The sequence below is a fragment of the Salvia splendens genome, chromosome 8 (genome assembly GCF_004379255.2).
Source record: "Salvia splendens isolate huo1 chromosome 8, SspV2, whole genome shotgun sequence".
In the NCBI taxonomy this organism is placed as follows: domain Eukaryota; kingdom Viridiplantae; phylum Streptophyta; class Magnoliopsida; order Lamiales; family Lamiaceae; genus Salvia; species Salvia splendens.
Genome location: NC_056039.1, coordinates 6,466,429 through 6,591,055, shown reverse-complemented (window position 1 = coordinate 6,591,055; position 124,627 = coordinate 6,466,429). Strand labels below are relative to the sequence as shown.

Sequence of the window (124,627 nt, the reverse complement as noted above, 5' to 3'; positions counted from 1 at the left end):
TTTTCCAGTGCATTCTTTCCTGAGGTACAATTCACACTAATTCTTTAAATATAGAAAATAAAATCAATTTTTATGAATTTCACACGTATTGATGAGAAGTTTGTTTAAATTGTTCAATAAAGGCCATCCGCAACGCTGTCTCTTATTCGTCTCATCTTTTCACTATTCATGGGCCCCACTGTACTTTTCATCTCATCTCTTAACTAAGCGACAGCACCTACAACCATCCATCTCTTAACCATCTCATCCCTTAACTATTTATTCAATTTCATTATTTATTTTTATTTCCAACAAATTCAATTAATAAAAACACTTCATTAAATAAAATAAAATTACAACTTAAAATTTAAAAAAATAAAGAACCACATTAATAAAATCTAAAAAAATAAAAATTTCGATGGATGTAAGTCCGGGATCGACGTTGAGGCGCTGCGGCTTCCTCCTCCTCCCTACGTCGATCTTCTTCTAGCGATTCTTCAATTATTCGACGCATTTGCTCAAACGGATCCATGAATGGATTAAATATGGGAGAAGAATAATGTTTTGAGATGAAGAATATAGAGTGTTTGAGAGTGTTTGAGTGAGAATAGAGAGTTTTTTTTCGAGGATTAAAATTCAATTTTACTATTTTCCAGTGCATTCTTTCCTGAGGTACAATTTACACTAATTCTTTAAATATAGAAAATAAAATCAATTTTTATGAATTTCACACGTATTGATGAGAAGTTTGTTTAAATTGTTCAATAAAGGCCATCCGCAACGCTGTCTTTTATCCGTCTCATCTCTTCACTATTTATGGGCCCCACTGTACTTTTCATCTCATCTCTTAACTAAGCGACAGCACCTGCAACCCTCCATCTCTTAACCATCTCATCCCTTAACTATTCATTCAATTTCATTATTTATTTTTATTTCCAACAAATTCAATTAATAAAAACACTTCATTAAATAAAATAAAATTACAACTTAAAATTAAAAAAAATAAAGAACCACATTAATAAAATCTAAAAAAAATAAAAATTTCGATGGATGTAAGTCCGGGATCGACGTTGAGGCGCTGCGGCTTCCTCCTCCTCCCTACGCCGATCTTCTTCTAGCGATTCTTCAATTATTCGACGCATTTGCTCAAACGGATCCATGAATGGATTAAATATGAGAGAAGAATAATGTTTTGAGATGAAGAATGTAGAGTGTTTGAGTGAGAATAGAGAGTTTTTTTTCGTGGATTAAAATTCAATTTTACTATTTTCCAGTGCATTCTTTCCTGAGGTACAATTCACACTAATTCTTTAAATATAGAAAATAAAATCAATTTTTATGAATTTCACACGTATTGATGAGAAGTTTGTTTAAATTGTTCAATAAAGGCCATCCGCAACGCTGTCTCTTATCCGTCTCATCTCTTCACTATTTATGGGCCCCAGTGTACTTTTCATCTCATCTCTTAACTAAGCGACAGCACATGCAACCCTCCATCTCTTAACCATCTCATCCCTTAACTATTCATTCAATTTCATTATTTATTTTTATTTCCAACAAATTCAATTAATAAAAACACTTCATTAAATAAAATAAAATTACAACTTAAAATTTTAAAAAATAAAGAACCACATTAATAAAAACTAAAAAAAATAAAAATTTCGATGGATGTAAGTCCGGGATCGACGTTGAGGCGCCGCGGCTTCCTGCTCAAACGGATCCATGAATGGATTAAATATGGGAGAAGAATAATGTTTTGAGATGAAGAATGTAGAGTGTTTGAGAGTGTTTGAGTGAGAATAGAGAGTTTTTTTCGTGGATTAATTTGTGGGAATGATTAGATATTTATAGAAGTGATTGGGTACTTAAAAAAATTCAAAAAAAATAAAAAATTTGTAAAAAACGGCTATAAACGGCTAGGATAATTTTGTGATTTTTTTAAATTTGTTGATTTTTTCTGAATTAAAAAAAATAATAAAAAATACATTTTCAATGGAAATAAAAGACGTCCACTAGCGGGCCGGCGAGTGGGCGCCACAGACGTGTCGCAGCTCGCCACGTCGCCAACGCGCGTGGCGAGACATCTTGCCAAGTGTCTCTCCGCGACGAGTTACGGGACGGGATGGGGACGGGCTGGGGATGAGACGGAGTCCGCAACGCTGTCTCTCTGCCGTCTCGTCTATCCGAGACGAGATATGGACCGCAACGAGACGCGTTGCGGATGCCCCAACAAATAAAATAAAAACTTTGTTGGATGAAATCGATTACCCAAACCATGCCTATTTCCACCCACATCTTATATTTTAGGTTTGAATTTAATTAGCTAGAAAATACGAGATAAAAGTCGTAAATGTACATTATCTAGTAAAAATATTAAGCCAAACACGTGGCACGAAGATTCTGGTAGGAATCAAGACAGTACAAATAGAGGAAGATTCTAGCCGCATAAAAGTAGCCCAAATATAGCAGTTATTGTGAATTAATACTTGGATCATAAATCATAATCAAACTAATTCAATTGATTTTCCCCTAATCTTGGGTAATCCAACTACCGCTACGTATGTGGATTGGACATGTACATTGAATCTATCGAAATGTGCCATAAATATACTTTTGGGTAATGCAAACTTAAAATAACAAGTTTATCATCAAAACATATTTTGCCAAGTTTATAATTTGCGGCGGAAATACTATAATAATGTCAAGGGAAAACAATGTATCATTATGTTTTACTCCCTCGTCCCACAATAGGAATTACATTTCGTGTGCACACGAATTTTAAAAAATATAAACAATATTGAGTTGGAAAAGTTAGTGAAATATGAGATCCATTTTTTATACAGAGTATTGGTTTTATAATAGAATGTGAGTGGAGTGAGTTAGTGGAATGTGAGACCTACTTACTATATTTGGTAAAAATGAAATGTGACTTTTATTGTAGGACGAACCAAAATGACAAAATGTAACTCTTATTATGGGACGAATGGAGTAATACGTGTTTTACTTAGTGAGACATTTTTAAGTGTCTTAATAGTGTATCATGAAAAATTTATTTTGACACTTTTAATCGTCTATTGTTGTTACACTTATTGTTACTCTTCCTTAAACAATATATCATTATGTTATTTTGTGTGGAGATAAATCGATTAACAGTTAATCTCTTAAATTGTGTAAATCAATTTATCTATATAAATGTATATAGTTGGTATGGTGCTTTTTCTGTCTTTTTAAAAAAGAATATCAATATTCCAATCTCTCCCAAAAGAATTGCATAATTGATAAAGTAAGAAAAGTATACAAAGAAAAAGTAATTAAAGTATTGTTAGTAAAGAATGAGCCAACTTCATTATTGAGGAAAATAGTTTCAAAAACTAGAAAGTGTATATTCTTGTGGGACAGACTAAAAAGGAAAGAGTGCATATTCTTGTGGGACGAATGAAGTAATAATCTATGTCTATCTAAGTCTTATCGATTAAGTTGTGCTTTATTGTCTGCTTCAGCCTTTCATGTCAATGATCGCCGATAGGTAATCCAATCTCGTTACGATATATGTTGGTCCATGTCTATGGGCGTCTGTGATATACCCTCACATTTTCAATTTTACAGAAACTGATTATATTGATCACAAAAGAAACGAACCCTTTACATTTTCTGGAATTCTGGAATTGTAGGAGACGGATATATCACGTAAATAATCCAATTTTAATCCTCTTTTTCTTGTTTGCCTTTAAAAACAAGGTATAAACAGTTAAACAGTCCCACCTCCTTCACAGCCCATTGAAGAAAAATGTTTTATCAATCTCCAGAGTTTAATGATAATAAACAATGTTGAATAAGAGAAAACTAATTAAATATATAATTCATGATCATAGTATATTTGTTTGAATTAAAAGTAAATAATTATATCTAATTAATAATTAAACTCTATTTGGGGACATTAAGCCCCAAAATCTTGACACTTAATTTAAATAATTAATTGGGATTTAATCAAAATTTAGTGAGTCTGAACGAAATTTTTGATAGAATTTACTAGTCTTAATTTAAATTATTTAGTTTCCATTAGAAATTAATTTAGTCGATACACAAGTGACCGCTTATTTCTAAAAAAATAGTATTGTATTCTTAAATGAAAACTGAACTTCTTATAAAGGTATGCTACATTATTGGATATTTTGTTAGATTTTGCAAGTATACACGTGTACAGATATGTAAGCTAAATATAAAGCAAATCTTCTAAATATTTGTCAAGTATAGTGTTTAGCAGCAAGAAAATAATTTATCATGGTGACGTTTCCCTCTGTTCAAAGTTGCAATCATCTTCTCACACGTATACGATGAATAATGTGCACGTTATTTTTAATTCGATATAACACGTACTAGACCTATAATTATTCCCAATTTTCTCAAGAATTCAGTTGTGCTCATGTTTTACTATAGGAGAAATTATTATTTAAATTATAATCTTTTGAATTGTTATCAATCTTATAATTAATAAAAGTAGTAAATCAAATAATTATTGTTGTACATTTTTTAAATTTTTATACAATTAAGATTTTGATAAAATTTATTGTGACTTTTGTATTTTTTGTTATTATATCTTCACGACCTACATAATAATCATCTAGTAAATCTATTATTATAAATTAAGATTCATGTAGCCAAAATTAATAGCAACTGATCGAATTAGGAATCTTGAACGGGACATTAATTGTTCCAAAAAAACCAAAAAATCCTTACCACACAACATACAAAAAAAAAAATGAAAAAACTTTAAATTTATCATAATTTCTTTGCCTGTTGCACCATCAGGCAGTCACACTTCCTTATCAAATGCATCATAATCAATCTAAAATCCCAAATACATAGTACTATCCAAACTTAATCACATCACTAGTAAACATGATCAAACATTAGTACACGAAAGTTAGATTAGAAATTCCTCCACATTCTTCATACCATGGAATGCTAACTTGCAGCTTCCCATCTTCAGACCATTGGAACAATACCTCATCTCCATTGACATACGATTTCTTCGGGGCAATGCTCGAATATGCCAAGAATGTACCTTCGCCTTTAACCTCGATCTTGGCCAAAGCCTCGTTGTACACCAGCCCTTGAATCGTCCCTCCACTGTTAAACATGTTGGTCAGTCCAATTGGCGCGAACTTAGCATCGTTCCCGATCTTCTTGATCGGGACGAAGCTAAAGATTTCGAACGTCGAGGGCTGCAGAGTAACCAAGATAGGATCCGATTCGAGTGTTGTCAAGACAATCTTTTCGGCCTCAGTTAGGTAAACAGCATACTCCTCGGCTTCCCCGAGGCTAACGGCTTCGGCCTTTTGATCCCACTCAAGATCAGACACGAGGACCGAGGCGGTAAGGGGCTTGTAGCACTCCGAATAGCCCCTGATCCTCTGCTCCTTGGGGTCCCACCCGGCACCCTGGCAGTTGAATGCCCCGATGACACCTCCGTACTGCAAAATCATCATTAATACATCCAATTAAAAGAGTCGTAGTAATAATTAACTGTTTAAAACTACTCCTACAAGAATCCTCTTTGTACCTTGTTGAAGTTCCAAATCTTGAGGATGGACTTGCTATCAAAGAGGGGGTTCTTAAAGAGGCAATCTCTTGTTGGGAGAGCAAAATGTATACATTTAGGGATTGTACCATCTTGGAACACAAGCTTTTTCAGAAGATCAAAATCATGGCCTCCCAAAGAGTCACTCACATAAACTGGGCTTCCACAAATAGCTCTTGATCCAGCGTGGAACTTGGCACAACAATGGTCGGATTGGAACATGTCCCAATCTGGTTGGATGAATTGTCCCATCCACATACTATTGTAGGCACAGTGGATCATGTGGACCCCTTGTAGCCAATAAACTCCCATTGGATCTCCATTTGGGTCTTGGAACCAAAAGTCATCCCCTATTTGAATTTGAAGCAACATCAAAATTCGACTTGATTATTGGTGATTAGAAAATAAATGGAGTATGAATTTTTTAATTTCTTACCGACTCTTCCCATTGAGATCTGCTCGGTTCCAAGGAAGAAGAAATCATTACACTGCTGCATGCTGGAAATAAGACCAGTTCCATTGAAATTCTTCTTTAGAGATTTGGACAAACCCTTGTAATAAGCCTTTGCAAGAGCAACTCTGCCCCCATAGTCCTCACTCACATATTCAAGTGTCTGCACGTGTCATAAAAGAGGAAAGATTTGTTGACAATCGAAACTAAAAATAAAAATATAACTATCCTGAGTCATTACATGATAAACAATTTTTTTAATGGATACTTACATGAATAACATCCACCTTGACTCCCGTGATCCCTACATTAGCTAGATAAGAGTGCATAGAGTCATAGAAGTCATCGGCTTGATCCGGGTCGACGAGGCCGATGGAGCCCTCGACAATCTTGACGACGGCAAGATCCGACATGGTGCCATCGAGGCCCGGGGAGAGCTTGCAAGGCACGATCTTCGTCTTGAGGTGAGTTGCCCCGGGCCTAACCCCACCCCACGCCCCGGCCAATGCGTGCCAAACGTAGATATCATCTAATCCTTTGAAATTACTCCTCAATTCCTTTGTGAATGCCTTCATACCGGTGTCCTCCGTCTTGCCGTAGCAACCATTTTCCGACGAGCCCTTCTCGCCACCGCACATGTCTTCTAGCTCCCTTTTCAGTTTTTCAATTTCGAATTCTAACTCGGAGAGATCGGCTACACCGGCTAGCATTGCTTTGTCTTTAGCCTTTTCTGCCATCTCCAACTCGATCGCTTTGCTGATCAGCATTTTGGGTTTTTTGGGGTCGAACGAGGGGGCTTCGGCCCCCTCCATCGACCCCGCTTGATACTTCCGGAACTTCTCGCACTCCTCGAACCGATGGAGGCGGGCGGTCATCTGAGTGCCACCAAGAACGAGGTTCTTGGTGTCCTCGTGCAGGTCCTGGCTGTCGACGTTGATGCTCTGCCATCCGTCGTCGATGATCAGGAACCGCGGGTGGAGCCCGCCGTCGGTGAACTCTTTAACGCCGTGCCAGATCCCGGCGGGCTCCACCGTGAGGTAGAAGGCGTCCCACGTGCACCACCCGAACTTGTCCAGGAGGGGCGGGGGCGCCTTCTCCTCGAGGAGGCGGAAGGTGCCGAGGTGGCATCGCACGGCCGTGTAGGCGTCCCGCATCAGCGTGTAGGGATTGTCCGACACGTGGACGTACGCGATGACGCCCAGCGCGGCCGCCTTGACGGCCGAGGAGCCGCTCTCGGCGCAAAGGAGCAGGTGGCCGTCCAGCCCTGGCTGTAAAGCAGAGCGGAAGCTGCCATCGATGATCGGGATAACGACGGCGTAGGATCTGATCTCGGGGAGGTCGAGCATGATCCACTGGGTTTCCAACTGGATGTCGGAGCCGGAGGTGCCCACCCACTGAGTCGACCACCATGTTTTGAATCGGAAGATGCTGAGGAAGTCGCGGCCGGTGAATTTTCCGATGGAGGTGGTGAGGCGGTCGGAGGGAGTGCGCTGGCTGAAGCCGAGGAAGCCGCCGTTGTGGGAGAGGGATGTAGCACGATGGAAGAGCTCCGGCGGGGCGGTGGAGGACTTCACGACGGAGGAGAAGCTGCGGAAGGTGACGGTGGCCGGAACCTCGGAGAGAAGCGTCACGTTATGAACGGAGAGCTTGCCGCCGGAGAGGTCGAAAACAGTGTCGTTTTTCATGAGTTTGGGAGAGGTGTTGATTGCGTTGGCGGGGTCGTTTGGTGGCGCCATTGAAAACAGGGGAAAACAGGGGAATACAGAGACTGTAATTTGATTAGAGAGCGAAAGAGGCTATGTTGCAGACTTGCAGTGAAGATGGATGAGAAATGGGGAAGGGAAGATAGATATATATAGAGAGAGATTTGGTGAAGCGAAGGAAGTGTTGAAGAAAATGGTGAAAATTGAATATGAAATGGAAAAAAAGGGGGAAAATAATCAATAGAAATAGATGGGGCTAGAATTTATAATTTGGGCGGTTTATGCTGTGTGTTATTATTTGGTTTCTGAAAGCTCAATATCAAAACGAAAATGACACAGTTTTAATTTTAGGCGACGAAAAATTGGGGGCAACTCGAAACTTCTATATAAATTATGTTCAAACTAGATTTGCTTTCATTGTTTATATAATTAAATTAATGCAGCTGTATTGAAGGTCAAAAAGTGATAAAAATATATTATCCTAATTCTGTGACCAAGGAAAGAAAATAATTCTGACTCGAGATAGAACTTGGTCGTTTTTTACGTTTTGTGACAAGAGACAGATTCGAAATACTAACTGCTGATAATCAAGCTCTTTTCATTTCTCCTTTTCATTTTTCATCGTCATATAAATATGTGTGGGGTCTATCTCAATTCAAAGTTTTTTTTTTAGTTTCAAGGACTTTGTATAAAATGAAAAATATATGAATACAATTTAGAATTTAATGAAATAATATTCGTGGCGTTTCAAACAATGATAGTAATTATTGTTTTAGTTGGGCCGATATGCAGGCCTAGCAAATCTAACCAACCAATTTAAGACCTTTGGCCCAGTTGCGTTGGACCATATTATGTTTGATCATACCCACCGTGTTTATAAAATGTGACTACTCATAAACTACATTTTTCACGTTCTTCAGCCATTCTACCAAATATCCCTCTACAAAAATTGTTACTACAATATAAACAATTTATGCTCATGTTTCCATTCATATATAGTACGTATAGATCGTGTTGATTAACTTGTATTACTATTTTTTTAGTAGTATAAATGTGCTATCTTTATGGTATATCATCATACAATGTGAAATACATTAGTCCTCAACAATCATGACATTTACAGAGAAGGAAACAGGGACGCTGATTTCCTGGTAGGTAGGGGGTCCAGACCTCTGCCCGTACATATTTTGATCATATCTCTGCGCCTCGGTACCTGAAGGCGCTAGTTAGGATGGATCAGCTGTGATATCCTAACTTCCGCTTCCGACGTAGAGATGTGGGTTGATCTAGCTCTTCTGGTGGTTGGTTTTGATCTTTTTTTTTATTTCTCCTTTTAGTGTATTTTGTCATCCTTTTTCCGCTTGATAGAATGGAGGATCCCGAGTTGTTGGACCCCTATTTTACACCTTCATGTTCTTGTGTAGATCTTAGTCAATTTTGGGCTATGATCATGTTTGTGGAACATCATATTTTGATTTTATTTACGGGTTGGGGTCTGCCTAACCCCCGCCCACAAAGGGCGTTTCTGATAATAATAAAAACAATCATGACATGTGAACAACACTAATAATATCATAATTTTAACATTTTTCTTAAGTCTCATTTATTTGTATTCGGAGAAATGTACGTTTGATACGAAAGCCAAAAATCATGATTTTTTTACAAATTTGTGTATCACTCACGAAAGCTATTATTATAATATGAAACATAGGATATAATATTAAGCTAAAGTATTTTTGGGAAACAAATCATACATAATTTCCCCCAAATCTAATCTAAATCAATGGAATAATTAAAAAATACTATATATTATGATAATATTAGTTATTTTTAAAATTATGAGATAAATCAGAATTTGACCAGATTATATGATTTTGTTAATAATTTATGTTATGCTAAAATATCTCAATCACAATATGTGACCAGTTCCTCCAAAAAAATCGCTTCAAGTAGAGAGATGTGCCATATACATATAAAAGTTTAAGAAATAATGATATTAACTTATTAAACTGAAAATAATGGCGTTCAATTATTGTGTAGGAATATAAATGTTTAATTAATTTAATTATCTATTATTGTGTGGGGATATAAATGTTTGATTAATTCATCTATTATTGTGTACGTAAGAATATAAATGTTTAATTAATTTCTACTCACAAGAGGGACACGATTCCATATTTCGGATCCGACTTGGAAAGAGATTATGCTTTTTATAAGAAAATACATCCTTTTACGAGCAAAAAACTAACTACTACTAGGGTTTAACTTATAATTAGGTGGTATATAAATATAGCATATGGTCATTGTAAAAGCAGAACACCCGCATAATGTGATATAACAAAAACAGGTTATTATAAAATACTATTAAAATTCAGATTACCTAAAGTCATTTTCACTTCATTTTTTTTAAAACAAAATAAAAAATGACCTGTTTTCTTATAATAACATAGTACTATATGATATTTGCATCTAAGTTTGGTGTTTAAAATTAGTTATATATTGATCATGTACATATATATACCTATATATCATGAGCAAGGTCTGTAAACATAATATATAATCGTTCCATTAATTCCATAAAAAAAACATTACTCCACAATTTAAAATCAATAGTAAACATGATATCATATGCAAAATCGATCAATTATAGTAGATGCATGGACTTAATTACTACTATAATTATTCACCAATGTACAAAATCTCCTCAAGTGCCACCATTACCACCACCTCCGCCCTTACCAATTACCCTTCTCCATGGCCATTTCCGTACCCACCATTGCTGCCGCCACCGCCACCGCCACTCCCTCCACCATTAAAAATTTAAACTGATCTTTCTCAAGCTTACGGCCATCGGCAATTTGAATCATGAACAACGCTAAAAACAATATCATAGCAAACACCAAACCGTTTCCGAAATTCTTCCCCATTTTTATTCGAATTATGATGAAATGTGGAAGAGCTGCTAGCAAATGTTGTTGTGGCTCGTCAATGGAAACCTTCGATTTTATTCATAGACAGGTAAAATATCATAAATGCAATCAGTTAAGATATAAACACACTCACACGACACCACCCTTATGTTTTGGGGTGAAATGTCATACATTATAAATTAATTTTACATTAATTCCTTAATGAATTATCATCATCGCAATATAATCACTTTGACTTTTCCTAATTATGTTGATTAACGGTTACGTTTCCTTAATTACATTTCTTTACTAAATCTCCTGTTTTATCTTTAAGGTGGTTATAGTTTCACTTTGTAGGGAATTTTGTCTTCTTTCCTTAGCTTCAGGGGTGTATTCATCTAACCTAATTAAATTCAAATTATGATTGGTTAATGTGAATTAAAAATTAATAAATGTTCTAATTAAAAATCAATAAATAAACTGAGAATTGATAAAATTTAATTAGAATTAAAAAATAATGGTAGATATCAGTTCATGTTTAATCAGTGATGAGAAGACCAAAAAGTGAAAGAATATATAGGAGAGAGATAGAGCTGAGGTGGAAATTAACACATAACTTTAGTTTTTCTAATTATTTATCAAATCTTGAAATTTTTTGTATATGCATGGTGTACGTGTGTGTTTTTTCTTTGATGTGTAGAAACAGTGCAAACCCCTCCCCTAAATATAGATATTAGGAGTATATAAATGTATTCTTGATATTATGAAATATTGCTGACATAAGATTTAATCCTTTGCCAAATACACCGAGGCATGAACGCTACGAACCATAGATTCAATTAATTTGGTTGTTGTTTGACATGACCAACTTTCACAATTTTTGATAGTATATGATACTCCAATTAATTTCATTAATAATTTAAGGGCACAGTTATACAGCTTCCATCAACAGAAAAAAGCCTACCATGCATGCAATACTCGGCTATACTTTGGACATTTTGTTGCCCTATAACAATCATATTAATTTAGATGTGATCGAACTAATGTCCGCCACCAAAACCTCCACCTCCTCCGGCTCCTCCGCCAAATCCACCACCAGCACCCCCACCAAACCCTCCTCCTGATCCACCTCCTAGACCGCCTCCACCTCCCGATCCACCTCCAAACCCTCCTCCAGCTCCTCCTCCAACTCCTCCACCAGAACCTCCACCAAACCCTCCTCCCTTTCCACCTCCAAATCCTCCACCGGCACCTCCTCCAGCTCCTCCACCCGAACCTCCACCAAACCCTCCGCCCTTTCCACCTCCAGCACCACCTCCAAATCCTCCACCGGCTCCACCCCCAGCTCCTCCTCCAATTCCTCCACCGGAACCTCCACCAAACCCTCCACCCTTTCCACCTCCAGCACCACCTCCAAATCCTCCACCGGCTCCACCCCCAGCTCCTCCTCCAATTCCTCCACCGGAACCTCCACCAAACCCTCCACCCTTTCCACCTCCTGCACCACCTCCAAACCCTCCACCTGCTCCACCTCCAGCTCCTCCACCAGCACCACCTCCGACACCTCCACCAAACCCTCCCCCCTTGCCACCACCACCTCCAACGCCTCCACCAAACCCTCCTCCCTTGCCACCACCACCTCCTAGCCCTCCACCAGAACCTCCCCCGAGCCCACCACCAGCTCCGCCTCCACCACCTAGTCCACCACCGCCGCCAAGGCCACCACCACCACCAAACCCTCCGCCTCCACCAAGGCCACCGCCACCCAACGTGTCCTTCTCAAGCCTCCTACCATCAGCAATCTGCAAAGCAAACAACCCCAACAACAACATCACAGCAAACACCCCTCCATTTCTTAAATTCCTCCCCATTGTCACCATAATTTAAAAAAAAACGATTACCTATTGATGTGTTTGTTATCCTCCAGTAAAAGCTTGGATTCTATTTATAGATATAGAGAGGGAGATGGCTCATAAATGCATGCAGTTGAGACAGAGACACAACCTTTATATTTTAGGGCAAAGTGATAAAGATTGTCAAACTTTGCTTGACCTTTGCTTACAGATTAGATATCATGTGCATGTGGTGCTCTGAAAAAAGGTTTTCATCAACTTATTGCAATCCCCAACTCTCAACCACCTTAATATTTCTCATTCCTTAGTAGTATTATAGATTTATTATCACAACATCCCACCTTCTTCTCTGTCTCTCTAAGACTTTGTGTGACATTAATTAATATGTTAGGTGTCCGTAATCATAAAATATCTCACTCTCATTCATTACGTACATACATATGATAATGGAATTGGTCAGTTTTACATTTTTAAATTTTCATTCACTGAATGCGTATTGGATACAATCAGTCACAGTGGCTGGTCATACTTTCAAACTACACTACATATATGTCAATATATGCATTTGTGACTTACGCTGATAAACTATAATCCTCTCGATCTCTTTTTTTAATGGACAAATTGCCAGAAAAATCATTAAATTTGATCAATTTTTTATTAATCCCATAACTTTCTAGAATGACTAGTTATATCATGAATGTGACATTTTTGTTAATTGGATTTTGAGGAAAAAGCTTCCAACTATTCAATTGAAGTAATTTAATTCAACTAGCTAGCCGTGTCCATTTTACACATATATGCGTCACATTAATAATTTCAAACATGTAGCACGTCAAAAAATTTCACCTTGGCGTACAATTGAAAAAAAAATCAAAACTATGATATAGTTGATCATTTTTCAAAGTTGCCGGATTGACCAAAAATTGATCATGGTGACTTTTTCTGACAATTTACTCTTTTATTATTTTTCCTATTTTCAAGATGTATGTGTGTGTGGCTTTTTCCAATTATCCATTACATAGTTCACGTCAATCTTATGTTTTCTTTATTCACAATCTTTTTAAATTACGTTTATTAGTTGCCAATTATCTAGAATTCAACCTATATTCAGTAAACCACAATACTATAAGATGATTTCAATTTAATATTCTATCTTCAAATCGTCTTTTATTAACTTTTTACATATTTTATACTACTATTTTAATATTTTCTTAATTACTCCTAATTGGACATCCAAACGATAAAAATTTCGGTAAATAGCAAAGTTTAGTGTTCAAACTCCATAAATTCCCCTCCATAAGAAAAAAGATAAAAATAATTGACAAAACTAGTACTACCTCCGTCACACATTAAGTGTCACATTTTGCCATTTCGGTCCATCCCACAGCAAGAGTCATATTTCACTTTTATCATAAATGGTAAGTAGATCACACATTCCACCAACCAACTCTATTCATATTTTATTATAAAACTAATATATATATATATATAAGTGGGAGTCATAGTCCACTAACTTATTCAACCCACTTTTTTTATAATTTTTTATAATATGTGCCCATTTAACGTGGGACGAAAGTAGTATCTTTTTTAAATAAGTGGGACGAAAGTAGTATCTTTTTAAATAAGAATTTATCTATCAAAAGTGAAATCATTCTGTCCTAAACAAAGGGAGGGGTCCCCACCACCAAAATTCGGAACCGTCGTCGATTTATTGCTGGGAAGCAATAAGCACCGACACCAAGAGTTAAGTGGTTGGGATCATTCATAATTGTGTGTTCAATTCACACGTTTTCAAGAGAGTTTAAACTTTTACATCCTGCGGTTTCACTGTTTCAGCAGTGGAACATTTATTTTTGTTTGATTTCTCCAATTTCACTGTTTCAGCAGTGTCGCATTTATTTAATTTTGTTTGATCGAGAATTCAAACAATAAACTTTTTAATCCTATCATATAACATGCAATCTTTCGTTTTAGTTCGTCCCATAAATTTATGTATTTTCAAATTTTAAAAAGTTTTTTTCTTTCCAATGAAGGGAGACTCTTTCTTTTCTAACAATACTCCAATTATTTTTTATTACAATCTCTCTTACTTTATCAATTATACATTAAAATTTATAGTCAAAAAGATTTGTTGAACTTTACCTTTTTCTCTTTAGCACTCAATGACACAACAACGCATCATGAACTATATACCCATTTAAAAATTGAAAATAACTTCATGATTAGTCATGGAAAATTAATATTTCCCCTGTCTCACTACTATTCACATTTCTTTTCAGAATAGCTATATAAGTCGTATCTATTTTTTTAAGAAAAAACACCTTTACCCTCTTACCTCTCTTGACTTTCTATTTTATAATTTTTCCACATTATTTTCTCAAATTAATTCTCCAAACTTTGTTTTTTATTTTTTTATACCGTGGGCAAACGAAATACTCCCTCCGTCCCATTAAATATGCAATATTTGCTTTTCGCCACAGGATTTTATGTAGTGTTGTTTTGTGAGTTAATGAAGAGAGAGTAAAGTAAAAGAGAAGAAAAAGTAGAGAGTGTTATTTCCTTTTTTAAAAATATTTCATTTTTAATGGGATAAACCAAAAAGGAAAACGTTTCATTTATAATGGGACAAAGGGAGTACATTATTCCCGACGAGACCGATGAAGTACTTATTTGCTCTTTTTAAGTATCTAAACTTGAAAATTCATATTTCAAGAATCTGAGTTGAAAAAAAATAGTTTCATTGATGCCTAAGCTGACAATGAGAGGGGAGAAGGACAGGAGCAAAATTGTCACTTCATACAATTTTGGCATGACTTTTTGCTTAGGGACTTTTTGCTATTCAGATCGTTCAAAACCTAAGGGCATCAAGTCCCCATTTCCGGCCCCAAGTCCCCTCTACGTCATCATTCCTCTACAGTTCGGCCCAGGCCCCAATTGCTGTAACCCTGCAGGCCGTAACTCGGGCCGCAACTAATAAATGACACTATTCACAACTCCAACCTATTTAACTCGAAAACGCAATTCGTTGAACAATTAAAACCGGGAAAATGCATTGTTCATTCGAAATTAACATTACATTACTAGACGAAGCAAATTTAAAATACAAGAAACCCGGGCCACGACTACTACTTCTTCATTTGGGCGCGAAGGTAGGCGATCATCTCACGGTGCAACTCGAGCTCCTCGTCCGACATCTTCGATGTATCCCTCGCTGTCAACTCCGTCGGCTGGCTCATCCGCCATGTAATATTCATCTCCGACAAAGTGTCGGACATCTTATCCAGAGACGGATTGGTCGGTGGTGGCACCATAGCGGAGTTGCTCGCAGTTGCCTTCCCCTTTGCTTTCCTCTTGGCCGCCTTTGTTCCCATCGGGCGGCTCTGAATGCTAGGAGAGGAGCCGAAGACGTCGTCGTCCGTCACGTTGAGGTCGATCGCCGGACCTCCTTCGCTCGAAGAGTAGTTTCCGGAGGCGAAAACTTTGGTTCTCTTCGCCGCCCCAGTTGCCGCCGGCTCGGCACCGCTGGTGTACTTCGAGCTCTTCTCGACGAGCTTCCAAACGTCGATGTACTTGAAGGCCTTCTTCCCGTCAGCGAAGAACGCATCCTTCGCCATCTGGACGAGGTCCGCCTCGCTGTGCCAGCTCGGCCACATCTGGACTACGTTGGCCCACTTTCCGTTCCACTTGCTCATATCCGCCTGGACCCGGCCCCAATGCTTGCGCAGCTTCACGTAGCTACGCTCGATCGACCCTTTAGGACGGCCAGCGTTATACTTCTCAGCAATCCGCTCCCAAAAAACCTTGCTGGTTTGCTGGTTGCCGATGATAGGATCCTCGGCGATGTCGATGTAGTTCCTCGCAAGCCACATTGTCTCTTGCGGACTGTACTTCTTCTGCCCATCCTCCTCGACCACCTTCCCTTTGCCCCGCTCTTGAGCGGGCTCCATCTCACTGACCTCGAACTCTTCGGTGGTGACCGGCGATGTTCCGTCGACGTTGCTACCGACTCCCGGACTAGGCGTTGGCTGCGATGGTGGCGACGCCTGTATGTACCAATTGTTCGAGTTAACGAACTCCTCCATCTCACGTTGATCGCTGTTGAACCAATCCATTTACACCGACACAAAGGGTATAATTGTTCGAGTTAATAGAGGATTGAAATGTAACGTAGGATTGAAATTGAATGCACGTAAGATTTATGCACAACAAAGGCTCGTATTTATAGACATCGAATTAAAAAAAATGGATTTGCGGCCCGGCCCGTCACCGTGCAACGCTGGGCCGGGACTCGCGCCTTGCGGCCCGTCACCGTGCAACGCCGTCCCGGGCCGGGACGCTAGCCAGGCCGGGAACGCGGCCCCGGGAGCAGCCTGGGCCGTGACTCTCCTCCGTGCAACGCTCGGGACGGGCCGGGACTCGCGAGATGCGGCCCGGCCCCTTGCGTTACGCATGCTCTAATGTTCTCAAATTAAAGTACCTCAATAATTACAAACCTCATTTTCCAGTGAATAATTAATGAATTATAGACCGAGTAAAACAACAACCTTAGCAGCTTTGGCAGCTCGTGCCTTCGAACACAGTTGAGCGTATGTTGAGCAACCAGGCATGGACCATTGCTCGCGCAGCGCCTGAGGACATGAGATGCAGATCAATGCAGGACTGCGTCCAGGTGTTTTCCCAAACTTCTCGACGTTTACCTTCAAGCACAACGAGCTGAGCACCTCGTTTCTGAAAAAAATGTAATTTCAGAACAAAGTTTATTTCTGCAATATTCATTAGAACTAAATCACTATGTCATTGATACTGGGAGTGACAGCAGCAAGAAAGAGATAGATATAGAGATATTATGCGCTACAAGTTTGATTCAGCACATTCTATCGGAAAGCTAATATTTATCCTCCCATTAATTTCAAATAAAGTTTTCAAATCGAAAAAAGGCACTGAAATTAAAGTGATATGAAAGGGAGGCTTAGGGAGCACGAGTTTTATTGCCAGTAGCTAATAGTTCTTACATACCTAAGCATGTCCAATATTCAAGCACAACATAATGTGCTCTAAATATCTAAAATCTAGAAAAATGATCTTTGATATTTTCTTACATGAAATTAATGGAAAAATGATAATCAGAAGAATATGCAGTTGTTCTGAAACATCAATAATATTTCATTCAACAGGTAGATTACCTGGCCAAAGTGCCACAGCATGTCAGTCAAAGCATTGTAAAAAGCCGAAGCCGTTGAGGAATCCATCCGCTTCACCTCATCAAAGAGCGATAAAGCTTGCGACCAAGTGTGCTCGTTGTGACCCATTAGGAGTCCATATGCCACTCCATAAACTTGATTATCAAAAAGCCGCAGTTCCTCCAGCAGCAACGAAGCTTCCTCGAATGAGTTGCACCGGCTGCAACCACAAAAAAATGTTACGACCATGAAATCAACAGAATTTTTCAAGGATGCAATCGACCAAATCAAGCCTCAAACCAGATTATTAATCAGAAAAACATTTAAGGCCTATAGATAACTTCGAACTTCTCACAACAATGACTAAAGTGCAAAAAATGAATGAAGTCTCCCGAAGAACTCAATATGTATTACCAGAAGCAAAGAATGCACAATATGGCAGATAAGAGATAACAAAAAGATATCTGCATTTTTATGCATACCTGCAAGCATTTAGGATTGCTGAGAAAGTAACAACATTCGGCTTTATTTTCATCTCATGCATCTTGCGGAAAATACCTAACACACACCGGAAGTCCTTTCTTGTCCTCTGGTCTTGCTTCACATTTCCCGATTTACCACAAGCTTACCATCAGTATAAGTTAGTGAATTGGAGGATTCAATCTGAGCTTCTGCATAATCAACAGTTTCTGTTTGACCAAAGGCATTGATGATCGAATTGTAGGTGACAACATTAGGCTGGATCCCATCCCTCATCATCTCATCTAGCAACAATGCACATGATTCCACCAGCCCCTTCTTGCAAAATGCATCAATCAGATTGCTGTAGAAAACAACATCCGCCTTAAGGCCTTGTTGTTTGAATTCTGTGTAAGCCTCCGTTGCCTCTTTGTACAAACCTCCTTTACAAAAACCACTTATCAAAGCCGAGTAAGTTAGCAAGTTAGGACACAGATTCCCTCGTTTCATCTCCACAAACAGCTCCTTGACCTTGTCATACATCCCCTGCTTCCTGAATCCATCCAACAGGGAATTGTACGTGACAACATCCTTCTTAATCCCGATGCTCTCCATCTCCTTCCCAACAGCAAAAGCCTCGTCAAATCTCCCAAGGCTCGCATAAATAGAGAGAAAGGTGTTGTAGGACACCCGGTTCAGCTTGATACCAGCAAGCTTCATCTCATTGAACAGATTCAGCGCTCGGTCCATCTTCCCTGCCTTGGCACATCCACGGATCATAGTGCTATACGTCACCTCATTAGGGAACACACTCTTGGCAGCCATCGTCGCCATTATCTAAAAAGCCACATCAATGTGCCCCCCACTGCACGCTGCATCCAATAACGTATTATACGTGTATATGTCTTGATCAATCCGTCTATGCACCATCTCATCAAACAAGCTCCTCGCGACCTCCCACAGCCCCGCGCCACTACAAACTGCAAGAAGCGAATTGTAGGTGATCCTATCGGGCGCATAACCCCATTTTCCAGCATATCATTGAATATCTCCGAAGCCTTCTTGTAATTAGCCCCCCCTTTGCCACAAGCATCTATCAAGGCATTATAAGTCACTAAATTCGGCTTCAAGCCCGAGTCTTTCATACTCCTAAACACCCTGATCGCCTCATCACAGCACCCGCTCTTGGCGTAGGCGCTAATGAGAGCGGAATAGGCGTAAACAGTGTTTCCATAGCCCTCACTGACAGCAACATCAAACACATTTTTAGCTAAATCACCTTTCCCCAATCTACCAAGAGTACTAATCATAGAGCTAGCAAGTTTCCCCTTTCCATTCCTTCTCTTTTCAAGAGTAATTGCAAATTCAAAGCATCCCAATCCCCTCGATTCCCCAATTCCCTCAACAAGAATGTGTAATCATCAGAGGCGCCGCAGCTGAGGGCGAGCTGGAGGGCATCCTCCGCGGCGGCGGAGTGGCGGGAGGTGGTTGAACCTGAACTAGGGCGGCCGAAATGCATTTTTGAGACGCATCGGGTGGAGCGGCGGCCGGAGAAGTCGGAGAGGCGTGGGAGGGCGGGCCTGGCGACGGGGGCGGCGTGGTTGTTTAGAGAGACCTGAGGGGGGCGCCAGCTCTGGTGGTGGTGGGAGGAGGTTGGGTGGTGGTTGTGAGGGTGGTGAAGGTGGTGGTTCTGGTAGGGTTTGGCGGCGGTGAGTGTACAGTGACCTGGCGGAGTTGAGGAGGCTATTCAAGATAAAATGGATTGGGTTTTTTGGCCTTTCTCTGCCTCTTTTTTTTACTCTGAGTAGAAAGAGAGAGAGTCACCCAAAAAGATTGATTACACCTTTTTTTCCATTTTTTAATGCAAATTGTGAAGTGGAACAGTGAAAAGCCGAAGGCGGAGATTCATATGCTTGTTTTAGAGCATCAGCTGTGGCACAAAATTCCCGGCGGAATTCCATGCAAAATTTCCAAAAACACATTCTGACACGTTATATAGACTTTCCATTGCACTGTCACGTCATAAAGACTTCCTACTGCACAGTGACGGATATCCCCAATGACTTCCCACAATTAAAAAAATTTAATGCAATAAACGGGAATTCCGCGCGGACGTCAGTGGGAGTCAACGCAATGGTGGACGTCCGCACGCCCGTCGCGATGGAATTCCGCGTAATGCCACGGACCTGCGGTGTCCTCGGCGGAATTCTGTATCCGTGCGTACCATTCACAATGGCGGACGTCCGCCGCGGAATTTCGGCACGCCGAGCGGAATTCCGCCGGGATGGGGCACCATTGCTAATGCTCTTAGCATTTATATTTCCGTCATTATTATTTTCTGCCGAAAAGATTTTGTGGTTCGGAATATGGCACGAAACACTCGCTTAATATGTTCGTGACCTTCACGAGCGTCTAGTCTCTTTTGCTTATTTGTCTTCCCTCGTCTCTTGGGATATGATCCTCGTGCTTAATTTGACGTTTTATGACATATTGACTTTGATAACGACGGAAATCTTATAATCGTGGATATTCGATGCCATATGAAGAAACAGTTGATAAGTCGGGATATGCAAAGATTGGCGCCACAAACAATTTATGAAAAGTTGTTCAACAAGTCAGGTAAAATAACTCAATGAATTGAAAATTTGAGAGAGTACTTAAGAGAGATAAAACTCATAAAGGCACTAGTTTTAAAACTAAAAGGGAAAAAACTTAGTAAGAAAAACATATGGTAGAAGGAAAGATAATTAATATATTTCAATCTACTTATTCTAATGACTAAAAAATAAATAAATACCAAAACAAATTTGCTAGTTTGAATTCTTGCAAATTTTGAGAATAATGAGACTCGGTAATTATCTTGGGCTCATTTCTTTCCAATCAGTCCACTAAGCTTTAATCTTTGGTACATTTGCATGTAATTAAATTAATGTATCTTAGACTGCTTAATCATTTATCTTTATTGTGCCTCTTGGATAATTCTTGAGTGTAGATTTTTTTGAACTAGTTTATTCAATTTATCCTTGAACTTCTTGGCTCGGCTTTTAGTGACTGAACCAATGGATACTTGTCACGCCCGCATTTTCTAAGGATAGAAAACACGGTTGATCGCGACTAGGGGAGGATTAAAGAAGCGGGGAAGAAAGCGGAAAACAACACAACTCAACCATAGCCCGAAACAAATGGGAATAGCTCGAATAAAATCATAGTATCTCAACAATCAACAACTCAAAAGAAACAATATTTAGCGGAAGCATTTCGAGAGTAGAATAATGCTATGTATGAAGACACAACATATTCTAGACATTTGATAGACATTCTTCACTTTTATACTCAACACCCACCGCGCTCGTCACCGCTCAACCTGCACATTTTTAAAAAGAAATGCAGGGCTGAGTACTTGATGCACTCAGTGGACTCATGCCGAAAACATTTTATAAAAGTATTTATCATGCCACCATTGAGTGACTTTGGGGTTTTAACTTTAGAAATCGCCCAAGACACTAAAATCTTTTCCATTGTAAAATTCGGTTGATCAACCATTTTCCCATAGCTATCTCCCATATCTGATCCATTGATGACAAGGAATGTGGCCACATCCCAAGTCACTAGACCAGCCGACCCGAAAGACGGCTCACGATCTCCATAGGTGTACACTAGCCTGAATAGGGACTCACTCCCTAGACAGACCTGAATTCGATTATCCATTGATGGCAAAAGCCACATCAGATAGGTTCCATAGAATAAAACAAAACGGCATGACAAATATTCATATCATTTTCACATAAAAATATACTTAGGGCATTGCTCATATTTAAAAAGAAAGTCCACCTCGTTCTCTTACAATTCTTAACTTGAAAACTCTCTCACTTCACCTTAACTCGCTTGCGAAAGAAAATCCTTTTGAAATAAAATAATAAACTCATCAAACTCAAGAAAACATCTAATTAGAATGCATGCATGCTACGTGTGTGCTCGTTTAAATCCCTAACTCATTCTAAAGGAAATTTCTAAATCCTCTTATACAAAAACTCGGATCAGCATCAGCGCGGGAAAATATTCAATTAACTGACCTAAATTAATTAACTCTATAAACAAGGATCTCCAACCCATCATCACGTAACTATCTTCTTCTCTCTCTCTGCCTCAACTTTCAAAACTCTCATTCTCTCTAAACCTTACTCCACACTACTTTATTTTTAACAATTATTTATATACTCCCTATCCATCACAGAATGGATAAAGTCAAAAACTAAAAAGAATTCAACGTAACACATGTATATACTCCACTATACTACTACTATCTCTCCCCTCCTTCTCCCTCTATCTCTCACTCTTCCGTCTCAAATTCTCACGCCCTCCGTCTGCTCAAATCAAAATGACAGCAAAACACCCAGCAACAAACTCTCTTTCTCTCCCGGCGGTAAGTCCTCCCCCCTTCATTCTAATTCTAATTCTAATTCTAATTACGGTCTTATTTGATTTTCGTAAAGAGTAATTGAAACAACATTTGGGTTCAAGAGGCTAAAGATTGAAGCTTGTGTGAACTACCTAATGAATGATATGTCATAGAACTCAAAGCGTGGAGATTTCAGATTGGAGAGGAAAAATACCTTGCAATTGCAGGATAGAATTGGGTGGAAGAAATCATAGTCTCTCTCTACTCCCTCTCGGTTTCCTCTATCAAAATTTGGATGTGTAACGTGAAATATGTGGAGTGGTTTGGGTATATATATAGGCAAAACTAATAGATATTGATGAATTTGTTGGTTGGAGAGATCTTAAGGAGTGGAGATATGGGAGAAACCGTATCATATTTTGATAATTTGGATTTGTTTGATATGGGGGAAAATCTTTGTAGAATCTTTAATTAAATTTGAATTATGAAATAATTGGTGACCAAGTCAACTAGAAAAATATTTAATTTGATTAATTTGATTTTTTTTCCTCTCTCTTTTTTTTTACGGGGTGTTACAATACTGTAATTTGCTATCCCTTAGATGCATCATCTTGTACCTTACGAATTCGAATACATCTCATAACCAGTCGAATACTTATAATTTTAATAGAAAAATAATTTCAAATTTCTTCGAAATAGAAATATTTTAGGTAGACATAAAGAAGCGTATTTGAAATTTATGTAGATATAAATATGATTTTCTTAATAAGTGCATTTGAACAATTAGAAGAGCTAGTAATTATGAAATAAATACGTTACATTAACAATTAGGTGAAAATTTGCATAAAATTAGTTCATTAAATTCAGCCATGCGAAGAACAATTATTTACTAATTGCTTAATTTATGCGATCTTCACTCTCATTCCATTGGTTTCTCGGTCTTGTCGCCCGCACCTAAAATCTGGATGCTGCAATAGGAAGAAAAAAAGAGCTTGAATAAAAAAGTGAGAAAAAAAAAATTCAAAAACAGAAGATTTACTAAAAATAATACTACTACTAGTTTACACTTCACACTCCTCATCTTCTTTATAGATTTTGTTTAAAAAAATCTTGTGTGTCATGCACACCTTGGTTTTTCTTCATGGAGGCCAAGTAAAACCCCAAAAATAACAAAAGAAGATTGAAGAAAGAAGTAGCATGAGAAATTCTCCGGGCTTTACATAGAGAAAGCTTCATCGAATTCTTACATGCCAATTTTCTTTCTTTCATTATTCATTTTTCTATCCCTTTTACCCATGAAATGACATTCAACCTTCTCATAACATTATTGTTTTCATTCCTATATTCATTCCATACATCCGCCAGCCCGCTGCTCTTGACATGCGGGCCCAACAGCGGGGGCACGGATGCCACGGGCGGAAATGGGAGCCCAGCGGTAAATACCTGGTGGCGGGCGCGGGAAAATCCGCGGCCACAAAAGCCGAGGCACAAGACCCTTCTCTCCCGCCCGTCGTGCCCTACATGTCAGCCCGGATTTTTCATTCAGGGGCCACGTACCAATTTTCCCTCCAAAATTCGAGATCCCGCACGCTCCTCCGCCTCCATTTCTACCCTTCGTCGTATCCAAACGTCGACTTTTCAAAGTCCTACTTCGGCGTGGTGGCTGGATCGGTGTTGCTGCTCAACAATTTCAGCGGGCATATAACGGCGCAAGCTCTGTCTCAATCATATTTGGTGAAGGAATACTACCTGACGCCGTCTAAATCTCCGTTTCTCAACGTCACTTTCCAGCCGGCAGAAAACTCTTTTGCTTTTATCAACGGCGTCGAGGTGATTCCGGCGCCGGAGATCTTCAACGAGGAGCCGCTGCTGGTGGGCTCCTACGTCGATACCCGAACGTTCACGCATGGAGACGATGTACAAGCTGAACGTCGGCGGCCAGTTCATCCCGCCGTTGAGTGATTCCGGCTGCCTGATGCGGATGTGGTACGACGATAGCGTCTACATCTACGGCGCTGGGCAGGGCGTGGCCGTGATGGCCAACGCCAGCGTCGGTTACAAGAAGTTGCCGCCGTACACGGCGCCGTTAGATGTGTACCGGAGTTATAGATCTATGGGAGCCTACGTGGACGTTAACAAGGTGTCAAATCTGACGTGGAATTTCGAGATCGATCCTGGTTTTTTGTACCTTGTTAGGGCATCCACTACGCTGTCTCTATACTGTCTCTTAAACCTTCCCTTAACTACTATTTGAGCACTATTTGAGGGCCCACTATCCTTTTTTCATCCATCCCTTAATTAAGGGACGGAACCTGTAACGCTCCGTCCCTTAACCGTCTCTATACCGTCCCTTAATTACTATTCATTCAATTTCATTTATAAATTTTTTTTCAATCCAATTCAATTTAAACAAACACACTTTATTAAAATTAAAACAACATTACAACTTAAAATTAAAAAAAAACGAAGACATAATTAAAATTCTAAAAAAATAAAAATGACATAATTTAATCTGCTCCGCCAAAGTTTTCCCAAATGTGCTCAATTAGATCCTCTTGGAGTTGGGTGTGGGCGCTAGAGTCGCGTGTCCTTGCCCGAATAGCCAACCGTTCTTGTATAGACGGATGCGCTCCACTTCGCGGCGGACTACTTGCGGTTGAGCTTTCGGGGGATTCGGGGTCGAACCAATTTCCCGCATCGGGTCCTTCGTCTCGGACAATCATGTTGTGCAAGATTGTGCACGTATACATGATGTCGACCATGCTCTCCATGAACCACGAACGAGCCGGGGCTTTGATGATGTTGAAGCGCGCTTGGAGAACCCCGAACGCCCTCTCCACATCCTTGCGCGCAGCCTCCTGCTTCTGCGTAAAAAGAGCCTGCTTTGGGTTCGCAGGCCTGCCGCACGTCTTCATGAAGGTCGGCCACTTCGGGTAGATGCCGTCGGCGAGATAGTACCCCATTTTATACCGCCGGTTGTTGGCGACGAAGTTGATGGCCGGCGCTTACCATCCAAAACTTCGGTAAAGAGGTCGGACTGTTGGAGCACGTTTACGTCGTTGTTCGAGCCAGGAACCCCGAAGTACGCGTGCCAGATCCAAAGCCGGTAGTCGGCAACAGCCTCGAGTACAACGGTTGGGTGGGTGCCTTTGTGGCCGCTGGTGTAGGACCCCCTCCAAGCCACCAGGCAATTCTTCCATTGCCAGTGCATGCAATCGACACTGCCAAGCATCGCGGGGAATCCGTGCACTTGTTCGTGCAGGTTGAGGAGGAACTGACAATCCTCCGTGGTTGTCCTCCGGAGAAATTCGTCACTGAAGGCTGCCCGGACGCCTCTGCAGACGTTGAGCAAGCACATGCGCCCAGTGGTGTCTCCGATGTGCAGGTATTCGTCGAATATGTCGGCCGTTTGTCCAGTCGCAAGCTGCCGGATGGCTGCAGTACATTTCTGCAGCGTCGTGTGGCTGGGACAGCCGACCGCGTCGAACCCTTCTCGGAAGAACTCTTCCCTGGCTGCCAAAGTATTCACTATGTGGAGAAATAGCGGTTTCCGCATGCGAAAACGGCGACGGAAGTAGGTATCTCCCCAAATCGGGTTATCGCAGAAGTAGTCGCGTACTAACCGTGCGGCGGCTTCCTCCCGGTTCCGATTGATGTACTTTCGTGAGCGTCGTGGGGGTAGCGCGACTTCATCTGCCTCTCGTCGTCGATCTTCTTCGAGTGATTGTTCCATTAATTGACGCATTTGCTCAAAAGGATCCATATGTTTGAGTTGATTGAAGATGGAAATTGGAGTGATAGAGAGGATTTGAGAGAAATAGATGTGTGTTTGTGTTTGAAATGGGTATGAAATATGATTATTTATAGAGTAAAATATATAAAAAAAAATTATAAAACGAAAATAAAAATTTAACGGTAATATTACCGTTTGAATTTTTTTTATTTATTAAAAGTCGAATTTAAAAAAAAAATGAATTATTGCGTCATCAGTGACGACGCCCACTCGCGGGCCAGCGAGTGGGCGTCACGCACGCATGGGAACGAGACACGTGTCGCTGGCGCGTGGCGGGACAGCGCGTCCCGTCTCTCGACGAGACGGGCTACGGGACGAGACGGGCGCGGGCTAGGGACGGGATGGTCGCTGCAACGCGTCCCGCGGAGGACCCGTCCCTCCGGGACGAGACGAGAGCCCGGCGCGTGATGCGTAGTGGATGGTCTTAGGCTGCATTGGTGCGATTCGGGGATGGTGAAAGTTAATCAAAGAGTTTTCGATTTGTTCATAAACAATATGACCGCGGCTCGTGAGGTTGACCTATTTGGTTTCACTGATGCCGTCGCTACTCCGATTACGAAGGATTATGTCGTCGTTACGGAAAACGTGACTGACGCCGGTTACCGGTTGTGGATTTCATCGGCTCCGACTAATGGGACAATGCCTCAATTTATGTATGTTCTTTTAAATGGATTGGAGATTTTCAAGCTTAGTGACAACTTTGAAACCAATCTTGCCGCTCCTAATCCGTCGATATCCGATTTGATGAGGAAAGGGCATAAGATGGAGCATAAGGCTTTTGAAGAGAATGATTCCACAATCATCATAGCTTGTGGCGCGGGTGGGGCTGCCGCGGTTGGTGTCGCGGTGGCCTTGATGAAGGCAGGGAGCAACGGGGATTCGAGGACTAGTTGGTTGCCGATTTCTCGGAATTCGAATAATACTAACAACACCAAATCCTCTAGTGTGGTGGCGATATCAACAGATGCCGCGAGCAACTGTCGCTGCTTTAGCCTAGTTGAGATCATAAATGCTACCAATAACTTTGATGAGTCCAACATTATTGGAGTTGGTGGTTTCGGGAAGGTATAGATTGATGGCAAAACAAATGTCGCAATCAAGAGATCAAACACGTCTTCAGGGCAAGGAGTGAAACAAGTTCCAAACAGAAATCGAGATGCTGTCGAGGTTGAGACACAGACATCTAGTCTCATTGATCGGATTCTGCGAGGACAACGGTGAAATGATCCTAGTTTATGATTACATCATCTCTACAACGGCAACAAAACCATCCTCTCAAAATATGCATCGGGTCGGCCCGCGGGCTTCACTACCTCCACACGGGATCAAAGTACACCATCATCCACCGCGACGTCAAGAGCACCAACATCCTCCTCGACGAGAAATGGGAGGCCAAGGTGTCGGATTTCGGATTGTCAAAAACCACGTCAGCAAGGCCGTGAAAGGCAGCTTCGGGTATTTGGACCCCGAGTACTTTAGCAGGAGCGACAAGTCCGACGTGTACTCGTTTGGAGTGGTACTGTTCGAGGTGCACCTGCCGCAAGAGCAGATAGAGCTGGCCGATTGGGCCCCGCGGAATGTGAGGCTTGGGAAGTTGGAAGAGATAATAGAGCCGGAGCTGAAAGGGAGGATCTCTCTAAATTCTGTAGCGACATTCACTGACGTGGCGACGAGATGTTTGGCCGATCACGGAGGCGATCGGCCAATTGCAACAGAAATACATGGCCGGCGGAGATGATGAGTCTACTACTAGTCAACAAATATTACCACGTGATGTTGAGGAGATTAAACCTGATTATCATGACAATAGTGATCCCACTTTTTCACTCTATGTTAATGAGCAAGGTCGTTGAACTTTATGTCTACAATTCATTCAATCCCATTGCTTGCGCATTTTGTCTTTATATTACTTCATTCGAATATAATCAAAATGGATTCATTCAATCCAACCAACATAACTTTGAAATCATGAAAAATAAAACTAATCAATCATTGCAGTCATATGGTTGAAATAAAATAGGAGTCTGTATTTTATAATACTCCAGATTGATCGGCATAATTAACTAACCATGTGTTTTTCAAATTTGGTTTGAGTATAGTAATAAACAAAAAGGGGGAAGGGGGATTTTGCGGTATCAATTGATTTGCTAATAATTGAAGCGAAAATTCAAATTGCAAAAAAGTTAGAATAGTAGTGTCAATAGTCAATACATAAGTACATAATTAGAGACCAAATTTTAACTATTACATCAAAAAATAAAAGGATGAGATTTGATGTATTTTGAAAACACTGAGTTCACTAGAACACTTTATAGTGGTTATGAACTAAAACACTTTTATAGTGAACTAAACCACTTTTATAGTAAAGTTTGTTTTTCAAATTCAAAAATCCCAAACCCTTTATTATAATGGCTTTTGATTTAATCTATATTATGAATTAAAACGTCTTTATAGTTAACTAAAATGCCCTTATAGTGAATTACAAGTGGACTTCATGTTTTCAAATTACAAAAATTTTTAAAATTCGATATTAACCTTATTTTTCATTTAGTGGTTCAAATTTTTATCTCTAATTATACTACTTAAATTGAGTTGCCTGTACCACTAGTCAAATAAAATTTGGTCCAAATTTCATATAAACAATTCGAAATATGAAAACAAGAATAAAAGTGGAAAATAAAACAAATGGCGAAAATCGTCTTGGAATGTTCAACAAAACACTGCCTAAGCTAATAAACTAACGAAACCGCTGAATCAATCTCGGACACAGTGATAGTAAACGCAATTCCGCTTCCCTTTTTGAACTTTCTTCGTCCACCGCGGCGATGTTTCTTCGAGCCCAGCCTCTCGGGCTTCTTCTCATCGCGGCTGTAATGTTATTCCCGGCCCGGATCACCTCGCACCACGAATCCGGGCCGTGGCACTGCGACTCGGACGCTGGGATCCGAATCCGGTCCCAATTCCGGCCGGGCGTCATCACCGTCGACGGGAAAGTAGACGATTGGAGCGGCGTTTCCGGGTCGGATTTCGCACTATTGCCCGCTCTCGACCCCGATGCTGGCAAGGAATACAATGCTGGCAGATTAACTCTCAAGGTCTCTCAACTTACAATTGATTTTTTCCCCTTTTTGTGTGTTGGATATACTGATTTGTGAGGTTTTGTTCCTTATTAGGCAGTGCATGACGGGAACGAAGCGTATTTTATGTTGCAAATTGATGGGAATTATGCCTACACTCAAGGGTACGATTTTGAATTTTAGTTGAATTTTCTTTGTTTGTTCAGTTGTATTTGAGATTTTGGTCCATTTTGGGTTTTTTAAGTTGTGTTATACAATAGTACACTTTTGCTTGGATTTTGTTTTTCTGTTGCCTGATTTGATTTAGTACTCTTTTAGATGAAGTTACTTGTGTTTGTGACATGAGTTTGCAAATGCAGTTCAAATGTTTTATTAATTTCTCTTTATTATTATTTCTCTCAGCCCTAATATTTCTGCTGTAATGCATGTATATTTCAGTAGTGATGCCGTTTAAGTTGTGAAATGCCAATGAATTGTGTTTATACCGAGCCTCTTGTAGATTAAAGTGAGAGTCTTAATTGTGATAGCCTTACTCTGTAACCTCCATCACAGATTATGATCTCCATTTTCATGAATGGGTGAATAATCTTTGTAGGAATTGCTCTGTGTGTTTTAAGGTAGTAGTATATAATTTTGCTTAGGAATCTAATCTATTTTCCTAGACCTTATGCTCGATTATTTTTTGGTAGGGGCTGATTTCAAATCCATCTTGTCTCCTGCAGTGACGATACTAGATGCGCATCTGTTGCTCTAATGTTTCAAATTGGTGAAAATGCAACCCACCATAGAGTAAGTCTACTGTGATTTTTCGACATGTTTGGTTCTTGTTTGGCCCAATAACGTCTTCTGTACTGAGAACTCTGTCTACTGTAAGATGGGTGGCTGTGAGGAAGAACCAACTACTTGTACGAACAAGACTTGCCGAGGGCATGAAGTTGATATTGTGCACTTCTCACTTGGAACTGCTATTCCTGGAAGACTATACGGTGGAAATCCAGTCGACAACAAACAAGGATATGGAGGTGACAGGTAATGTATTTTTATGCTATTCTAATGTATATCGGTAATCACATATGATCTGTTGGATTACTAATATTTGCGTTTATGTTTTGGTCTCAACTAACAGGTTTGGTCATTTGATCGATCTTTATGGCTGGAACCCGCATTGTAGATATCTTGATGGCCTTGGCCCTTCAGGTATTTGTACTTTCCTTTTCAAATCTATGGATTTTGCAACTTTGCATTTATTAATTGCACCCTGAATCCAGATTGCAACTCATTAATATTCGAACTGTGTGCACTGATGCAAATCACCTTCAAATGTGGTTTGTTTCAGACGCTCTCCTGCTCGTACAAATTAGGCATGCAATTTTCTTGTTGCATTATCAAGGGAGTAATGTATGTAAGATGAATGTAGTTAATAACACCATCTCTAGGATAAAAAAAACTTGGATAAGAGATCCCTTGAGTTAACGAAGAATGTATGTTCTTCATAAAATATTTCGTCTGAACTCCGATTTCCCATTAGCTATTGTTGTTTTTCCATGTAGGTCGGGTGTAGAATATAGTTCTTAGGTAGTAGCAATATACCTTTCACTATGGAATGGTTGTTTTCAGTATTTTTTTCCAGTTAATAAGAAACAAATCCGCAAATTCAATTGCTTTCTCAGAACAGGGTGGCTTGAGGCATCATCATTAAATGTTGAAACTATTATGGCAACCCCCTGATAAAGTAATCTAATATACATGCATTTTATTATCATTTCTGATTACGTGTGGGTTCTATTCTGTTCATCTTAGAAAATGACACCTCAGCACAGAATGACTGGCAAGGATCATGGTGGCACAGTAGCTTGACCGACCATTCTGGTAATCTAACTGGATAAGTTTCTATTCTAACTTGGGTTTCTGTTTGCAGTATGTTATTATATTTTCTGCTATTGCATTATTTGCTTGCTATTTCAGCAAGTAGACAAATTATAACTATGCACACATGCATAAATAGATATTTTCATGTTTGATTTAGCACTGATGGAAGCCAAGTTTAATTAATTTATTGATGGTCATTACACTCTATCTGAATGTCAGTGATGTATGATGTCTACTCCATCCCATCTCTTTTTGACTTATCATTTTCATAATTTCATATATCGGGAGCTATTCTTTGTCACCTGGTGAATTGTTCAAATCAAAGGTCACCATAGGGCGATGCTCTTCTTAATGTGTCTATGCTAGAGAAGCCTGTTAATGGTGATCACAGGCAGTTTTTCACTCTTAGAAGTGGGGATGTTTTCTTACAAATCTTCTATTCAAGCAGGCTTTGTAATCGAGGACAGCCCATATGCATCAGGAGGCCAAAAAGGAACGTACTATTTTGAATTTTCAAGACCTCTGAGAACTAAGGATCATTTTCAGCAGGTACACTTAAACTAAGAGGATATTTAATGATTTGTTCCCTACTATTTGTCTAGCCCTTCACCATAACGACCATATATTATCCTTGATATATCATTTTTGGATATGTTCTACTGTATCAGAAAAGTACAGCCTAAACTAAGAGGATATTAGATGACTTGTTCCCCACAATTTGTCGAGCCCTTCAGCATAACAAGCATATGTTATCTTTGATATGTCAATTTGGATAAATTATATATCATAAACTTACAGCCTATGCCATGATCCCAATCAAAAATAGAAAAGAGGAATTTGCCAACATTTTAATCAAGCATAAAATTTTGCTTACTTGAACTACTTCATGCTCGTAACCAAGTTTTTGCTGTCTTGTAACATTGAAATGGGTTAAACAGGATGCTCAGTTCACCATCGGTAGATCAAACAAGGTATCGGCTGCATTCTGGTACCCAGAGGAAGGCAAACCATGGCACGGATCTGCTCATTACTCGGTTAGCTGTGATTGGATTCTTCTTGATTTCATATCAGCAGACAGTTCTGAGCTCACCAGCGCTCCTCAAGGCAGCTCGTGGGACTTTGCCACGACCTTCTCTCTCTTCTTCTCTGTCGTGGCCCTCTGCCTCTCCATCATTGTAGGGCATCGACTTTCTACAACCACCAGAACAGCAAACTTCACCCCAATGGAAAATCTTTAGGTTAAGCGACAAATCATGGATACATTTTAAATTTCTTTATGCACACACGCATTAGATCAGTACTACATTTTACTAGTGGTAGTCATTCTTTTTCTTTAAGGCTGCTGTTTGTTTGTTTGTTTGTTTTTTCTCTCTTTTTCCCCCTTAAACGAAATTCATGGATGGCAAATTTTGTACTCCACTTTGTAGTAGTAATACATATGTAGTCCTTCCAACTTATTTGAGAGAGATTTCAACGATTTCTTATATAAAAATCAATGTAGCAGAAGATTGTGAAGAATGTGTTTTTTCTAATTTCGAAATGTATTACTATATGTGATCTAATATTTAAAGTGGAATACGATTTTCTCATTATTTTAGTAATATTGCTAATTTTTGTTACTACTCCTACTTGTTTACCTAGAACTAGAAGTACAACTGTACAATGGAGTCTAACATTTTTTCTTTAAATTCTACTCCACTTTTCAACATATCAAAAGGTTGAACAGGATTAGGTGAAAAACGTGGAATATTTACTCATATGAATAATACGGCGTCGTATAACACCATTAGGAAAAATAAAAAATAAATTTAAATTAGGTGTCCCGTCGATATAAAATACTGAATTAATTCACTCCAGAATTTCGAATTTTCTAATTTTATATGTGAAGTACAAATTTCTCTACAGTGAAAAGGCGAAAACAAACGAACAAAATTTTGAAGTAGAATTTAAGGCAGTCGCCAAAATTCCTTGTTCGACTACGGAATTCGCCGATAATTTTGTTCGGAGATATTAGAAGGAATCTGTTCATCGTTTCTTCGCCCTAGCGTAGATCAGGATCAGGTATTTTTTCTCCTAAGAATTTTGTAAATCTTTATCTCGTTACCGGTTGATGATATTTCGCGTTCATTTTCTTAAATTTGAACTGATTGAAGCTTATAAGCATTATATGGTCGTTAAAGTTGTGAGGTTTGATGTTAATACTTTCCGAACTCTGTGTTCATATGAGGAGTGTTGATTTGTATTGCCAATAATTTCGCATGAGTTTATGCTGATTTTCGGTATCTTCGATGTGGCGTTGAAGTATGCCAGTGTTGAAATCTTAGGTTTTGTTTGTCTGCTGCCGATGCTTAGAAATTTAGTTGTTGATGCTTGATTTTGTTTTATAGAGCTTGAGATTTGTAGTTTGTGCCCGATCATAATGGCGAGGATCAAACCTCAAGCTCTCTTACAACAGAGTAAGAAGAAGAAGGGGCCGAGTGGAGTCAGTGTTGTTACAATTGCAATTTACGGCATGGTGGTGGTTGTCATGGTGTTTTTTCTTTTTGCTTCATACAGACACTGGACTCAAAGGTCTTATTTCTGTCTTCTCCTTTTACTTTTTGTTGTTTTTACATAGCTACTCATGTTGTGATGTACTACATCCTTATGTCATTGTTGCTTATTTTTTAATGCTGAGTTACCGTTTAATGACCTATTTATGATTGGTGTTTCTGAATTGAATGTAGTGGATGAGATAAATTTTTGTGAGGTTAAGTTGACCTAAGAATTAAGATGGTCTTTGTTGCTGTGAGAGTGGTTTATTTTCGTGAACTAGGTTGAATTCCTTTGGTGTTTGTAGTGTTACAGAAACAGACTCTTTGTTAAGGACATTTTGTCTTCAGTCTACTACCACATTTGTGTGGCCTTCACATGGCAAAAATTGCCCAATCGATTTCCATGAAGTAAGAACTATGAGAATGCTGAAGCAAGTGTCGGAGAAGTAGTTATAAGATTTTGTGATCCATATATTTTATTCATTCTGCTAAAAGATAAGGTCTATAAATTACATACACATCATCTTTACCTCTTTTGCTTGTCTTCATCAGGTCAGCATATCCGACAGAGGATACATTCTCAAGTACAGAGGTATAACTGAAGCAAAACGATTTCTGCACTAATAGTTTACTCTGACGATTGAAGTTCTTGCGGTGCTGCTGATTATATGGTCATAAGTTTATTTTTCTTGATGGGATACAAACTTCCCTCCTAAATCATATGCATCACTTATGCTCTTTTCTTAATTTGTTTCCATTTCTTCTGAATTTGTATTTGTGTATATTTGCAGCATGATAGTTCATTTGGAGATTCAAAGAAAACTGATATCCCCAAATATGCTGTAAGTTTCTTGATACATTTTCTGATTAATGGATTAACTGCTCAGTGGTGTAGCATCTGAAAACGATAGATTCGTTACATTAAATATTTTCATGACGCAGTAAGATTTTTGTGAAGTCTATTTGGATACATCTCACAGTTTCATAGCTGGAAATTTTATTTTTTAAGTTTCTCTTCTGATGCCAGTTATTATATAAGCACACAGTTGCTATTAACGGCATACTTTTAATGAAGTAGGCATTAAAATATCTAGTTGAGTCGCTTTCCATTACTGGCTTTGGCTGTTCTCTGCTCCCTAATTTTCAATCTGATATTTTTTAACTTTTCTTTGCCTTTCCTGAGATATCTTACACATGCGTTAACAGGTAATACAAACCTCAAAAGGCTCGGTTACTGTGGAACTCTACAAGGAAGGCTCTCCTGAAGTTGTTTATGAATTTGTTCAGGCGTGGTATGTTCCCTGCTGATAACTCGATAAACAAATTGCTATTAATAACCTGCTAAAGTTATGTTACTTGCTCTTATGTTTGTAAGCACAATTTACCCAAGTTGCTAATTAATCCATTCCGATCTGCTACAACATTTTCTGAAATCTCAGTGTGGTGCATGATTTCATTGTCCATTATAATTTTCAGCCAAAATGACCGCTTCAAAGGAATGCTCTTCAATCGTGTAATAAAGAACTTTGTAATTCAAGGAGGTGATGTCAATAGACCCGGAACCACTGAAGATTGGACTTCTAGGGGAAAGCATTACAATCAACTCGATACAAGGTCAGCCTTATGCAAGATCTTGCGTGCTCTCTCAAAGTCGACTTACTCTCATAGGCCACATCTACTGATATCGTATGTTTTTGTAGCCTTAAGCATGAAGCATTTATGCTGGGCACTTCCAAGACAAAACCTGATGGTGAGGGATTCGATCTTTTCATTACAACAGCACCTATCCCTGATCTAAATGAGAAAATTAATGTATTCGGACGTGTTATTAAGGGTGAAGATGTAGTCCAGGTAATATCTTTTGCCTACTACTCCATAAAAACTTCACTCGCTCTAGTTTTTGTTTCTTGGGCGAGCTAATCAAAGGGCTTTGTTATACAACGACGGTGCCATTCACTTTAACTGCCTTACTCTAATGGTTATGATCAGGAAATCGAAGAAGCGGACACAGACGAGCATTATCGTCCTAAAGCCCCCATAGGGATCACAGACGTCACCTTGAAAACAGAATAAGTAATGAAGGCCGAGTGTTTTGTTATAGCGTAGGATAAAACCATATGAGAATTAAAGCTCTCATTCCCCACCTACGACATTCATTACCTGCTCTGTTTAGCTTCACTTTTTATAATTTTGATTCTTTTTACTTCTTTTGTATACAAGTTGGCGTTGGAGGCGTTTTGTATATCATTTGTGTCTTTAAATCGGATATTGGTATAGTAACTAGTTTCTCATTCATTTAGGCAACTAATTTAAGCTTATATCGTCTCATATAGTCATATTCTACATACAAAAAGATGAAAACGCAAGACTCCAATTTCTTTTTTGCTTAATGAATGCATAATTCTTTAATTCTACAGAATTAAAATCGTATAACCAAAAAAGTTCCTACACAAAATTGAGAATGGATGGTAAGAGGTTTATTTGTCAGCATTTTTCATTAAAGAGAAACGCTTGCAATCAAGTTGTCAAGCTCACTGCTTATTTCAACTCCATCCCTCTCGATCCTTGCACGTACATTGCATAATTTTTGGCCCGCACCGGCATATATATGAAGCAACGCCTCGTAAAAATGGGTGTCGACACAGTTTATCCTCTTCATCAACTCATAAAATTCCTCAGCGCCCTCTACATCGCTCTCTAATTTGAAGCACTCCAAGAATCTGTCTATGGTGTCTCGCCTTGGTTTCCACCCATTGTTGATAGCTTCGGACGTAACCTTTTCCATGAGCTTCATAGCCTGCTTCACGCCATGCCTTCTCAGGTCGAGATTCACCACTGTTTCAGCGGTATAGAAGAATTTATCTTCTGATTTTTCGAGCATGCCCCGTAGAACTGCCTCAGCTTCTTCACGCCTGTCGTGCCTCAGATACACACCGAGGACTGTACAGGGCAACCTAGCATCATAACTGGAGAAAACTTTCTCCCACTCCTCAAAGCATTCCTTCAACCCACCGATGTCATTGAGTTTATCAAGAGTCCGGATCATGACCAGATAGCTCATGTTCCAGATCACTTTATGGGCAGACTTCATTGACTTCCAAATACGATGGACATTTTCAAGATCACCCATTCGAGCATATATGCTTATCATGAAATTGTACGCATCAAGTTCATGGTTACCCATCTCCTCGAGAACTTTCAGAGCCATCCTAGCCTTTTCATGATCTCCAGCTTGGACGTAGATATTCGCCAAGTGACTATATGTCGTCCAGTTAACTAGCTTCCTGTCCATCTCCTTCAAAACTCTTTCCACTCCCTCAAAATCATTCAAATACGAATAGCTGCTCATCAGCAAGTTGCACGTAAACGTGTTGGGCTCAATATTCGCCTTCTTCAGTTCTTCCCCCAAGCGTATTGCTTTCTCTGGCTGTTTTAAACTTATATGCATCATCATGAGATGGTTAAAAGACACAGGTGATTCTATCATGTTTTGGTCAACCATTTTCCTGAAGAGATCTAATGCTTTATCATCCATCTTCTCAGTACAATAGCAATTTAGAAGTGATCCGTAAGTGCATTCCACCCTTCGAGAAGGAGGCAGGTCGTTGAAGTACTTTTCTGCTGCAGCTATACCCTTAACTTTGGCAACCGCAGCAAGATGAATCGCATTGTCTTTGGGCTTGAGAACAAACTTCTGAGCCATCCATTCCCCAACCTAGATGTGTGGTGATGCACAAAAGAAATTGTCTCAACTCGCAAACAATCCATAGATAAAGGATAAGAAGATTTTACGATCACACATATTTACAGGACAGAAAACAAACAATGTTAAGTTTTTCAGGGGTGGATGATGCTGAAGATGAACGCAGTCAAGATAACCATGTCTTCTTGTTAAACAATCAGCTTAATTCTTCATATACAAAAATCAAGCCAAACCAAGAAATAATATTGCATAAGGACAACCAGGTCAGAACTGAGCGTCATTTACTATTTAGTGAGATTCGAATACAAGACATCGGCTCGTGTAAAATGGCCTAAAAAAGCTCGAACACAAGACATGACACCATCTTAAACGTACCTCAAAGCTTAAGAGAAGTATCATTTTACTTTCAAATTCCAAGACATTAAGATGAACATTACACTTATTAGCATAGATTCTCAATGTAAGCAGCATATATTTAGATGACATAGTTATAGTCTAAAACTCAATGATTCTAAAATCTCTATCATCATCTTCAAAAAACACCGAAACGCAACAGGAATTCTACACATTCTTTTGTCGAAACAGTGCGAATACAAAACAGAGATACAATTACAAATACGGAAATGAATATAAGGAAGGAAGTTCAACCAGCAAATTAGCAGCAAGACAATCTGTATAAAATTAAGATCATGTTTAAGAAAGAGAAGTCTATAAATTCCCCTCAAATGTTAGGTTGCGATCATAGAAATGTAGTTTTACGACGAATATGCATTGCGCACCTCGAGAATGTGGCGGTATCGTTTGAATCTGCGGAAGTCCTTGATACAGTTCTCCAGCTCAGATTTCTTGACGATTCTGCCCTCTTCGTCAATGGCACGCGCCACCTCTCCATCTGTATTCCCCAGAGCAGACAGTCTCTTGAATAAACTGAGGTCCTGCTGCGGCGTTGTAGGTTTGGCAGAGAAAATCCGCACCAAAGCAGAAGCAGCGGCGCCGGCTCAGGCTCGAGACCTGGGATTCGCCATGATTTAATGAATACGGGTGTCGACTTGCTCGGAGAGGGTGGGTTTTACTCGGCTTTTTCACTGTTCAGATGGAAATAGGGGGCATTCGCTGATATTCGACATTATTCTACACATTTAAATACATATCTTGGAAAATGGAGATACAGGGTAAATATCAGTATATCACGTCAAAAATTATTTTTGTTTTTAGTATAAACACAAAATGGTGTCGATTTTATAATAAAATTTGATATTTTATATGTATTGCAAACCAAGTAAACGAAGATGAGCTCAAACCGAATACCCTCAATCACAAAACACACCCTCTCTGCTCATGTTCAATTTTGGGGTAATTACATATTTCATACAAAATGTTTTATCTTTTTTTCGATTTAATATAAAAAGTATTAAGTTTACATATTTCATACAAAAAGTTACATTAGTGTTTTAAATTAATACATTCCGCTAAGTCCCTACTAACACCGTTACTTTCAATTACATCATACATACACAAAGTTTCATCAATGTTTCAAATTTGTACAAAATGTTTTAAATTAACATTTCCATTAATTATTTCAAACACAATTTATTACTTACAAAAATGAAAAACACATAGAACAAAAATCACCACTATTCACCATCAAATTAACGAAATGCATTTTATTGTCGAAGCTTTCTCATGTAACAATGAAGAATACAACTAAAAAGATATTGAATCTTTTTATAAAAATTAAATATTGACTTATTGACTATTTGAAGCTCAAATAAGCCATTTTGTAAAGATTAAATATGGACTTATTTTATACTTTGTTCTATAAAGAATATAATAAAAAAATAGAGTATATTGAGAGATAGAATTTTTTAAACCACGATCAATTGCTGGAAGAATTGATGTTGACTGTTATTTTTTAGAGTGATTAATTGTATTAAATCTCTGATTATTCTTTTATTATGATGATAAGTTGGACAAATTATAAACTAACTAAAGGTGTTTAAAATATTTAACGGAATATAATAATTTGAAACACTAATGTAATTTTTTGTATGAAATATATAAACTTAATACTTTTTGTACTAAATTGAACAAAGGTAAAACATTTTGTATGAAACATATAATTACCCCTCAATTTTGTGCTCAATAGAATAGTGTGTTTTAAATTTTTAATATCACAAATATAGGAATTTCTATACAGGAAATTGGAAATTATTTAAATAAATGTGAATTGTAAAAGGAAGTGGTAGGATCATGAATATTTATTCTTTTTAGTCCCCAAAAAAAGTCATATTTTACAATTTACTCCGTCTAACAAAATTAGTCTAATTTTTATTTAGATTTTTTTCCCCATAAATTAGACTATTAAGATGAGTATTATTTTTCACTAACATTACTTAACTATTTTTCTCATTCTAGTCATAGTACCATATTTGATTAATTTTATAGTATTAAAATCCGTACAATTTCCAAAGTCCATTTTTTATGACTTAGGGGAATATGATTTAGAGCATCCACATCCCAGGCCATGGAAGGAGTCGGACTGCACCTAGGGTCTGGGCGGGGGCTCAACGCGTTGGAGGTGGATTGAGGTGGGCCGGGCCTGGCCAAGCCACGTTCGTTGCCCTAGCCTAGTTGTGGCCTGGCTTGGAGGTCCACCGGGGTTGTGAGCGCACGGGCCGGTCGACCGGAAGTAATATTTTTTAAATTCAATTTTTTCTCTATAAATTCATTCTACAATATTTTTCATTTGTATTCTAGGTTTTTTTTTGTTTTTATTTTTTAGGAATTGTAATTTTTGAATTTTTAGAACTTGTAATTTTTAATTTTTAGGGTTTGTAATTTTTAATTTTTCGAATGAACAATGAGATTTTCTTATTATAATTGTTTATCGTTTTCAATTTTACGACAAAAATAGTTAGTATTGGCTTGTCCTAGGAGCGCAGGGGGTGGAGGGTGGCTTGACGCAGAAAATAACAAAAAAAATGAGATGGCAAAGACTTGTGACGTGACTCTAGTCGGGGTTGTGAATGCTCTTAGGCTATTTCGTGGCTGAACTATTAAGAATCTAAGATTATTTGTAAAAATCTTTAAAAAACTGATACTTTAACAAATGAATCCAACTGATTATTTATGGTCCAACTATTTATGTTTTTATAAGAGAATCTGTGCTTAGTACTTAATTGTCATTTATTAGGACAACCGTTCTGAGTGGCCTCTCTAAAAAGAAGATAATAGCAATGTTTTGCATATTTTGTCATCATATTATAATTCAATTTTATTGGAACTCGGCTGAAAGTATAAAAAATTATTGAATTTATGGAGGCTCAAGCGGCATATTTCCCCATATTATCATATTCACCACGATTTTGATTCTGCTCCATTACAAGTCAGAGCTGAGGATCGTTTTTTCCGGCTATGGCGTTTCTCGGCCGCCCCTGCCCACTCATCTCACTTCCTTCTCTCCACTCTCCTAAAACCGGCCACGCTGTTCTAATTTCTCGCTTCTCCACCCGATCGAATTCTGTATGCATCAGCTCCTCAGTTTTTTTCACTCAATTTTAGGGAATCTAATTTTTTCCCCCGATTTCATTTCGATGCAGCTAGAAGCAGTTGAGTTGAAGACTTCAAGGAAAGAGTATTCGCCTGGAGTGATTGATGATGTCTTTTTGAACGTTTTTCGCAGTAAAATGGCTCAGGTTTAAATACGCTGCTATCTCTAGTTTCAAAAAACAGAATTCCTTCTTCTTTGGGGTTAATTAAGTAATGGAGTAGTACTAATTGAAGAAGTCTCTGTTGATTTTTTAACTATATCATGAACTTTTAGTTATATGGGAGTTTTGGGAGTTTTGGATTGAAATTAGGCTCAAGATCTAACTGAAAACTGTAGGAGTAAACGAATAACACTGAGAAATATATATTAAAACTGAATGTGGTGATTATAAATTAGAGTAGATTTTGTGAATTGTTTAGAGTAAGCGTTTTGTTTTTTTATGATGGTTGAATGATTGATTCTCAATTCAGTAGTGTTATTAATAGGTCATTTCCAAATGAATGAAGCTTAGTATTATTGATTGGCAGGAGATTGGTTGGGATTCTGAGAAACCTGGATATGATGGATTGATTGATGTTGCTCATCGGATAATGGTTGGGCGATCCAACTCTGAAGCCACAGATGCTGCGGTATCAACTTCTTTTTCCATTTTTCATTGCCAGAATTGCATTTCTTGTACTTGCAGTTTCATATCATGGATGCAGATATGATACGAATATTGTAAATTCGTCTATGTTTTCTTGCTGTGTATATCGTTCTTGTATTAGAATGAAGTTTGCTACCTCGCTTTCTGACTTGAATTCTTCAATTTAGAGAAGTTAAACTCAACTCTTAAGCTAGAGTTTCTTTTTCTGGTGTTTTGGTATGCAGTTATGTTTCTGAGTTTAGTAGCACGATATTAGTTCATACACCAACGTGTTCCTTTTCGACATACATTATACTCATTCTGTTTCAAGGCATAAGATTGAGTAGGAGTGAAGCAAGAAAATTCTTATGTATAATTAGTTTCCTAGTGCAGTTCCTAGTCTATGAGAGAAATATGATGCTGTGAATGTTATTGTAGGTGCGGATATTAAGAGCATTGTTCCCTTCATGGCTGTTAGAGCTCTACAAAAAGCTTATTTCACCTATTGCTGGGGGAAAAGTTGCCTCTGTGATGGTTGGTGAGTGTTTCTGAATTCACGAAGTTTTGTTTTTAGCTAAAAAAGGAAATTGATCACTTGTGGTGGGACAGAGGGAGTCTGTTCCAATTTTAGAGCAATCTTAGTTGAGTTACTGAATGGTTGCTTTTTCTGTTGTGTTTCTGTAAGCAAGAGTGACTGCACTTTCGTGTCAATGGCTCATGGGAACGTGTACTGTCAACTCTGTCGAGATGCCCGATGGATCTTCATGGCCTAGTGGGGTAATACTGCTTTTTTTTCTTAAGTAGGTGTTTAGAGTCTGGCTCGATCTGACTCTATTGAGGCTGGTAATGTTTTGTAGGTCTTCGTCGAGAAATGCAAGTATTTGGAGGAGAGCAAGTGCGTTGGTGTGTGTATTAACACTTGTAAACTCCCTACACAGGTTCATAACAGCTGCTTCTGCTTCGTAACCTTAAAATGCTCAATCCATCCATCATCAGTTTGGATGAAAAGATCTGAATTTTGAATTTTGATTTGTTATTTTTTTAAGTTGATTTTGTTGTAATTATTGTAGACCTTCTTCAAGGATTGTATGGGAGTTCCTTTAGTGATGGAGCCCAGCTTCAGCGACTATAGCTGTCAGGTAACTTGCCTTTTCATCAATAGTTGTTTGAATTTGGAATTGAAGAACTTATTCAAAGAACTACTGATAAATTGGGATAATTGTCGTCACAGTTCAAGTTTGGGATTAACCCTCCTCCACCGGAAGATGACATTGCACTCAAAGAGCCATGCCTTCAAACATGCCCTAAAGCTATTCGACGGATGGAGCTTAACAGTGCCAGTGCCACCGTTGTTTCAACGTGTCCGAAGGCTTAGTAGCCTCAGACATGCTCATAGTGCATTATGATGCAAACTGAAACACATGTATACAATTCAACATATATTTCTCCAATATCAAATGAAATTCATCAAATCGCCAGCAAAAACCTCCCACATAAGTTTCTTTGGAAAATGTTCACTTTTGAACCACATAACATTGGAATGATGATGATGATACACACAGCGCTCACTGATAATTACGTATAAGGAACTTTGCTAATACATTGTATCGATCGAGGAATGCACTTACAAGAAATACAAACTTCTTCTTGCAACAAAATCATGCACTAACGATCCCAGCCAGAGGGCCTTCGTCTTTCTCTTGCTTTGTTGTCTCTGATAGCAGCACATAACAGAAAGCAAGTCAATTTGGGAACAAATGAAGGCAAATTAGCAAGGGTTTTATAAAATGGATATAAAAACTACATTTCAGCTTCAGCATTAGAGTGCTACCTTTCAGAATGTGTCTGCTTTCTAATTTCTCCCGAGTTTGGGGTATTATTTGACGCAGATGTTGTAGGTGTCACACTCTGTACTTTTACAGGAGGAATATCACCCCCAATAGTCCCACCGGATACAAAGCCACGTAAAACAGGCCGATTATTGGGCCGTGAACCTGAATTGAATTGATCCTGGGAAGTTGATGATGCAGGTACGAAACTGCTTCTAAATTGTGCCATTGCCCCTGTCCTCAGCGAGTTAACTGTCGCAGAACGACTAGGTGCAGGGGTTAATTCAGCCTTTGATTCGGTATTATACCCAATGCCCAAACCGAAGTCCACACCACGAACTCCTCTGCCACCGCCACCACCACCACCACCTCCCCTTCCTTTAGCTCTTTTACCACCTGCATTGTTTTATGCTCTTTAAAATAATGATATATGATATGAGACACAATATGACAGGAACTTCACTGACAGAAATGGATTCCTAAATGGACACTCGAGAGAAAACATCATTTTATTCCCGAAATCCAAACTATCAAAGAAACTGTTGGAACAACATATTATGAAAATCATGAGCATTTTGCATATATAGAATTCCCATACCTCCTTTTCGTGCATCACGTTTTGATCTGAACCGCCCATCCTGTAATGCACACAGATAATATCAATTAAAAGGTAAATCATAATATTCAGTTGAACACAGACAAGAGTGTAAAAGGTCCAGCAGTACTGAACATAATCGTGGAGACAAGTGATGCCTTCTTTCTATTCTAGTTTTCAAAATGTAAGTAAATATGAGTATTCAAGCAGTTCCAGAAAACACAAAACATGAAGTATTTTCCTCCATATTACTCAATAAGGCATAAATTAAACCGTCAATTACCTTCATAGCAAGATCCATGAGCTCTGGGGATACATTTTGACCAGCAGCAATCAAACTGTTAACTAGTTCACCAGCAAATCTTGCCTCCTTTTGCGTTATCAGGGTGTACGCAGTTCCATCTTTATCCCCTGCACGACCTGTCCTTCCGATGCGATGTACATGCATGTCCATGTCTTTAGCTATGTCAAAGTTGACTACAGATTTAATGGATTTGATATCAAGACCTCGAGCAGCAACATCAGTTGCAACAAGTACATGGTATATTCCAGACTTGAATTTTTGTAATATCTCCATACGAGAAGACTGATCCTTATCACCATGAAGTGCTGCTACCTTAAGACCTCCCTGAAGCAGTTGTGCTTCTACTTCATCAACTGCCGCCTTCTTTGAGGCAAAGACCAGAACATCACCTTCATCTATCATTACAGGAAGCTTCTCGAGAAGCCAGGGCAACTTTTCTGCATCTGATGGCATCACGTGGACAATTTGGGTAATATCCTCATTGGCCATACCCACCTCTCCTACAGTTACTCTCACAGGATCGGATAGAATCTCCCTAGCAAGCTTTTCAACTTTTCGAGGCATAGTTGCTGAAAAGAGTAATGTTTGACGGTCTGGCCTTATTTGACCCACTATTGACCTTATTTGAGGCTCAAAACCAAGATCAAACATTCTATCAGCTTCATCAAGTACTAAGTAGGTTGCCCTCAGCATGGTCAGCGCCTTCATTTTAATCATGTCTATCAATCTCCCTGGAGTAGCTACAACTATCTCACACCCTGCCTTCAGTTCCTTGAATTGATCAAGCTTCGACATCCCACCATAAACTGCAGCCACATGGATACCACAAAATTTGGAAAACTTCTTAGCTTCCAAATATATTTGATGAGCCAATTCCCTGGTAGGTGCACAAATCACTCCAATGGGGCCTTCTTCTTTAGCTAGCTTAGGTTGATCCTTAGTATGGACTATCATAGGAAGCACAAATGAAGCAGTCTTTCCTGAGCCCGTTTTTGCTATTCCAATTATGTCTCTTCCAGAAAGCACAATAGGTAAAGCTTGGCACTGTATTGGTGTAGGCTTTTCATATGCTTGTTTTGCTATTGCTTTCATTAGTTCCACAGAGAATCCACAATCTTCAAAAGTCTTAACAGGTCGTGGTACATCGAAACCAGAAACACGGATAGCCAAGGTCTTCCTGTATTCCGCAACATCCTGCTCACTCATACCTGACAAAATAATCAACCAAATGTTTTTTTATAAATATTTAAACAAAAGAGCACATGTTTTTTCATGTATACTTGATAGTCTAAAAGCCACCAGGCTTCCACTACACCATCAGGCCAATTTGCAGGCCAGCCCAGAATATAAAGCGGAACTCCGCCATCGCCATCCGCTTCGCATCCTCCATGGTCTGGCCGCTGGTAAGCATGCAACCGTTGTTCTCGTATAGGCCGACAAATCGGGAGACAACGGTCTTCAGTCGGTCCCATGTCTTTCGGCATTCTCCAGCCATGTGATACCTTCCATTCGCCGGTTTAAACGAACAATAGGCTTGGGAGATACGTTTCCACATGTTGTCGATCCTCTGGTTGCTCGAGCGAATGGGATCATCGCAGACATTGATCCAGGCTTTTGACAAAGCCACAAACTCCTCACTCCACACGGTCCACCGTGTCTCCTCGTAGTCGTCATCCACCTCAGCCCCCGCCTCCTCCGCCCCAGCCCTCGACTGCGAGGACTCACCCGCCACCCCGTTGCCCTTGCCGCGGCCCCTGCCTCTACCCTTGCCTTTCTTCAAACCACCCCGACGGCCTGTAGACGGTGGACTCTCAGTGGGAGGCACCCTAACCGGAGATAGACCCAACTCCTCCAGTGAGAAAGTCTCAGCAGAAGTGTACTAAGACTCCAGTGGAGTACAAGTCTGGGATGCCCTTGTAAAGAAATCAATAGTGTGGCGATAGACATTGTCCCCGGGTGACCCTGCAGTGGCCGGCTGCCCCTGCATCATCCTGCTCATCTGAGTCATCATCTGGGGCATCATCCCGCTCATCCAGGCCGTGCCGGCACTCATGCTCGCCATTTGGGGCATCATCCCTGCCATCTGGGGCCAAGCGTACATGTTATAGTACTGTAGCGGCATCACCCCCGACATCTGGGGCATCATCCTCGGCATCTGGACGCCCGTTCCACTTCCAACCGAGAACGAGGGTGTTTGTGTTTCGCTAGTGGCTGGTGAGTTGTTGTCGTGGTGCTCCATTTATCTTGAATAGAAATGAGAGTAGAGAGATAGAAACTCGTTAATATAAGTGGTGCAAATGAAAATGAACTGAAACGAGCCGTATATATAGAGTTTTTTTTTAAAAAAAATAAAAAATTGCTCTCGTCCGTCGGACGCCCACAATAGCGGACGAGACGACGGACATCGCGATGGACGAGCGCAAAAACCGACGGACGAGAGGTCGTCCGTGAGCGGGACGCCGGTCTTAATAGTGGACGAGCGCGACGGACGAGCGGCTCGCCGGTCGCTCATCCTCTGGCTCATCCACTATTGTGGATGTTCTAATACTCCATATAGTGGCTATCAGAATAGGGAAACATGTCCCACTTTCCTACTTTAGTTATCGTAAGAATCCAATCGTGTGCTCATTGTGCTGTTGTGCCCCCCACCAAATCCCAAACACTAGTACTACTGTTTTTTCAAACAGTTCAAATTATCATTATTTTTAATTCTACAATGAATTTGTGAGAGCATCCACAACGCGCGCCGCCCGAGTTCCGTGTTTCGTGCCGGAGGAACGAAACGGGTGCGCGACGCGTTGCGAACATGCGTTCCGTTCCCAGGCCGTGCCGTGTGCCGTCGTCGCGAGACGCGGCACGGCCTGCGTCGCCACGCGCTTCGGCGACGTGGCGCGCCCCTGCGTCGTGCGTGACACCCATTCGCCGGCCCGCGAGTGGGCGTCGCCATTTATGACGCAATAAATCTTTTTTTAAAAAAATCGAATTTATAAAAAAAAATTAAAAATGTGTAAACGGTAATATTACCGTTTTATATCCGTTTTTTTTCTTTTTTTTTTATTTTGTACTCTATAAATACTCCTAATTCATCCTCATTTCAAACACAACTACACATCTATTCTTCCTAAAATCAACTTCATTTCCTCTCCAATTTTCATCTAACATCTCATCAAAAAATGTCCGGCGACGGCAACTCCGACGGTGGCGGCTCCGGCGGGTGGGATCTCAACACGTTTACCGATTGGGGTACCATGTTTAATTTTCTTTAAATTTGTATTTTAAATTATGCAACGTTTAATTTTTTAGGATTTTAATTGTGTGTTTTTTATTTTTTAGAATTTTAAGTTGTAATTTTTTTATGTTGTGTGTTTTTTAATGAAGTGTGTTTGTTTTAATTGAATTGAGTTGGAAATAAAAATAAAAAATGAAATTGAATGAATAGTAATTTAAGGAACGGTTAAGAAACGGATAAGGAACGGAGGATTGCAGGTTCCGTTCCTTAGTCAAGGAATGGAGTTAAAAAGTACAGTGGAGCCCGCAAATAGTAGTTTAAGGAACGGTGGGGGAACATCGTAGTGGATGCCCTTAGGGTTCAACATCCAAACTCTATAGTCAACTTTTGTGTATTAAAAATGTTGTCCTGTGATGGGTTAACATAATTTTGTATGGTTAAAATTTGAGATATGGAGTAGTGGAGTAGTATTGATATTTAATCAAAAAGAGAAAAAAAAAAGTGAATATTATGAGGTGAGTCTTGTGCAGATGCTAAGTTTGGGTGTAAAGACGACAGACAGATGAAAAACCACTTCATAAATTATCTACTTTTAGTCTGTCTCGTTTTTCGCGTGCAACAATGCCATATCTCGAGACAATGGTTTCTACTGCAAATACTTAGCAGCACAAACAAAATATTGCGACAACAATACTAATTCTAATTAAAATTAAGGATGATTTAAATAGATAGTCCGCTCGCACGTGTAAAACTGGGGCAGAAAATGGAGCCAACGCAAACTACACACTTTTCCTTTTTCCATATGAACATACACATACTACTACTAAGCAAACATTTTTCACCTAAAAACACACACACATACACACACCACTTTTCAAGATAGATTTACAGCAATCCTTTCCTCACAGAAACCGCTCTTCATGAAAGCCGTGAAGAAGGAGGAAGTGGGCAGCTCCTCGAGCTCGTCGTAGAAATCATTCTCCTCCGATTTCAGCACCTCGCAACCCAGATCCTCCTCCTCCTCCTCCTCCTCCTCGTAGCGCACGCCGGGTGTTTGAAGAATTTCCTCAAAGGGATTTCCGCCTCCGGAATTCGGTGGTGGGGATTGGGGGAATTGAAGATGCTCTCCGGAATTCGGCGGCGGGGCTTCGATTTCGTCTGGGTTTGTCTCTAATTCCTGCTCTTGTTGTTGAATTGGAGAGTGATTGGTGGGGAGAGAGAAAGGTGCAGGGTCTGGATGGTTGTGGGTGGAGGTGTAAGTGATGAGCAGCATCGATGCATCTGTTTTGCACCTCTCAACTTGCTTCTTCGCTGAGCAGCCCTTTGATGTGCTGCATCTGTAGTACCCTCTGCATGCAGAGTTGTACACCTCCATTCTCAATTAGTCTGCATTTACTAGGTGACTTAGGAGAAAAAAGATGTGATTACTAGTTTTGATTTTCAAGACCCTTCAAACAAGGGTTTTGAATTTCACTCACCAATATGCATGTTTTGTGTGGAAAATCAAGAAAGTTGTACTACAAGACAGCAAGTACAAGGTAATAAATGGAGGGGGTGAAACAAGATTATGTGTATGTGTGTGAGAGAGAGAGAAAGAGAGAGAAATGAACCTTGGATAAGGAGATCCTTTAATGGGTTTTTGGCCATATTTTCTCCAAGACCAACAATCAGATGGAGGCCCTTCATTTCTCTGCTGTTTCTTACTATTTCCCTCTATTTTTACAGCAACCACAACTCTTTCACCCATCTTCCTGCAGATAAGTTGACACCCCTAAGAAAGTTTCCAACTTCAAATTAAAAACAAAATTTTGACATGTATGTGTAGAAATAGTGACCTTTTCTTGCTTGCATGTGTGTGATCTGCTGCTGAAAGACTCTGATCATCATTTTCTTGCATGTTCCCTTCTCTCATTTTTCAGTGTAGATGGGAGATGGAAGGGTGATCACAGAAAGAGATATTTTGGTTTTGGAAATGGAGAAGGAGAAACAGAAGCAATAAAAAGACACGGGGAAATGAATCAAGAATCTCACACTAGCTAGATAAGAGAGAGAGAGGAGAGAGAGGATAAAAACCCACAAGTTGCTTTCTATCTTTCTTCACTCAATAAATAAACACCTATAAAGATCCTTCACACAACACACCATATCCACATACTTTGATCACAGTGATAATATAACTTTTCCACACCACCCAACTTCCTCAATCAGAGTAAAAACCACACTGTTTCAATATGATATTCACATTTAATAGTAGGGACATGTTCTTTAATAGGATGATATACTTGTTGCACTAATATTTTCGTACGTAATTGAAAGTAGTAATCCCAATTTCATGTTCACCTGTTTGATTATGTGTGTGTGTGTGTGTGTGTGTGTGTGTGTGTGTGTGTGTGTGTACAAATGAGGTCGATCATAATTACGTGAAACTAGGGATATATTGGAATGTTTGAGAAGCTATTAGGGGTATCCAAGATTGTCGGCGGTTTTTCCTATTGAATTTATTAATACTTAAACTAAAGAGATACTACTTGATTTTATAAATATCCATATTTTATCATACCAGAATTTGCCCAAAGTTTATAGTAATTTTTACGACCAATATCCTTAAACTAAATAAAATGTGTATAAAGTAGTTAATGACTAAGCATTTTAATAACCTTGGCAGTTGGCACTTATTCGCTATAGGTAATTAGGATAGTTAATAAATTTATTATGTCATAATATCTTAATAAATAGAAATACAAGACCCTTTAGAGCATTAGCAATGGGGCGCCCTTAGGTGCGCCCTAAGGCGCGCCCTATGCACCGGGCGCGCCCTATGCACCGCCAGGTCATCATTTTTATCCTCCTATCCTCCCACCTGCAGTGTGGCGCCCTAAGGCGCACCCTATACATTTTCTTTTATTTGAATATTTAAATAACTACAAAAATTGGGGAAAAACTTCATTTCATTTATAAAAATTAATACATTACAGTACGAATTAAAAAAAATACGCAAACTCAGCGACGGCGGTTACGGGCCCACACTTCTTCAATCATGGCGTTCATGAGCTGTGCATGGTCTTGTTGGTTGCGCATTGAGGCATGTCTAGATAGAACCTCATTGAAGCCCGTCGGTAATCCTCTAGCGGGGGGCTCGGTCGCCGTGCTGGACGAGCTAGATGCACCTTCATCATCGTTCCAGTCGGTGATGGTCCCACCTTCATGCTCGACTATCATGTTGTGCATGATTATGCACGCATACATGACATCGGCGATGACTTCCTTGAACCAGAGACGAGCCGGGCCTTTCACAATTGCCCACCGTGCTTGGAGCACACCAAATGCCTGCTCGACATCCTTCTGCGCCGCCTCCTGCTTTTGTGCAAATAAAACCCTCTTCTCACAATTGGGCAGCTGATCGTCTTCACAAAAACAGGCCACCGTGGGTATATGCCATCGGCCAAGTAGTACCCCATGTGGTATTGGCGCCTGTTGGCAGTGAACTCGATGACCGGGCCGTTGCCATTGCATTGCTCAGTGAAGAGGGTTGATGAGTTGGGGATTTTAATGTCGTTGTTCGACCCGACCACGCCGAAGTAAGGATGCCAGATCCAGAGCCGATGGTCAGCGACGGCTTCGAGGATCATCGTCGGGTGGCTGCCCTTGTATCCACTAGTGAATTGGCCTCTCCACGTCGTCGGATAATTTTTCCACTCCCAGTGCATACAGTCGATGCTCCCTAGCATCCCAGGAAAGCTGTGCGCCGTCTCGTGCATCTTCATCAGGCCCTGGCAATCAACGACAGTCGGCCAGCGCAAATATGTGTCGCCGTAGGCCTCCACAACCTCCCGACAAAATCTCTTCAGGCACTCCCGGCCTGTTCTCTCCCCGACGTGGAGGTACTCGTCAAAAATATCCGTCGTGGTGCCGTAGGCCAACTGACGGAGTGCGGCCGTGCACTTTTGCAACGGTGTAAGGCCGGGTCTGCCAACGCCATCTTCCCGATACGTCATGTATTCATCACGTGACGACAAAGTCCGGACAATGCTGAGAAAAAGGTAACGCGGCATTCTAAACCGGCGACGGAAAACGGTCGGTCCCCACCGTGGTTGCTCGGCAAAATAGTCTGCAATCAGACGTTGGTGAGCTGCCGCGTGGTCGTGTCGGACAATCGTCCGACGTCGAATAGGCCTGTGGATCTGCTCCGCCGCCGCCGCCTCCTCCTCCTCGCGCTACATTTCGACTAAGCATTCCGCCATGGCCTCTTCAACGGCTGCATCTAAGGCTTCCGAGGTCGGACTACCTGACTCCGAGGATCTAGAACTAGTGTCGTCGTCGTGGTTCATTTTGGTATGTGAGATAGGTAGAAATGTGAGAGATGAGAGAAATGAGAGAGGCGAGATGTTCGTATGAACAAGTGAATGAGAAACGAGGTTTAAATAGACAAATTTCGGAGAAAAAAAAATTCAAAAACGCGTGACATCATCCGCGCCCATCGTCCGCCGAGCCCACAATGGTGCCCGATGCCGCGGACGATGGCCTATCGTCCACAACCATCGTCCGCCGAGCCCACAATGGTGCCCGATGCCGCGGACGATAGGCCATCGTCCGCGCTTCTTCCGCGCCCGAAGCTTAGGGCGTGGGCATAGGACGCGCCCTATGGCGAGTACCCACAATGGAGGCATCGTCCGCGCCCGAGAACGATGGCAAGCATAGGGCGTGCCATCGGGCGCCCCATTATGGGTGCCCTTATACCAAAAGTCTGATACAGATTTGTGTGATCTGAATACCATGCCTCCTATAAGTTGTATGCGTAATATGACTAATATCACAATTACGACAAAATATTTATTATATAACTTTGAAGCATCTTATCAAATTAGGAATTAAATTGTTACAAATATTTTAATACAGTATATCTTACAAACGTACTCCCTCCATCCCTGAAAGTTTGTCCCATTTTTCCATTTCCGTCCGTTCCACAAAATTTGTCTCATTTCACTTTTTACTATTTTTGATAGTAGACATTATATTCCACTAACTCATTCCTATTCACATTTTATTATAAAAATAATATATAAAAATAGGACTCATGTTCCACTAACTTTTTCAACTCACTTTTTATTAGGGCATCCACAATAAGAATAGCCCATCCATAGCCCGGCCATAGTCCAGCCACAAACCTCTCATGTCACATCATCAGCACTAAAAATCCTCCTGTCACATCATCAGGACAAGCAAATAGCTCAGCAATAGCCTAGCCACATCACTCAAAATTATATAAAACAAATAATTGACAATCACACAAAATACGGAATTAAATTTACGATACAGATACGGGAAAATTCAATAATATTATTTAAATTAAAAAAACACACTTCATTAAAATTAAAATAACATTACAACATCCTCGTTAATGAGTTTGTCCCACATCGAAAGTGGAACATAAAATATTCAAGGATGTCTCTATAAAAGAGAAACAACCACGAATGGTTTTGTCCCACATCGAAAGTGGAACATAATTGTAACACCCCATTTTGTTTAATACTTATTTCTCATCATTAAACTATATAATTACGTGGATAAGACTTCAGTTACTATTCAAGAAAGTATGTACATGTAATTAATATTTTATCAACACCAATCTTATTTAGTAAATTCTCAATACTTCACATTAACATCCATATTCATTCCAAATCATATTTCCATGATCAAGTCATCTCAATCAATTCACTAACAACAACAATTCAATTTCCCCTTAATCTTGTCATTTTATCCGGTATTAGATTATGCTTCAATCATTAAATTATTCCTCATTTCCATGCTAAATCCACTCATATACTCACATTTATTCATTAGTCATCACAATATTCAATCCTTAAGCTTCAATATTCCAATTGCTTTTCTAAAATATACCAAAAGATATAAATTCTAATAAATTCACTTTACTACATCCTCCCTAGTATCCATTTGTCATTAGCGTCCATTCTGTATTCATAAAACTTTCAACAGTAGAAAATCTAACTAATTTTCAGAATATACTTAATCATTTGTCATATATTCTATAAATTCATGTTATGGTCCAAGTCATTTCCAAACGGGATATTTACGTTCGAATTAATCAATTAGAATTCATAACGTAAATTCCTTAAAATGCAACTTCTCCGACATTCCCCATTCTTAGTATACATATTATATTCATTTCTTATTTCAAAGCATGCTTAATCACATTATCAGCATCATCACTATAATTAAATCAAACAATTGCTCAACATTAATTAATAATTTTAGTCTCACTATTTTCGATTCTTATACGTCTTCCCATTTATGGTATTCTAACTTTCAAATTAATGACCAAACTAGTCTATCAATGTTTAAAACATCACATACTCATTATTACTCCATTGGGGCAAAACTTCCAGTTTGTATAACTCATTATATAACAAAGTTCATGTCATAAAAATAGTATAGAAACAAAGAGCTTACTTGATTTGCCGAGTTCTACGGAATTACTCATTCAATTCATCGATTATCTTGGAAATAAATTGAAGAAAACTTGGAGACTCAAAAAATGGCTATGGCAGTCCCCTCCTCTCCCACTATAGCAAGGGTGAATCCATCTCCCAAATGTCCTTTCTTTTCTTTTTATATATATAATAAATTAGCTTCAATGATATATTTTTCCTCAATTAAACACATGGAAATATTTTAGTAATACACTTGAGAGCTCATTTTTTTCTAAAATTTTCTTTAGCTTCAAGACTAAATTAAATATTGCAGCCAAGTCATGCCTAATTGATAGAAAATAAACGGCACTTTTAGTTTAGGTAACTAGGATTAGTTTTGTTTAAACTAATTACTACTAGTTTATTTCTCTATTTAATTACCATGTATATTCTAATTTCTATTTATTCTATTCACATACTAACATAAATTCATAAAATACATCATATCTTAGATTTATAAAAATTATTTCAAATACATTTTTCAATTATTACTTTTTGTAATATCGATTTTATTCACCAAAAATCTTTGATCGTCGATTTCTTACCTAAAACAGTAAATTCCGTCTAGGATTATTTTTGGGATGTTACAATAAAATATTCAAGGATGTCTCTATAAAAGAGAAACAACCAAGAATGAGTTTGTCCCACATCGAAAGTGGAACATAAAACATTCAAGGATGTCTCTATAAAAGAGAAACAATCAAGAATGAGTTTGTCCCACATCGAAAGTGGAACATAAATATTCACGGATGTCTCTATAAAAGAGAAACATTAAATAAAAAAAATTAAAATTTCCGCTTGCCGATCGGGAGCCTGCAATAGTGGCCAGCCGATCGGCGAGCGCTCGCCGTTTTTCTCGCCGATTTGGCGCCCGCCGGCTGCAATAGTTTGGCGAGCCGGTGCGCTCGCCGCTATTGGAGACGCTCTTATATTTCTTAAAACTCATGCCGTATCAAAGTAGGATAATATTTGGGGTACGGAGGTAGTAATATACTAAGTCAAATATATTGCACCAATGGTGAAGCATCAATAGATTGAATAACCGATGGTAAATATATTCTTTTGCAATGAATATAATAAAAAGTTAGATATAATTGCAATGGTCCGACAACTCCAGTACATGTGAAAGTTAAAGAATTCATTTTTCTACAACATGCTGTAACATTTTCCTTTTTATCTGGAATCTGGATCGTCAATTTATGTAAAGTTATCATGATTTTCTATGCTTCTCGATATGGATATGTAATTGCTGGCCTCCATTCATTTTTTTTAATTCACGTGTACGTTTGATTTCACATATTGTCAGTGACAAATGTAAGTAGTAAAATAATGTCTGAATCTAAGCTTGATTCAAATTTACGACTTTTTAATAAAATGTCGGCATATTATATACTATTAGCAATGAAGGAGTAGTTTTAATTTAATTTACACCATATATAACGTTTTATTCAAATAGATCTAAACTGGTTACATCATGAATAAAAATTTGGGATGCAATTGAACCAATATATATTTGCTATCGGTTATAAAATCCGATGTCAAGCACATGTATGGACAACTTGATTTGCTGATCGCATTAATCAAGTGACGACTATGAATTTATTAATCTTCATAAATCATGAATATAAATGTTTTAACTAACATATATGTATAATAAATATTGTAGATATGAGCAAAAAACATTGAATTTTCATGTAATTAAATAATTAAAGTTAACTGAAAAAGTTCTTAAATAAGAGAACATTAATTAAACTAATAGTAATAAAAAAGTAAATCCTACTATCACCATTTACCAGTTTAAATACTCCTAATTTACTGCAAGTTGTACATACATATAATTTCCTCCATGAAAAGCAAAATGCCAAAAAATTTACAAATTCCTTTAAAATAGGGATAGGTTATCCACACCCTATGCTAGTGGATTTGGTTGGGGTAGGGTGAGAGGTAGGTGTGGAATTAAATAGATAGTACTATAATTATAAATGGACAACTTCATAAATATTGCAGTGTTTGTCAAATTCTAGATAACTTCATTTTTGTTATGATGCAACTGTGGAACAATAGACAAACCAATAGTTCCAAAAGAGGTAGGGACTCTTGTACATGTGTGCATTCCCCCACTCGTTTGTGTATGTGAATACATACATATCATCGTATATTATCATCATAAATGCATGTGCAATTTCGTGAAAATTTAGTATTATAGTTTTCATGTGAATACTATTTTTAAAACTAGGAGTACTATATTCTTATGGAAATGTTATGTACCCACCCCTATGGATTGAGAGTATGGTGATATTTCTCTCTATAGATACTAATATGCATGTCTAATTCATGTTTGGTTTCTTAACTTCTAAGTTCTATGCTTCAAATTTCTAAGTGGAAAACGCATCGACAATTTCTAAGTATGGGAGTATTAGTCTCTGTGTACATTTCCACGGCAAAAATATAATTTTTGAAAAAATGTTACAATTGTTGCATAACTTGCATTTTAAAGACACATTTGATTTCCATGAGTACTGTGTCACAGTAAACAATGTCTAGATAAAAGGTGATGTCCGATTTATTAAATAGATTTTATGCAATATTATAAACTAGTTATAGGATGGGATACTAATAATTATTTAATTTGGAGCATTCCTCTGAAAAGAAGCCACATATATATCATTATTTTATAAATTATTAATATTGACTCATAAAATCGAATGTTCGTGACATCGTTAAAGCGAGAATATTTTTTCGGTTTCGTTAATTAAGGGATGAATGCTCAAAGAGCAAGTCATCTCTGAAAATTAAACAATAATAAATATTTATAAGAAATAGATAGGTCTCTAGCTAGTAAGTCGCCATATACATGCCTCTTTTGTTTCACTCAAACCAAAATAACTTGACCTCAAAGTATTGTAATAATTTAAAATTTTGAATATTTACTTGACCTCAAAACAAAATAATTTAAAAATATTTTTTTTAGTAGCAATAAATTAATAAATAGATAATATACTGTACTAATTTTTATCATATTACATTACAGCATATAAATTAAATATATAGGAGGAACATAACATAGAAAAATGTAAGTTTGTTTAGTGTTTCCATATATATTGCGAAGGTCAGGGAAGATAGTGTACTAAACATTTTAGCTTCCAACCAACTATGAAAAATTAACACTTAAATTAAGATCGTAATCAAGTTAGAATCACTTTGAGTGACAAAGAATTATATTGTCACGATCGCGTATCAATTTATACATCGCATATTTAATATATACATAACAAAATACCATGATTTAAACTATGAAACATGGAATAAAATATGAAAATGTTATAAAAAAAGAACCAAATTAATGCTTTAAATTGCAACTATGATTGAGCACCTGCAATAGCAATAGATGTTAAACAAAATAAAGTTGATCTCAAACTAATTAATGTCTTCTTCTAAAGAAATATTGCCGGAGGAAAAATGCGGTGGCGCCTCCGCCGCAAAAGTGTGTTGCGTAATTCTAGCCACCACCGCCCTCAGTCTCCACCCGCCGCTCTCTCTCCTCCTCCTCCTCTCCCGTCTCTCCGCAGCCCGCTTCTCCTCCATCAACCGCGACGGAAAAATCCCCTTTCCCACATCGCTTCTCTTGCACTCCAAGACAACCCTAATCTTCAGCTTGCTCGTCTCCGCCGTTGTTGTCGCAACTTACATATAAATTTTCACCGGCAAGAACCTCTATTTTTTAATCAGCAAACGGCGCCTTTTAAGCCAAGCATGGGTCATGCTTTTCTTGATGCTAATTTGCCTAAATTTAGGGTTTGATTTGCCCATCAGCACCGACCCGAGTTTACGCGGCGGCGGGAATTTGGTCGCGGCGAGGAGGCTGGTTTTGGTGTTGGGAGTGCATGAAATGATGGTGTTGTGGAGGCGGAGTGTGGTGAAGCCGGTGGTGGACGAGGCGGTTTCGGGATTCGGGTGGGCGGAGAAGGCGGTTTTGGCGGCGGCGTTAGGGTATGTGTCGTCGCGGAGGTTGAGGGGAGAGGTTGAGGCGCTGGCAGCGATGCTGCGGAGAAGGACGGAACTGGGGATGCGTGTGGAAGCGGCGGACGTTTTAGGGTGGTGGTTGTATTATTTGACGGCGGTGATAGGTTGTGTTAAGGTGATTAAAGGGTTGTTTTGGGTAGCAAACAAATTTTACAGACATATTTGTAGAATATCGGTTCTAAGCAATCAATTAGCTGAACAGTTGGTGTAGTGCATTGTATTTTCACTTAATCTCATATACTTATGTTTTGATGTACTCATGTAATATATAATATTTATATGTAGATATATGAATGTATATAATCATATTACTTTATTTGTCTCATCAAAATAGTGTCATTTCAATTTTCATACGAATGAAAAATACTAGTAATGATATCCATAAATATTAATCTCTCCATCCCTATGTGTTAAACAAGGAAAGGCGTGTAGAGGGGGTCACTCACAATAATTCCCCAAGAATAGATTGATATAATTAGCGGGGAAATTGATACCATTATAATTAGATTGATATTCTTCCTTGTATTCATACTTGTAATACCTATTTAAAGGAACACAAGGTACAACAATATACATCAAGGAATTATCGATCTCTCTACTCTCTCTACTGTCTCTCTCCCTCAAACTCCCAAAATATGCCTGATACACAACTCAAGATGGTATCAGAGCAGGGGTAGAGCAGGGGTGAGACTCAGAGTAGTCTCATCACTGTCTCGGACCAATCTCAAACCCTCTAACCAAAACCCGGCAGATCCTATAAAAACCAGCAAAAATGTCAGATGGCAAAGAGAAACCAAAACCAACGGAAACAGAGCAATTTGATCGAATGTTTGCCGAGTTCATGCGCTCAAGTATAGCGCACAACCAAAACCAAATTGTACTCACAAATCAGCCAGATCCAAAGACTGAAACCCACAGAATCGATTCATCACCACTAATCATCAGCGGGAAACTAAATGGTGAGAATTACGCCTTTTGGGCCGTTCTCATGAAGGCGGCATTCAGCGGAAGGGGTATGATAGCTCACATCACTGGAGTTCCACCCCCTCCGGCGAAGACCGACCTAGCCTTGGAAAGATGGTAGCAGACAGACCACTACGTAGTCACGTGGTTGACGCGAAATGTCAAACAGAAACTAGTCAGTCGTGCTCCCAATACCCAACAGCCAAAGAGATATGGAAAAGCCTGGAAGTCACATATGTCAGCGGAGGAGACAAGATTCAAGTGTATGACCTATACATAAAGGCAATCACGTTAAAACAGAAGGATGAATCATTGGAGGACTTATGGACAAAGTTGAATGACATCTGGATTTCCATAGATCGGAGGCATCCAAATCCAATGAAATATGCAGAAGACATCGACATGTACAACACTGAGAAACAAGAATATAAGCTATTCAATTGCTCGTTGCCCTAAACGGCAAATACGAAAGCATCAAGAAGGAGATTTTGAGGACATAACCACTTCCCCCAACTGAAGTCGCTCATGCTATCCTCCGGCCAGAGGACGCCAGATCCGATGTCCTACAAACCGAAGACCCCAGCCCGCAGGGAATTGGCGCCGGGCTAGAGGTAACACAACCATGGCAAAATCAAAACCCCCCACCGTAACAATTCTCAACACAGCGGCGGCGGGAACAACAGGAATTGGAATAAGCGAACCGAAGATGACAAGTTGAAGCTTAATTGCTCTCATTATGGGAAGAAGAAGGCTAAATTCCACGAATGTACGTCATGGGAGATGATATCCGCCATTTGTACCCGGAAAAAAAATATTTCCAGTGATAGGAAAGACGCGTGAGCCTCTTGCGTGTTTTAACCAAACACGCGATAGTCTCTTGCGTGTATACAAAACACGCGTTACTCTCATGCGTGTTTTAATTAAACACGCATCAAGCTCATGCGTGTTTGAATGAATGAAAAATCGACGCTTCTTCCCTCTTCCTTCACTCCCAGCAGCTCCCTCTACACGCCCAACGATGAGACGGCGAATTCATCATCTAGCCGATGAAAATCGAAGTGAATCCGACATCTAGCTGCTCCCATTCCTCTTTTAAGTGCTGTTAGGTAACTTTTTACCCTTAATTTCGATTTTAGTTGGTTATAGATTTACGTAACAATATTACTTAAGAATGTCATTTCAGTCTTAAACATGGTTAGAAAATCTAAAATACTGTTCGTAAACATAATAAAATTCAAGCCACAAACACGATTCTCAAATATAATATGACTACACAACACGTCCTAAAGTGCACTTTCTTCTATTGTGGCCGGTCTCTCCACAAAGGTGGCATCGAGGAGGAGCTCTTGGAGCATCTTCTTCGCGTTCATCCATTTGGTTGTGTATCCTGCCTCTGTTGTACCGCCCACGTGAACGAGGAAGTAGCCGTGCTAGTGAACATTCCAACGTCCATTCAGGTTCATACCAATAATCTTGGTGTCTCAATGGACGGAACGCAGCTGCATAAAATTGCAACCGTAAGACATGATAATAATGTAAGAATAAGAAGTATCTAAATAACATACCTGCGTACTGGTGAATCCAAACATCTGTATGGTATCGGGAATCAACATGACTAAAGATGTCATCACTGCGTTCTCTCAGCACCGCAACAGCGTGTGAGCAAGGCATTCTCCAGGTCTGCCACTTTCCACATGAGCATCTCTTTTCACGATAATCTACAACATGTATATTATGGCCTCTACCCGGACCTCTGTGATAGGTTAGCACCTCATAAGTTCCACGTGCTATGCTTGTAGTCCTGACATGATGACGTCTCCCTCGACGGTCATTCTTCTGAAATAACTCCCAAGCCATCAGTGTCAAAGGCATCTGACATTGTTTGGCTAGAGTCGTTCGGTTAACAAACCAGTTGATAGTCCGCCAGAATGTAATATCCATGATAGCTCTAATTGGGAGTTCCCTCGTAGATAACAACACGTTGTTATAACATTCGGCCATGTTAGTAGATGTCTCACCCCATCGACGAAATTCATCGTGTGCCATAGTCCACTGCTATCTATCTATGGTGGTTTCGAGGTACCTCAGAGCTTCTGGACTCACCTTTTCTAATTCACGCCTTGCAGTCCAATATCTCCGCTCCTCAATTACTTCACCCATTATCCATACCCATTTCTTCACTCCGGGGCCTTTGTGTCTTTGTAACACATTCGATCTAACGTGAACTAAACAGTATCGATGATAACCAACTGGTACCTCTTTCCACACATCAGACTGCATGGCATTTATAATGCCTTGATGTCTGTCTGATATTATGCACACTTCCTGGTCATGCTTTATAATATGCACTCTGACAAGATTCAAAAACCAACTCCAACTCTCATTTGTTTCTTCATCAACAATAGCAAAAGCAACAGGCAAACAGTTCTTATTTGCATCGTAACCTACTGCAGCAAATAGTTTACCTTTCAGTCTTCCACGCAGGTGAGTCCCATCAACTGATAAGACCGGCTTTGCTAGTTGGAACGCCTCTATTGCTGGCCCAAATGCCCAAAATACGTAGCAGAACACCTTTGTATTACCTTGACTCAATATAGGGTCATGCAACCACTCAACGATTGTCCCAGGATTTTGACTTTGCAACTCAGTCAGGTAGCTAGGGAGTTGTCTGAATGATCCCTCCCACCCACCATATACAAGCTCAATAGCTTTTTTGCGAGCATACCATGCTTTCTTGTAGCCGATTTTCACGTGAAATTTATCTTTGATATATGTACCTACCGCAGAAGGCTTGAATTCAGCATCGTTTTCAATTTGACTTCGAATACAGAGAGCAATCGTGGATGATATAAGATTAACATGTTCACTTGGATCGTGATCTCTCATACAACAATGACGATCAACCCATGAGTTGATAGACCAGCTACCATCTCGTTTCTTAAACGTTGCTTTAACCTCCCAATTACATAGGTATCGTTGCCCAAGGTCCTTGCCTTTTCTTTTCGGACCAAATGGGTCCCTACAAACTGCATGCCATCTTCTTGATTTACTATCCATAACCTCATACATCCGACCTGTTCCCACATGCCATAATGTTACAGCAGTTTTCAACTGCAATTTGCTATCAAATTTCGTTCCCACATTTATATTTCTCGGATTATCCTCATCCCAATACCACATATCTTCTTCACCCACTCCATGGTCTTCTGAAAAGTAACCTCGACTGCCTTCACATGGTAATGATTGAAAAAATGGTAACCCTTCAGGCATATAGTCGGGAACAGGTTGCTCCCCACGAACAGATGATTGTACATAATTCTCAACCATCATATCAAGTGTCTCGTCGTCTGTAGAATCTTCACATGATTCTGCACTATAATCAAGATCACTTGGTTGAGAACCATCGGAACTATCACAATCAGAACCATCTGAACCATCACAATTATCAGAACCATCTGAACCATCACAATTATCTGAACCATCATAACCATCACATGTCACATTTGGTACATCTAGTTGTTCATCAACCTCCATCCCAAATGTGTTGAATTCGAAGCTATGATATTCATCATCCCTCCTAGATGTCCCGACATCAAAACTATGATAATCATCTCTCCTAGACGTTCCAACATCATGATGAGTGATAGGTGGTTCAAATTGCAACGCAGTAGTAATCGGAGTATATTCAATAAAACGTTCAATTTGACGTGGATTTTCAGCAAACATATACTTTAACAAATTATCATCCACTGGTGTAGCTATATAATTCACCACTCCACTAAAAACCACATGATGCCTCCATGTTAAATCAATCGTATGTGTATCCAAATCAATTCCAATTTTTTCATATATCATTGAAACTAGCTGATAATAAGATATCTTTTCATTCAATATAATAAATGATTTTGCACGAGGGGGGTCATAAGCAACACCCAAACCTGGGAGCTGAATAATTTTCCCATCCCAAATATAAACTCACAAACACCATCAAGCCTGCAAAATAAGTACGACAAAACATCATATACTCTAAATTCAACATACTTAAATAAATATTGCACAAAATTAAATACGAAAATTCAATACCAAGTTCAATGCTTCGATTATATATTTAGTTTACAATGCATACATATAACTACATCAATGGCCTAAATTCAATGTTTTTCTTGTCACACAATGTCAAACCATGAACCCTAAATCTATACCTAACTAACATATAGCAATGATAATTGAAACTAATGGTCAAAAATTACCTAACACCACTTAAAATAGGAATTAGAGTATCAAAATATTGGATTCACTTCGATTTCCGCCGGCTAGAGACGTTGGGCGTCGCTGAGAGTGAGAGAGTGAGCGAGGTGGAAGTGAAGTTTCTGCCGCCTGGACTGGAACATGTATCCAAGGCAAACACGCGAGAGAGTCACGCGGGTTTAATCAAAGACGCGAGAGCTTCATGCATGTTTATCAAAGACGCGAGCGTCATGCATGTTTATCAAAGACGCGAGAGGCTCACGCGTCTTTCCCATCACTGGAAATGTTTTTTTCCGGGTACAAATGGCGGATATCATCTCCCATGACGTACATTCGCGGAATTTACCCGAAGAAGAAACATACATGAGAGACATGCTTCGAACTCCACGGCTGCCCGAAGTGGTGGCAGGAGAGAAAAAAATGCGGTCAGCCACCAACGACGTTCCGAGGGGGGCGGGCGGCAGCCGCTGTAGCTGGGGGAGAAGGAACACCTGTCGCCGGCATCGGGAGCAACCTAGGAGGGGCCACTATCAACCGAGGCGGCAACCCGGGGGTAGAGGAGACGACAGTTGGAATGGCGCCGATTGCCAGAGGAGGAAGCAGTGCAATTTTACCGGAGAATGAGTGTTCTGGTGTGGAGGCGCCTAATGTCGATGAAGGTAAATTAGGGTTTGAGAAATTGCTCTCAAACCCTCCGCCCCTTAATCCTTCCCATATTACACCTCATTCTGAAAATAATATCAAAAAGCACCCTTACAACTCTGAAAAATCACACAGTAACCCCTGAGACATAAAAAAAACCCAAAGCTGACCCCAAATGTCCAAAAATTACCAAACCAGGCACTATATTTGGTGATAAATTCCAAGTTGCCCCCAATTCTTTGTGAAAATAGACTTCAAATACTTGAAAACTTACCCATATCATGTACCTTATCTGTTTCCTCGGAAAGTAAAAATGATAAATGGATTTTTGACTGCGGGGCTACAGATACTATTACGTATGATATTTCTGATATTTCTTATTTGCATAAGGCACCAAAGAGTCATATCCAAACTGCCAATGGAGAATTTACTTCTGTGGAAGGAGCAGGGACTGTTAGAATTTCGCCCACTCTGACTTTATCCAATTGCTTATATGTTCCATCCATGTCACACAAATTGTTATCAATCAGTCATGTGACAAAAGAATTAAATTGCACTCTCATGATGCAACCCAACTTTTGCCTATTGCATGATATCAGAACAGTGGAAATGATTGGACGTGGCACTGAGCGGGATGGGCTGTATTACGTGGACGAGATAGCTCAACAAGGGACCGCTCTCATAACTCATGGATCAGCAAATAGGGAAGTTTGGCTCTGGCACCGTTGTTTAGGACATCCTTCCTTGGGTTACTTAAAAACTCTCTTTCCTAAATTTAATCAAGATATTTATTGTGAGACTTGTGTGTTGGCCAAAAGTCATAGACATTCTTATAAATCCAATAATACTCGAGTTGATTCTTTATTTGCACTTGTTCATTCTGATGTGTGGGGTCCGTCTCCTGTTGGGGGTGGGCATGGGTTCAAATACTTCATTCTTTTTATAGATGATTGTACTCGCATGGCGTGGGTTTATTTTATGAAACAAAAAAATAAAGTTTTTGAACACTTTAGTCACTTTCATACCCTCATACAGACCCGATTTAAAAAAAACATAAAAATCCTTCGATTAGACAATGGGGGGGATTTGTAAACTCCAAAATGAAAGCCTTCTGTCATGATAAAGGCCTAGTCCACCAGACTACCTGCCCATATACCCCCGAACAAAATGGTGTGTCTGAAAGAAAGAACCGTACTCTCTTAGAAATGGCTTGCGCCATGCTCGTCGAATCCAATATTCATAGACAATTTTGGCCTGGAGCTATTGCCGCATCAGTCTATCTCACAAACCGACTACCCTCTAGTACCCTGGAACTCAAAACACCACTCGAGGTTCTTTCCACACTAGCCCAAATACTTGTACCCCTGACACTTCAGCCTCGAGTATTCGAATGCTCGGTTTTTGTACACATACCTAAACATGAACGAACCAAACTCTCACCTTGTACCGTAAAATGTGTCTTCGTGGGGTATGGAACAACTCAGAAAGGGTACAAGTGCTTTGATCCTAAGACCAATCGCATGTTCTCTACCTTGAACTGCAATTTCCTTGAAACCGACTACTTCTTTAACCACCTTAGCGGTCAGGGGGGGAGTGAGAACGACCCACTAAGTCGGTTATCAAAGTTCAATCCTCCAGGAGGTCTACCAGGAGAAGTCGTCAACATCACCAACCAGACAGTCAAAATACAGCCCTCACCCATCAGTGACACCGCCCAAGAAAACCCCCCTACTGATATCCGATGTAAGTACTTCTGATCCCTCTCTTGAGCATGAGGATATTGTCTATAATGCTTCTATACTTGGTGAGACTGACCCTGAAACAGATATTGAGCCGGACTCTGATGACCATGAGGCGGAAATCCGTGATCTACTGGAGGAACAAGTGAGTGAAGAAGTTGGAGGATATAGACTACCACCGAGAGCCAACAGAGGGGTCCCAGCAAGGAGATACAGTCCTGAAGTTATAGGCAAAAAGGCTAAGTACTCAATAGCATACTTGGCTAGAGGACAACTTTCAGAAATGGCTCACGCATTTGAAGCTGCTATTTATGAAGAGGAAGAAGTTCCTTGCACTGTCGAAGAAGCCTGGAAACACAAACATTGGCGGGAGGCAAAATGCTGAAAGAGATGGGTGCCTTGGAGAGGAATGGCAATTGGGTGAAATGCAAGATACCAGACGGAAAAGGAGCAGTCGGATGTAAATGGGTGTTCACTATCAAACGCAGGCCAGATGGGTCCATAGAAAGATACAAGGCTCGGTTGGTAGCAAAAGAGTACACCCAGACATATAGAGTAGATTATGATGAGACGTTCTCTCCAGCCGACTAACTTGTTTGATTATCTATGTAGACGACATGATTATCACTGGAGACGATACAGAGGAAATCGAGAGACTTAAGGGAAGCCTATCCCAAGAATTCGAAATGAAGGACTTAAGAAACCTTAAGTATTTTCTGGGTATAGAAGTGTTGAGATCTGAAGGGGGCATTTTCTTGAGACGAAAGAAATACATCTTGGATATTCTGGCTGAAACATGACTTCTGGATTGCAAGCCGGCGGACACGCCAATCTTAGTGAATCACGACCTTCAAATCCTGGAAGGAGCGGAACCCGCAAACCAAGGAAAATATCAACGCCTAGTTGGGAAACTCATCTATCTCTCCTACACTAGCAGTGGCGGAGGGAGTAGGGACAAATGGGGTACGAGTGTACCCAAAAAAAATGTAGTAGTATTATATATTTAAATACAAATTCTGAGTTTATATTAATAATATATGTATAATGTCCCCCTATTTGGCTACTCCAAAACTATGCGGCTAAAAACTAATGTCCCCCTAATCCATATTTGGCTATTCCTCCAATAAATACTGGAAAAGAAATAAAATACATTTAATAAATCAAAAGTGGTAAAACTCAATTTTAATTCCAAGCATTTTCTACAGAACACAATAAAAATAACAAACCTATTGCCATCCCCAATTGAAAATCGCCGACTGCGCCTGCTTCTTGTCTTCTTCCGCCGCCGACTACCGCTTTCTAAATCCGGTTTCTTGCCTTCTTCCGTGAGGGAGGATGGATGGGAGATTCACTTGAACAAGGTAATCTCAATTTGCAATAAACATGGCATTGTTGTTCCAGATATGAAAGCTCACTATAGCCCTCATGGAAGATCAAAACGTTTTGTTCAACAAGTTTTATATCTTCATCATTTTCGTGTTGATGTGTTTATCAAAGTGATTGACTTATTACTTCAAGAACTTGATAATCGATTCGATGAAGTTAATATGGAGTTGCTCAGATGTATGGCTTGCTTCAATCCTAAAGATGGCTTCTCTTCTTTTGATAAAGAAAAGGTACTCAAACTTGCCACTTTTTATCCTTCCGATTTTTCAAACATTGATTTGATGGATCTTGAGTGCCAACTTGATATATTCATTGGAGATATGAGAAGTGATGAAGACTTTCAGAATTTGCGAGATATTAGTTCTCTTTTGGTGAAGCTTGTTGAAACAAAAAGAGATGTGGTTTATTCGCGTGTGGTTTTGCTTATCAAGTTAATTTTGATTCTTCCGGTTGTCACTGCAAGTGTAGAGAGAGTGTTTTCTGGAATGACGTTTGTGAAGAATAAGTTGAGAAATAGAATGGGTGATCAACCTTTGAACGATTGTTTGGTCATTTTCATTGAGAAATAAGTGTTTCTACAAGTATCTGATGATGATATAGTGAATCGTTTTGAAGAAATGAAGACTTGTCGAAAAATAAATTAGATATAATGTAGTTTATTTTTGTATTTTGAAATGTATGACTCTAAAATTTGTATATTTCAAAATATATTGCTTTTAGTATTAGTTTTTATTTTTGGTATGTTATATAATGATTTATCATATGACTCGCACCCCTAAATATAAATTTCTGGATCCGCCACTGCACACTAGGCCTGACATCGCCTATGCAGTGGGGATTGTGAGTCAGTTCATGCATAAACCGCAGAAAGATCACTATGAAGTTGCATTGCGAATTATCAAGTATCTCAAGGGAACTGTTGGCCATGGGATAATGTTCAAGAAGAATGAACAACGAGGGGTTTATGGATATGCGGATGCTGATTGGGCAAGCAACCCAGTGGATAGAAGGTCGACAGCATGCTATTTCACCTTTGTTGAAGGTAATCTAGTCACTTAGAGGAGTAAGAAACATAAGGTGGTTGTTTTGTCCAGTGCTTAAGCAGAATTCAGGGGAATTAAAAGCGGACTAATGGAGATCTTATGGCTGAGAAGATTAATGAAGGAGATTGGACTCGCCCCAGAGAAAAGCCAACTCTTCTGTGACAATAAAGCAGCAATCAGTATTTCTGAGAACCCAGTACAGCATGACAGGACCAAACACGTCGAAGTCGACAAACACTTCAACAAAGAAAACATCGAGAGTGGAGCAGTGGAGCTGCCGTTTGTTCGGTCCGAGGATCAACTGGTAGACATACTCACCAAAGCGGTCAACTCAAGAAGCTTCACGAGTGTATTTTGCAAGTTGAGTCTTGGGGATCCCACCCTCAACTTGAGGGGGAGTGTTAAACAAGGAAAGGCGTGTAGAGGGGGTCACTCACAATAATTCCCCAAGAATAGATTGATACAATTAGAAGGAAAATTGATACCATTGTAATTAGATTGATATCCTTCCATGTATTCATACTTGTAATACCTATTTAAAGGAACACAAGGTACATCAATATACATCAAGGAATTATCGATCTCTCTACTCTCTCTACTGCCTCTCTCCCTTAAACTCCCAAAAGATGTCTGATACACAACTCAAGACTATGTAGTAAATGCATTTTTAGGTACGTGATTTAAAATAATTGTGTTATGTGAGTTAAGTGAAGATAAAATAAAGTATAAAATAAAATTAAGTACATAAATAAAAAGAGAATAAAGTAAGAGATAATAAAGTAAAAAAAGAGAAAAATGTGTTGTTAATTGCTAAAACAGAAATAACTCAATTACAATAGGACAACTCAAGAAGGAATACAACTCAGTTATAGAGGGACAACTCAAGAAGGAATACAACTCAGTTATAGAGGGACAGAGAGAGTAGTATATACTCCCTCTGTAGTATTACTAAATAGAAAGTTTTGAAACAATTAAAAATAAGAAAAAGGGACTGCTATTTCAAAAAAAAAAATGAATAGAGGACTAATTTTATGTCATGGATGGAATTACATTTATATATTCTAATAAGTATTCATTATCGATTAAATATTGATAATTTGATATAGCAATTACACGTTACACTTAGGTTAGTTTTCTTCCTAGCAACTATAATTGAACTATTTATAAACTTCAACCATTAGTTTAACAAAAATTTCATGAGTTTAATTAAGTGTTCAAATTATAAACATTAGTTCGGTGGAACATACGAGTTACCTAATTAAATTCACCTTTAGTTTTAGGATAATGCTCCATAAATCTATTTAGATAAGAGATCATGAAATTAATTAAAATTCATAATTAAATAAAAATTGTTCAATCATGAGAACGGTTTCAAATAAATGTATATATCTATTACCCGATCCCTATTTAAATGTTCAAGTAGTATCGCGTGCATTAATTAACAGATCAAGTACATTTATTACGACGTGAGTATTTTATTATGTGTGAGGAGTTGGATCGAGGTTGGTTACTTTTTAGTACCGTATAATAAAAAATACTCTACTTATGTAATTACAATTGAACTATACGTAAATATACGATGCATCCAATTTTCTATTTCTGTGAAGATATTATAATAGAGTAATAATGAATACATCTATACTCGATTAAATGAGGATGATAAGCAAGAGCATAAAATCAATGAAAAAAACAAATAAATCATAAAATTTCCATCCCTTCCAACATTCTCACTTGATCCGGTTCATATATACGCGAATTATACTGCAAATCTTGTTATCGTGAGAATATAAAAATATTAGCAATTAATTAATGCATAGCGTAATTGTATTCACAGTAAAAATACATTTAAAAATAAAATTTTTGTTCTCTCTAAAATTTGCATTAAGGTCTGCATTCTACTATTTGAATAATTAGTTTATTTGCTTAAAATCCATTTTGTTAATAAAATTATTATTAAAAGAATCATAAAATGACCCGTAAAATTTACTCCCCTGCAAAGAGTATGAACTTTGGGTTCAGCACGAGTTTTAATGCATTATTGGTAAAGTAAGAGAGATATAGATAGATAGATAGATAGATAAAGTTTTTTAAATATGGTTAGTGAAGAATGAGTCACGTCTCATTAGAGAGAAGAAAGTTTCTAAAATTGAAAGTTCATACTCTTTAGGGACGGACGAAAAAGGAAATAGTGCATACTCTTTAGGGACGGAGGGAGTAATATTTTTAAGCATTAATTGGAGAAGTATTTTAAACATAGGAAACAATATAAGTATCGTAATAAGAATACGTCATCAATAACATCATCCCATGTTACATACTCCCCTATTTCAGAAATTCCAACTTGTACATATATATACTCTCACGTTCTACCTATATCGAAATGTGCAATGATCCATCGATATAAAATAAAGAAGAGTGATATGATTAACCAATCTTCTCAAAATGTCAACGAAAACGAATTATAATCCAAACTCTACCGTGAAAGAGTGCGGCAGAATCTTCTGCACCACCTTCCTCAGCCTCGTGCCGCCGCTATCGCTCTTCCTCTTCACTCAGCTCTCCTCCGCCCGCCATCAAAAAACGGATCACCACAAGCCCCACAACACCGTCTCTACTTTCCTGCATACTAACACGACCTCGTTCCTCGGCATCCTCGTCCTCGCCGCCGCTCTCGTACAAAGCTTCACCGGCGGCGAGGAGCGCGCTTGGCTCACCAGCATACGGCGTCGTTTGCATGCCGCGGTGGTTTGGATTTTCTCGATGCAAGTTTGCCTAAGTTTGTGGATTTACGGATTTATGGAAGTCGATGATGAGTCTCAAATCGGCGGCGGCGGATTTAGGAGTGTGGTTATGGGTTTGGGATTGCATGAAGCGGTGGTTTTCTGGCGGCGGTATGTGGTGAGGCCGGTGATGGAGGAGGCGGTTGCCGGGCTCCGCGGGGAGGGGTTTGGCTGGGGGGAGAATTTGTTGTTGGCGGCGGCGATTGGTTGTCTGTGGTGGCGGAGGTTGAGGGGGGAAGTGGAGGAGCAGCTGGTGGCGATGGGGAAAGTTATGGAGGAGGTGGATGTTGTGGGGTGGTTGTTGTATTGTTCGATGGCGGCGGTTGGCGGAGTAAGAGTGGTCAAAGGTTTGTTTTGGGTGGTCAATGGGATTTTCCGACGTCATCCGCGGGTCAACGGAGAGGCCGATGGTAGTTCAGGTTTGACAATAAAGATTGAAACCGAAATACGGAATGTAACTTAATTATTTACAATTGTAATATTTTCTTGTTTTACAACATTACATGTGATTCAAGTCTAAAATATTAACATGTCTCCCAAACTCCAAAGGGACGAAGACTAGTATGGTTAAAGTTTAAACCCATTGCTTCATCTCTCAAATGTATGAAAAAAGTTAAATTAACCTTCGTTTATGGAACATTTTAGTAATCGGATGCATGCCTATATGAGAAATACTATAAGTCTTTACGGAGTATAAGTTAAAAACATTCGATTGAATTAAAATATAAAAACAACACTGACTAATCAAAAGTGGTAAGTATGAATTACTCCTACAATGAGGACTAATAAAGTACAATAGAGAAGAAGAGATAATAATTATAAAAGAAAATAAATTTATTTCTAAAAATTAGTTTAGCTTGGCACTCCAATATTAGCTAGCTAGGTAGTAAATGATAAGGCTAATTTCATGCATGGGTCTAGGGATTTAATTCGTGGTTTTACTAGGACTAACGCACGTTTTAAGCCAGGTGTGTGAAGGAATTCGCCAGGTCCAGGAAAGAAGACCAAAAAATCACAAGGTCGAGGAACTGGCGATTTAGTGAACGATTATGAAGAGAATTGCTCGACGGAGGAAGCTCCAGAGTTGAAGGGTAGAATAGAGATTTCTACGAAGACTCAAGGGCTATTTCCGCATCTATAAAAGGCAGAAGCATGCAAGCTGGAGGGATCTTCCCGGGGGAGACCTCACCACAGCCTGTTGCTTAGTTCACTTTCCCACACACACACTTGATACTAGTTTTGAGGAGATCTCAGTTCGCACGTCCGGGTTTCATCTTAGCTTCTGATATGGTGTAACACCGCTCTTGTTAAGAGCGAAGAAACAATTTATTTTCTGCTTTCCGCATTTTGCTTACTTTGCCGAGCTTCGTTGTTCGAAGCTCGGTTCGCTGTTTTCACCGAATAGTTTCTGATTTAGATGCAAGTTTGATTTTCCGTTATGGCGATTGTGTTGATTTCTGGTTTGATCGTTTCGCTTATTGAGATTTTGGAGTTTTAATTTGTCTGAGTTGGATGCGTTTCGCAGCTGTTTACTGAGTTATTGCAGGTTAATGGTTAGATCTGGGAGATTGGAGTTGGATTGTGGAAGAATTTTGGTTGGATTTGCTGGATTTGTTGGTTGTTGGGTTCGGATGTCTTGGATCCGGAGTGGATCAAGCATTCTGCCGTGAATCTGAGTAGTTTCGATCTGATTTTCATGCTTAGTTTACGTGATTTTCTTTCATTCCGTCTAGTGTACGCAGATCTGATGTGTTTCCGAGTTGCAGCAAGATAACGACGACCAAATCTCTATATTCTGTTCGAATCTCGCTTTTTGCTCAGTTTGTTAATCTGCAGTTCTTTCCGTACTTGCCATTTTTGGAATTATGGTCCCCACCTTCAGTCATATTCTGTTTAGCTAGATTAGGTAGTTGTTTACACTGTCTAGCAAGTGGTTATGTTTCTTGTTGTCGAAGTCTGAATTTACAAGTTTAACATGTCCTAGGTCTAGCATTTACATTTTCTGCCTAGGTCTAGAGTTAGTTTAAAATTCTCAACCCTTTTGTTGCGTGGCAGCAGCCATTAGTCTGTCCAAAGTCTCTGAGCACTACTTTGCGAGTCCATCTCTGTGGGATCGACCCCACTTCCCTATACTAATTCATAGTATTCGGGTTGAGGGATTTATATTTTTTGAAGGAGGGTCGATGTGTGTCCAACGACCAAGCACTTTATGTTCTCTTAAGTTCCTAGACCTTGTGCTCTAGTGGATTTAAGGAGCGTGGTGTCTTGACCTAGCGCTTGCAGTGATCTATTTCTGTGCACACTCGATATATACATACAACAAAAAAACCTCGTTTCAAATGGCGCCGTTGCCGGGGATGGATGGCGTACTTTGTGTTAGTGCCTAGAGTTTTTGGTGTGAATAATTTTAATTTACTTTTTCTTTCTGTTTTCTTTGTAGTACATGAGCAGGAGCTTCCACCGGAGTAACTCGTCTGGTTGGAAATACGGTCAGTTCGTTTGGAAGATCAAGGATACAGCCTCCACTGTGACTACCAGATCAGGGTTCACGACGGGAGATCCGTTCCCGACTGAGTTTTTGAGTGACGAATCTTGGGAATCTTCAGGACGAACAGATCCGGAGTCCCCACCAGAATCGGAAACAGAGTCAGAAACAGGGGAGGAAGAGGAAGTTGAGATGGCACACGTAGCGGACCCAGATCCAGAAATAGGGTCACTAACGGCTCATCTCGATGGAGAACCAGCACACGCAATAGTGATGAACCCACGTCAGAGATCTATTGAGATCAAAACGAATGTGTTAGGTGTCTTGCCAACATTTTCTGGGCGAAGGAGTGAATGCCCATACGAGTTTTTGAACGAGTTTAGCAAGTTATGTGGCATTCAAAGGAGGCCTAATGATGCGACAGAGGAGGACTATCGCTTGCGCGCGATTCCTTTCACTCTAAAGGGGGAGGCAAATACATGGTTGTTGAGATTACCCCCGGATTCTATCCGCACCTGGAGGGACTTTAAATTGGAGTTCCTAGATTACTTCTTTCCATCCAACAAGACGAACGCTCTGAAGAAGGAGATAGTGGAATGCAAGCAGGATTACGATGAGTCATTGAGCCAATACTGGTCAAGGTTCAAGGGATTGCTGGACGCATGCCCGAATCATCGGATGATAGAGGCAGAGACCTACTCTCTGTTTTATGAAGGGGCAACTCCCGAGTCTAAGGATTTGATGAACTCCTCGAGCGGGGGGAATTTTACAAGAAAGAGAGGAAGTGAGGCAAGAGAGATTTTGGGAAGATTAATCGACGCCAAGAAGGCGTATGACAGTACGAGGAATGCTGTGAGAAAAGGCTCTGTGAATGCATTGAGGGAGCAGGAGGATGACAAAGTTGAAGCAAGGATTGATAGGCTGGAGAAAGCCTTGCTGAATGCTATCGAAAAAACTAATACAGCCGCACCTAGGGAAACGGCTAAGTTGTTAGGTCCAGTAGATAATCAACCCCAGCAATATTACGGACCTCAGGAAGGTGATTACCAGGCCCAGGCGAACGCGATGGGAAGTTGGAATCCTGATGGAAGTTGGAACCAAGGAAGACAAAGAGATGCACCCTGGAGGAATCACCCGAACTTTAGATGGTCTGAAAACGAGCAAAGCCAGCCAGCACCCCAACTGAGTATACAGTCCGCACCGCAGCCCGAGAGGCAGGGTAACTGGAGAAATCATGAGGGGCAAGGAAATTGGAACAACCGTAATCAAGGAGATCACTCGACCTGGGGAAACAAGAATCAAAATTATCAAGGGAATTCTTATGTACCACCACATCAAAGGAATTTCCAAGCACCTTACCCAGGTCAAGGAAGTAATTTCAACAACAATCCAGGAGGTCAAGGGCATATTCGCCCAGGCCAAGGAAGTGGAACAAACCAAAATATAGGGCCAGGCCCTAGTCAGCCAAGCTCTAGACCAAGGAACCTTGATGAGATGGTTCACGACCTCGTTAGTTCCCAGCAGCACATTCAGAACAATTTACAGTCGAACAATGATGTGGTCCACAAGCTTCAGGATGCGCAGCAAGAACAGAAGGCGGCAATGGATATGTTGGCCAAACAGTTGTCTCAAATAGCTACTTCCTTGAGTGATATGCGGGGAAACGAGGGCAAGATTCCTGCATCGGTAAGACCACCTGACAAAGCCAATATTAGCCAGATCACGCTGAGATCTGGGAAGGAGTACGAAGGGCCGGTCATGAGGTACAGAGAGGTCACGACCCCCATTAAGGATAAGGAAGCAGAGGAAAAAACCACTGAATCAAGAAACTCGGTTGAAAGCAACCCTGCAGTTAGAGATGAACTTCAGGCAGGAGATTTAGAGAAACGGCTGCCCAGGACAATCGAACCATTTTTCCTAGATCCAGAACCGGAATTGGTAGAGAAAAAAGGAGTCGATGAATTTTCAGCAGGTGAATGTTCCGGAACCGGGAAACGACCAAAACCTTTCCCAAACCGAGGAGAGGCAAAGAAAAAGAAGGATGAGCCAGTGGATCTTGTGGATATTTTCGGGAAACTGGAGATAAATCTACCCTTCTTACAGGCTTTGAAAATGCCAGTTTTCAGCAAGTTCATCAAAGAGTTTATAGCTGGGAAGGCTAGACCTAGTGGAAAAATCTTGATAGGCGAGAATGTGTCCGCGGTAATTCAGAAGCGGAGGATGCCTTCGAAATGCAATGACCCAGGTATGTTCACCTTGCCTATTTCCATCGGCGATGTGAAAATTGAGCATGCTATGTGTGACTTGGGAGCATCCATAAATGTGTTACCCCTGTCCATATACAAGAGGTTAGTGGGAGTAGGTATGGTGGATACGAAGGTTGTGATCCAATTGGCGGACAGGTCATGCATCTGCCCTGAAGGAGTGCTCGAGAACGTAATAGTCAAGGTACACGACTTCCTGTACCCGGCTGACTTCCATGTGATTAAGATGAGCGATAATGAGTCTGTAGAGTCTGGCGGAGTATTATTGGGGAGACCTTTCCTACGAACTGCTAAGACTATCATTGATGTCTTTGATGGTACTATCTGTCTCGATTACAATGGGGATAAATATACATTCAGCATAGATGAGGCAATGAAGAAGCCACTTGATGTTGAAAATATGCATTCTGTAGATATCATTAACCCCTTGGTCCAGGAATACCTCGAGACTGAATTAATGCAGGGACAGATTGAGAACTCAGAGATGAGTCATGCTGTTGATAAGGAGGTGGCCAGTTGGTGCCAAGCAATGAATACGAGCAAGTTGTCAGATGAAGAGCTAGCAGAAGCAATTCTGGAATTTTGCACCAAGCCCGAGCTAGCCAGATCGAGGGAGACACTTTATGGGGCAAGCAAGGAAGATCTTCCTGGATCGACTAAGGGGATGACGACTGGAGCTGCAGAAAAGAACCCCCTGCCCCAGGAAAAAGATGTTCCCAAGAAGGAGTTGAAAACACTTCCGCCAGGCCTAAAGTATGCTTACCTTGAGGCGAATGAGACTTTTCCGGTGATTATCAACAGCAACTTGATCAAGGAACAGGAAGAGGAGCTGCTGAAAGTCATCCGAAGGAATAAAAGCGCTATTGGTTGGACACTTTCTGACTTGGTAGGGATTAGCCCTGATCTGTGCATGCATCACATTCGATTAAATGAAGGAGCGAAACCCTGTAGAGACCCTCAACGCAAATTGAATCCCAATATGAGGGAGGAGGTATTGAAGGAGGTATTGAAGTTGTTATCCCTAGGAATCATTTATTCCATACCAGACAGTGAATGGGTTAGCCCAGTACACATGGTACCCAAAAAGTCGGGAATCCAGGTTGTCAAGAACGACAAGAATGAGTTGGTACCGACCAGGCTAGTCACCGGTTGGAGGATGTGCATTGACTACAGAAAATTGAATGAGGCAACCAAGAAAGACCATTTTCCCCTTCCGTTCATTTACCAGATGCTGGAGAGATTAGCAGGCAAGCAATATTTCTGTTTCTTGGACGGATATAGTGGGTATTTCCAAATTTACGTGGACCCCGAGGACCAGGAGAAGACAACTTTCACGTGTCCGTTCGGAACGTATGCATATCGGAGAATGCCGTTTGGCCTTTGCAATGCACCAGGCACTTTTCAACGATGTATGATGAGTATTTTCTCAGACCTGCTGGAAGATTGCATCGAGATCTTTATGGACGACTTCACTGTATACGGGGATTCATTTGATTCATGTCTGGCGAGCTTGGATGTAGTGCTGAGAAGATGTCAAGAGAAGCACTTGGTTTTGAATTTCGAGAAATGCCACTTCATGGTCCCTGAAGGAATTGTCCTGGGGCATGTAGTATCGGAAAGGGGCATACAGGTGGACCAAGCAAAAGTGGACGTGATATCAAAACTGCCCCACCCGACAAATCAAAAGGAAGTGAGGGGATTCCTAGGTCACGCAGGATTCTACAGGAGATTTATAAAAGATTTTGCCAAAATTGCTCAGCCACTCACTCATCTGTTGCATAACGATGTTGAGTTTGTTTTTAATGAGGGGTGCATTAAGGCTTTTCAGCTGCTGAAGGACAGATTAGTATCTGCCCCCATCATCAGAGCACCTGATTGGAGTTTGCCGTTTGAAATCATGTGCGATGCGAGTGACTATGCAGTAGGGGCGGTGCTAGGTCAAAGAGTTGATGGAAAAAGTTACGTGATTTTCTATGCGTCAAAAACGCTAAATCAAGCCCAGAAAAATTACGACACCACGGAGAAGGAAATGTTGGCAGTCGTGTACTCTTTTGAAAAATTTCGACCATATCTGCTCGGGTCGAGGGTGATAGTCTTCACAGATCACGCTGCGATAAAGTACTTACTGGCAAAGAAGGAGTCTAAGCCAAGGTTGATCCGATGGGTGTTACTGTTACAGGAGTTTAACTGGGAAGTCAGAGACAAGAAGGGGACGGAGAACAAGGTGGCTGATCACCTGAGTCGCATTTACCAAGGTGAGACGGATGAAGCAATACCTGATGCGTTCCCGGAAGAACATCTTTATTATTTTAACGATTCTCCTAGACCTATCAATTGGGAAGAAGTAATGGCAGCAACAGGTCCAGGAGATGCTGAAAAAAGGAAATGCCAGGCGAATGCAGAGCCATGGTTCGCTGATCTAGCAAATTACTTGGTCACTAGAGAAGTGCCCAGTTCCGACGAAATTTCCCGGGCCCAGAAGATGAAATTGAAAAGTGAAGCCAAATACTACTTTTGGGACGATCCGTATTTGTGGAAAATGGGAGCTGACCAGGTAATTAGGAGATGCATTCCGGAGTGGGAGCAAAGGGATGTGCTGAATCATTGCCATGCTTTGGCTTGTGGGGGTCACTTTGGACCTAGGAAGACTGCAAGGAAGGTTCTAGACAGTGGTTTCTACTGGCCTACATTACATAAGGATGCATTCGAATTCTGCCAGAATTGCGAAAGGTGTCAGCAGATTGGAGGAATTTCTAGAAGGGACGAAATGCCACAAGTTCCGGTGATTGTTTGTGAGATTTCGATGTTTGGGGTATGGACTTTATGGGTCCATTTCCATCTTCATATGGGAATACATACATACTTGTGGCGGTGGACTACGTTTCGAAATGGATAGAGGCAAAAGCTACGACCTCCTGCGAAGCTGCGGAAGTAGCCAAATTTCTGCGGTCTAACATTTTCAACAGGTACGGGATCCCTAGGGCTGTCATCTCAGACCAAGGAACCCATTTTAAGAACCGTACAATAGAGGCTCTCATGAAGAAATACGGAGTCCACCATAGGTTGTCTACGCCTTATCATCCTCAGTCCAATGGCCAGGCAGAAATATCAAATATGGAGATAAAGGCCATTCTCGAAAAAACGGTGAACCCGTCTAGGAAGGATTGGAGTAAGAGACTGGATGATGCATTATGGGCTTATAGGACAGCTTATAAGACACCTATTGGTATGTCACCATATAGGTTGGTATTCGGAAAAATGTGCCACTTACCCGTGGGAATCGAACACAGAGCATACTGGGCGGTCAAAGAGATCAACATGAATCCGCAGGCTTGTGAAGAAGAGAGGAAAATGCAACTCCAGGAACTGGAAGAGTTACGGCTTGAGTCTTATGAATCTGCCATGTGGTATAAGGAAAAAACTAAGCTTTGGCATGATAAAAATCTCCGGGTCAAGGAACTCAGGGTAGGACAGAAAGTCCTTTTGTTTCAATCCAAACTCAAGTTGATGCCTGGAAAGTTAAAGTCTAAATGGATTGGGCCTTACATCATCATGGGACTTCGAGCAAACGGAGCAGTTGAAATCCAGGGAAGTGCACCAAATTCCATACCTTTTCTTGTCAATGGACATAGGATAAAGGTCTTTAGGGATAGCTCAGAGTTGTGTGTAGTGGACGAAGTGCCACTACGCGCACTCTTTGATATCACCTAACCAGTCTAGGAAGGAAGTGTTTTTAAAATATCTCCTGGGTCTAGTAATATAAAGTTTAACCATACCCTGATCCAGGAAATTTTGAGAACACTTGACAACAATTTTGTAAATATTTAATTGCTTTCTTTAAATCAAGAAAAATCCAAACAAATAAAAAATTTTATTCCTCCAAAAATATTTTCGAAATACCGGACCCATCGGGAATGTTTTTGATGCTGTCATATCCTAGACCCGGGGAGTTCGGCGTTTCATTTTTTTTAGTTTGATGTTTTCTTTTAGTGTGTTTTGGCAGAAGGAATTTACTTGAGCAAGGAATTGTGGGGTAAAAGAGTTTTGGAGGGAATTGACACCGGTCCGGATTTCAAAGAGCACTTTATGGGGAGGCGTACGGTCGCTAGCGTCACCACCTGCACCCGCCTGCAAAAGGAACTGTCCTCTCCAATGCCTACACTATGATCGGTTTTGGCCTTTTTATTTTTTTTTCATTACTCATTCTCTCTCCAAATATTCTCTCTCCCAAATCAAAAACCCCAAATTTCAATCTCTCTCTAACCCTAATCTGAAAATTTCGCCCAAGTTCTTTTCAAAATTTTCTACAGAATACCATGGATAACCAACAAGGAACCAGCAGCGCTTCTGGATCCGCCGAGAAGAGTGCGGCGGAGTTCATGAATGAACTATTTCAGAAGTTCGGAGGGGCCGATAAAGCGATGCAAGCGTTCGCGATGTTTGCAATGGGACAACCCATGCCAGCCGTTCCAACAACCACCGTGACACAACCGGAGGTTGTCGAGACACCACCCACTGCTGTACAAGAAACCGCACCGGAGGCTGCTACCATTATTCCAGAAGAAACCACCTCTGCCCAGCACACAGTCCCAGAAACCGCCACCAGGCCGGAGGACGATGCAGTGCCCGACGTTCCAGGATCACCCATTACGGAGATTCGCGAAGTAGAGACAGATCTGGCCGCGGGACTGACGTTATTGGCCGTAGGTGAACCCAGGTTAGGTTCTGATTCTCAGAAGGAATCCCCTGTTTTAAAGTTTGGAGGTGATGGTGTTTCAGAGGGAGTAAACCTTGATATTTCTGCTGTGAATTTGGTGGAGAGTGTTGTTGGGGGGGTAGATGCTCTTGTTGCGGTAGTTGAAGACACCGCCATTACTGTTAGTAGGGCTGAGGGGGAAACCCCTGTTCTGGAGGCGTCTGTTGAGAGGGATGCCGTTGTTGATGATGATGATGTTCAAGTGGGCGGCGAAGCCCTAAATTCTGAAAAGGAAACCCTAGACGTAGTTGGGGGCGATGAAGCCCAATTTACTAAGGAAGTTGTTGATGCGGGAAGGACTCCCGAAAAATCTGTGGGCACTGAAGCCCAACCTGAAGGAAATCTTACGGGGTTAGAAACCCCTGTTTATATCACGGGGGCAACCCCATTGTTAGCAGAGGAAAGTGGAGCACTCGATTCTGAGGGTGCTCAAGAAACTGTCGATGCAGGACTCCACATGATAGTGGATTTAACTGAGGTCTCTGAGGAGGCCGATTCGCAGCTTAATCTAAGGGAAACAAGGAGACGGACACGTCGGAGTATTCTTGATGACATTGCCGTTTCTGCCCAACAAAAGGAAAAGGATACGCTGGACCTAGCGACAGCCGTGTCTGCGCAGGAAGACTCCCCCAGGCCGAGTGGAAGGGAGAGTGACGAAGAGGGGCGCCGCGCGAGGGCTAAGAAGAGGAAAGGGAAACAAATTGCTTCCTCCTCGACCGAGAAGGAGAGGGGGAAATCTACTGAATCTCCACTTCCTCCACCCGCCAAGGTACCATACGCCACGGAACCCGAGAATCCTGCCAGGTCCAGTGATTCAGAGGAGGAGCAAGACGAGGATGTACTGAACTTTGAGCCGACGGAGATTTGGATTACAAACGAGCTGTTAGACAATATGAGAAGATTTGACGATCCAAAACGTGTGGCCATATACAAGGAAAAGAGTGCTGAGGGAAAGGTGGCGAAGTCCGGAAAAATGTACCACCCGGCGGAACTCAAACATATTAGCTCTAACGATGAGTTCAGGGGGTATATAGATGCAATCGGTTTTGATTGGTTACTCAAGCACAGCACTTTCGAAGTCCCAGTCGACGCGGCCCGTGAATTCTTTTCCACCTTCCGGTTCAAATCCACCGCCGATTTGGATGCGGATTCCATAGCTTTCAGGCTTTTTAATGAAGAACATAGGATGAGTATCCGGGAGTGGACGCTGCGGATGGGCTTGCTAACGAGAACAGAAGATGATGAGGGCCTGTGGAACGACAGAATGGTTGGTCCGCCGAAGTTGACGCCAGGATTTCAGGCACAAGGTGCGTGGGAGTTCTTGACTCACTCAAGAGTGGGTCAATTTAAAACAAGTTGGTCGAAGGCACACCATATAGAAAATCGGGTCCTGCGATTCGCCCAAACTTTTGTTAGCTACAACTTGATGGGCACTGCCAACAATGCCCTGACGACCGCCGACCTATACTTTACGTGGTGCATGGCCACAGGAGTACGAGTTCATTTGGGTTATTGGTTAGCCCAAGCCTGCCATCAAGTCACCTCCAACCCGTCCAGGCATCTGTACACGTGCCATCTTCTCGGGGCCTATTTGCAGCGCAACATTGTAATTAAAATCAGCAAGGCCTGCCGTGTAGTAAAGATGTGCTCAGCCCCGGAAGTCTTCAATTTCGATTTTTTTATCAACAAGGGGTTGCTGATCGCCCGAGGGAAGGAGGTGTGTTTTTATGAGGTCGGTAAGTCAGAGGCACAAGTCAAGCAGGAACCCGATGGTGTGGAGGTAAAGGATCAAGCCACTGAGGACGAAGTCAGGCTGATGGTTCAGGGAGTTCAGAAAGAGGTTGAGGAGGTAAGGAAAGGAATCGACGAGGTACGCAAGGAAATGACTGAGATCCGAAGGGAATTCGGAAAAAGCAGGGAAGAGGCCGCAGTCCTAAGGGGACGAATCACCGATTGGGTGGCTTCGTCAACAGAGCAAACCAACAGGATGGCGGAGGGTGTTGCTTTGATGACGACCATGCTGAAATGGCTGCACAAAAAGTTCCCGGATGCATCAGAAACTATTCCTGGGTCTAGCGGCAACATTACAACGCTAAGTCCAGGAAGTGTATCCGCGCAGAAGCCATCACAAGGCCCGAGGCCTCACATCACCCCCTCTTCCGCTAGACCCGTGGTCCTGAGGACAGCCATACCCCGACCTACTGATGACAGACCAGTGAAGCCGGAGATGCCGGCCAGGAAGAAAGCAAAGATGACCCAGCCGACGGTGCCACCAAAGTTTGGCTCCCACGGGGGCCAGACACCGAATTGAATTTCCCCTCAAACCCAAGTAACTTTTTCTTTCTTTTATTTAACAGTTCTTTCGTTTTATTTCTGTTTTACCTGTCAGCATGCTAGGTTCTGTATATATGTGTTGAACCCTTCCACTTAGACCAGGCATTGGTCTAAGTGTGAGAAGGGGTTATATGTCATAGCATGTTTTGTGTTGTATGTTGTTCCTTCTCCCACTTAGCCCAATGCTTGGTCTAAGTGTGAGAAGTTTGTGTTTTGTTGAGTTCGTTTCATGTCGCCACTAACTGGCCTGCTTTCCACTTCATACGGATTGCTTGGGGACAAGCATAAATTAAGTGGGATGGGGGACGCAGTTAGTGCAGTTAGTGTCTTGTACATATTCTGTTAGGTCTAGGAGTTTGTAGAAGTTTTTTTTAGGTTTCGTGTTTGCATAACTGGTATAATAAATAGCAAAAAGCCCCTTAGGGAGAGTAATTGAAGAGAAAATACATGCTAAATTGTGAATCCTTTTCTCTTAATAAATCAAAGTCAGTTGGATGAAGTGAGAACGATAGAGGATGCCTTAGATAACCCAGTTGTGCAGCCCTACTATAAGAGCGAGTTATAAGCCTATACACTTTGAGCTAACTTGTAAAAAGAATGGGCTACCACTTGATGCTTAGGGAGAAGAGTCTGACGGAAAAATAAAAAAAAAGAAAGGGTTTCTGGAGGTATAAGCTGGACGAAGTCCAGGAAAAGGAGGTATAAGCTGGACGAAGTCCAGGGGAGGAGTTAAAATAATAAAACCGGAGGTATAAGCTGGACGAAGTCCAGGGAAAAAAAAAATATATATATAAATTTAAGGGCAGGAAGCAGTAGAAACCAGACCCAGGAATAAAAAGGAGACGGTAGGAAGGAGAAACTCTCATAACCCGATGCATCAGTGGAGTAACTTTAACTTAAGAGCGATCCGATCCTAACATCCCTGGTGAGGAATGAGTGATCGAGTGAATCTAACAATTGGGAAGTCAGAAGGCTATCTTGACGAACTGACAACTCGACTAGATAGAAGAAGGGAAGGGGAGGAATCTGAGGCTGTAAACGCTTGGATTGACCTTAAACTTGTGGGGATGGCTGCTAGGAAAATACCAGTTTATGCGCTTATGTGTTTTCTTTTCTTTTGTGATTTTCATGTGTTTCGTGTTGTAGTTGTCTAGGTCTAGGAGTCTGTTTTGTTTGTAGAATAGTACTTGGGGGGGGGCGTGCATTGAAATTCGCCTTATTTCTTTTTCTTGTCTTTCATACTTGAGGACAAGCATGGTTTAAGTGTGAGCAGTTTGATAAGGCTAATTTCATGCATGGGTCTAGGGATTTAATTCGTGGTTTTACTAGGACTAACGCACGTTTTAAGCCAGGTGTGTGAAGGAATTCGCCAGGTCCAGGAAAGAAGACCAAAAAATCACAAGGTCGAGGAACTGGCGATTTAGTGAACGATTATGAAGAGAATTGCTCGACGGAGGAAGCTCCAGAGTTGAAGGGTAGAATAGAGATTTCTACGAAGACTCAAGGGCTATTTCCGCATCTATAAAAGGCAGAAGCATGCAAGCTGGAGGGATCTTCCCGGGGGAGACCTCACCACAGCCTGTTGCTTAGTTCACTTTCCCACACACACACTTGATACTAGTTTTGAGGAGATCTCAGTTCGCACGTCCGGGTTTCATCTTAGCTTCTGATATGGTGTAACACCGCTCTTGTTAAGAGCGAAGAAACAATTTATTTTCTGCTTTCCGCATTTTGCTTACTTTGCCGAGCTTCGTTGTTCGAAGCTCGGTTCGCTGTTTTCACCGAATAGTTTCTGATTTAGATGCAAGTTTGATTTTCCGTTATGGCGATTGTGTTGATTTCTGGTTTGATCGTTTCGCTTATTGAGATTTTGGAGTTTTAATTTGTCTGAGTTGGATGCGTTTCGCAGCTGTTTACTGAGTTATTGCAGGTTAATGGTTAGATCTGGGAGATTGGAGTTGGATTGTGGAAGAATTTTGGTTGGATTTGCTGGATTTGTTGGTTGTTGGGTTCGGATGTCTTGGATCCGGAGTGGATCAAGCATTCTGCCGTGAATCTGAGTAGTTTCGATCTGATTTTCATGCTTAGTTTACGTGATTTTCTTTCATTCCGTCTAGTGTACGCAGATCTGATGTGTTTCCGAGTTGCAGCAAGATAACGACGACCAAATCTCTATATTCTGTTCGAATCTCGCTTTTTGCTCAGTTTGTTAATCTGCAGTTCTTTCCGTACTTGCCATTTTTGGAATTATGGTCCCCACCTTCAGTCATATTCTGTTTAGCTAGATTAGGTAGTTGTTTACACTGTCTAGCAAGTGGTTATGTTTCTTGTTGTCGAAGTCTGAATTTACAAGTTTAACATGTCCTAGGTCTAGCATTTACATTTTCTGCCTAGGTCTAGAGTTAGTTTAAAATTCTCAACCCTTTTGTTGCGTGGCAGCAGCCATTAGTCTGTCCAAAGTCTCTGAGCACTACTTTGCGAGTCCATCTCTGTGGGATCGACCCCACTTCCCTATACTAATTCATAGTATTCGGGTTGAGGGATTTATATTTTTTGAAGGAGGGTCGATGTGTGTCCAACGACCAAGCACTTTATGTTCTCTTAAGTTCCTAGACCTTGTGCTCTAGTGGATTTAAGGAGCGTGGTGTCTTGACCAAGCGCTTGCAGTGATCTATTTCTGTGCACACTCGATATATACATACAACAAAAAAACCTCGTTTCAGTAAACTTACCTTTTTCACGGCTATTTGAAACTTTTTTTTTCCTTCTGTTATAAGGGTATTTACTGGCAGGCTCAGTGACAATTCCCCTGCATTAATTTATAGTCAGTCACCTCAATATGTGGTATAATTGGCCCAAAAATTTAAAAATGTTCCATATGCAAAGGTAATAATCGATCCTATGATCATTTAGTTAAGGATGAATGGGTCTCTTTTAAATCTGCCAAGTGATAATTGGCACAATAAGATCCAGAGTATTTGGGCCTAAAATATCTCCATGTGTGAGCTAGACAATTTATGATCAAACTCTCAGTTTTTATATGGGACTACTACTCTTTTCCTATGTGACAGAGGCATTTGTTTTATACAAACAATTTCACGAAATTTTTGTTAAATAAATTAAGTAAAGAGAAAATAAATCCAAAAATGAATAGACTGTTGAATAGACTGTTGTATACATATCTTCAACCATAAATTAAGTGAAGAAAAAAATAGGAAAAAAAGTACTATAATGGATAACTACAAATAATATAGTCCATTTTTTAAAATTTCATAAATTACCCATTCACAAATAATAGATTCAGTTTGATTTATAAGTTTTAAGAAATGTAATTGAAAGTGAATAAAAATTATAGTAGAAGGCGAGTCCTATTTTAAAATATTAGTTTGATCAGAATATGTGAGTGAGAAAAAGTTAGTGAAATGCGAGATCCATCACAAAAAGTAGTAAAGCAAACATGACATTTATTGGTGGACGAAAAAAAATAAAATATGACGATTATTGGTAAATAGTGAAAATATAATATTCTACGCTATAAAATCTATAATGAATTATTGACATGGAAAAATTATAGAATAACAAAATTATACTTACGTGAATTAATATCAAAAGTATATAAAGTAACTACTTTTTTATAATAATAGAAAGTATTTAAAGTAACTATTTTTTATAATAATAGAACCTCAATAGCATTCCATGGTTCGATTTAGTTCCGTTTAAGCACATTGTGCATATTCAATCATAATCTTTTTTAACATCTAAACATTGTGTATATCTTCAACTATAATCTTTCTCGTTACCAATGTGCCAATTAAGCAATTTTATTATTGTGTGCCTAAACATATAGTATAGCTTCAACTATAACCTTTCTCCCAATTAAGCAATTTTACTATTGTTTGCCTAAAAAATGTGTATATCTTCAACTATAATCTTTCTCGTTACCAATGTGCCAATTAAGCAATTTCAGCAAATTTACTATTGTTACCAATGTGCCAATTAAGCAATTTTACTATTGTTACCAATGTGCCAATTAAGCAATTTTACTATTGTGTTACCAATGTGCCAATTAAGCAATTTTAGCAAATTTACTATTGTTACCAATGTGCCAATTAAGCAATTTTACTATCAATTTTAGCAATTTTACTATTGTTACCAATGTGCCAATTAAGCAATTTTACTATTGTGTACCTATTCCCCTTTTCAATCATAATCTTTTTTAACATCTAATCATTGTGTTATTTTCAACTATAATATTTCATAATCTTTTTTAACATCTAATCATTGTGTTATTTTCAACTATAATCTTTCATGTTACCAATGTGCCAATTAAACAATTTTACTATTGTGTGCCTTTTCAATCATAATCTTTTTTAACCTTTAATCATTGTGTATATTTTCAACTATAATCTTTCTAATTACCAATGTGCCAATTAAACAATTTTACTATTGTGTGCCTTTTCAATTATAATCTTTTTTAACCTTTAATCATTGTGTATATTTTCAACTATAATCTTTCTCATTACCAATTTCACTACTAGAAAATTCACATATTGTGACACGTATAAATGCAACTAGAAAACTATTATCTTGACACTTTAGGTGTAATGGCACTTATTGCATATGTGAGGAAAAAAAGTGTGATAACAAGCAAAGTGTGAAGATAAATCCTTCTTTATTACACTCCAAAGGTGCCATGAAACACAATGTGTAATGTCACTTGAAAATGCCACAATATAATTTCTTAAACTACACAAACTTTTGGACGAAAATTTACAACATACCCCCATAAATTTTTATTATTACAATTTACCCTACATTTTATTTTATTTATTTTTTTCACCTACATTTTATTTTATTTATTTTTTTCACCTACATTTTATTTTATTTATTTATTTCACCTACATTTTTGTAGAATTTATATTATTGTAATAGCCGAGACTTAGATTCTCGAGAATCATGAAATAAAATACTAGAATTTTATTAAAGAATGAATGAGTATTTTTATTTCTTGAAAAAGAGTACAAATACAATTTCCAGAATTTCACACTAATAAATTACAATCTTCGACGATGATAATACATGAAACGAGATCCGACAACTAGTTAATAATACATGTGTTGAAACAAAGAAAAGAGAAAAGAACAAATGAGAGTTCAAAGTGAACTACTACAACCGAGAGACGAAAATTCATAAATGAGATCGGTACTAGATCCCCACAATAAGCCAAAAACAGTTAAAGGGTGTATGACATAGCAAGGACTCATCAACTCTAGTAAAACCACGAGTACACCACCATAAGCCCCAAAATCAGTTGGGAAAGAAGCCAAAGAAACTCAGAGTACATGCTCTGCAGAGCTGCAGAGTAACGCAGCCAGCTGCACAGCCTGTGGAGTCTTTTTTCCAGCCAACACTTAGTTTTGCAACTTTCAGTTGCAAGAAATGTGTATATATACACATGCTGAACCTCTCGGTTCCACCCCCACACACCACACAAATACTTTCAACAAGACAAAGGTTGGGGAGTGCGAAGGATCGAGCAGGAGTAATGAGCAGCCTCACTCATCAGTCACAAGAGGTAAATCCTCAAAATCACACTAGCATCATATAGCATAAGGCACTAGATAGCTAAGAGCCGATGCTAACAGTAGAACATCACAGATAGCAACATCACCAAGCATGTTGTCTCTAATTTCAAATGGAACATTAGGCAAATTCAGACCTTTCCCCAAGACAAGGTAGCTAATCTGCCTTATACCCAAATGTGTGAATGAACGAAACTTAAGCTTCAAGTCACATATACAATCAGAGCATAACATCACAACATCACCAAATTAAACTACTTCGCAAAACAATCGACCAAGACTCACTTAAATCCTCCAAAAATTTACCTCCATGTGCTTGAATAAATAAGACGAGAGGGAAATGATAGAGACTTAGCTTCTGCCCGACGAAGGCGACGGCGAGCCAAGACGATGGCGGGCTTGGGCAGTACCGAGTCTAGCCGAAGGGGAATGACACGGGTCGACTTCGACCAGGCGCCGTAAGTTATCCCCGAAGCGGCTGATGCACCGGCAGCAGAGGAAGAGGCGGCGAGGTCACGACCTCCGAAGTGACGCCTCAGCCCCATCCGTGACTCCGCCGCGAAAGGAAGAGGAGCGCCGCTTCCTTCCTGTGTTGAAGCGGAGAGGGCAAGAGATCGATGGGCGGTTGGCGTTGATTCGCTGGAGACGATGGCTCAGAATTGGAGAAGCCTCCAATCTAGGGTTTGTGGTGAATTGTGGAAGTAAGGGGTGATTTGGGGGAGGGGCCGAAACTGATGGAAGGGAGGAGTTCCATGTTTTTTTTTTAATTTGGGTCCATTCTTTCAATTGGGAAAAAAGGACTAAAGTGCAAATTGAGAATCATACAAAGAATGGATATGGGATATTATTAGTCAATATATCAATTTTCATTTTCTATTTAAATTTATATCTTAATTTAGGCTTAATATTTAGCATTATAATCATAAGACACGCAATGGAAATGTCATTAAGTAAATCCTCTTTTTACATTTATTTAAAATGCAGCAATAATGGATATTATAAATGTCATAAAATGTTGGTGTGATGATTGGATATATATATTGACATCTTTTATGAAGTGTCATATTGTAAGTGTGAGAACAACTCATTTTTTTAGTAGTGTTTGTCAATTAATAGTTACCAGTTAATTATAATTATTATCTCAGAGCAACATTATCCTCCATCTTCTTTTATATTTTTTGTATATAGTATAGTGTGTATATCTTAACCTATTATTAAAAAATGACTATGAAATTCATACTATTATTTGAATACTGAAATATATAGAATATAATAATTATTCGAAAGAATAATAAAATCAAGTATATCTAAAAGCACTTAGAAATTTAGTAATTTGAAACAAAGTAAAATAAGGTCTCTTGACTTGTGAAAAATAATAACACTAACGTACTCTCATATATAGAGAGACATTTTTCCCATAGTCCTAAAAGTTTATAGTCATTTCTAATATATGCTAGATATGTTTTACTCTTTTTCTTTTAAACTCATTATATCAAAATTTTAGAGCTAATTTTTCCTATAATGGACTGTGGGTCCTCACATCAAAAGTGAGGAAAAAAAAGGACTCACAAAAGTGAAACACACAAACAATTAAATGGTAGATTACCCAAAATGATAAAACACAAAAACAATTAAATTGTAGATTACCCAAAATAATAAAGTACTCTTTAAATGGTTTTTTAAGATAATACTGGTATTATCTAGAGAACAATAGAGAGACATATGATCTCATCCACAAATTCACAAATATTCGAGAATATATACTTCATGGCTGATTAATAGGGTATATGCACGTCTTATTTCACAAACGCAAAATATATATCTACTCACAAGTCATACCTTACATACACAAAACACACACCCAATTATTAGTAGTTTCAAACAAAGACTCTCGCCGTCGACTCAGTGGTCTTGCACTCCACCTCCCTCAGCACGGTCTTCAGCCCTTGCCCCCCTCCATTCGCCATCGGGTGTATCCCATGAACCGGTCCCTTCATGCTCGCCCGCTTCTCACTCTCCTTTGCAAATGACACCTTGTACCGTTTCTCAACATCTATTCACCAACAAAAATAAAACAAGCCCAACTTAATTTTCATCATATCATATCCAATGGCATAACAAGTATTCCCTCCGTAATGGAGCATACAAATATAAACAATTTTTATTTTAATTCATCCTTAAGATTAGGTCTGTAAATTCGGGTACCCGGACCCGAAACCTCAAAAATATCATACCCAATACCCGACCCGTATGTGAATTCGGGTACCCTAATACCCGTTGCGGGTACCCGAACCCAACTAATCGGGTACCCATAAACCCAAAATTATCATATTTTAAATTTATTCTTTTATATAAATTATATTGTGATGAGAATAAAAATTATTAAAAATAACACAATACTACTATTTATTGACTATTATTAAAAGTCTAAACTCCAATTCTAAATTCTAAATTTCTAATGCTTTAGCTTTCTCTAGATTATGATTCTATAACTCTATATATATATATATATAGAAATTTCTAATGCTTAGCTTTCTCTAGATTATGATTCTATATATATATATATATATATAATAGACATTAGATAAATAGACATTGCTTAATTTTAAAATTAAATTTTTTTAGCATAAATTGAAACATAAAAAAGATTAAATAATTTTATAAATCTACATGTGATTAAATCCCTAGATTTACCCTAGGGGGCATAGGCCCTATACTAAATAAACATATTTATCACAAATAAATAATTAATCAAGTATTGATCGGTACCCTAAAACGGATTTCGGGTACCCTAAACTCAAAAAATCCTAACATTAACTACCCATACCCAAACCCATAATTTCGGGTTTTGGGTACCCGAAACCCGTCGGGTATTGGGTCGGGGTCGGGTATACCCGAAACCCGCGGATTAAATTTACAGGCATACTTAAGATTATGCATTTTCTATATTAAGAAATTTTATTATTCTCTAGGAATAATACTTCAATAGTATATTCTTTCTACCTCTCTTAATTTACTATATATATTAAAATTCGTGTTCACTTCAAAAATATTATACATCAATCATTTTTTTATAAGATTTCTAGGAATAATACTTCAATCTATATTCTTTCTAGCTCTCTTAATTTACTAATTATATATTAAAATTCTGTGTTCACTTCAGAAATATTATACTTCAAATCATTTTTTCTTTCTATCAATAATATATTAAACCTTGTGTCATATAAAAAATTTTTATTTTTAGGAGACGGAGAGAGTAATATTTTTACCCTGGGCGAGCTTGTCGTAGAGCTGGCCGTCGCGCGTGAGGGCCATCATGACTTGTGGTATGCCGAGGGGCAGATTGTCACCCCTATCGACCTGCCAAAAGTGGATGACCTTGCCGTAGGTCTTGGCCACCTTGTCCAGGTCATGGTGCTGGACGGGGCCCGGGACGCCCGGCATGAAGAGCACGCCGCTCTTCACCTCGTACTCGTGCGAGTGCCAGTACCTCTTCTCCTCGTCGGGGAGCGTCAGGAAGAGCTCCTCCGACACCAAGTACTCCAGCCCGATGAGGCGCCCTTCCTCGTCGGGCCGGTCGTAGATCAGGCACTGCCGGAACTCCTCGCTCTGGTGGGCGCAGAAGTGGTGCGCCTCCACCTGCCTCGTCATGTCGTCGCCGTAGAAATGGAACCTGAAATTGCAACAAAAATATGTGGAGTAGATGTATAATTTTAATAAGAAGATGTTGAATTAATTAATTAGGGTTTAATTACGCGCAGAGGTGCTGGTGGATTTTGTTGATGGGGCTGAAGCCTTGGATGGTGGCGGTGGTGTTCTCCAGAAGCGCCGTCGTGGTCTGAGTCGGCTCGCCGGGGATCTGTGGGTGAGTTGACACGTTCACTCCTTCCATTTATTTATTTTTTAATCGGCAATTGGTCTCAAATCTTAATTGAATTATAGAGAGAGGCGTATGTTAGTTGTTAAGTAAGGTGGTGTGATTGCATCAAGACTGCCGCGTGGCTCATACGTCGCACATCTTCATGGCACGTGGAATACGAGTAATCCAGATTTTTGGGCTTGGTTTAAGTTATATTGTGGGCCCATTGTCCGTTGGGCTGACCCAACTATATTAGTTTTGTACTGCCTCATTTTTCCTTACCTTCCACAGTCTCATATTGAGACATTCTATAAATAATTGGTTTTTTTATCTCTAGAATTATGGAACTTTTTATTGAGATATTCTATAAATATTTGGTTTGTTATATCTCTAGAATTATGAAACTTTAATTGCTATATTTATGAAGTTAATTATTGTATTTAAACCTAATTTAATTTGATTATTTTTAAGTGTGATGTGCGAGATAACTTTAAACTTTTTCCTCAATTGAATATATATGCCATTGTGATTTCCGCCGAGATTCTTTTTCTCAATCATTGGGATTTTCGTTGTGAGGTTCTTTTTTTCAATTTAATATGCCAACACACTCTTCACTATTTACATTAAACTACTTTCAATTGACATATGCTTTTCACACTTACGATGTCAGCGTACTTCTCGCTAGAATTTATTTGTATTTAATTCGACGCGCTAACTTATTTTTATTGAAATTTGAATATAAACAAACTAAAGATATGGATATTAATGCGCCAGCGTACTTCTCGTTGGAATTTGAATATACCCAAACTAAAAATATGGATTGTAGTAATAAATTTTTTTTTACAATTTCTCTCTTATTTTCTTAGTAAAAAAAACTAGTTAATTTTTAATTGATTAAAACTACTGCTATGTTTTATGAATTACTAGTTAAAATTTCCTTTAACAAGTCAAATGTTAAATTCATGCCTCTTAAAATAATGTTTCATCTATTATTTTAAATTCTAAATAAGTTAATTCACACTTATTTACCAAGGTGAAAATAGTAGGGATTTATAAAAAAATTCCACGCCCTTTTTATGAGAGAAGGAGGAATAAAAATAGAGAAAAAGTGAAACTAAGATAATTATCTTATGCCTATTCAAATCGTTTATTATTTATTATTATTGGCTGCTTCAAAGTCTACCATTGCCCGCATGCCACATGTAAAAGTTGATATTTCAATTCCGTATCAGAAGATCGAGAGCGTTGATTCAGCGTCGAGTAGATAAATCTGACGGCCGGTCCACAAACACCGCTTTGTATAGTTTCTTGTCTATATAATTAACGGAGTTCCCTCGCCACTTCATCTTTTAATATCTCACACTCACTCTCGATCGCGCTCTGTTTCTCGATCTAAGAAAAAAAATCGTCGTCAAAGCAGAATCATGGTCTCCATATCTAAATTCAAGGTTCGATTTCCTCTCTTTTCATGTTTTATTTTCATAAGTTGATGTCATTTGGAGCTGAGAATTCGATCATCAAGTAGATTTGTTGTGATCATAAGGTAGTTAAGTGTGGAGTTTCTCCCCAAATTGAGCTTGCATGTCGTATGGTTGAATCATTGATTTCCTTATTGTTTCTATGGCTCACTTTTGTGGTATGATTGACTGAGACTGTGAATGGAAAACTAGCTAAGAAGGTGATGGATACTGTAAGCGTCTTCAAATTCGATGTGAATTAGTGTTTGCTTTTCTTTGAGTGTACGAGGTGAATTATCTTTGATTATTTCCTCTGTTTTGAGTGTTGAGTGCAGGAGAGCGATACGTATCTGTAGCAGCCTGTAGGAAATAATTTCGTTTATGTTGATTAGTCTTGTTACTAACTTAATTACGATCGAAATGTGTGGTTGAATTGATGTCATTCGTGAATTTGTAGTCCCTTTTTAGTTAATTCTACTCTTTCTATGACAGAAACATAGCGGGCAACAGGGGATTGATTCTAAAGCAAACTTGGCTGCGTCACTCTCACTTATGAAAATGCTAATTCAGAATGAAAGATTTGTCTCTATTAGAGTAAGTTTTACCTGTTTTCTCTTATTTACCAATCCATATCAATGTAATTACATGTTTGAATCTTGAGCTATCATCCTTAAATCCAGATGTACTGATGGGTATGATAAAATAGAATAGAAAAATGGAATGCTATTCCTACATTCATTCCTATTCATATTCCTTTGTTGGGTATTTTTACACTAGGAATATCATTCCATTTAGAATCACCATTCCATTCCCATGAGAGTTGTCATTCTTTCCATTTGCTAAGGCATTGCCATTCTATTTTATTCTAGATTTTAACAAAATTATAACTATATTATATTTAAATTTAGTGATATTGGTCTCTAAAACCATGAACTTTGCAAAAAATTTGGTATTTCCCATGAACTTTGAAATTGGTCTATAATATGACAAACTTTGCGTTTTGTTTGGTATTTCCCAAACTCACTCAAATAAGATATTTTCATCAAAATCTTATTTTACGTAGGTAACCATGATACGTTTTATGATATTTTTAACCACTTTTTAAGTTCATAGCATGTAGGATAAAAAGTCACGTTGAAAATCATGTTGATTTAATTGTGTCAAGTATGATAAAAAATGACTCATAAGTTAGTCAAATTTAGTAATAGACATGCTGTGGGAAATACCAAACAAAGTGCAAAATTTGTGATATTATATACCAATTTTAAAGTTCGTGGAAAAAATACCAAATTTTAGACAAAATTTATGATTTTAGGGACCAATTTTCCTTAAATTTAATATCACTCAATTTAATACAGTAATTTTTAAATTTTATAATAAAATTAAAATTTTAGAAAAATTAATTATTAAAAAAAATCCACACTACACACATTGATTGTGCACACACACTATGGACACCATACACACTATACATACACACACATTGCACACACTACACACATTATATGCACACCATACACACTATACATACACACACATTGCACACACCACACACACTATGCATAATTTACACACACTACACAATTTCATTCCATTTGTATTCCTTGCATTCACAAAACACAAGAATGGAATCCATTTCATTCCTCATTCCATTCCATTCCTCCTTATTCCACTCCATCATATTAAGATGGCCATGAGTGAATTCTTTTGTTGATTTTTCCGCTGCTTGTCGTGCAAAATCATTTACTCACCCCCCTGATACTATTCGTCCAAACACTGATGGTTGATAGCCACTATTCTTTGTAGGAAAAACTTGAAAACAATAGCAAAAACATTAAATCTTATGTTGCTCACCTCAAAGAATTGGCTGCATCAAGGGTTGATTCTACAACGAGTAGTTCAGGCAACCTCCTTTCTTTGAAGATGAACCATCCTCCCAGTAAACTCAGTGGACTTGTTCAAGGATCTGAAGACGATGCTGATAATAGTAAAGAAGTTGTGTGTTCTAGAACAACCAAAATTCCTCTTATCGAGAGGATACCTTCCTATACTACGTGGATTTTCTTGGATAGGTACTCTTCATTTCCTTAATGCCTATAATAATGTTTCTTTTCTTCTCAATTATAATACTACTAGTATAGTATAGAAATCCTTTTATTTCGGTAGAGCAACTGGTGTTAAGCAATAAGTAGAGCATTTTGATAGAGTTGTCTTTGTTTCGGTATGTGATTGATGCATACCGCAAGGGAGACAAGTTGAAATTCGCAAACCACTCATCAAATCCAAACTGTTATGCGAGTGTATTCATCTTTCATAATTCCATTCTATGACAATGTTTTGTTTGTTTTTTCTAAGATATGATTCAATATATATAGATAGTACTGGTGGGTGGTGATCATCGTGTTGGCATCTATGCTAACCAGCAAATCCAAGCAGGGGAAGAGATTTTCTATGACTATCCATATGGTCCTGATGAATCACCCGCCTGGGCCCTGAAGCCCACCCTTTCAAACACAGATGCTTCACCACTCCCTCGTGCTCCACCAAACAAGCACAAATCTCGTTGAGGTGGCGGTCTTCTCGTCATTATTATTTCTTTATCGCTACATTTTTTGATGCACAGTCTATAACTACATTTTTTTATGCATAATCTATAACTACAATTTTTTTGATGCATAATTTATAACTACATCTTTGTTGTAGTTTAAATTGGAAAGTATTTTTAAGTAGGTTAAAACTTAAATTGGACAGTATTTTTAAGTAGATAAATTGGAAAGTCTTTACTCTAGTCACATATCTATAGTCTGCTCCGTTCAGTGTCATGGAATTTGGCATACGGAAATGGAATTGGAGGCTCCAATTCTAAATCCAATGTTAATTACCATAAAATGTTCGGATTTGGAATTGAATTACAATTCCAAAAATTCCTCTCATTCCACAATTTAAATTCCATATGAAAAGTATATAGTTGGAATTTTAAATTTTAAATTTTAAATAATAATAAAATTGCACTATCATCACACACAAATACACACACTGCGTACACACATACAAACACACACACACACACACAAACACACACCTGCACACCTAAACACATATACACACACAAACACACACGCATGCACCTGCACACACACACTTGCACACCTAAACACATATACACACACACCTGCTGACCTGCACATCACACCTGGACAAACACACACACACATATACATATACATACACATACTTGCACACACACCTTCACACACGTGCACATACATACGCACATTGCATAATTTCTTTGAATTCAGCTTCATATCAATTATATCAATTCACTTAACAAAGGATTTGGAATTGAATTATAATTCAATTCTTTCAAATTCAATTCTGTAAAATTCTAATTCCAATTCAATTTTAATATTGTGTACCGAACGAACCCTGATAGATTTCACCATATAATAGTACATACAGAACCAACAGAAAGTTATACTCACTTCGTACCCTAAAAATACTTTGGGGGTGACACCGAAATTGTTAAAGTATTAAAGAGAACGAAAAAGTAGTTTAGACAATGTAGTAGATAGTAAGACTCATCTTATTATTAGGAGTAGTATTATGTAATACCCCGACTTTTTCTACCTTTTTGTTTGTTCTCGTAGTGACATCGTTTGAGCATCTGAAAAAATTTCCGGCTCTGCTTTGTTTGTCGAGAGAAGAAATATTATTTTGAGTCTATAAACAATTTTTTTTTACCCCCAATTTATTCATTTTTTCAAGCCAAATTCATTTTTGGAGAATCCATTATGAGACCAACCGTAGATATACTCAAATCTCCCCTTCAAATCTTTTTCCATGGAGATATGTATTACATCTTCCCTAAAATCTCTCCCACCACCAAATTCATCAATATCTATGTTTTGCCTATATATACATATCCCACGTTCACACCATAATAAACTGTTTTTATCCACTTTCTTTTAAAACCTTAGCAACAATCACACATCCAATTCTGGAGAGAAGAAAATCGAGAGATGAGGGGAGAAAAAGGGGTGAGACGGCGGCGACGATCCCAGCAGCGGCGCGGAGGAGACGGCAGCGGCGGCGAATTGACACAGAGAGAGAGCGAACAACGACGAACAGCAGCAACTCCTGCTGCGTCGCGGCAGTGGCGGCGGTGGCGCTGTGTGTTTGCCGGTGACAACCAGCGAAAGAGAGAGAGAGAGAGAAAGAAGAGAGGAAGAGGGAGAAGATGAGCGACATGCTGCTGCCGACGGAGGCGGCGCTGCAAAATCCGGCTGCCGGCAAGAGACAGAGAGGTGGCGGCGGCGCAAATTAGAGAGGGAGATGGAAGAGATGAGGTGACAATAATGAGAATTTGGGTTTGAACTTGGGGGATTGCTCCTGAATTTGAAAAGGATGAGATGGGAGATGTAGAAATTTAGGAGTGAAGAAGTGAGAACTGACGGAGAGGATAACCGACTGATTTTTCCAGCACGAGGGAGAAGACGGAGGGAGAGCTGGCCAGAAAGAGATAAGAGAGTGAAGTTTTGAGAAGTAGAGAGAGAAACATTGTTTTAAATGGAAGAGGAGGACGTGTGGTGGTAGGGAGTATAGTATGCCTTGTTTTCTTTTTCTTTTTTCTTTTTTCTTTTTTCTTTTGGACACATACGTGTAGGTGGGAGTATATTGTACTTAGTTGTTAGTTGGGCTACTAATAATAGTGTGTTGGTCCTCAAAATTAGTTGTTGCATTTTGAGTTAATTAGTTGGTCTGCCCGATAAATTATTTGGATTGGAGCTTGTGAAAAGAAATGAGAGCTTAATTAAATCATGAGCTTTTCACGCACGAAAAGGGAAGAGAAGCATGGACTTAAGGAAGGGATTTTCCGGGAACTAATTGAATTCGAAGTGGAAGTAAGGAATTCAAATTCATAAAATTACACGAACGAGGTGGACTTTCTAACTAAGTATTTTGTGGGCTTTCTATCCTATATTATTGTGTAGGCTTACCTTTAAATTTACGCAATATTTTTCAAGTATGAGTTATGAGCTTAAATTCCAAATATATTGTGTCATGCCATATTTTGTTTTTGTGGATGTGCCTATCTAATTCCCTAGTGGGGAGTGAGTCCCTACTAGAAGTTGAATTTAATCGAATTGGGTTTGTCTAGGGAGTGAGTCCCTATTCAAGCTAGTGTACACAGAGGGGATCGTGCGCTATCTTTCGAGTTGGTCGGTCCAGTGATCGAGAGTGTGGTCACGTTCTCGTTTCACATATGAGGTTCAGATATGGTACGAGGAGAGAGAAAAATGGGCTGCGCGGCCATACTTTTGAGCGAGAAAATGTTTTGTTGACTTGGTCTTTTGTAAAACCCCGAGTTCACTTTTAAATGCTGACACAATATTTTATGAAAATTATTTTAGCATGTGTTCACTGGGTACATCAAGTACTCAACCTTGCATTTCTTTTTAAAAATGTGCAGGTTGAGTGTGACGGGCGCGGTGGGTGTTGAGCAAGACCGTTGAAGAAATTTAAGTGTCTAGAATGTGTCATGTCTTCACACGTGGCATATTCCTTCTCTCAAATGCTTCCGCTGAGTAGTTGTCCTTCTTGTGAGTTCATGTATCGTTGAGATAACGTTCATTTTTGAGTTGTTGATTGTTGAGATACTCTGATTTTATTCAAGCTATTCCCATTTGTTTTGAGCTATGGTCGATTTTTGTTGATTTTCCCCTTTCTTCCCCGCTTCTTTAACCCTCCCCTAGTCGCGATCAATCATGTTTTCTATCCTTAATGTATGGTGAAAATGTTTCAAGAAAAAGAAAGTAGACTAATTTTGTGGGACGGAGGTAGTACATGATTAGATTCGAAAAATGAAGCTGTGGACACTGAGGAGTTAGTCAATCGATGACTTTACAATTGCAGCCTAAATAAATCCTAATTCTGAGAAAACCACACTAAATTAAAGAATTAGAAGACACAAAAAACTGTTTTCTAGTCTACAATATGGCCTTGCCTTGTGATTGCAAATGATAGTACAACAATTCATTCCAGATATCTGGAACACCGGGCAAGCACCAATGGCTGCAATCTTGGACGCCTCGATTTATAGTTTTTCTTCCATATATAGACGGATGAGCATCTGGTCTGTAGTCTGACAGCCGCGTTATATTCAGAAAAGTAACAGGTGTCTTCATCTTCCTCAAGACCTCCTCCATGATCAGATTCTTCTCTGGGTAGACAGAGGTGAATCTCTCGTTTAGGGGTCGAAGGGCTTCTCCGCAGTGGCCTCCTGTGTCCCACTGACCCCCGCTGTTAGAGGAAAACCACATTGACCATTCATATTTGATGCCAACAGGAAATAATGAAAAGAGTTTCAACTTGCTTAGTATAATAACCTGAAATGAGCAGGAGCAGAGCTTCTGAAAAATACACGCGTTTTACGTGAGTTGATGTTCTTATCAGCCCACGATGCCCATGTTAATAGAGCTCGTTCGAAGGCTGTGGTGACATCAAGGCGGGGATAAACTTGATTGCCTTCTTGGTAGTAGTTAATCCTGTCATCAAATAACACAGGAGATGGCAACAAAATTTCCCATCAAGCAGCAAATTTTCGTATGAAGCAAACAATATGTTTTCTTTGTATGTGTGTGTGTGTGTGAGCTGAACTAGAACTGTTTCATATGATGATTTATGATGTTCATAAACAATCACACTAGGGCATAAATGCTTTAAAATATTTTCAAGAAATCAACCCTAGAAGAAGGCTTTACCCGGCCTTCGTTTTCTGATGATTCCACCAATGTGCAGTATTGAACACGAGAATATCAGCCCCTCTCCATCTCGATGACCCTTTATCCATAGTGTCAATACGCAACGTCTGCCCTCTCTTCTTGCCTATTCTAGCCTTACTCTCGTGAACTAGATAGTGCGAAACATAATACTCAACTGTGCATTTGTAATCCTACAAAGAAACAAACAAACACAAACCAGTCAACAATACAACACACACAAATCAATCACCACAAGTCCAGAAAGCTTTGAGCAACGTTACCTCAAACTTGAAACAATAATTCCCCCTCTCTTTAGTTATCTTCCTCCCTCGAGCCTCATACACCTTCTTCGGATCTCTCACGCCTCCCATCAACATACAAAGCATCGACTCCCACTGGTTCCTATTGAGTGAGTCACCAACAAACACCAACCTCTTTCCTCTAATCAACTCCAGCATATTACTAGCATTGAACCTACATACAAATCAAACATAGTTCACATCCAATCTCCAAATCAACAACATCTTTCGACTAAACAAGAAACATAAACCTTACCTAGGAATGTCACAATCATGAGGCTGCCACCTCCATTTCACGAAACCCTTGTCCACCCTCCCATTACTCTCACACCCAAACCCTTCATCTATATAAGGGCATGTAACATTTGTGTACAAAGGGTAGCTCTCATCATAAACCCAACGCCCTCTTGTAACATCACAACCAACTTTGCTCTTCCCATCACCAACACTACTTCTGATTGAACTATCCCCTCTATCACTAGAAACCCCCTCCACCACCACACCACTCAATTCTCCAACTTTCCCATCAACATTCACAACTTCCACAGTTGAATTAGTACTATCCGAAGCATTAACACCATCAACAAACAGATTATCATTATTACCAAAAGGGATGGAGCTAGAATTTGAACTATCCTCTCTCTCACCAGAAACTCCCTCCACCACCACACCGCTCAATTCTTCAACATTCTCATCAAAATTCACAACTTCCACAGTTGGATTAGTACTATCCGAAACATTAACACCATCAACAAACAGATTATTGCTATTACCAAAAGGGGTGGAGCTACTAGAATTTGCAGTTAGCAAACTACCTTCGCTCTCCACCGCCACGTCAGCAGCTGGAGATGAAGAAGAAGAAGAAGAATTGCCACCGCCCACATAGCTTTCATCCATTGAGATTGAATTTATCATATCCGAAGAAGCGTTGGTGAATGCTTCGGAGCAGTCCACGCCGAGATTCTGGGCGCCCAGGTGAATAGAAGCGGGGGATGTGAAAACCCAGGTGAAGCAGAAGATGACGAAGATGATTGAGAAGGTGATAGTGAAGGAGGAGACCAAGAACTTGATGGGTTTCACAGAGAAGCTTTTTTGCTTCTCCATAACTGAATTTGCTTTGTTAGTGTGTGTTTTTTAAAATGAAGGGATTCAAGTCAAGAGAAAATGGTGGAGTAGTTAAGTTTTCGGTAATTTGTGATGTCAAGAATCGAAATTTAGTAATGGAATTCTATATTTAATTAAGGTATTGTTTGCATTTAGAGCTAAAACGATGAAAGGGAGAGAAGAATATAGTTTTAGTATGTAGTTAATGAGGGTTTAATCCGCTTATATTTATTAAAGTATTGGTGTATTTGCATTTGTAGAAATGATTTATGAATGAAGGAAGACAGTGGAGTGGAGTGGAGCGGATAATCCGTTGCAGAGATAGGAAATGGCTTCGTGTGTTTAAGCTGTATACCACGTGACGTGTCCCAACTCCAAAGCAATGATATTTTAAGTGGACATTTTAATTTTATTTGATGTTGTATGTATAAAATAAAATAAGCAGATATTTATAAAATTTGTTTTAAAATTAGCTATATTAATTTATGATGATTTTTTCTCGGTAATGTTATCGTCTATTTCACAAAATGTTTACAGCATAAAAGTGGTGGAATCATCAGAATTAATGCTATTTGCAAATAAGTTTATAAAGATGGTGGAATAATCAAATTAATGCACCTACACGCAAGTAGTAACAGGGTGTATTCTATTCTAAAATCTAAATTCTCTTTTATATTTCGTTAATGAATGTACGTAATGTCCAAACATGTATTTTATTATTTAATTAAAAAATAAAATCAAAACATGCAACATATCAGAAATGTAGTATTACAAATTTACAATTGGTTCATCAGCATAGCTCATGTAGGCATTGACGTTAAATTTATCAATAAGCTAATAAAGACAATTTCAACAAACTAGTAACGTAGTTAACAATGAGTCCTAATTAAGAATGTATTTTACCAAGATAAGGCAAATTTATCTTTTTTCAATAAATTGATTAATGTCTGATCAAAAAGCAAATTTCTATAACAAATAGTAGTAGTATAATAGTAGATGACCTTTGGCCTAGTTTCAAAAGTAGCTTTCTTAAAAAAATGCAAAATGATCTAGTTTTTCGGTATATATTGTAAATATGACTCGAATCTAACCATACATTTATATGAAAGGCTTCAATATTTTGATTTGTTCAAGTGGAATCATTTTTTTGAAGAATATGTTCTCCGATATTTAAACGGCGTCATTTTGTGCTTAAGTGGAAAATATATTTCTATGTAACGTGCAAAATAAATAAAAATATTCAGATGTTTCCAGTATGAATTTCCAACCCAAAAATATAGGCTCATACCTTATATACAAGTCACGCCAAAAATGTAGACTATATTTGTAATATCCAAAAGGCTAGGCTATTTCTGCAACTCGGCCAAAAAATCATGTCGTCATCAACTATAGCAAACCTAAATTTAATACTATTGCTTCCACCAAATTTACGTATTGTTGGTTTGGAATGGTGCATATTTAAAGTTTGATTATGTTTGTTTTCTTGTTATAAATAAGCCATAACGGTTTTCACCTCTTGGGGGTGTTCGGTTGGCAAGATTAAATCTCATGATTAAATATGTATCATGTTTGGTTCATAAGATTGAACCCTTCAACTTAATCCTAGATGGATAGTCTCATGATAATTAGTCATAGCCTCCCCCTCCAACTAAAATAATCTCACAACTTAATCCTAGATGGATAGTCTCCTGATATTAGTCATGGCAACCGAACGCCACCTTGCTATATTATTAAGTATCATATAGAGGCATACTATTCTGTATTTTGGTTTTAGGAGTATATTTAATTTTATCTTTTACTATTATTTGCGAACAATGTGAATGTAAAAATGTAATAATGAAATCAAACATTATGTATCCATGTTTCGCTTAATCAAATATAGTAGACGTAGAATGCATATATATATACTCCCCCTCCGTCCATCATTTAAAGAACCCTTTTGCCATTTTGGTTTGTCCACGATTTATAGAACCATTTACTTTATTTCACTTTTAGTACGTGGATCTCACATCCCAACAACTTTTTACACTCACAATCTAATATAAAACTAATGCTTTAAGTGGGTCTCACATTCCACTCACTTTCTCCTTTTACTTTTCTTCACAAAGTCAAACAATTTCTTAAAACCCGTATCGAGTCAAAATGACTCTTTAAATGGTGGACGGAGGGAGTATATGAATATATGACTTGAGACGTAAAGAGAGAAAATTAATGTGAAAATATCACCATAAAATATTTAAATGTACGAACTACGTTATTATGAAATAGAAGTAGTACTATATCTTTATAGAAATGCAATGCAATGGCAAGTGCAACGTTACACGCATCTCTTTATGCATAACTTCAAATAAAATAGGAAAACACAAAAAAGAACACACCACCACCACCAAATTGGCCTTTCCAGGAAGTAACAGATCAAAACGAACCACCCGAGTCTCGTTATAATCAAGTAAAAATGGCCTCAACGAGCACATGTTTCCTCTTAGGATACCCCAAACCAACAAGGTGGTTCAGATAAACCTTACCCTCCTTCACCGTGGCTGCTGTCACCAGACGGTGGCCTAGAGCCTTCGACTTCCCTACAATGTGGGCAGTCTCCCAATCATCTGTGCTCTCCATCATCTTCACCGTATTGCCAGCAACTACGAGCTTTGTGGGTGATACGAGCTCCAATCCATCTCCAAACATCAATGAGCCCCCAATGATGTTGACTTCCTTAACCACGTCTCCCTTGCCTATCTCAACCTTGAAGAGCTTGCCCCAAAGAGTATGGCCAACCAACAAATACCCGTTTGGATGGTACACAATGCCATTGAGACCAATCAAGCCGTAGTACCACTCTTTTGGGATAAAGAGGGGGCTCTTGATGGTGTAAAGGAGCTCACCATCCACACCAACCTTCCAAAGCTTGCTTCCCTTTACATCGGTTACATAAGCATTTCCTTCCGTATCAACGGCCACATCATCTGCGAATGTTTTCTCACCCCCTGCACAATAAATACAACACCATAGTCATTTTTCCAACTTGTGAAAAAAAAATTCAAGTATAGTACTTAATGCAACCGCTACGAAATCCCATCTTCAGATATGATTCTAGCGAGCACAACATTGAAAATCATGGACCACATTGAGATATCCTAATAGTGAAAGGCCAAAACAATAGACATGTGACCTATGATGTTCATATAAAGAGTTCTAACCTAATATTTTTACTATTGCATGCATCAACATCATAGACTTTGTATTTAATTCTTGAATCTTGATAGAAATCCTACCTACCCTAAAGCCATGTCTTGGTAGAAGTTGATGAATGCTGGTGATTAAATAGCAATAAATATAATTAATTTAGGACCGAAATGGTTAGGTCTATCGGCCCCCCCTCTTTTCCACGAGTTTATGAGCAATAACTTCGTTTGGTAACACAGAAATAAGAGTACAACAGGTTTTATGCTCCGCCTGACTAGGAACTTATTTTAGCCACCTAATTAGCTATACACTCAAAGATCATCAATTTTAGATAATAAAAAAAAAGTCTTCCTAAAACTTCTAATTTGATGTACTCATTAATGTTGTTATTTTCTAAATAAATTTGTTTTAACTTTTTCTTCAAACCTCGGCTTTTACATAAGTAAACACGCCTAAATATAATTTCCACTATATCGAGAGTGGAAACGGTATTCGCATCCAGAAAAGGATAAATCGTCAATATTGGTAGATAACAAGTAACAACAAACAAATAAATGGCTAATAATTAAATTTCATGAATCAATCATGTACTCCTACAATGAAATACTAGTATATGAAAATGAAATGGCAACTTCACATCGCTGATTGATTTATCACCTATTTCAGATTTACAGTAAGAATATGCTGTAGTCAATGTATTCTCCCCAAATTATAGTAAGAAACAGAAAATTCCAAATGCAATTGAAAGTTTGAAACGGTTATAGAGAGAGAGAGAGAGAGAATGGATGACCTGGTCCACCGAGCTGAGTGTGAAATAGGCGATTCCAAGTGGTCAAATCGTAAGCAGCGACGGCGCTGTACTTGTTCCCTTGCACATCGGCGATCGCCACCAGCAACCGATTCCTCGGCCGGTCAATCGCAATTCCCAGCGTCGAGTTCTTCCCGGGGCCGGCGTCTCCAACCACCGTAATCTCGTCCTGCATTGCGCCGTCATCCTTGACCGGTACGACTCCGACGCCGCCCTCGAAGAAGGAGACGATGAAGCGGCGGTTGAGATCGTCCCACTTGGCGCACTCGCGGAGCCACGATTTGCTGGCGTAGGAGTAGACGTGGGCGGCGCGGTCGGAGGTCTCGGAGTGGATAATGTAGGCGACGGGGACGGCGGAGAGGAGGATGAGGAGGAGGAATCTGGTGGAGCAGAGAGCAGGCATGGCGGTTCAGCTGTGCTTGGGAATGTGATGAATTGTGTTTGGTTTTTATTGGGGATTTGGATTTTGGTGGGCGTGAGTAGGTGGAGGCAGGGGACCGACCGGATTGATGATGATTTCCAATGAGATGAGATGAGATGAGATGAGAGAGAGTGGAGATTCCAATACGGTGGCTCTATTATTTTGGAATTTATTAGAGCATCCACAATGGCGTCTAGCGCACCGCCTAGCCGAGCGCCGGCGCTAGGCGAACCATTAGAGGATCCGAAAATCGCCGAGCGGTTTTCCGGAAATCAATTTCGCCTAGCGCTAGGCGGTCAAAAACCGCTGAGCTATGCGTTGGGCGATCCGCTCGGCTCCATTGCAGCACCCGGATCGCCCAGCGCATAGCCCAGCGGATTTTTTATTTTTGATTTTTAATTTTCGAAACACTATATATACGCGATTTGCACTTCATTTTCATTCGCACCAATTGTATTAACGAGTACTCTCTCTATCTTAATTTCTGTACAAGATCAACACCGAGAAATGGATCTAAACAACGAGCCAAGTTCAGGGACGAGCGGTTCTCAAACTCCCCCAATCCATGTTGGAGGCGGATGGAATCAGATGCCCGGGTACTACAACATGTACCCGTGGCAGCAGATGCTACCCGGGATGCCGACCGGAGGGAGTCCGCCGGGGGGGTTCCCGGCGATGCGGGGTTGGGCACCCAATATGCAGATGATGCCGGGGTGGGCACCCAATATGCAGATGATACCCGGGGGAGGTTCGGCGATGCAGGGGACGCCGGGGGGCATACCGGCGACGCAGGTGATGCGGGGGGACGTCTATCGCCCCAGTTTTGATTTTTTTACTGCTTCATCGCACACATCGACCCTAACGGATGCGCAGTTCACGCCGAGCGGTTTTGATGATTTTGCGTTGTCGGATTTGGGGTTTGATAGTCTCGAAGTTCCGAAAACTCCCGTTCAAACGAGGGAGCAGTGCAGGGTAGTGGCGCCCCAAAGAAGAAGGGCAAGGGAAAGAAGGTCGGGGAGTCGTTGCAGCCGGGTGGGAATGACCCCACGGTACGGAGAAGGTGGACGGACGAGGAGAATGTTGCGCTGTCAAAGGCGCGGGTGAGTGTTTGCGACGATCCTCTTATTTCTAATAACTAGAGGATCGTCAACGTGTGGGGCAAGGTAGCAGCAGCCTACCAGCTATTTTGTGCGGAGGGGAGGCCACACAACGGGGAGGATTGCCGGAAGGCGTGGAACCGAATCAGGGCTGCCGTCTCCCGATTTTCGGGTTTGTACGCCAACGCCCTCCGCATGCAGAGTAGTGGCCAAACGGAGGACGACTGCAGGAGGATAGCGGAGAAAGCCTTCCCCCAGCCCGGGTTGTATAAGGACTTCACCTACTGGAACTGTTATCTTGTGCTGAACGACTCCGAGAAATTCCGAGTAGGTGTCGACGCTGGCTGGCCGAAGAAGCAACGATTGAACTATACCGGGGGTTCCCAGGAGGTCCAGTCGGCATCCCCCTTTGACCGTCAGTCTACAGAGGATCTCAAGTACTTCGCGCGTCAACAAACGCGCCAGATGATGGTGAAGACGTTAGCCGAATGGCGAGCTGCGACGGACCCCTAGGAGAAGAGATTTCTCTTCACATTGCTCGAGAGCATGAATAACGATCTGCGTGGAGGCGGCAGCGGCGGTGGCAGCGGAGGCGGCGGTGGCGGTGGCGGTGGCGACGGAGGCGGCGGCGGTGGTGGCGACGGTGGCGACGGAGGCGAGGGAGCCGGCGAGTGATTTTTTTTTAAGTAATGTACTTTTTCGATTTTGAAAGTAATTTTTTTTATTAATGTACTTTTTTTAAATTTTATACTTTTTTAATTTATTGTACTTTTTAAAAAAAATTAAAATAGTATTATTAATGTTTCCCGTATATGTCTCGTAAATTAAATTCCGTATATTGTGTTATTAGTGATGTGACTATTGATGTGACTGAGCTATTTATGATATGGCTAGGCTATGGCTGAGCTATTTCTGATATGGCAGGAGGATTTTTAGTATTGATGATGTGGCAGGAGGAGTTTGTGGCTAGACTATGGTTGAGCTATTGCTGGGCTATAACCACTGTGGATGCTCTTAATCATCAAAAGACTTTTTGGATCTGTTTCTTTGTTTCTTATCATATGTATGGTCTTCATCATGGACTATTTTTATACGACTAACCCCCAAAGTTTGATTAATACTTTCATATTATGATGGTATGGTTTGACTCCCCTTCCCGATTTTCTCTTCATTAATGTCATTGTCTGTCTATAATGCAATATTCAAATGATATTTATATATTTCATGCGAACACCGTTCATGAATACCGTACTCGTGTATTAATTTCATTTAGTTTAATTTTAATACATTAAAATTTGTTATTAATATTTTTCAGTTTTTATAAAAATCATTTATAATTTTATTCATTTATTTAAAACAAGCAATTTAAACTTTGATGTAAAATTGAAAATGTCAATAACAATTCTTAATGTATTATAATCAAATTAAATGTATAAATTTACAACAAACAACATTAAATAAGCATGGTGTTGATGCTCATACGAAGTATTTCCATCTATCTATACTTGAGAACATTAAAAACCTAAAAATGCGAATATACTCCTAAAATCGTTATATCTTTAATGAACAAATATAATCATTTATGTTTTCGTCATACGAGACATCTGACATGTGTTATGTTTTGAGTCTGATATGCAACAATGTGTAGTTTGATTTGATTATCGCAACTAGTAGTAGTAGTTATTAAGTGAGAGGATATACATACTGTTACATGTTTTAGCATTATTTTGAAAGTAAATTATAGTACAGCCTGTTCAAATCGAAAAGTTTGCATACTTTGCAAATGCTTAATAAAACAATTAGACATAAAGGGATCAAGCTAGGATCGAACATTATGCGAATACATGCGACTAAACTCATACTACTACTTAAGTCAACAAGTGTATCGATTTTCAGCTGACAACTGTCATGGTTTCCAATTCACAAATACTGTGTGATCACTGGTAGCTCATCGTTCACGTATCGATGTGTATCCATTTTCGATAATAGAGAATATAAATAGTTACAAAAACATAAATATCAAATGATATCGCCAAAATAACGTCAAATCTACATGCACATCACTGTGTGATTAAATATTAGGATGCAGTTAGGAAGTGGGTGTATGATGGGCTACCAATAATTTTATAACGTATATACGAGTACAAAATACTGAAAGTGTGCGGGAGTAATGTGTTGCTATTAATTTATTTTATTTTATTTCAGCGAATACCCTTTTCAAATAGTATAACAGGCTGACTAAGTCTATTTTTATTCACATATCTAAGCACGATGCTATGAGCCTAAACCAAATGAAACCATGTTTCAACACTGATTACCTTAATTATATTATCATAGCACTGCAAATCTTCTTCCACCTGTAAAGATGGGTAAGAAAATTGGGATATGAGGCACTAAGATCCTTCCTAGTATGATGGAATATTATTGTTCTTATTTCCATTCTATTCATTTGCTTGGTACGATAGAATAATAAAGGAGAGAATAAAATGAAAATGTCATTTCATTCCTATCATCATTCCATTCTCACCCTCATTTCATTCCATCGTACCAAGAAAAGTCTAATAATGCACTACCAGATAAAAGCATTACATTTACTACCAACAATGATGAATTAAGAAACAGGAGGTCCTAGGGCCGAATATAGAATATTCTTAAGTTACAAAGTTTACAAACATAAAAAACCAAAACGAAGAATTATGATCACATACACCATTCCAATAATTTGCTCCCACTGCAATAATTATTTGTTTATGAAAATGATTGGCAACTTTTTTACCCAGATCACTTTATAAGAGAAAATAAGGCAGTTTGTAAACCGAGCCGTAAAGCTTCAATGATGCTGTTAAATTATTAGTATACCAGTTGACTGCTCATAAGCTTCACCGAGCTCGGGTTCATCTGTTCCAAGTCGCAATCAATGTCTGCAAAAAAGTACAGCATATTAGGACAATTCATGTTATTTTGATCGAACTACTTACTGAAACTGTGAAAATTTACCACAATGAAGATTTGCAAATAATATGAATTCTGTCGGGTTCTTGATCTGGCTGCTCTGTCACTCCTCCAGCAGCTCCGACAATTTTCGTTTCTGCACTTGATGTGTCTTTATTTGAACTTTCTTCAGGTGCATCAGGTTCTTTGCTAGCATTAGCCACACAGTAGCTTTGCAGCCACCTATCAGTTTCCCAGAGAACGTGCATCACGCTCTCTCGTGCTGAATAACCATGGCTTTCAAAGGGAAGAATAACAAGGCGACAAAGTGCACCATGTCCTTTCAATGCATTGAAGAACCGATCCGACTGCATTGCATTTACACATTACAACATAACTCAGAATTTGATAGACAAAAGCTTGCGGATGGATATAAGGTTGTATCAGATGTCTTCTTTACTAATCATATTACTACCAATATGCAGAAGAGAGAAAGCATAGGTCCCCACCTGCATTGTCAGGGTTCCTGAATTGTTATCTTCTTCTCCATGGATGAGTAAGATAGGCTTCTTAATTTTATTAGCTGATATGAATGGGCTCATTTCAACATAGGTGCTGACTGCCTCCCAAAGTGTCCTATCCTCATTCTGTATGTGGGGAAGAGAGAAATAATTTAACATATAAAATGCAGACTGAAGAACAAAAAGAAACTTCTGAACCAATCATTCAAAATAACCTCCTAGATCTAATGCAGATAAACACATGAGATACTTCAGCAAGAGTAAAATGATAGTGCATGAACTAAGCTGTAGCAATTATGTCCTCATCAATCTAATCGAAAGGACTACCTGAAATCCAAACGGCGTAAGCGTTCTGTTATATGCACCAGAGCGAGCAATTCCACAACTGAAAAGATGTGGTGCATGAGCAAGGAGATTTGCAGTCATGAAAGCCCCATATGAATGACCTCCAATAGCAATTTTGTTAGGATGAGCCACCTGGAGAGACCAATGTCAATATCATTGCCATTTTTCAGTAAAGACTGCATTTATGAAAATTAGAAGTGGACGAACGTACTCCCCGGCGAATAACTTCATTCACTGCAGCCTCTGCACTTGCAACAAGTTGCTCCACATAGCTGATGAAAGAAACCAGTTATTAAGTTATTAATGAATACTGGCAGAGATCTAATGGATCTTTTGGATCCTCCAAAATATCGCATCTATCAAGTAGTAAAACAGATCATTCAGTAAAAATACCTATCATTTGCCTCCTCGGTACCCTCTCCAATTATAGGAATTGTTGGTCCTGATAAGATAGCGAACCTGCAAGATGTTAAGTCATTAGAGACTTAGAGTACAGCAAATGCGCATGACATCAAGCCTAATGATGAGGTCAATGAGAAGCTAATGACTATGAATAATAAAAAAGATAGTACAACCTTAAGCAAGTGATAATATAAGGAGTCTACCTTCTTGCTAGCCAGAGCAGAGGAGATGTTGAACCAATGCCGGCAAACTCATTTGGGGAGCCACGCACTTGACTGGCTGCATTTTTGCTTTTAAACTCGCCAGGATAAGACCACATTAAACATGGAAGTGGGCCGTCTTTTGCAGGATCATAATCAGGAGGAAGATACAATGTTGCAGTGAGTTGAACACCATCCTTCCTTTCATACCTAATCATTTCTTTCTTTAGTGAAGACAACTGAGGGTAAGGATGTGGAAAATCTGTGATCTGACATGCTTTCTTTTCTGGCCAACTCAGCATGTAATACTGTGTGTTTTCAGTTTTGGATTCTTTAGAGGTTAATACTTTTAACCGATTAAGAGGCATGTCCCCTTCATCCTGATCAGACATCAGAGTAACAACAGTCTCGTAATATTTTTCCTTGTCACTCTCCCATATTCGTTCTTTACTGCCTGTATTTCTGAAACTCTTCAAGTCAGATTCTATTGTTAATATATGATGAAAAAGTAGCAAAAGAAACATGACACTCACATGTCAAATAAATCCACAAATGGCACATTCCCTTGTGGGGTGGCACCACTTCCATTTAATAGGACATATGTGCCTTCATCGCCTTCCTTTTTTATCTTTGCAATCACATAAGTGCCTGAAGGTGTTCTCCGCAACATAGGAGAACCAGGATCTGAATAAACATCTTCAGAAGACCTATCAAAAAGTATGCGCGGAGTTGCACCCTCACACCCAGGTGAAATAACCCAGGTTCTTATTTTCCGTGTTTTATACCAAGATTCATAGACTAGGGCAAGTGAGTCGTCACACCAAGAGATCCCTCTGCACAAGGAATTCAGAAATGACAAGGGGTGATCTCAACATGTCAAGTGATTAACAAAAAAAAAGAATCAATAACTACAATGTGTCAAAAGTGGAGATGTTGAAATCAATAATTTAAGAAGGCTACCTATAAAACCATACTTGAGTTTCAATTATCAAACTAAGCCAAACTTTCAAGTAAATGATCAGGCGAGAACAAGTCATTAACTAATTTTCAAAATCAACTTTCTACAGAAACTTAGCAAGTGAAAATGTGAAATCATTCAATTTTCAAAATCAAGATCCTCACTTATTAGCATCAGGAAATATGCTACACACGAGCAAGGAAGCAGTATAATTGTAAAAAACAATCAAGTAAATCATATGATTCGTATCACATTATGTGATGAAATAGGCATGACGTATACTGTTTTCATATAAACACCCAATATATACTGATTAATAGACTAACGCCACGTCGCAAATCTTACCCATAGCGAAAATCAAGTTTATGCAAAATAATTGGCTGATCATTTTTATGTGGCTCAGCAGGTTCTGTATAAACTATATCACGTGGGGAGACATCGATTTTTGCATCACCACCGTCCTGTGTCTCAACCCTTTATCGCCACAAAAAAAAGTTAGTCACCAATTAATTTTAATCAGCACAAATGATCATTTGTCATGCAGAATGTCCAAAAAAATATCTAAATCCAGCAAAATAAACAACAAAAAGAGAAGTGGAGGATCTCAGATTTGGAAACAATAATTAACCGATGCATCTTAAGCTATAGTGTTATCCTGATAAATGATAAAGTGCTAAATACTTGCATACAACCTATTTGCAGTTATACCACATTTCCATTCAACAATACTATCATGTGATTTGGTACAAATATCACTCAAACGAGAATTTTCTTTCTTTGCACTACATACCAGACAAGTGTTGATGGCTTATCAGCTCTCCATTGGATTGAGCGCTTTCCTCTTCTGACACTGTTATGTGCAATGGGAATATCCTCCGCAAGGGGTAAATCGCAAATTTCTCTAATAAAATTTCCATCAGCTGTCCAAAGATCAACCTTCCTAGGGAATCTCCCACAAGGTACAATGAAAGAATATGGCCTATGCATCGAACAAATCTTAATGTATTTTTCATCTGGTGATGGATCCAACGATGTATATATAGCCTGAGGTCCAACTGGCTTCACTATTCCATCAAGAGTTACTAGAACAAGCTGTGAAGTTGCATAGTAGTCAAATAATAATTCATCATATTCATCTTTGAGAAGATCTTGATGTGTTCTAGCTTGAATTAATTCCTTCTGCTCATTGGATTGGATCTTGGGACCACGAGGAACCAAGGGTTTCTTTGGAGGATCTCCCCGAGATAGAGGAATTGTACAAACCAACAAGGTTGAGTTATTTAACCACACAAAGCTGCGCAGAAAACATGAGATATTTAAAATGTGAAAAAGATAATAGCAAATAAACCAAATTCTAAAGGTATGGAGCATACTTATCAAAAACTGCATTTAGAAAAATATCTTGTGTTTGGAAAAGAGGTCTAGCTTTTCCAGTTTTAGTTTCAGCCACCCATAATCTCAACTTGCTACTACTGCCATCATCCTGAAAAGATATCGAGTGTAAGAGCCATAGCATTCTTATAGAGAACATATATCATAAATAACAAGCCAAGAATGAGAAGATTCGTTCTTCTCTAAAAATAAATAAATATTACGTGAGCAAAATGGACTACGCACGATGTGATAGTGATGACATGCTATGAAGGAATACTAAAATGGAAATCAATACCTCGTCAGTTCTAACACTGAAGGCAAGATGTGTACCATCATTTGACCTTGTTAAAAAAGGAAATTAAGTGAGTTAAGGATAAAGAAAATACTTGTAGTAAGATAACTATGCATAATCCTTATGATTCCTCAAGAATAGTAATATGTGAAGAAGAAGAAGAAGAATAAGGATTATAACTATCAGACCGCATACATGAGCATAGCATATTTCTCAAAGAAAGGCTTACCATGAAATAAAGTTAATTTTAGCACCACTTGGAAGACCATGTACTTCTTTTTCAGGACCTAGGGTACCATCGTTCAGTAATTGATAGATTCCAATACCGGTGTAGTATGACCTGGAAGTAAATGTCAGGTTATTCTTCAGTTAGACAATAAAACTTTTAAACATAAAACCATCTACACTGTTGGTTTATTAAAAAACTAACAGTGACTAAAAAATCCAAGATACAAACTGCTACCCACATTCTGCTCCTGGAATTACATCTCCCATCAATGCGGATGCCAGCAAGTTTCTCCTCGGGTCTTGCCAATTCTGCCAAGGGAGGAAGTGATCTTCTCTTGAGGAATAGTATTTTATCCCGATGAGGAGAAAATGATATTATTGGAAGAGGTGGAGCATCAACAATATCTTTTATCTCCGGTGGAGGAAGCCGGTATCCATTTCCCAATGATGAATCTGCATAAAATGTCAAAAATGAGAAATCAAAGAGAATCAAGCTAAAGGAATACAACCATCACTGACTAATTCAGTTTGCTTCGAAAAATCTACTTCTGATCAATTGATTGAGACTATGGCTTCACTAAAATTTCTACTTCACAGAAATATAGCATAATGCACATGAAACAAAATGTGAACATGGACATCTAGTAATTTTAGAATGATACTAGCACCAGAGAAACAATATGACCAACTGCTTTGTTTGCATTCTGATACAGACCAAACAGGAGAACTCATCCCAAAAGACTAGTCTCTTAGGAGAGATAGCACATTTAGTCTATATACCCCACGTCAGTTGTTCTCACAACCGAGGTGGGAATTGAGTCCGTAACACATTCCTAGTCAATTCATATAGAAAAAACACACTTTAACCGTTAGTCAGAGCAGATTTCAGCTGAAACTCCATCACTCACTGGAGCAAATTCAGCTGAAGGCGACAAATTAATTTGGATTGGATAACTTAATCATCACTCAACAAAAACGCAATTCAATTCAATTCAATTCAATTCAATTCAATTCAATTTAATAATCGGTGTTACCTTCACAGTCAGCTGCGGCGGATGCAGCACGAGTGGCGCCGTTAGAGCCGCCGTCGCCCTCGGCGGCGTGGACGGGGGCGATGCTGCGGAGTGTCATTGCTCTCGGTCTACCAGTAGCGCGCGAAGATGACGAAAAAGGTTTGATCAGGTGGAGCAGAGGGCAGTCGGGGGGTTTTAGAGAGAGAAAGTGGGAGAGGATGAGTGGTTGTTTGGGGAAATGGAAGATAGAGAAACGGTGGTAGACTTTGTGAAGGCGCATGTTAGCGCAGACGGCCAAACAAAAGGAAGTAATAATGGCGTTAGGAAAAAGCGCAGTTGCGTATTCTCTTTACTTTGAGGGGAATCTCTTATTGGAATGGGCTTTGATTGCCTGCGGGCGGCCGCAGCAGGGAGATACAGTCATGCAGTGGATTAGAATTTACAACTACTGGTTGATAACTAAATTTTGTAAGACCAAAAAAAATTATAGTATTAATAATTTGATGTATTAATTATATATTAAAATAATAAATATAGTTGGTGGATAAGTTAAAAAGACTTGATTAGTCTTCAGTCTCGTTTTTATTTTTATATTTAAATTACCTCTATATTACTTTTCAAATTTAAATTAAATTATGCATTAATTATATTTTATGGTTCCGAAAAAATAAAAAAATTATACACAAATCATTAATATATGACCACAATATTATGCACGTTCCATGTACTATATATGCTCTCATATGTTTTAATTAAATGCATAAATAAATCAATTTTTTCTCAAATAACTTAGTTTTGCGTTGTACAAAATTTGGTCATATAGATTTATTGGTTGATAAAGGTGGAGCTCCTATAAAAAAAATCTGGTGTGCTGTTATTACAAAAATATGTGAATTTATAGTTATTACACACCATATAACTGAGGCATGAATGAAATTAGGCACGAAAGTCGAAATAAATTATAATTCTATAGGTCACTTATCGCATGTTCCACTTTGATACGGCACATAATTTTAAAATATATCGAAAAATAGATAGAAAAAAGTTAGTGCAATGCAAACTCTATTTGAAAATTCATTTGTCCCTTTTAAGATTACCATATTTCTTTTTTTCTTTTTTACTTGACTCAATAAAATCTCGTGCCAATAAAAATTGTGGTTATCTTGAAGGGGACTGATAATTTTATAATAAAGTGCTAACTTGTCATTTAACTACCTGTTTGGGTATTACTTTCATGAAATAATGGGACATGGCTGGTCTATGTCCGGTTGGGTGACTTCTTGCTGGATGACCTATTTAATCGCGTATCTAATTCGTATTTGCATCCGTTGTTCCATCATTTGGCGATTAAGATTTCTTCTCTGTTTTGTTTATACATTCCTAAAAAACTCGTTTTTTAACCAATTTGTACGTAATTGGTCGAAAGCTCCAATTCAATCTATAAAACTCGACCATTTTTGCAACAATTAACTCCTAAATCATGCAAAATAATGAGTTCATCAAAGTTCCAGATAGAAGGATGTTAAGAACTCAGTTATAGTATTCATTACCTATGAGAGATAATGGTCACAAGTTAGTTTTTGTATTTCAACCTTCAAAAGAGATGATGCACCTGTCATTATTTTTCACGCTATAGATGAGATGAATGATGATGCCCATAAGTTATAAATTGTTAATTGTCAGAGTGTAAAAAAAAACTCATTAGCGAACTTATTCAATTATCGATTAACCATAACCTACCCTTACCCATCGCACTATTATCAATTAACCTATGACCGGCCTATCACATCATTAAAAAAAGGATGAAAATGGCTTTGTCCGATTGAGAATGAATCAATACTGATATTTTAGAAGAAGCGTTGCAACTCAGACCACGTGTGTGGAGATTGGAAACACAAATCGCAATACGTTAACTAGCTCTTCATTCCCCACAAATTAACCCTTGCATTATAATTTTGTACTCTTTTTCATTCACACATAAATAATGTAATACTACGACAACACAAAATAAAAAATACCACAAAAAAGAGATTTTATGTATACAAAAAATCTTACACTGGAGCCACGTGGAAGCCCACGATTGGTCCCAAAAATGATAAGAATTCATATCCACCGTTCACCACACCTCCTAACTATATATATCTTCACATAAACCACCACTAAACAGCATCATTTTATTTAATCTTCAACGAAGCAAAAATGGCAGCCGTAGCCGGAGTGAACATGGTAGCCATGACAGTCTTCGCTAGGGCGTCGGAGCCATCGCCGAAATCTGTGAGCTTCTCGCAGGTGAGCAGCCCATGGAGGCGGAGCGCTGGTGTGCCGTTGAGGAGGATGTGCGTGGCAGCGGCGCCGGACAAGCTGACGGGCAAGGTGGAGGAGAGCATCAAGGCTGCAGAGGAGGCGTGTGCGGGCGACGCGGTGAGCGGGGAGTGCGCGGCAGCGTGGGACGAGGTGGAGGAGCTGAGTGCGGCTGCAAGCCACGCCCGAGACAAGCAGAAGGACTCCGACCCCTTGGAGACTTACTGCAAGGACAACCCCGAGACCAACGAGTGCCGTACTTACGATAATTGATCACCCGTTTCTTGTGGATTTTTCAGCTCTTTTACATTTCAACATTTCTTGTTAGAAGGTTTGGTGTTAGTTGGTTGTATGGTGCAACTGATTAAGGAATTATACGATACCTTGTTAAACTCATATTGCAGAAACTGATATTAATATATATTTACAAATTGATATAATTCTATTCTATGTTTTAACTTCATATTTGCAAATTGATATAGTTCTATGTTTTGACTTTAAGAAGAGAAGAATCAATATACAAACATAATGAATTGAGAGGGTGGAATTGCATAATCAAACATCAAATATCATATTGAAACAAAGTCGAGTAGCACAAATGAGATATTTATTAATGCCATAACAATCAAGAAAGGCACAATCAAACTAGAATAGACTAATAGAAAACACAACCAATACCAAAAAGACCAACACAATCTTATGAACCTAAACATGTAACCATGGTACTAAGATAATAGGGCATTACTGCAAAACCCTGGCTAACTCAAACCAAACATCACACTTGCTATAAACAAGACACTTAGATGCCAACTAACAAATGCAAATAGCCATGAACGAAATTACGAGATCGAGCCTCAGTACTGGAACATGTCGACAGAGGCAGGGATGGGCTGGACAGGGCAGGGCAGCTGCCACGGCTCGAGCAGAGTATCAGGGATGTCCGGAATGTCAACGGCAAAGCCACTCACCTCTGAAGCAATTTGAAGCACGGAGTTCAGTGAGTGGAGGCGATCAGTCAGCTCGGCCAACTGAGCCCTCAGCACGTTGTTATCAGATTCCCTGTTGAGGAAAAGCTGGGAGGTGCCATCGGTCATCTCTCTTAGCTTCTTGTTTTCATCTACCAGCTTCTGCTCTTGAGCGATCAGCTCGTCAAGATGCTGCTGCTTCCTGATCCGCGAGCGTCGTGCAGATTCACGGTTAGACAGCTTTCTCTTCCTTTTCCTCTCGTCGCCATCGGAACCAGGACTCGTTGGTTGCGGCTGCTGCTTCGAAGCCATTCAAAGAGAGGAGATGCAGAAAAAAATGGGGGGGTTTGAATGTAGGTTTTCTAATTCGCTGGATATTTAAAACTATGTTTCTAATTGGTAGGAATGCGATGAAATTAGGGTTTCAGGTGAAGGCTAGTAGTTCATGAAAAGACGTAGAACCAGTAGAGGAAAACAACTGAGAAAGAGTGGAGAATTCGAATCCTTCGCAAGACTAACGTCATAAAAATGGAGGGATCGGAAACATGGAAACTAGGGTTTGAAATCTAATTTCTTAATTTGGTAGTCCCAAAATTCACAAATGAACGAAAAAAAATGAGATTAATGTGATTTCAGAGTGAAATTCAGATGCCAAGAACAACCTGCATATTCAAATAAACATAAATAAGAACCGATCACACGCGGTAAATCAACAAGCATAACTAAGAACAAACAATTAAAGACACATAATCAACAAAAGGCAGAAAAAAAAAACTAAACTAAAACTAAAAAAAGGAAAAGAAAAATAACTGAAAGAAAAGGAATGAAGAGGAAAAGAAAAGGTAGACGGACTAACCTTGCGAGTGCTTGTCGAAATTGAGGAAAGAGATTTTCAAGAGTAAAAGAGGGGGTATTTATAGGATGGGCGAAGTGGTTTGGTGGCCGAATAAATTATTATTTTATTTATATTTAAGGATTAATTTATACACACAGTGCGGTAGTGTAATTGGTGGGGGACAGCTAAGCAAACTGCTGCGCCCATTGGATTTGGATTCTGCGAATCTTCGCTCGTAATATTCCGTGTTTATTTCTTGGAACTTGCCTAATTTTATTTTATTTATCTTTTACCAAATAAGTTAATTTTATTTTGTTGCCTAATTTAATGAATAAAGTTATACGGCCACATTATGGTCAGCCATAAATTAATTAAATAATAAAAAATTTTGATTTTTTTTTAAATTTTTAATACTACTTGATTTTACTTTTATATCATCTTCATTATATGTTGTTCAACATGTTAGTGTTGCTCTTTCGTAGTTTTTGCCCAACTTATTACCACTGTCATTTCTTGATTGTTACTCAACGTTTACAGTAATTTGTGATATTAATGTGTTTTACGTAATGGAATTCAAAGATAAGTATCAACTCACAATTCCATTCACACACATATAAGTTTATATCGGTAATTCTAATTTTTTTATACATGTAAATGGACTAAATTAACTCTTTATGGCCGGTCACATTATGGCCATTTAGCATCACTCTAATTTAATTTAGGTGAACTTATCCAAATATTTTAAGGTTGGAGAGCTAAATTTATGGGCAAATGAATTTATGTTAATTGTTTGTAGACACTCCATCTGTCTCATTCAATATGTTTACATTCTTGAGTGATACGTGATTTTAAGTGAAATAGTTATGTATGATAAAGTAGAGTAAAGTAAAAAAAGTAGAAAAAATATTTGAATCTTTTAATGAGAAGATAGTACAGAAAATTTATTTACAAATATAAAAAATAGACATTTTATTTGGTACAAATTAAAAAGAATTATGGATATCTTGAATAGAATGGATGAAGTATTTGTTTATGAATATGGAAACTTTGAACTAACATTATGGGCAAAAGAATTTATGTTTATTGTCTCTAGATTTTTATTTATGAATACGGAAACTCTGAAAGATTATGGTTATTAAAAGAATTTATGTTAATTGTCTTTGGATATTTATTTATGAATCAGATTTAACGTTATACATATAGAGTCCGCACCTAAGATTCTTTTTATTTTTCGTTTTAGAAAAAATATGTGTAAACTTATCCAAACAAGATAGTTATAATTAGATGTCTAATCCTCGTTGTATATGATTAAGGGTGTTTTTTTTTGTTACCATCACCCGTTATTGTAAATACAATTTATCCATATATAGAATTAAATTGTGGAATTATTTTAGTTGGTGGCGAGTTATTATGACTAATTATCATATGACTATCCATCTAAGATTAAATTGTGGTATTCAATAGTATTATGAATCCAACACAATACATATTCCCTCCGTCCCTAAAAATTTGTCACGTTTCATTTTCTGCACTCGTTTTAGAAAAAATGATAATAAATAGTTTAGTGGGAAGAAATTAAAGTAAGAGAAAAAATAATATAGATAAGGCTTTTACCTACATTATTCACGCTCTTATTTTACCTTCTCCCACTTTAACTATTTATTACTCCCTCCGTCCCAGGGAAGATAACCTCTTCCTTGGGCGGCACATAGTTTTATGTAGTTATATTTTGTGTGTTAAGTGGAGAGAGTAAAATAAGAGAGAGGGAATAAAGTAGAGATAAATGTGTTTCCATTTATAGTAATGGGTCATCTTGATTGGGACAAACTAAAAAGGAAAGTGGATCATTTTTAGTAGGACGGAGAGAGTATCATTTTTTCAAAATGAGTGCAGAAAATGAAATGTGACAAATTTTCAGGGACGTGGGGAGTATTAATTATGAGATATAATCTTATCAACCGAACAACCCCTAAGAGAAAAAATTTGTCGTGTACATACATTAGCATTGTAATATATGGTTAACGCCCAAAGCCAAAAGTCACGGATTCAAATTCATATATAACTTTTAAATTTTTATCATTTATTAATAAAAACAGACATAACAAATTAATATTTATCATTTATAACTTATGCAATCCAAACTCATTCAACTTTTTTTTAAATCACATAAACTTATGCAATCCAAACAAACTTATTCAATTTGATGGTAAACAATGAAGATGAAAAAAGTGCTTGATCGGTCAGATATCCCTTCCATAATTCACAAATAAGCAATATATGATGAATATTGTTGAGATCGATAGTTTTGAAACTGTTCACTAGTGAACTTGAAAACTGCGGGGTATCCTGTCATATATAAGATGACGAGATATCTTGGCCATTCTTGTATCTAGCATAGTTTCAAATGCCATATTCAGTAAGAGATGACGTGTCCTATCTAAGTTTAGAAGCCCTCTAATTCCAAACATGATGAAAACCTTGATACACGATGAAGAATAATTGATATAGCGGGACTTGCATATTTCTACAAGATGATTTGAACCGATGTTGGATAACGCATATAAAATGATGTTTGTTTAGTTATTTATTTACATGCACATCTGAATATATAATTTTTTTTTATTATTTGTTTGTTTGTTTGTTGGACTGTGATAGTGTTGGCATTCTTAAAAAAATTGGCATTGTGGTTGCGTTGACTGCAACTGCTTTCATTGCTTAGGGCCAAATGAACGGAACTTGGGTATTAGGTGCTTGTGTTTGGATTTCAAGAGTGGGCATTGGAAATTTTGGATTACATTTTGTGGATTGCTATTAGCTTTGTGAATTGTGATTTTAAAGTATTGAATTGTTGATTTTGTAAGTGTTGCATTTTTAGGTACTAAATCGTTGATATTTTTAGGTGTTGGATTGTTGACTCCACGTATAAATATAATATGACGGATAAACATGAACGAATGAGAGTAGCCTAGCGGTATAACACATTCCTCATTAGCTTTAGACTTGAGTTTAATCATCTTCAACGTATTTTTTTCAAGAATTTGCAAGCCACGATTGATTTCGGTTATTTAGCTCTTACGCTAATTGATTTCTAGCACAACGAATTGTTAATTAACCGGTCGATCTAGTTACGAAGTGAGCTAACTGAGGAATCCTAATGACATTACAACTTATTACACATACATATTTAAACACAGAGTCCCATTATATGCAAATCCACTCCTTGTTGTAGAACCGCATAACTAGACCAAATTAAGGTTAAATCTAGTTTTTTGTGGATAAGATGCGTAAACGTGTAAATTATTTCCGCATTCATCACAAGGCTATTTTACTTCAGCCCAGGGTAAATAAGTCATAAAATATTAGAAGGATTTAACTTCATTCCATAATATATTATTTCATTCCAATAGGATTATTACTTCATTCCAATACATACATGCCGTTTCGTGGACGAAGACGTCAAGACCATCCCTCGACGCTGTGATAGTATGAAATTCTAGCTATGACAATAAAATGAATTGATAGCCTAATTGAATGGTGTAATAAGCACATTGAATGATCTAATAAACTATTTGAATGAAGTATGTGTAGAAACATTTAAAGTCCTACTTAAATGAAGCAAATACATTTTCCAATGAAGTAATAAACCTAATGAAATAAATTGTACTTCCTCCGTCCACGAAAAATATGATACATTGTGAATGACACGGATTTTAATGTGAAATTGGTAAAGTAAGAGATAAGTAGTGTTAGTGGAATGTGGGGTCCATATTACTAGTAAGAGAGAAAGGGAAAAAATAACATAAAAGTAGTGTTAGTGGAATGTGGGGTCCATATAATTAGTGAGAGAGAATGGAGAAACGTAAGAGAGGAGTTGTTGAAAACTTTCATTTTTTAAATGTGCTCTATTTTTCGTGGACAACAAAAAATGACAAATGTGCTCTGTTTTTTGTGGACGGAGGGAGTATTTTTTTAAGTGAATAAAGTAAAAACTCAATTCAATGAATTCGAGTGAAGCATGTGTTTAATCATTTCAAAACCTATTGGAAGTAAGTAAATCATATTGTAGTTTCAAGGTATTACGTACCAGAATGAAGTAATAAACCTACTACAATAAAGTAAAATGGATTTGTAATGAAGACCAAAATAATTTTGCATCTCATCAAAAAACTAGATCTAATGGACCTAATTTGGTCTCTAGTTCGGTCTTTAAAATTAGTTCGACATTGATTACAACTCTTTAAACACATATACATAAATTTAGCACATCAATTAATATTTTAAAGAGTCATGATAAATAATCAAATTTTGTACAACTAAAAAAAATTATACTATTAGTAATTTGATATATTAATTATATATTAAAATAACAAATATAGTTAGTGGACAAGTTAAAAAGACTTTAATAGTCTTCAGCCTCATTTTTTTTTATATTTGAATTACCTCTATATTACTTTTCAAATTTGAATTAAAGTATGCATTAATTATATTTTATGGTTCCAAAAAATTTAAAAAATTACACACCACTCATTAATATATGACCACAATATTATGCACGTTCCATGTACTATATATGCTCCCATATGTTTTAATTAAATGCATAAATAAGTCGATTTTTTCTTAAATAAACCAGTTTTTGGTTGTACATAGATTTATTATATTTTAAAACATTACACATTTTTCCTGCTAAAATGTTGTCAAAGAATTCCAAATTCACTAACTTATTATATTATCATTTTATTATAAAAATAACAAGTAGTAGAAATCAAAATTTCACTAGCTTCATGGAGTATTTAAAATAGGAGTGAACTGCCTCAAAAGTTCATAACTTTTCAGGTTGTGACACCACGGACCCTTAATAAAAAAAAAACGCCAGAGGACCCTAACGTTAAATATAATCACGAATCATATTTTTTTG

General features: G+C 39.0%; 17 protein-coding genes and 2 pseudogenes across 18 annotated transcripts; 8 read left to right on the top strand and 11 right to left on the bottom strand.

The window, feature by feature from the left end:
• Window positions 1–4,662: 4,662 nt before the first annotated feature.
• Window positions 4,663–7,939, bottom strand: LOC121743083 (stachyose synthase-like). The gene is made up of 4 exons (XM_042136273.1): window positions 6,284–7,939; window positions 5,997–6,174; window positions 5,543–5,910; window positions 4,663–5,453 (listed from the first exon to the last, which is right to left on the bottom strand). Exons 1-4 carry the CDS (start codon window positions 7,745–7,747, stop codon window positions 4,890–4,892), a joined length of 2,574 nt encoding a protein of 857 aa, XP_041992207.1. The 5' UTR covers window positions 7,748–7,939; the 3' UTR covers window positions 4,663–4,889.
• Window positions 7,940–11,663: 3,724 nt separating this feature from the next.
• On the bottom strand, window positions 11,664–12,494 carry LOC121745661 (glycine-rich cell wall structural protein-like). The gene has a single exon (XM_042139642.1). The coding sequence runs from the start codon at window positions 12,492–12,494 to the stop codon at window positions 11,664–11,666; it is 831 nt and encodes a 276-aa protein (XP_041995576.1).
• Window positions 12,495–16,926: 4,432 nt separating this feature from the next.
• On the bottom strand, window positions 16,927–20,123 carry LOC121745660 (annotated as a pseudogene).
• Window positions 20,124–23,814: 3,691 nt separating this feature from the next.
• Window positions 23,815–28,045, top strand: LOC121745659 (annotated as a pseudogene).
• Window positions 28,046–29,002: 957 nt separating this feature from the next.
• LOC121745504 lies at window positions 29,003–32,771 on the top strand. The gene is made up of 8 exons (XM_042139441.1): window positions 29,003–29,402; window positions 29,481–29,548; window positions 30,107–30,173; window positions 30,259–30,413; window positions 30,511–30,581; window positions 31,185–31,253; window positions 31,702–31,802; window positions 32,192–32,771. Exons 1-8 carry the CDS (start codon window positions 29,133–29,135, stop codon window positions 32,489–32,491), a joined length of 1,101 nt encoding a protein of 366 aa, XP_041995375.1. The 5' UTR covers window positions 29,003–29,132; the 3' UTR covers window positions 32,492–32,771.
• A 353-nt stretch (window positions 32,772–33,124) lies between these two features.
• LOC121742977 (peptidyl-prolyl cis-trans isomerase CYP21-4-like) lies at window positions 33,125–36,082 on the top strand. The gene is made up of 8 exons (XM_042136138.1): window positions 33,125–33,314; window positions 33,641–33,824; window positions 34,340–34,379; window positions 34,579–34,629; window positions 34,994–35,079; window positions 35,264–35,401; window positions 35,488–35,638; window positions 35,777–36,082. Exons 2-8 carry the CDS (start codon window positions 33,673–33,675, stop codon window positions 35,858–35,860), a joined length of 702 nt encoding a protein of 233 aa, XP_041992072.1. The 5' UTR covers window positions 33,125–33,314; window positions 33,641–33,672; the 3' UTR covers window positions 35,861–36,082.
• Window positions 36,083–36,140: 58 nt separating this feature from the next.
• On the bottom strand, window positions 36,141–38,609 carry LOC121742976 (pentatricopeptide repeat-containing protein At1g02370, mitochondrial-like). The gene is made up of 2 exons (XM_042136137.1): window positions 38,270–38,609; window positions 36,141–37,502 (listed from the first exon to the last, which is right to left on the bottom strand). Exon 2 carries the CDS (start codon window positions 37,488–37,490, stop codon window positions 36,285–36,287), a length of 1,206 nt encoding a protein of 401 aa, XP_041992071.1. The 5' UTR covers window positions 37,491–37,502; window positions 38,270–38,609; the 3' UTR covers window positions 36,141–36,284.
• Window positions 38,610–40,717: 2,108 nt separating this feature from the next.
• Window positions 40,718–43,137, top strand: LOC121745452 (beta-carotene isomerase D27, chloroplastic-like). The gene is made up of 8 exons (XM_042139367.1): window positions 40,718–41,012; window positions 41,090–41,185; window positions 41,568–41,669; window positions 42,104–42,203; window positions 42,351–42,442; window positions 42,523–42,603; window positions 42,736–42,804; window positions 42,897–43,137. The coding sequence occupies exons 1-8, from the start codon at window positions 40,905–40,907 to the stop codon at window positions 43,038–43,040; spliced, it is 792 nt and encodes a 263-aa protein (XP_041995301.1). The 5' UTR covers window positions 40,718–40,904; the 3' UTR covers window positions 43,041–43,137.
• A 140-nt stretch (window positions 43,138–43,277) lies between these two features.
• LOC121745658 (DEAD-box ATP-dependent RNA helicase 24-like) lies at window positions 43,278–45,605 on the bottom strand (the record flags this gene model as incomplete). The annotated part of the gene is made up of 4 exons (XM_042139641.1): window positions 43,278–43,379; window positions 43,497–43,890; window positions 44,093–44,132; window positions 44,373–45,605. Coding segments are annotated over 4 exons (1,716 nt in total), but the record flags the coding sequence as incomplete, so codon positions are not given.
• A 2,696-nt stretch (window positions 45,606–48,301) lies between these two features.
• Window positions 48,302–49,743, bottom strand: LOC121743113 (probable WRKY transcription factor 65). The gene is made up of 3 exons (XM_042136300.1): window positions 49,458–49,743; window positions 49,233–49,373; window positions 48,302–48,971 (listed from the first exon to the last, which is right to left on the bottom strand). The coding sequence occupies exons 1-3, from the start codon at window positions 49,532–49,534 to the stop codon at window positions 48,497–48,499; spliced, it is 693 nt and encodes a 230-aa protein (XP_041992234.1). The 5' UTR covers window positions 49,535–49,743; the 3' UTR covers window positions 48,302–48,496.
• An 8,127-nt stretch (window positions 49,744–57,870) lies between these two features.
• Window positions 57,871–58,344, top strand: LOC121745657. Its single transcript, XM_042139640.1, has one exon. The coding sequence runs from the start codon at window positions 57,871–57,873 to the stop codon at window positions 58,342–58,344; it is 474 nt and encodes a 157-aa protein (XP_041995574.1).
• Window positions 58,345–70,596: 12,252 nt separating this feature from the next.
• On the top strand, window positions 70,597–71,397 carry LOC121745656. Its single transcript, XM_042139639.1, has one exon. The coding sequence runs from the start codon at window positions 70,597–70,599 to the stop codon at window positions 71,395–71,397; it is 801 nt and encodes a 266-aa protein (XP_041995573.1).
• An 18,835-nt stretch (window positions 71,398–90,232) lies between these two features.
• LOC121744293 (oil body-associated protein 1A-like) lies at window positions 90,233–92,247 on the bottom strand. The gene is made up of 3 exons (XM_042137781.1): window positions 92,111–92,247; window positions 91,625–92,028; window positions 90,233–90,408 (listed from the first exon to the last, which is right to left on the bottom strand). Exons 1-3 carry the CDS (start codon window positions 92,245–92,247, stop codon window positions 90,233–90,235), a joined length of 717 nt encoding a protein of 238 aa, XP_041993715.1.
• Window positions 92,248–93,588: 1,341 nt separating this feature from the next.
• Window positions 93,589–99,366, top strand: LOC121744082 (histone-lysine N-methyltransferase EZA1-like). 2 transcript variants are annotated; one of them, XM_042137525.1, is made up of 4 exons: window positions 93,589–93,662; window positions 94,164–94,265; window positions 95,478–95,743; window positions 99,142–99,366. In XM_042137525.1, the coding sequence occupies exons 1-4, from the start codon at window positions 93,639–93,641 to the stop codon at window positions 99,182–99,184; spliced, it is 435 nt and encodes a 144-aa protein (XP_041993459.1). In that variant the 5' UTR covers window positions 93,589–93,638; the 3' UTR covers window positions 99,185–99,366. The 2 variants fall into 2 exon arrangements, with proteins under 2 accessions (XP_041993459.1, XP_041993460.1); XM_042137526.1 differs by lacking the exon at window positions 99,142–99,366 and adding an exon at window positions 96,047–96,706.
• A 153-nt stretch (window positions 99,367–99,519) lies between these two features.
• On the bottom strand, window positions 99,520–102,094 carry LOC121744081 (protein trichome birefringence-like 6). The gene is made up of 5 exons (XM_042137524.1): window positions 100,988–102,094; window positions 100,714–100,906; window positions 100,433–100,623; window positions 100,058–100,216; window positions 99,520–99,971 (listed from the first exon to the last, which is right to left on the bottom strand). Exons 1-5 carry the CDS (start codon window positions 101,833–101,835, stop codon window positions 99,659–99,661), a joined length of 1,704 nt encoding a protein of 567 aa, XP_041993458.1. The 5' UTR covers window positions 101,836–102,094; the 3' UTR covers window positions 99,520–99,658.
• A 1,974-nt stretch (window positions 102,095–104,068) lies between these two features.
• On the bottom strand, window positions 104,069–106,372 carry LOC121743116. The gene is made up of 2 exons (XM_042136302.1): window positions 105,812–106,372; window positions 104,069–104,822 (listed from the first exon to the last, which is right to left on the bottom strand). Exons 1-2 carry the CDS (start codon window positions 106,230–106,232, stop codon window positions 104,281–104,283), a joined length of 963 nt encoding a protein of 320 aa, XP_041992236.1. The 5' UTR covers window positions 106,233–106,372; the 3' UTR covers window positions 104,069–104,280.
• A 3,586-nt stretch (window positions 106,373–109,958) lies between these two features.
• Window positions 109,959–115,955, bottom strand: LOC121744843 (probable glutamyl endopeptidase, chloroplastic). Its single transcript, XM_042138514.1, has 15 exons — window positions 115,633–115,955; window positions 114,838–115,051; window positions 114,600–114,710; window positions 114,374–114,419; window positions 114,078–114,187; window positions 113,495–113,998; window positions 113,050–113,178; window positions 112,280–112,579; window positions 111,750–112,208; window positions 111,538–111,603; window positions 111,356–111,416; window positions 111,127–111,276; window positions 110,788–110,925; window positions 110,345–110,646; window positions 109,959–110,268 (listed from the first exon to the last, which is right to left on the bottom strand). Coding segments are annotated over exons 1-15 (2,850 nt in total). The 5' UTR covers window positions 115,892–115,955; the 3' UTR covers window positions 109,959–110,267.
• Window positions 115,956–117,772: 1,817 nt separating this feature from the next.
• Window positions 117,773–118,352, top strand: LOC121743076 (calvin cycle protein CP12-2, chloroplastic-like). Its single transcript, XM_042136263.1, has one exon. The coding sequence runs from the start codon at window positions 117,811–117,813 to the stop codon at window positions 118,183–118,185; it is 375 nt and encodes a 124-aa protein (XP_041992197.1). The 5' UTR covers window positions 117,773–117,810; the 3' UTR covers window positions 118,186–118,352.
• Window positions 118,353–118,502: 150 nt separating this feature from the next.
• LOC121743075 (bZIP transcription factor 53-like) lies at window positions 118,503–119,814 on the bottom strand. Its single transcript, XM_042136262.1, has 2 exons — window positions 119,734–119,814; window positions 118,503–119,539 (listed from the first exon to the last, which is right to left on the bottom strand). The coding sequence occupies exon 2, from the start codon at window positions 119,187–119,189 to the stop codon at window positions 118,767–118,769; it is 423 nt and encodes a 140-aa protein (XP_041992196.1). The 5' UTR covers window positions 119,190–119,539; window positions 119,734–119,814; the 3' UTR covers window positions 118,503–118,766.
• Between the last annotated feature and the right edge of the window lie 4,813 nt (window positions 119,815–124,627).

Excerpts from the sequence above, each read along its gene's own strand:
- LOC121743113 (XM_042136300.1), bottom strand. The coding sequence starts at position 49,534 with ATGAGAGAAGGGAACATGCAAGAAAATGATGATCAGAGTCTTTCAGCA. Across the intron at positions 49,374-49,457 it reads ACACATGCAAGCAAGAAAAG|GAAGATGGGTGAAAGAGTTG; the intron begins GTCACTATTTCT and ends ACTTATCTGCAG. Across the intron at positions 48,972-49,232 it reads AAAGGATCTCCTTATCCAAG|AGGGTACTACAGATGCAGCA; the intron begins GTTCATTTCTCT and ends CTCTGCATGCAG.
- LOC121745661 (XM_042139642.1), bottom strand. The coding sequence starts at position 12,494 with ATGGGGAGGAATTTAAGAAATGGAGGGGTGTTTGCTGTGATGTTGTTG.
- LOC121744081 (XM_042137524.1), bottom strand. The coding sequence starts at position 101,835 with ATGGAGAAGCAAAAAAGCTTCTCTGTGAAACCCATCAAGTTCTTGGTC. Across the intron at positions 100,907-100,987 it reads CATGATTGTGACATTCCTAG|GTTCAATGCTAGTAATATGC; the intron begins GTAAGGTTTATG and ends ATTTGTATGTAG. Across the intron at positions 100,217-100,432 it reads CATCAGAAAACGAAGGCCGG|GATTAACTACTACCAAGAAG; the intron begins GTAAAGCCTTCT and ends ATTTGATGACAG.
- LOC121744293 (XM_042137781.1), bottom strand. The coding sequence starts at position 92,247 with ATGGAAGGAGTGAACGTGTCAACTCACCCACAGATCCCCGGCGAGCCG. Across the intron at positions 92,029-92,110 it reads ATCCACCAGCACCTCTGCGC|GTTCCATTTCTACGGCGACG; the intron begins GTAATTAAACCC and ends TTGCAATTTCAG. Across the intron at positions 90,409-91,624 it reads CTACGACAAGCTCGCCCAGG|ATGTTGAGAAACGGTACAAG; the intron begins GTAAAAATATTA and ends GTTGGTGAATAG.
- LOC121745504 (XM_042139441.1), top strand. The coding sequence starts at position 29,133 with ATGTTTCTTCGAGCCCAGCCTCTCGGGCTTCTTCTCATCGCGGCTGTA. Across the intron at positions 29,549-30,106 it reads AATTATGCCTACACTCAAGG|TGACGATACTAGATGCGCAT; the intron begins GTACGATTTTGA and ends TGTCTCCTGCAG. Across the intron at positions 31,803-32,191 it reads CTAAGGATCATTTTCAGCAG|GATGCTCAGTTCACCATCGG; the intron begins GTACACTTAAAC and ends TGGGTTAAACAG.
- LOC121742977 (XM_042136138.1), top strand. The coding sequence starts at position 33,673 with ATGGCGAGGATCAAACCTCAAGCTCTCTTACAACAGAGTAAGAAGAAG. Across the intron at positions 34,380-34,578 it reads ATACATTCTCAAGTACAGAG|CATGATAGTTCATTTGGAGA; the intron begins GTATAACTGAAG and ends GTATATTTGCAG. Across the intron at positions 35,402-35,487 it reads TACAATCAACTCGATACAAG|CCTTAAGCATGAAGCATTTA; the intron begins GTCAGCCTTATG and ends ATGTTTTTGTAG.
- LOC121742976 (XM_042136137.1), bottom strand. The coding sequence starts at position 37,490 with ATGGCTCAGAAGTTTGTTCTCAAGCCCAAAGACAATGCGATTCATCTT.
- LOC121743076 (XM_042136263.1), top strand. The coding sequence starts at position 117,811 with ATGGCAGCCGTAGCCGGAGTGAACATGGTAGCCATGACAGTCTTCGCT.
- LOC121745452 (XM_042139367.1), top strand. The coding sequence starts at position 40,905 with ATGGCGTTTCTCGGCCGCCCCTGCCCACTCATCTCACTTCCTTCTCTC. Across the intron at positions 41,186-41,567 it reads TTCGCAGTAAAATGGCTCAG|GAGATTGGTTGGGATTCTGA; the intron begins GTTTAAATACGC and ends ATTGATTGGCAG. Across the intron at positions 42,443-42,522 it reads GATCTTCATGGCCTAGTGGG|GTCTTCGTCGAGAAATGCAA; the intron begins GTAATACTGCTT and ends AATGTTTTGTAG.
- LOC121743075 (XM_042136262.1), bottom strand. The coding sequence starts at position 119,189 with ATGGCTTCGAAGCAGCAGCCGCAACCAACGAGTCCTGGTTCCGATGGC.
- LOC121745656 (XM_042139639.1), top strand. The coding sequence starts at position 70,597 with ATGTCAACGAAAACGAATTATAATCCAAACTCTACCGTGAAAGAGTGC.
- LOC121743116 (XM_042136302.1), bottom strand. The coding sequence starts at position 106,232 with ATGCCTGCTCTCTGCTCCACCAGATTCCTCCTCCTCATCCTCCTCTCC. Across the intron at positions 104,823-105,811 it reads CACTCAGCTCGGTGGACCAG|GGGGTGAGAAAACATTCGCA; the intron begins GTCATCCATTCT and ends TTTATTGTGCAG.
- LOC121743083 (XM_042136273.1), bottom strand. The coding sequence starts at position 7,747 with ATGGCGCCACCAAACGACCCCGCCAACGCAATCAACACCTCTCCCAAA. Across the intron at positions 6,175-6,283 it reads TCAAGGTGGATGTTATTCAT|ACACTTGAATATGTGAGTGA; the intron begins GTAAGTATCCAT and ends TGACACGTGCAG. Across the intron at positions 5,454-5,542 it reads AGATTTGGAACTTCAACAAG|TACGGAGGTGTCATCGGGGC; the intron begins GTACAAAGAGGA and ends ATGATTTTGCAG.
- LOC121745657 (XM_042139640.1), top strand. The coding sequence starts at position 57,871 with ATGCTTTTCTTGATGCTAATTTGCCTAAATTTAGGGTTTGATTTGCCC.
- LOC121744082 (XM_042137525.1), top strand. The coding sequence starts at position 93,639 with ATGGTCTCCATATCTAAATTCAAG. Across the intron at positions 93,663-94,163 it reads TCTCCATATCTAAATTCAAG|AAACATAGCGGGCAACAGGG; the intron begins GTTCGATTTCCT and ends TTTCTATGACAG. Across the intron at positions 94,266-95,477 it reads AAAGATTTGTCTCTATTAGA|GAAAAACTTGAAAACAATAG; the intron begins GTAAGTTTTACC and ends TATTCTTTGTAG.
- LOC121744843 (XM_042138514.1), bottom strand. The coding sequence starts at position 115,891 with ATGCGCCTTCACAAAGTCTACCACCGTTTCTCTATCTTCCATTTCCCC. Across the intron at positions 114,188-114,373 it reads TCAGTGTTAGAACTGACGAG|GATGATGGCAGTAGTAGCAA; the intron begins GTATTGATTTCC and ends ATATCTTTTCAG. Across the intron at positions 112,209-112,279 it reads TTTGTGGATTTATTTGACAT|AAATACAGGCAGTAAAGAAC; the intron begins GTGAGTGTCATG and ends GAAGAGTTTCAG.